Source organism: Sphaerodactylus townsendi, linkage group LG10, assembly GCF_021028975.2.
Source record: "Sphaerodactylus townsendi isolate TG3544 linkage group LG10, MPM_Stown_v2.3, whole genome shotgun sequence".
In the NCBI taxonomy this organism is placed as follows: domain Eukaryota; kingdom Metazoa; phylum Chordata; class Lepidosauria; order Squamata; family Sphaerodactylidae; genus Sphaerodactylus; species Sphaerodactylus townsendi.
The window spans coordinates 88,351,135-88,467,886 of record NC_059434.1 but is presented as its reverse complement, the minus strand read 5'-3'; the positions used below and the strand labels follow the sequence as shown (position 1 = coordinate 88,467,886).

Here is a 116,752-nt window from a genome sequence, read left to right as displayed (position 1 = left end):
GTACTTGGCACTCATTGAGAGCCTGTATGGTGTAGTGGTCAAGAAGGGTGGATGCAGATCTCGAGTGACCGCAGTCAAACCTCAAGTTCTACCGAGGGTGCTCGCTAGGTGACCTTGGGCTTGCCACAAACTCTTGGCCTGGCCTACCATGTAGGGCTGTTGTGAGATAATGGAGATGGGGAGAGCGATGTTCCGAAGCGCTCTGAATCCCAGCAGAGGAGGAAAGTGGGATATAAATTTTAAGAAGCACTCCTAGCTTTTATGCAGGGCGGCCGTCGTCGCTGCGTTTGCGACACGGGGGGGGGGGGGGGGCACGAGATCTCTGACTTTGGGGGCGGAATGGGGGGCGGCTGGTGTCCCCCTGCAGGCCCAGTCCCTCCCCGCGGCCAGAGCCGAAGAGCGGCTTCACGAAGGCCCCCCTCCCACCTACGGAAGAGCCCGGCTGGCAGGTGGGGGGCCGTACTGTGCAGCTGGCGGCTGCTCTCGTGTCAGGCCACCCACACACGCGAGTTGCGGTCAAACGCGAGTCAGGCTCACGCGTGCCGCGCATGCGCAGCGGGGGGCATTTTGCCGCTCGAACTGGCGAACTGCGAGTCCCGTCATGCACCTCGGGAACCCTGACGGGGCCGAGCGAGCCCGCCGCGGACTACACTTCCCACAATCCCCTCCGCCAGGCCGCGGGAGGCGACCTTTCAGCAGGACTACGTTTCCCAAGCAGCGCGGGCACCGTCCTCCTCCTCAGACTATGTGTCCCAGCATGCTCTGCGGGATCTGCGGTGCGCCTCAGCCAATAAGAGGCGGGCCAGGCGGCGGAGAGAGCGCTCCTCTCCGAGAGGCGCCGCGAGGGGGATGGAGGCGAGCGCGCGATACCCGCCCTTCCAGCTGGGCAAGTCCCGCTTCGAGCAGGTGCGGCCGCCGTTCCGCGATCGGCGCGCGTCGGGAGGGCGGCCGGGAAGGAAGGGGCAGCGCTGCTGCCGTCGCTCCCGCAGAGGGGGGTCTGCCGCCGCCGCTGCCGAAGGAGCGCCGGCCCCGCCCCCACTCGCGACGCTGCGCCTTTGATTGGGTGTCCGCGCTGTCGCTCACCACCTGCGCTTCCCGCCCTTTTATGGTTCCAAATGCTGGCACCTGATTGGGTCTCGTGTCCCGTGAAGGCGTGGCTTGCTGTGGTTCGGGGCGGGGCTTATGCAGTGGGCGGGCTTTGAGCTTGGCTGCTGGATGGAGGGCGTAAAGTGGCATCTTGTGGAACTCCCCGCCACGAGATGTTGCCTCACGAGCTCTGGGGGCTTTTAGCAGAGGAGGCGATGCCTATCTGGAGGGGCCCTTCTCTGCCCGGTGCCTTGGCATCAGCCGGCTTCATTCGTGGCTAAGTGGAGCCTCCCTGTTCAGAGGCAGTGTACCTCTGAATACCAGTTGTTGGACTGCAGTGAAGGACGAAGTCTTGACAAGCGGGTGGTGTTGGGCTTACGAGCACTCGGGGCAGCAGGATACTGCAGCAGAGGGTCACGCGGTGGCACCTTTCTGTGTGTCCAGCCCATTTGCCCCTTGCCCTTTCTGTGTGTTTATCCTAACCACCATAGCAACGCTGAGAGGCTTATCTAGCTCCTGGTCACCCTGCAAGCTCTGTGTGGCTACGTGTGGATTTGAACCTGCATGTCGGAGAGCCCAGACTAACGCTGACCAGTCCTCTCCCGGTCTTACCTGCTGGTCTTGTGCAGCTGGCCTGTGCTTCTCTCTCGTGGGCAGTGAGTAGGTCAGGCGCATCATGCCCCAGGACATCTGCAGGGCTCCAGGCTTCTCTGCTGGTAGAGGGCTGATCATTTTTGTGCTGGTGGTTCCTTTGGAACTCTAGTTGCTACAGAACAGAAGCGAAGCACTCATGGGGACATGTGGGGGGGGGGGAATGCCCGGAGCAGGTGTTGCCCCAGGTGCCATTCCCCCGCCTCTGGTACAGAATGCCACGCCCTGGTTCCCGGTGGGCCTCTGGTGGAACGTGCGTGCCACTCCTGCTCTGCAGATGCTCCACTGGCTACTGATCAGGGACTTGGTTCAGTCCAAGGTGCCGGTTATTGCCTGCCGAGCCCTTTGTGTCCTTGAGCCCACTTGCCTGCAAGAGCACCTTTCCCGCTGTGCTCATCTGAAGCCCAGCCTTCTGAGGGCACCTGCTGCTGCCACTGAGGGCACCTTTAGGAAAGGTGGGCTACGCATGTAGTAATCAATTAAGATCAGCCCCTGCGCATTTGCGCACATCCTTTGTCGTGGCTCCCGCACTGTCAAGCAGCTTGTCAGAGCAGGTCAAGAAAGTCCTCACATTTCTGTCATTTTGCTGAATGTACAAAACAAGTGTAAAAAGTTTGGAGCTGTAGTAGGATGAAACATTCCAGACGTTTTCTTTACTTTCGTAGTTGTTTGCAATGTTTATGGCATGTTCCACCTGGCTGTTACTGCTCTGTTGTTTACTTTTGTCACCTGCTCAGTTAAAAGTCCAGGGAGCCCTTCGGAGGACTCTGCTCCTGGGAAGCACAGAGGCTGGTAGACCGTGTGGTGCAGCGATTAAGAGCAGCAGACTCTAATCTCGTGAACTGGGTTTGATTCCCCTGTTTTTCTGCATGCAGGCTGCTGAGTGACCTTGGGCCTGTCGCAGTTCTCTCAGAACTCTCTCAGCCCCAGCTGCCTCACAAGGAGGGGAAGGGAAGGTGATTGTCAGGCACTTTGTGACCTCTTAGTGATAGAGAAAAGCAAGGTATTAAAACTGACTCTTCTCCTTCCCCTTCCCACACGGCCAAAGGGCCCGTGTGACTGGCAGTTACTACATAGCGCGGAGCTACTCAGCGTAGACAAGCAGAACTAATAGTCCACCTGTGTACACGTACATACACTGCAGCCTCCCACCTCCAGGAAGAAGAAACATGCCACTCAAGATGTCCTTTCCAAGGGAGGCTTTGCGAAAGAGTTGCAATATGTACAAGGTGGCTGAAGCCAGCCTAGGTGCCACTCTGCAAAGAAGAGGCGCAGTAGCTGAGGCTGCTGGGGAGGGACGGGTGAGAGTAGCTGAGGGAGGAGGCGGGGAGGGCAAACGGCTGTGCCGGGCATCAGAGGCTGCTTCAGTGGATCTAACGTCAGCCGCTGCTTTGTCTTGTGCTGCGTCTCTGTCCAGAACTAATTTATTTTATGAAAAGATTTGTTAATTAGTTTTGTTTTTTGTAAGTGAGCCAAGCTGGTTTGTATGAGGGGAAGAAGCCGGAGGTGCTCTATGCCAATTATAATTTTTCCCTCAGATGCTTGATTTAACTGAGTTTCTCTCCACATTCTTTAGACTTCAAGCGAGTGTGGGAAGGAATGAACTCTGCTGCCGCTGCCGCCGCCGCTTTGTGTGATGAAATCTGGTGAAGGAGCACAGAGTTAAATGCTTCTAAGTAGCTGGGGGTGGGGGAGTGGGCCGTGGAGCTGGGGCTCAGGTGGCAGAGGCCTGGGGCCCTTCTGTGTCCTCGCGCTCAGCTGAGGCTGTGTAGTCACAAGGGTGCTGCGTCGGGTGAGCAGGAGAGCCAGCTTCCTGTGAATAGTGCAGAGGAATCTTGGCAGACCTTTGGTTGCCCATGCTGGCGTGTGCAGCCTGGGCCACCTGATGCACCTTGGAAAGGTTTGCTGTAATGGCACCCCAACTTGTCGTTAGTGACTTTGATGATCCTGCCGTGCAAGGCTTCCACTTGTAGTGGAAGAAGGCGGCGCGGTTTGCATGAACTGTCTGGCGCCCTAAGGACAGGGTTTCTTGTTCAGCATTGGCCTGCCCTGATGCCCTAGAGAACTGGCAGGTTGGGCCAGGAAGGCAGCATCCTCCTCCTCCTATTGTTGCTTTTGACACCTAGAAGGGTAATCTGCCTCTGAGCATGGAGTTTCTAGTTAGCCACCATAGTCAGTAGTCCAAGTTGGGCAGTTTTCAAGGTTGATGTTTTTAGAACCACCCATAAGTGTAGCGATGAGTGCCAAATCTGGTTCCACTTGCCTGCCCCAAGTCTGCTGCCACGTGGCCTCCTTCTGTGGCTTAGTAACATGCTTCTCTTCTGTAGTCCGTGGACAGGGCTGGCTGGGCAGGCACCGGCTGGCTAGCCACACTTTTGTATGGAACCTGTTTAGAAAAGCAGAGATTTGTTGGAGATTTTGTGGCAGAATCATGTGTTGCTCTCTGTTCCTTATCACCTGGACAGCCGGCTTCTCTGGGCTCTCGGCTGCTGGTCTCATGGACAGAAGACGGTGGTTTGCTGGCCGGCCTGAGTAGGAATGTGACCGAAAACAATCTATGATAAAATGCATTCAAAGCTGGTGGTTCTTGCTGTTGTCGGTTTTCTGGGTTGTTTGGCGGTGGTCTGGTAGTTTTTGCCCCCAATGTTTTGCCCAGTTTTTTTTGATTGCACATGTTGAATAAGACTTTCTTATCTGACATGTGTATGTTGCCATTGCTTGGAAGTTTGAAATTTCCCAGATTTTATAGCTCGAGAGAGGAAGTGCTTTTTTGTTTCTTTGTTTGGAAGGTGAAGATAGTTCTGGCAGGTTCTGGCAAAGCAAAGGTAAATTGATAATAAGGTGAGCAAAAAGAGAATTTGAGGAACAGATTTTTCAGAGCATTAAGGCAAATTACAAGCATTTAACTGGTTTTATATCGGTCTTAGTATTTATATTGTATTTTATTGTATTCATATTTGTATTCTGTGATCTTGTATTGGTTTTATTATGTTTTTATGAAGTATTCTATGTAAAGCCGCCTGGAGTCCTTTATTTTATTTATTTATTTATTAGATTTTTATTATACTCACCCCTATCCTTCCTAGGGAGCTCTTGGGCGGTGTACATCCAATAGAAGCATAAAAATAACATAAAATAGCTAAATCTTTAAAAGCAGCGATAAAACAGTAAAAGCTAAATCTTATAAATACAATACAATAAAATACAATAAAAATACAATAATAAATATAAGTGGCGTCCAGCAGCTCCATATTCAAAATCCTCTCCCCAAGAGGGAGGAATGGCAGGTCCCAGATGTAGAGGGAGCCATGAGGTAGAGGGCTATGAAAGGGGCCATGAAAGGGGGGGGAGGGGCACCATCAGCGGCCGGTTCCTCCAAAGGCCCGGTGGAAACAAGCTCCCGTCTTCCAGGCCCCTCGCAGGAACTCACCAAGGTCCCATGCAGGGCCCGGACAGTTGGGAGGAAGAAGCGTGCCCACCAGGCCGGGCCAGAGCCATGAAGGCCCCCCTGGGTCCCGATGTGGGAGAGCCAGCCCGCATCACCCGAGGGGCCAGGGACCACTAGTAGGTTGGCTCTGCAACTGATCGAAGAGGCCGTACAGGGGACATATGGCAAGCAAGTGATGCGGTCTCGAAGATAATGATGGTCCCCAGGCTGCAAGTAAAGGCCTTAAAGTTGTCAAATAACACCAACACCTTGAAGATGATCCAGAACTTCTACTGGGAGCCAATGTAGCTAACGCAGAAGCACGGTGGCTGGATGTGTTCCCCAGGTATGGGCGCCAGCTGCTCATCGCGTAGCAACGCTACTGGCCAAGCATGCTGCAAAATCTTCAGTTTTAGTCTCCGGATCAAACGCAAGGGAAGGTCCGCGTAGAGCGAAGTTACAATAGTCTAATCTGGAGATGACACCCGCTGCATAGATCACTGTGGCTAGATCCCGGCTTTGGGAGAGGAAGGGGCCAGCCGGGCCCGGGCCTGGTGAAGATGGGAAAAAAGGCAACCCGGGCTATATGGGCCACCTAGGTCTCCATTGAGAGAGATCGAATCCAGGTGGACTCCCCTCTAGGCTTCTTGCGCATCGCGAGGTGGGTCGGCGCCCAATATGGCCCCTCCACACACCAGCTGCCGAGCTGAAAGAGTTCCACCTCCCCGCCTTCGCGGCCAAGCCAGAGGTGATCTCCGTCATTGATGGATTCAGTTTTAACCTGCTCTGTCGCTAACCAACTTCAGCAACCGCCTCCATACAATGCTGTAGAGCCGCCCAAGTGGTGACGGCTGCCCTCCATCAACAGAATGAGCTTGAGTGTCATCTGCATATTGGATGACAGATCAGCCCAAAACTCCGCACGCAGCTGAAGGCAAGGGAGTCGCATGTAGATGTTAAATAACAGCGGGGATAATAATGCCCCCTGGGGTACACTGCACTGAAGCGGGCACTTCCGGGAGGCCTGATCCCCGCACCTCACTTGCTGATTTCGGCCCTGGAGAAACGAGACAATCCACTGAAGGACAGTGCCCCGTACTCCGGAGGCGGCCAGGCGGTGGGTCAAAAGGTCATGGTCGACCACATCAAACGCTGCGGTAAGGTCTAGCAATACCAGCAGCGCCGATCCGCCTTGGTCAAGCTGAATACGGAGTGTGTCTGTGACAGCGACGAGAACAGTCTCCGTCCCATGCCCAGCACGGAAGCCGGACTGGGTCCTTTAAAAGAGTGGACGGGGTATAAGTTTATTAAATAAATAAATTTATCTTTCAGTATATGGAGGAGCAGGATACCAGCCAGGCGAGTGTTTGGGTGACAAAGGAATGAAAGGATTACTCAAGGAAGACAGGGAGGTGACAGAGAAACAGAATGAATTCTTTGCATCTGTTTTTAACCTACTTTTCCTCCCTGCACTATGGTCCCAAAGCAGTCTGCAATGTAGAAAACACATAAAAAGGAACACTTTCGCTGATATGCCAAGTAGACGTGTTTTACAACTACTCCTTGCCATTAACAAACTAGGTCTAAAGGCAAAGCAGGCGGCAACTGATAGAGCCGCCTCACCCTAGACAGGCCGACCAGCTGGTTCTCGCTTCCTCTGTTTGCTCTGTGGAAAATGTAGGAGAAATGGGTCCACCTGAGGGGCCCAGTGACGAAATGTTAGGACAACCAGGCAAAGTGAAAACTAATAAGTCTCCATGTCCTACATCCAGCGTACATTCAGAAGTTCTTGAGGAACTCCGGTAGGAAACTGTTGTTTTACAGAACTAGCATCGGCAACCTGTTGCCAAAATTGGCCTCTTTGTTGGATTTCTGAAAAGTAGCAAATGTCGTCCTGATTTTTAAAAAGAGGTCCGGGAGGGGAGAGGAGGAATTCAGTGAATTGCATATGCCTGTTATCCTAAGCCCAGGTCTGTCTTCAGTAGAAGCTGTTATTCATGAGAGATTGATCAAGCACGTCAAGGAACAGATCCAGCTGCTGAGAGAAAGTCGAAGCCCGCAAAGGGAAGTCCTGCCGCACCAGCTTTTGGGAGTTCTTTGAGAATGTTAAAAAGGGTGTGGAGAATGGAGATCCAGTAGAGGTTATATACTTGAACTTTCAGAAGGCTTTTGACGGGGTACTGAGTAAATTTAGCAGACCTGTCCTCTTATGGATTAAAAGTGGTTAAAGAGTGGGAAGCAAAGAGTTGGAGCAAATGGACAGTGATCAGTGGGATCCCACAAGGGTCAGTATTGAGGCTGGTGCTATTCAATGTGTTCAGGAGTGATTTGGCATGGCGAATGAAGTTCCGTGAAGGCTAGAGTAAGGTAGAATCATAGAAGTGGGAGAGACCGCCAGGCCATCAACCCCCAGCCATGCAGGAACACATAGTCAAAGCACTCCTGACAGATGTCCATCCAGCCTCTCTTTAGAAGCCTCCAAAGAAGGAAACTCCACCACACTCCGAGGCAGCCTGTTCCACCGTCCATCAGCCCTTACCACCAGGAAGCTTAATATTTCAACATGGCTATCGTGTCACCCGTTAACCTTCCCTTCTGCAAACTGAACATCCCCAGCTGCCCAAGTCTCTCCTCGTAGGGCATGGACTCCAGACCTTTGACCATTTTGGTCGCCCTCCCCTCGACCAGTTCCAGCTTGTCAATATCCTTCTTGAATTGCAGTGCCCAGAACTGTGTTCCAGGTGAGGTTTAACCAGTTCAGAATAGAGTGGTACTATTACTTCCCTTGCATGTTGATGTGTTGAGATTTATTAAAATATAAGCTTTAAGAATTTGTGGATTAGATCTGAACTGACTGTGATTAAAAGAACTCTTAGGGGTGTAGTAGAGAGCTCAGTGAAAATGACGACTTGGCCTGTGGCACCCGTGAGGAAGGAAAACTCCCAGCTGAGTCTTGGCTGCTGTGGTACAGCTGAAGCTAAGGAAGGCTTCAAAGCACAGAGTTATGTTGCTTCTCTTTTGAACTGGCATTCAGCCATAATCTTTTATTTACTAAAACACCTATACCCCACCTTTCCTTGTGGTTCAAGGCAGTTGGAGTGACATTTACAAGTCTCGGGCTCTGGCATACTTGACATGCCTTAGCAGACCAGGTGCTCAAGAGTAGCAGCAGCAGAAGGCTCTTTCTTTCACATCCTGCAGGTGAGCTCCCAAAGGCACCTGGTGGGCCACTGCGAGTAGCAGAATGCTGGACTAGATGGACTCTGGTCTGATCCAGCAGGCCAGTTCTTATGTTCTTATGTTCTTCCCAGCCTTTTTAAAGTTTCTGGGCATCTTTGGGATGAAACAGGCTGGTGGGCGTGACCACAAAATGGCTGCTGCAGGAGGCGGAGCCACACAGATATAGGCAGTCCAAGTGAGGGGCTGGGTGGCCCCTCCTGCCACATGGGGTGGCTCGGAGCTTCCTCCTTAAGCTCTGCACTCCATGCCTGTGCTCTCATCTGGGAGTGAACATTGAGTGGGGCTGGAGGCACTGTGTGCCGTCTGTTTCAAGAGGAAGCCTGTTTAGAGCTCCACTGGAAATACAGAACATGCCTTTGGGAAACCCCGCTAGCAGGTGTTAGGACTGGGCTTCAGAGAGGAGGTTGCAGCCTGAAGAATGGTCCCATGCCTTATTGGGCATTGGCCTGCCGGATGCCTGCTCAGTCGAGGCGCCTCCCGCCTTATCACACCGGTCTGCAAAGGTCTCCCAGGACGGACAATACCGCCTGAGTGAATTTGTGTCAACTTAAGCCTTTTGCAAACCATCTTGTCTATTGTATTGTCGTCTAGAGCTTCTCACGGCCGGACATCCCTTGGAGTTGCTGTGGTTTTCAGGCTGTATAGCCAGTGTTCCTAGCAGCATTCTCCACAGCGTTTGCATACCATTTGTTGTAGAATATTAGTTTTCTGATGCTACCTGTGGCTGATGCATCTTCAGTATCAGTAGATCATCCCTCTGAAGCATTTGCCAGCCAAGCAGATGCAGGCTTAAACGCCAGGGAGAGAATAAATGCTGCTAGAACACGGCCATACAGCCTGGAAACCACACAGCACCCATCTTGTCTATTGTTCATTTGTTTTTTATTTGATTTTTTACCCAGTGCCAGATTGAGGGTGGCTTCCAGGGAACACAGGGCAAAAGTAAAACAATGAAACGTAAACACCTTAAAACACCAGCAATAAAACCTAAATGCAGTAAACCCAGCTAGTCCAAACAATGGCACCGAAATGCCACAGCCTCGACCCTTGTGCTTTTCCAAGCAGGCCTGGCTGAGCCATGCAGGCAAACCAGGCAGCATTCTGGGTGGGCACCGTTCAAGGACACTAGCCAGTCAGGCTCCTGTATCTGCCCTTCTGGCCCCCCATGCATCCCCAACTGCTCCAGGGGTGGTGGAATGTGCCCCCCAGGAAATGGCTTCAACCGTCTTCTGGAGTTGCAAAACCTCAGTTTGTTACCAGGTTCCATTTCCTAGTGTCAGGAGATCTTTCTGCACACCCTGATCTTGGCGGGCAGGTGGGACTTCTTGAGTCTGTTGGTTTCTCCCCTGGGTTGGGCATAGTTTGAATTGGCAGAATTATTACCTTAATTGGGATTTGTTGAGGGTGTCGAGTCACAATGGGTTTCACTGGTAATATGTTTTGGTTGGTTATATGATGACAGCCAATTTTAATCATTGCCTGTGAGAGTTAGTTGGTGGGGCTGAGAGTGAGGGGCTCACTTGCCTGGGCTCTGGGGCTGTTTTAGTCCTGTACTGTTATAGGGTGTGAATAAAAAGGATTCTCCCCTGGTAGCATTTCCTGCTAAAGATGAATGACTCAGGGTATTGGATTGTAAGCTACCTCATGCTTTTTCACTGTTTCATGACTGAAATTTGTTTAAGGTCAATCAGGCAAGTTTGATGGTTTGATGATTTGATGTTTGATGGTTGACCTCCATGCATTTTGTATTTTATGTGCAGTACAGAGCCAAATATGTCAGCAAATATCCTCTGGCACTGACTGCTGGCGATTCTGATTGGCCGTCTTGGCAGCAAAGGGGGGGGCCCCAGCTGGGGTCCTGCATCTTGACTCTGATCCGCCTTTTCCAGAGCAGATGTGTGGTGAGCTGGTGAGGGTTGTCAGGGAGGCCTCTGGAAGGAGGGTCTGGCCATCCAAAGAGTCCTGAGGTCAGGGCACAGCTGGGTTCGGGATCACAGTGAGCGCCGTCGTGTCCTGGCCGTGTGAACTGGCTGAGCCAGCCGGGCTCTCTGCTCAGCCCAGGGCTTAAATAATCTGGAGGAGCCTCACCTGTCCCTGAACTTCTCCACCCCCATCTTGATCCAATCCTGCCAAGTGTCCTGTGGGTTCTGACAGAGGTCTGGCTCCGTACCTGGAAATGGGCTGCTAGTCTGGCATCTTGTTGCGGCTGGGCTGCCTCCTTGTGGGTTTGGTGTCTCTGCCACTCCTGGTGTGTGTGTGTGTGTGTGGGGGGATTCCAGGTGATCCGAGACCTGTGAGACAGGAGGCTGGTAGCTCCGAACGATACATGCTTGCAGCACCATCTGAAAGGGAGCCTTCAGACCATCCTGTGGTAAAAGAGGCCTCTGAAATCGCCCCTGGTGGCTGGGAGAAAATGGCCTGCCTTGCAGGGGGAGCGGCTGTCTGTGGATGGCTGCCTGTGGTGACAGCTGTGATTGGGAGTGATTGGACGTGGCCTTTGTGTGGCAGAACTGCTGGCTGATAATCTGGTCCTGTGGAAGGGGGGGCTCGAAGTGCCCTTCAGTTGCTGTGAAGTGGGTTAATTGATGGTACCCTTCTGTCTTTGCAGACTACCTTTTATGGGCGATTTAGACACTTCTTGGACATTATCGACCCTCGCACTCTCTTCGTGACGGAGGTAAGGCGTGGGTAAGATGGAGGATAAATGTTGTGAGTCTTTAAGGGGCCCCCTGCACTCCTGTTTCATTTTGTGCCAGTTCTGCTATCTGAACTGTATTTTCCAGGAACACGATATTACAGTTTAATTGTTATTCAAAGCATAGCAACATTGCCTTGGAGAGATGGTATCTCCAGGCTGCCCAGCAAAAAGGGAACTATTTCAATCCTATTTCATGAAATAATTGACAAGGTTCCTGGATAAAACAAGAATGTGGTGGAAGAGTGTGTGTGTGTTTGGGGGGGGGGGGGTCATTTCTATTAGTTTAGAGGGAATGGTTCTAAAAGTGTTTCCGCTTGACTATGGAATGGAATTGGGTCAGAAGTGACCTGCACCTGTGTTGTGTTGAAGAGAAGGCACGTGCTTAACATGCTTCCTGTTTGCTGCTGGCATTATTGATTGCTTGACTGGGATATTATGCAGTTCTGGCTTTTGCGACGTGATTTTTTCAGTGCGCAACCGTCTCGGTGCCTTTCCCCTGCTGAGTTTGGCTCCTGAAGTCACCACACACTTTTCCAGTACCGTGCTCTCCACCCCAGGTTGAAATCACGCCCAGCAGATCTTTAGCTCGTCTTCTTGCTTGACTGACTGAATTAATTTGAGAACATGATTGCCTTCTTTGGATGAATTGCAGCAAAGGAAGTTGTTGTTTCAGCAGAGCAATGCTGGTGGTTTCTTTTCATGCAAGCTCCAATGAAATCTGAAAAGGCTACGGAAATGACCTGCTGGAGTTGCCCTTGAATTGGGAGTTGCCGGGGTCTTCAGAAAGCCAAATTAAAGCCACGTGGAAGTAATCCTGTTGCTACTCCAGGAGACTGCTGATCCAGGAGAGTCCTGGGGCACACCACTTTGCAGGAGCTGCCTGTCAAGGAAACCCACCCTGGCCTACTTCTCAAGTACTCAGCAAATGCTTTCTGAAATCTTCCCCAAACTGTATGTGATGAATGCATTCTTGGGTGTTGTGGGTTTTCCAGGTTGTATGGCTGTGTTCCAGTAGCATTTTCTCCTGACGTTTTGCCTGCATCTGTGGCTGGCATGTCCTGGTAGTTTTTGGATTAGCGTGTCTTCTGTTCCATTATTGAAGTCATTGATACAGATACTGAATAGCACTGGGCCCAGGACAGAACTTTGTGGCACCTTACCAGTCACTTCTCTCCAGGATGAAGATGAGTAATTGATGAGCACCCTTTGGGTTCGGCCAGTCTACCAATTACAAATTCATCTAACAGTACCATTGTCTGGACCACATTTTGCAAGCTTATTTGCAAGAATATCATGGAGGACTTTGTCAAAAGCCTTACTGAAGTCAAGGTGTGCTACACCCACAGCATTCCCTTCAGCTACTAAGCTTGTTACTCTATCAAAAAAAGAGAGCCAAGATTGGTCAGGCATGATTTCTTTTTTTTTTTGAGAAATCCATGATTACTTTTAGTGATTATGACATTCCCTTCTAAGTGCTTACAGAGTGTCTGTGGAGCAGCAGTGGCGTAGGAGGTTAAGAGCTCGTGTATCTAATCTGGAGGAACCAGGTTTGATTCCCAGCTCTGCCACCTGAGCTGTGGAGGCTTATCTGAGGAATTCAGATTAGCCTGTGCACTCCCATACACGCCAGCTGGGTGACCTTGGGCTAGTCACAACTTCTCGGAGCGCTCTCAGCCCCACCTACCTCACAGGGTGTTTGTTGTGAGGGGGGAAGGGCAAGGAGATTGTAAGCCCCTTTGAGTCTCTACAGGAGAGAAAGGGGGGATATAAATCCAAACTCCTCCTCCTCCTCCTCTTCCTCTTCCTCTTCTTCTTCTTCTTCTTCTTCTTCTGATCTGCTCTTTCCTGGTATTGATGTCAGGCTGACTGGGTAGTAATTGTTTAGGTCCTCTTTAAATTTATTTATTGTTATTGCTAAAATGTGTAAGATCTTGATGAGATTTGACACTGAAGAAGAATGAGTGGAAGAATGCATGACGAAACGGGCCATCAACCTTGGGCACAATATGCAAATGAACCAATGGGAGAATATGTGGGTATAGGGGCTTAAATTTACATTTTAAAGAGAATTTGTATGAAATGATGGGTTGTGGGTACCTGTTGCTGGAGAAATAGGCTATTCCTTTCAGTTTTATGGGCAGACAGGTTGGAGAAAAAACATGGAACTTTGTTTTTATGTATGACAGCAGCAAGAAAATTATATGCACAAAATTTGAAAACTTTGTCGATACCAGCAGCAGAAGAATAGCTTGTGAAGTTGTTGGACTTGGCAGAGATGGCTAAAATTACTTTTTTGATTAAATAATTTATTTTGATTGATAGTTGGAAACCTCTGATAGAATCTTTCTGTAAGACAGAAAAAAATGAGTTGATGATTTTTGGATTTGAGGAACAGAAGAACAAGAAAACAAATGTAATAAAGAAAACTGTGAACCTTATTAGTAAGAATAATTAAAATTAATTTTATAATTGTTATTAGAGAACCCGTAGTACATTTTAAAGTGTATATTTGGTGCAGATGACATCTGGAGCCTTTTAATAGATTTTTCTTCTTGTTTCTCTCTCTCTTGTCCTTTATGTATGTCTTTATATTCTTGAAAAAAATATTCCACTGGGAGTAAAAAAAGTGAGCTGTGACTCAAGAAAGCTCAGACCCTGCCAGAATTTATAAAGGTGCCACTGGACTCTTTAAAGTGCTAAGTCTTTAAGGTGCCACTGGACTCTTACTGTTTCCTGCTGTTAAGTCTGAACAAAACCACCTTGTATTGTGTGTGTGACGCCAAGAATTTGAAACTGACCTCTCGCTGTTGCTGATGGTTTTCATTTTATGGAAGCGTCAGGTTAAGTGTAATTTTTTAGTGGGTGTATATATGTGTTAAATATAATTAAGGAAGGTGATGATTGCTTCTTACAGCTAAACCCTTTGTTAATGCTGAGGATGTGGCTAAAGAAAAGGTTGTGGGAAGAGCAATTAGTGAAGTCCCTCCTCCCCCTTTGGGCTGAACCCCCTCAGTCTTCAGGAAGTACCTGGGTGCCTCTCCCATCCCTCTGTTGCTCTCCTGGTCACATGAACATAAAGGGGGGGGGGGGAGAAAACAGTGGGAGTTGCCAGGCTGAAGAGCAGCCACAAATACTTGGATAAGGCAGGGCAACAGGAAGGAATATATCGTGATTTTGTGACCTTTTCTGTTCTTGTTTTGCTGAAATTCTATTGCCTCTTTGCATAGAATTATATTATTATATTATATTAAAAGTTCTCAGAAAAGAGGAATTAATAAAACCAATCTTTTGTGCAGCACAGAAGCAGCAGTGGCATAGTGGTTAAGAGCAGGCGCACTCTGATCTGGAGGAAGCGGGTTTGATTCCCCGCTCTGCCCCTTGAGCTGTGGAGGCTTAGCTGGGGAATTCAGATTAGCCTGTGCACTCCCACACACCCCACCTTGGGCTAGTGACAGTTCTTCAGAGCTCTCTCAGCCCCACCCTTCTCACAGGGTGTTTGTTATGAGGGGGGAAGAAGAAGAGTTGGATTAATATCCCCCCCTTTCTCTTCTGTAGGAGACTCAAGGGGGTTTACAAACTCCTTTCCTTCCCCCCCACCAGATAAACCTCCCCAGATAATTCCCCAGATAAGCCTCCACAGTCCAGGCGGCAGAGCGGGGACTCAAACTTGGTTCCTCCAGATTAGAGTACACCTGCTCTTAACCACTATGCCACTGCTGGAAGGGAAAGGAGACTGTAAGCCCTTTTGAGTCTTCTTATGGGAGAGAAAGGGGGGGATATAAATCCTATTCTTCTTCTCTTAGATTACTGAACCTTACGGCTTTTTTGTAGTAATACTTCTGTCTCCCTCCCCCTTTTGTTTTGACTTGTGTTTGTGTCCTATCGTATCCCTGGTGAAGAGAGCCCTGCAGGCATCTGGCCGTCAAGGTCTGGTTCAGGAAAGTGGCAATAAGTTCTTCGGCCGTGAAGGTGCCTCAGGTGTTGGCTCTCCCAAGAAGTAGACTTGCTTATTTGATTTCAGATCAGGTCCTGGCTTGGGACAGCCAACTACCCAGACCAGCTATCTCTGCTACCTGCTCACAGGTGGGATGAAGGCCGCACACTTACGCATGCTTCCATGGCAGTGAACCCCACTGGACTCTGTGGGTTAACTGTGCATGCATGGGATTGAGCTATGAATCTCCCGGTGAACCTCTTAAAGACCCTTAAGTTAATACACAACATATCCTCCTCTGCCTCCCCCTGTGCGTAGCTGTGGCAGCACAAAACTTCAAACTTTCTTTACTGACTCAGGTGGGGGCTGGGGTGACTTCCTGGCAGGTGTGAGACTACAGTGCTTAAAATTAGGCTTGTAATTGCTTGTAATGAAACTGTGTTGGGGTAGCTGTGGAGATCAGCAGATATTTTTGTGAAGCTAATTTAGTCCATGTGACATTTCCTTGGACAGATTCCTGCGAACACGCAGCAGGAGCTGCGGTAGTCGAGCAAGCCAAGAGACTGCGGTGCCGGAGAGCAGAAGGGAGCTGGAGTTCGGCCTTCTTCTCTTTGTCTTGCCTCTGGCTCCAGCCAGACCATTGCTAGAGGCTGCCTGGCCCACCATGGGGAGGCAGGGCTAGGGCAGAGGACCCCTTGAACGGGGTTTCTGTGCCTTGCCCTGTATTGGACAGTATGGCTCTGCCACTAGGAGGCGTTTGCTCTGCAGAGACCTCTGGAGGGCAACCCTACTACCTGATAGCCTTCCTCTTTGTGTTGGAACTACGAAAGGATGGTTGGTGGAGCTGCCTTGTCCCTCTTCCGGAGGGAACGGGTACTTTTACCAGGGGTGCAGCTATGCCAGGTACCTGAACTTGGCTGGAGTCTGCTAAAGGGGGTCTCTGTGGTCCCAGAGAGGCTTGCTTCTCATCTAGGGCAGGTAAAGATACCTCTGGAACCAGCAGGTGAACGCTGCTCTCCCTTGGCATATTCCACTGTACTGTAGCATATCTGAAAGATCCCTGGGTGAAGAGTTAGGAACTGCTGACTGTTTAGTGGTGTGTGATGGTTCATACTGTCTGTTGTTGTAAGATCCCAACATGTAATTTTTGCATAATTTAATTATCTTTTCCTTTGCTTCATCTCTGTTGATATTTTTGGTCGGTTTCAGAATCCTACAATCTATGTCCTATTACAAAGTCCTATCCTGTCGATTGTATTGACTTACTCTTGAGTGCCAGTAAGAAAGATGGACTGTACATAATGTACATAAATAAAACAGGCCTTTTCGTACATGGTGTGGAGTTCCAAGTGCACATGGCAACTCTCTTATTACATCCTTGACTGGCATAAAAAAAAGCCCAGGTACATTTCTCATTCGGAAGGTGTCAGGCACAGAAAATTTGTGTGGACCTTGAACTTGCCAGGCTAAAAGGCCTTCATGGCTTCTTGCTGAGTGGGGCTCATGATTTTCCAAGGTGTTCCTGTTGTTCACTGTGTCCCATTGTCAACGAACTCGCAGCTGCTTTACAAATAAGTAAGAGAAACTGAACAGTCAGAACTTGGTGTTACTTTGTGGGTTTATCTGGAGCTTCTTCAGTGTGTAATGTACCTAATTATATCTGGTATAATGTCACCTCACTTAATCAGCAGCTGCATAGTGTGGTTAGTTTCATGAGAGGGCTGAGTGCCTCTTGGACAGCGTGCACACTCTTCCAAAAGGGTTATGCTTCTGTGTGTCTGAATGGCTGGTTGCAGGAGATCTCACCACATCAAAGCTTATGTTTCTACAACACAACTGGGAAATATTTTGGCAATTATCTAAGCATTGCCATCGGAGTTGTGGGTGTGCTTTCCGTAAGAATTTGGGGTCACAAGAGATTTTGGGTAAATGCCCAATCTTCAGTTAAAGGAGGGGCGGCCAACTCTGGTTCTTCAGAAATTCATGGACTACAATTCCCAATTGGCCGTGCCAGCAGGGGCAGATGGGAATTGTAGTCCATGAACATCTGAAGCGCCAGAGTTGGACACCCCTGAGTTAAAGGATCCATGTAGAGCAGGTTCTGGGGAAGATCTTGACCTCCTTGAAGCTCTGGAGAAGAGCTGCCTGCTGGAGCAGAAAGCCCTGAGGGAGCTGCCCTGACTTGGTCGGAAGTTGCAGGTGGCATTCCACGTCCAGTGACATTTCCGCTCCATTGTCTGGTCTGTTAGCGCACCCCCTCCTCAGCTGTTGTCTGTCCAGTAATCTGCTGGTTCCGTTCAGGTCGCCAGGATTATTTATTTGTTTAAAACATTTATTAGGAGAAGAGGAGGAGTTTGGATTTATATCCTTCTTTTTTCAACTGTAAGTGTCAAAGTGGTTTACAAACTCCTTTCCCTTCCCACCCTCCACAACAAACACCCTGTGAGGTGGGTGGTGCTGAGAGAGCTCCGAAGAACTGTGACTAGCCCAAGGTCATCCAGCTGGCATGTGTGGGAGTGCACAGGATAATCTGGTTCACTAGAAAAGCCTCCACAGCTCAAGTGGCAGAGCGGGGAATCAAACCATGTTCTCCAGATTAGAGTCCACCTGCTCTTAACCACTACACCATGACTATCTATCTTATGGAAGGCTGCTTACAATGTAAACAATAAGAATATGAATTGTAGTGAAGGCCAACAACCAGCTAAAGATCTGGCTGCTGTGAAATCTACCATAATAATAACAATAATCCAGCATATTGATCTTGTTTGCTGTGTATTACTGTTTTTGTATCAATAATAATAATAAAACATAAAATACATAAACCCGCTACTTATAGTCAATAATTTAAAACTGCCAGGAGGCAAAAGAACTAATCAGACCCCATCATGAATGAAACAGTCTTGAACTTCTTCTGGTGGTTTCATGGCTGTGGGGCTGCCGCTGAAAAGGGGCTCTTCGCTGAGCTCCTTTGGTCAGCAAGACAATCAAGGAGCAGCTGTGGCGTAGGAGGTTGAGAGCTCGTGTATCTAATCTGGAGGAACCGGGTTTGATTCCCCGCTCTGCCGCCTGAGCTGTGGAGGCTTATCTGGGGAATTCAGATTAGACTGTGCACTCCCACAGATGCCAGCTGGGTGACCTTGGGCTAGTCACAGTTCTTCGGAGCTCTCTCAGCCCCACCCACCTCACAGGGTGTTTGTTGTGAGTGGGGAAAGGCAAGGAGATTGTAAACCCCTTTGAGTCTCCTAACAGGAGAGAAAGGGGGGATATAAATCTAAACTCCTCCTCCTCCTCTCCTCCTCCTCCTCCCCCCCGTAATTTCTCCTTGCAAGGAACATTTGGGAGAATGCAGTCCCCCCCCCCTCCCCCTGATGTTCTTTAATGATTCTGGGGTGTTTTCCTCCACGGTCAAGTCACGGGGGCTAGGATGCTGGGGATCCAGTGAACAGTGGAAGACCAGTGGGGTGGACCAGGCAGAGTCTGAGTGGGCTAACTGGTGTAGTCTGGCTCAGCTGGCGAGGTCTACACACCACCAGCTGAGAAAGGGGGAACTAAACACTCGCTTTCAAGTCCAGGAGGGCTCTGGTAGTTCATTATTCATAAATATCTTGTCCCTGTGCCCAGCTGGAACTAGTGTTTGGATGGCTTCCCAAAGCCAGGGAGGTGGAATGGGGCCCTCGGAAAGGAGGGGCTCTCTCTCCCCCCCCCCCTTCACTTCTGGGATGGCTTCTGTTCTCCTGCTTGTGAAACTTTGCATGATTTTGAGCACTCCTCTGCTTTTGTCTCTCTGTGAAAGGCTCAGGAGAAACGGTGCCAGTTGGGTGCCACGAGAGAGATGTTTATAAGAGATCCACAGCTGTCTAAAGCAAAGCTTAAACATTTCTGTTTGTTTGTGGCCCTGGTCCTGTTGCGGAGGAAGACGGGCTTTGGCCAGGGTTGTTATAGTAACTGTTGAGAGGGACACAGAACCATTCACTCGGTTTTTTGTTTAGTTTTGTTCCAGGTTCTCATTTGAAGGAGCGCAGGGTACGCATGCAGATCGTTTGCAAGGGTCAGTGGTGGGAGTTTCAGTCACTGAATAACACTGAATAAGAAGCACGGGTAGTTTTGGGAATACCAAGCATAAGATTCCTGTTTGGTTTGCTTTTGACAGGCCATCGTGTCATTTTCTGTGGCTCCGGAGCGACGTTCACTTCCTTGCTTTCCCTGGAACCAGAGCAGCTCCAGCAAGCCGATGGGAGGCTTTGGGTTTTTTCCCTTGGAAAACTGGATCTTTCCTCTGCCTTCCCCACCCCCTTCACTCTCCCGATTTTGCTGTAAACCGTTCCCTGCCTTTTAAGTGTATGTCTTGGGATCGTTATGTTGCATCTGAACGGAGAGGAAAGGAAATGTTCTTGTTTTCATCATGGACAGTTCCAAAGTAATTGTAGCTCCGTCCCCTTGAGTGAGTTTACGCCTGAAACTGCTGTTGCCGTCCTCAATCGTCAGTCTGGCCGAACAGCCCACAGGCTCTGCGAATGTGCCCCAAATCCCCCAGGATCTCATGTGGCGGAGCTTTCTACCAGACTGGTGCCAGAACCAAGGAGGCCCTGACCCTAGTCTAGGACAGCTGGACAGATGTTGGGCCAGAGACCACCAGTAGATAGTGGTTAACCAAGCGTCATACTGTTTGTGGGATGTTTGGGGAGAGTCGGGCCCAAAGACACGAAGGTCCCACACACTTAGAAGAAGAAGAAGAAGAGTTTGGATTTATATCCCCCCTTTCTCTCCTGCAGGAGACTCAAAGGGGCTGACAATCTCCTTGCCCTTCCCCCCTCACAACAAACACCCTGTGAGGTGGGTGGGGCTGAGAGAGCTCCGAGAAGCTGTGACTAGCCCAAGGTCACCCAGCTGGCGTGTGTGGGAGTGCCCAGGCTAATCTGAATTCCCCAGATAAGCCTCCACAGCTCAGGCGGCAGAGTGGGGAATCAAACCCGGTTCCTCCAGATTAGATACACGAGCTCTTAACCTCCTACGCCACGGCTGCTCCTTAGGTCTTTAAAGGTTTAGACCAGGGCCTTAAACCTGTGAGGTTTCGTTTGAAAATGTTCTGGAAGCTTCAGCTGATCCAAACTGTGGCAACCAGACCGCTGTTGGTGGTCAGTTACAGGGGGTCACATGATCTCCCCAGTACTAGAAGAGCTCCGCTGGCTACCTGGGGGCTCCTCAGCGCCATTCAAAGTGCTGCTTCTTGTCTTCTTTAACTTACTGAGGCTTTTTTAAATACAGGTTCTGCCTGGGTTACATTTAATAAGATGCTCGAAGCGTTGCAAACAGAAGGGCCCAAACAAATTTGCACAGTTTACTTAAGACAGAAAGAAGCAACAGAAGAAAGTAATTACAGCAACTGTCACTCTGTAATTATCATATTAAAATGTCAGTTTTAACCAGTAAATTATATTCAGAAAATATGTGTTGCCTCAATTAGTGCTGAAAGTACTTGGAACTGAATTCTGTGGGTTTTTTTAAAAAAACATAGAAACAGTTTTTGGGTTTGGCGTAGGAAAGTGAGGGATCCGTTTCTCTGTGAAGTTGCAGGTATCTGTGGGATTCTCCAGATGATCTTTCAGCTGGGATTATGTTAGCCCCATAATTTCCCAGAACTTGGAATATAAGGTTGAAATAACAGGAAGGTGTTTGTTGTATTGTCGAAGGCTTTCACGGCCAGAATCACTGGGGTGCTGTGTGGTTTCCAGGCTGTATGGCCGTGTTCTAGCAGCATTCTCTCCTGACGTTTCGCCTGCATCTGTGGCTGGCATCTTCAGAGGATCTGATGTTGGGAAAGCAAGTGGAGTATATATCTGTACCACACAGATATATACCACACAGCACCCAAGGAAGGTGTTTCTTTGGTCGTTTTTGAGCTGTTCGCAATTTGGCAGGCACTAAAATGAAGTTTTAATAAGTTCGTGCAGAATTGGAAGAATCCTTTTTTCCTAATAGGATTGTTTTGACTTGAAGAGGAATAGCATATTCTGTGATCCTTTGGATTTGATTTGCTATTTGATTAGGTTCCAAACATGTTGTACTTTGGTGCAGAGCCACAAGAGAAGGTACGTGTGCTCCCCACATTTTCTCCAACACAAAGATAAACCTCCTTTGTGAATATGTTGCTACCTTTCTGGGGTCAAATGTGAAGATTTTAAATTAGAATTCCCTTTCCCAGTCCTCCAGCACTTTTGGACATTTTTGATACCTTGTGGGATCTTAAATGTGTGTATGTGAGTGCTGCCAAATCACAACCAACTTCTGGCAACTCCAGCAAGGAGCTTTGAAGGCAAGTGAGAATCCCCTCTTCCCTCTGTATAGTCTTCCTTGGTGGCCTTCCTTCCTGTTCCGACCCTGCTTGGCTTCACAGCATTGGGCCTATGCCAAGCTACCTGCCGTCCAAGGATCTTTAATACCATTATTGAAAATTATTTTTAACAGTTTTTATGAAAGATGAGCCTGTTGCATACACATGTGCTTCAAAATCTATTTCCACCTACTATTTGAAAATACAGTTTGGGGGGGGGGGGGTCCACCCCCACATTTGTTTATATCCAGGTTGAGCTGTTCTGCCCGTCTGATCTATAGTTTGACAGTGAAGAAGCCGATTTTATTCTTTTTTTCTGTTCTTATTTCCAGGTTTTATTAGCAAATCCAATAAATATCAGACATGGAAGAATTCAAGCAATGTGTGTGTCATTTCAATGTGTGTGTCAGTTGAAGCAACGTGTGTGTCATGAAACGGGTGCTTAGACGACTAGAGCGAGTGTGGAGGAGATCTCGTGACGGCGCTGCGCGAACATCTTATAGGACGTTTATGAAAGCCTATGAGATGGCAACGAAGGAGGCGAAGAGGGCTTTCTTCTCCTCCTCTCTTGCGTCTGCTGGGGCTCCCTAGCCTGCTCAATCTGTTCTCAGAGTATAATTCGTCCTTTGACCTCCCCTTATCGAAGGCTGGGTCTAAGCAAATTGTCGATTGGTTATTAGCTGTGAGGCATTCATGAGCTTTTTTTATGGATAGAAATCATGTCAGCTTTGCCAGGACCTCCCCGCCACATTATCTACAATTAGTGAACTGGAGGCTCCCTTTGCCAGGCCTTCAGGCCCAAGTCATTGGCCCAGTTCTCCCTGCTCTCCTGGGGCCGCTGTCGACAGGGCCTTGGCTGCTGTTAGACCTACTTACTCCGTCCTCTCTGATCCGCGGCCCCTCCTGGCTCATTAAAAGCTTGCCAGGCGGAGCTACGACCCCATCTGTCAGTTGAACATCATCAATGGCTCCCTTTGAGCAAGCGAGTCTTTCCGATGGGTTGAAGGGAGGCAGTGGTCCGCCCACTCTTGAAAAAAAGCACCTCATCATTAGATCCTGGCGCATCTGGCCACCATCACCGCCTCTGTTTCAATCTTTCATTTCTCTGGAAGGTAATTGAGAGAGTGGTGTTGGAGCAGCTTCAGGGCTTCCTGGATGACGATCGCCTTCGGACTCCTTCCGCAGTTCCGGCTTCTGTGCTGGGGCACCGGACGGAGACTTCGCTCTTGTCGCCATCACAGATATACATTCCGTGATGCAGCTTGACCGAGGCGGATCGGGCGCTGCTGGTTTTGTTAGATCTTACCGCGAAGCGCTTTGATATGGTCGCATCACGCACCTTTTGACCCACCGCTTCGGCCGCGGTCCGGGGTACGCACTGTCCTTCAGTGGATTGCCTTCGCTTCTCCGCCCGAGCCAGCAAGTGTGGTGCGCGGGATGAAGCCTCTAGGAAGTGCCCGCTGGCTATGAGCACCCCCCCAGGGGCACTACTTATCCCCGCTTATTATTTAACATCTATATGCACTACTCTGCCTCAGCGCTGGTACGGAGTTTGGGGCTGATCTGTGATCAATATGCCGGCGACACTCCAGTCCTATTCTGTTGATGGAGGGGAGCAGGTTGTCGCTACCTTCGTGCTCTACAGCATTGTTTGAGGCTGTAGCTGGTTGGTTGCAGCAGAGCAGAGGAAGAAACTGAATCCGCCGAAGACGGGAGATCCTATGGCTGGGCCGCCGTGAGGGAGAGGCTCGGGATTTCCAGCCGCTGGTGTGTGGGAGGGGGCCTCTATTGGCGCCGCCCTCCGCCGCAGAGTCTTGGGGGTCCATCTGGACTCGTCTCTTTCAATGGAGACTCCAGGTGGCTCCATACAACCCGGACTGCGCGCTCCATCTTCGCCAGGCCCGGCGGTTGGCCCCTTCCTCTACCAAACGGACCTAGCCACCGTGATCCATGCAACGGCGTCACCTTCCAGGCTAGACTATTGTAACTCGGCTCTATGCTGGCCTTCTTTATGCGTTTGATTCGGAAACTAAAGCTGGTCCAAATGCAGCTGCGCTACTTGCTCACAGGAGGCGCCTTTAGAGAGCATATATCCAGCCTGTGTTGGCGCCCAGCTGCATTGGCTCCCCGCTTTGAATTCCTAATCATCTTTAAGGTGTGGATCTCTGGACTCTTTCAAGGCATTACGCTGTCTGGGGACTCCTCGCACCTTCGGACCGCATCACCCCATATGTTCCTACCTCGGCCTCTGCTGCTCAGCAGAGGCTCAATTTGCTGGGTGGTCCCCGGCCCCTCAATGATGTGGCTGGCCTCCACACGGGCCAGGGACCTTTCACAGCGCCTGGCCCCGCCTGGTGGGAACACCCTCCCACCAACTGGTCCGGGTCCCAAGGGACCTTGGTGAGTTCCACGGGCAGGGCCTGTAAGACTGTGTTGTTCCACCGGCCTTTGGAGTGTCCAGCTGCTGATATGGTGCCCCCCCACTGCTCCTGCTTTGGCACTGGTACAACAGAGCTCCTCATATTGAGGGGCCTGCCGTCCCCCCCTTCGTGGGGTGAGTTTTTAAATTGAGCCTGGACGCCTCTTGTTTAATTTGCTAATTGTTAGCCGCTGTTTTTATGTATTTTAAGATGTTTTATTGACGGAGCCTATGTTTGTATTTTACTGGATTTGCTCCTTTTTATTGTTTATATATTATGTTGTTCACCGCCCGGAGCCCTTTGGGGATCGGGCGGTATAGAAATTGAATAAATAATAATAATAATAATAATTGCTCCTTGCTTAATTGTTGCCTTTGAAAGTCTTCATCACAACTATTTTTATTTGGTTTGCCTGCCTTCTTTCCTATTTTTACATATTTTATAAAATTCTTGGGTTTTTTCCTCTTTTCACAAATGTAGTGATCATCTATTGCCAATTTTAATGTCCTTTCTGAAATGGCTATTGGATTATCCTGTAATCAAATGAATTTGTTGCTAAAATTTATTTTTAATTGCTATTCTTTCTATTTATCCAGAACCATTTTAATTGTAGTCATCAATCCCTTGTTAATTATAGCTGTACAAATTTTAATTTCTATCTGGGAAAAAGATAAGCAGAACGTACTGCGGCCTTTTACATATGGATGTGGTTCTGCCACTGGGTTCTTTTTTGACTTAACCACGATAAAGCTAATGGTGTTCATGATATTTAATTGATTTAAAGATACTACCCTGCAGACCTTCTGCTATCTGTTTAAGGCAGATGCCATTTGGGTATTATTAAATTTATAGCCTGAATTTATAGCCTACCTTGTGTATGTATCTATGTACGTACTTATTCATTTAGAATAATTTCCGGCTGTTTGCTCAAGGTGGCTTACAAAATAAAAAAATTAAAAACAAAGCATTAGATGTTATTTTTTAAAAAATCCAGTTTTAAATTCTTTGCTAACTTTCAGCCATTGTATCAATTAACTATTTATACAGATGTCAATAATTCTGACATAATCTGCATACAGAATTTAATTTCATGGTTATTATGTTTTTATTAGTGTTTATATTCTTTGCCTCATTCTGGCATCTGATTGGTATTGCAGAAGCATCTGAAAATAGATTAAACAGAGCAGGTTAAAGAGGCACCTTTGCCTGGCAACTAGACTGTCCCTAAACATAAGATTTAATTTATTTTATTCTGTGTACTGTTGTTTTGGCCTATTGTGTGTAGTACTGTTTCTGGCCTAGTGTACACCACCCAGAGCCCCTCGGGGGTGGGCGGTCTAGAAATTAGATGATTGATAGATAGATAGATAGATAGAGAGAGAGAGAGAGAGAGAGAGAGAGAGAGAGAGAGAGAGTGTTCTGCTGAGTCACAGTCGACCCTTGAAGTGTCCCATAATGATGTTTTCAAAGCAAGGGATAAGGAAGAGGAGGAGGAGTTGGGTTTTATACCACACTTTCCTCCACCTTTAAGAACGCTGAAAATGAATGACATGCCCCTCCCCACAACAGACACCTTGTGAGGCAGGTGGGGCTGAGAGAGTCCGGAGAGAACTGTGACTGGCCCAAGGTCACCCTGCAGGCTTCGTGTGGAGGAGTGAGGAATCAAACCCAGTTCTCCAGATCCAACTGCTCTTCACCACAACCCCTGTGCTGGCAGCCTCCCCATTGCCTTCCTCTTCTTAGCAGCCCCATTCGAGGGCAGCCCCTGCTCTCCTCCCGAGCTCTGGTGGGAGTGGGCTAGCCTGGGCTGTTGGGTCTGCAACTCTAATACTTCTCAATAAATGTAATTTGGTTTAGTCGAATTCCCTTTTTATTTGCTGACTGGCCTTTCCCCTCATAAGCTGAAGGTGTTCGTTGCTCAGCAGAGACGCATCAGCGAAGAGCTTTCAACAGCTCCCGTCCTTGTTCTTTGCAGAGTCGCCTTAAAGAAGCTGTGCAGTTGCTGGAAGAGTTCCAGCATGGGACGTTGCCCTCTGGAGTCACCAACGAAGAGGTACTGAATGAATGGATCATTGTGGGAAGTTCATGCAACAGGAGGAGCAGTGGCAGTGCAGTCCTTGGCCAACAGCTAAGCAAATTGGCAGGTGAATGGGCCGGATGAACATTAGGTGTGCCCCAAGATGCACAGGGATTCTGCACCATTGGAGTGGGAGCGGCATCAGGGCCAGCCCAGACCATTGCAGGGGTGATGCTGACGAGGAGACTGCTAGGGTGCGTGTGGGTGCAGCCAGGGTGGATTTCTACTCTCTCGTGGCTGCTGCATTATTAGTGGAAGGCACAAAGAATTGTCTTGCGGAATCCAGCAAACTCTCTCCCAAAGGCTGCCTCCTGTGAATGATCTAATGCTTATTTACTGAAGGTTTCTTGAACATCTGTAAAACATGCCGGGACGGATTTATACTGGCATTTGATATTCAGATACATTAAAATCCAGCATTTGATATTTCAGAATTTATCTGTGATGGCGTTTGATAGGTGAGGTGCAGCGGTATGGGATGCTTTGACCGTGGTTCACAGTTGGTGAGGTTTCATACTTAACAGCTGCCAAGATCAAAGGATTTTAAAGGTGCCCCCAAAAAATCTCAAGCAACTTGGTTTCAAATTTTGATGTGAAAAACTGAAATTCAAAATGTGAATGGAAAAACTGGGAATTCTGGTGATTTTTGAAGTTTTTGCTGACTTTCCACTCTGCTGTAAAACCACCTCCTTTTCTGACCTCCCAGATTCTCTGGGAGGGGCCATGCAAGGAACTGCAGGTAATCAGAGAGCTGCTGCCTTTGAATGTGGCGATCCCATTTTAGCTGCCATGGCTGAGGATCTTGTAGATCTCTCCTCTACTGGTTTGTTTTAATCTGTTTTCAAGATGCCTGTTGGGATCACAGCCTCTCATGGTACCAAACTTCCCCTTGTGCCCAGGAATCAGGGATGCCCCTCTGGGCAGCCTGGTCAGACGCTTGAACGAGCACCAAGAAGAAAACTGAGCCTCGTGAAGAAAGGCTGCAGGAATTGTGAACGTTCAGCCTGGAGCAGAGAGGGTCGTGGTGGGAATATGGTCGCTCCTTTGAAGTATTTGCAGGGCTGTCGTGACAGGCGCAGAGGGCAGCGTTTCCATCAGAAGGAAATGAGTTTAAATGTTGGGTGGGGAGAGATCAGCGCGGCAGTAAGAACAGCTTTCAACAACGAGGGCAGTTCGGGGGTGGAATTGGCTTCCAGGGATGTTGGAGGTCCTTCCTCTTGGGTGGGGGGTGTTGAAGCAAAGGTTGGGTGATTACTTGTCAGGGGTGCTTCAGGTCAGGCTGGATGGTCTTTAGGCTCCTTCCAGGTTTTTTTAAAAGTCTGTGCTGCTCCTGCTCTGGCCCTAGCTTGTGCCTCCCTAGACTCTGGCAGGGCTCTGGCAAACGGTGGTGTCCAGCGGGGCTCGAACGAGTCTGCCTTTGTCTTGGCCGGTCCGAGGTGCTGCACCACCGAGTGCGGCTGCTTCCCTCACCTTTGTGTTTCTTGAATTATTTTCCTGACGGGCACCCTTGGAAAAGTTAAACAGAAATTTTCACCCTTTTAACACGCGATCCTTTCCCTGGGAAATGGGATGCTCATCAATGAGTGAGAAACGGCCACGCCTCGCAGCCCGCCCGTCCGTCCGCCCGCCCGCCTGCTTTCTCCGTTTCCACCCACTCTCCTTCCGCAGCAGCCGTTGCAGCTTCGCACTCTGGGACCTGCATTTCATCTCTTTGCGTGGCCGAAGTGCAAAGAGGCCGGCCATCCTGGCGGGCGCATATTCATTGCGGGTCTCTCCCTTCAATCAGGCTAGCAGCAGGACCGGCCACCCCCGCTGGCTCAGGCGCGGCAGAAGACGAGGAGCTGCCAGAGGCCCAACAGCTTCCCTTTGCAGGAGTAATGGCTTTTTTTTACACTGTTGATGAAGAGTGAAGAGACCTATTTGCAGTAAACTTCACTTTTCCTCTCGCCCTGCTCCCAAGCCTCAGGACTACTCAGCCCCACGCAGCACGAGGCCCTCCTGCCATGCATGGGCTGATAGGCCATTGCTTATGGGGACTCTCTTGACCCATGTTAGGGGCAGACCATTACCCTGTTTCTCCGAAAATAAGACATCCCCGAGAAGAAGCAGTAGAGGTTTTGCTGAAGTGCTAAATATAAAACATCCCCTGAAAGTAAGACGTAGTAAGGTTTTTGTTTGGAAGCATGCCCGTCGAACAGAACACCAGAGCATGCAGCTGTGGAGCGGAAAAATAAGACATCCCCTGAATTAAGACATAGCGCATCTTTGGGAGCAAAAATTAATATAAGACACTGTCTTAAGAACATAAGAACAAGCCTGCTGGATCAGACCAGAGTCCATCTAGCCCAGCTCTCTGCTACTCACAGTGGCCCACCAGGTGCCTCGGGGAGCTCACATGCAGGATGTGAAAGCGATGGCCTTCTGCTGCTTCTGCTCCTGAGCACCTGGTCTGCTAAGGCATTTAAGAACATAAGAACATAAGAACATAAGAACAAGCCTGCTGGATCAGACCAGAGTCCATCTAGCCCAGCTCTCTGCTACTCACAGTGGCCCACCAGGTGCCTCGGGGAGCTCACATGCAGGATGTGAAAGCGATGGCCTTCTGCTGCTTCTGCTCCTGAGCACCTGGTCTGCTAAGGCATTTAAGAACATAAGAACATAAGAACAAGCCTGCTGGATCAGACCAGAGTCCATCTAGCCCAGCTCTCTGCTACTCACAGTGGCCCACCAGGTGCCTCGGGGAGCTCACATGCAGGAGGTGAAAGCAATGGCCTTCTGCGGCTGCTGCTCCCGAGCACCTGGTCTGTTAAGGCATTTGCAATCTCACATCAAGGAGGATCAAGATTGGTAGCCATAAATCGACTTCTCCTCCATAAATCTATCTTATTTTCGGAGAAACACGGTAAGCCACGGAGCATGACGCTGGGGTTGGGGAAAACTCTCAAGGTATCAGCAACTCCACCCAGTCTGTCATTTGTGAGCTGGCTGATGGCGCCTCAGGAGGGCGTCTGTAGTTGCAGCTCAGTGGGGGTATTGCCTGAGGCCCCGCCCACCTGCCTGCTCCCCATCCTCTCTGCCCCCTCCCCCCGTCCTCCCCCTCCCTCTTTGTTCTCAAGCATCTCCAAACTGGCCCTGGTGAGCCACATGTTTGGGGACATCTGCTGGTTCGCCAATGCTGGTTGGTGGTGGGTGAGGAGCAAGGAACCATTCTGGCTGTTGGGTGGGCATCACCTCACCTCGTCTCAATTCAGGTGTGGGAGAGGGTAATTCAGGTCTGTGTGGGAGAGAAAGAGAGCCAGTGGCCTCTGCTTGTGGCCTATGAGTCTGCCTTGGAGTTCTCCTCCTTGGAGTTCTCCTCCTTTAGAATCCACTCCAGCCGGGATGGTCCGCAGTAGAGCCCCTTCGGGAGAGAGATGACTAGCCCCTTAGAGACCAACCCCACTTTCACAGTGTGAGTTTCCAAGAGTCCGTGTTCCTTTGCGACATTGCTTCTGCTGTTTCATGTTGCTGTTGCCCTGTTGGCTCCTTTACATTTACTTTGGTGTAATGGACAAACACTCTGGCAGGCAGGCGCAATGCAGCTTTCCCCACCCCAGCTATTCAAGACCTGGTGTCTTTCAAATTGGCACAGGCATCCAGCTATATTCTGAACGGACTGCGAGGAAACCTCCCAGGTCCAATTCAAAGGGCCTCTGGGAAGTAGCTGCCATCCAGGCAGTTGATCTTGAAGAGGGGATGGAAGACCAGGCAGGGAGGAAAGAGGCAGCCCTCTCCCAGGGGCAGGGCGGTGGGGTTCTGCAAAATCAGCATCTTGAATTGTGCTCCCAGGATCACAAGCCGCCTGGGAACTCTCTGGAGACACACGGCCCACCATTTTGTGTGTGTGTGTGTGTGAGAGAGAGAGAGAGAGAGAGAATGAATGAATGAATGAATGAATGAATGAATGAATGAATGAATGAATGAATGAATGAATATATATATATGGGTGGCATATTCTGACCCTCTGACTGTGGCACAGACCAGGCTTGTAATTGTACTTAACCCGATATTTTAACATTTGGACTTGAAATAAGTTTAGCAAGAGCTGGGAAAGGCATCCTGGGCTTCTTCTGAGCTGCCCTACCTGGAAATACCTCTGGTCCAGTTAGCCCAGCGGGGAGAATAGGAGCCCTTCCACACCGCCAGCTCCTCCCCACCCCACCCCTCCCCCCATGCAATTGACAATCATCTAGCCAGGTACAGGTGCCTCCCCCCCTCCCCTGGCAACTCAATGCCAGTCAGTACATTATGCTTGCATGCACACAGTTATGCAGAACGAATGGCACTACCAACCGCAGCGTCAAATGGCCAAGAGACGGGTTTATGTGGAACTCAAAATCTACTTGAGAGAAGCACGGTGACCAGGGGCAGTGGAGATGGGGTTCCAGAATCTGGCTAAAGTGATTTGACACCCATAAAGCATGAGAGATTCAGCCACCGGAGAGCCACAAATTTTGTGGGCATTATGAAGGGCCAATTATGAAGCGTGGTCTCTCCCCGCCCCCCACACGTACAAGTAGTCGTGTGCTTTGGAGTGGGCGAGGCAGCTTAGGTAGGCCCGACCTGCTTGAGCTTCTGGGGGAATGAGCTCAGTGTCAAATTGACCCGCAGACAGATGGGGCTGCCCTGTGTGGAACCCCCCCCCCCCCCCCGTCCGTTCCCCCCCCCCCGCCCCGGTGCATGAGCCAGGCACCGGCAGCTTCTGGACTCACCTGGCTGGTTCTTTCAAGCGACATTAACATCGTCTTTTGTTTTTCTAGCTGTGGAAAGCGCAAAAAATAAAACAGGTAACACAATTTTTGCTTTTGCTCTTCCTGTTGCTGCTGCTGCGTCTTCCGCGTCCCAGTTTTTGCATCTCTTAAAACATCACGCTAATAATTACGCTTTCCTCCTGTGCTGTTTTCAGATTTCTGCAGTCCAACCCTTATCGCTTTGTTCGTTGGATGTCCCGCCCTCTCGATTGAGAAAGTTGGACTATAAATAACAGAAAATAAAACAAATAAATATCGTATTTAAAACTTTATGCCTGTTCCAGATTAATGAAATCCTAAATCGGCTGCATTGACTCCCTAGAATGATAATCCGTCTTGAGTCCCAGGGAGAAAGGAGGACTAGCGATGATGTCCATAAAAGTTGTTGTTTTTTGCCTTCTTCTGGAAGTTGCAAGCGCAGCTTTTTGTAATCTCAGTGGAAGGTGAAGAAGTGCTCCCCTGGGGGCCTCCTTTGGTGCTCTCCTGGCCGAGGGCCACATCACACGTTTTGGGGGAAAAGGCGGGGCATGAATGAAGTCAGTGAATAATCTCCAAGTAAGATCCGGCAGGGAACTAGAGCCAGGTCTCGGCACTGCCCGTGTTCCTGCTCCTGACTGGCTCTGTGGCCCTGGAGCGTGTCTGGAGGGTTTGGCTCCGTGGCCCGTGGCTCACCCTGTCTGTGTCCTGCTCCCTCTGCAGGCCATCATCCACCCGGACACCAACCAGAAGATCTTCATGCCTTTCCGGATGTCAGGTACGGCTCAGGGCCCTCCGATGACTGTGCTGAGCCCAGCCGGCCTTTTGCGGTGCTTCTCCCTGCTGCTTCTCCATCCTCTGAGTGCCACGGGGCTCTGTTCCGGCCAGTGGCCGTTTGACTCCGTACCTGGAACTAGCCCTAGGACAGTGATGGCAAACCTTTTCGAGACCAAGTGCCCAAATTGCAACCCAAAACCCACTTATTTATCGCAAAGTGCCAACGTGGCAATTTAACCTGAATGCTGAGGTTTTAGTCCAGTGTGCACCCGCCGCTCTGCCCTGCCCTGCTCCAGCACCTCCACCCCACACCTCTGCCTCTGCCCCACCTGCTCAAGCAGAGGCCAGCCTGCTCTAGCCTCCAGCAAGTCCTGCGTGCACCACTCTGCGCCTCTCTAGCATCGTCGCCTCCTCTGTCCCCCCTCAGGCATCAGCCACCCAGAGCACAGGCACCAGGCCCGCCAGCCCTCCCTGCTTGCCGCGGGGCGTTGTGCCCAGTGGCCCAGGTCAGCCTAGATGTGTGTGTGTGTGAGGGGGGTGATTCCCCCCCCCCACGATGAACTCTGTGCACGCGTGCCCACAGAGAGGGCTCTGAGTGCCACCTCAGGTTCGCCATCACTGCCCTAGGAAGTGCTTTTTGACTAGGAAAAGGTGCATAGAACACAAGCAGGCCCTCTTTTGCTTGGAGCCACCCAAGCAAGAAGGCCTTGAAACTGGGGGAATGGAGCCTCAGGGCGGCACGTGCACAGAGTCCTTGCAGCCCGGCCTGGCCCCTTCGAGGCAGGGTGTCAGCACAGTCCTTTTCAGCAGCTGTGGCCTCTCCAGGGGTTGGCAGTGTAACCAGAGTTTTCCAGCCAGTCTTGTGCAGGACCCTGGTTATGTGCCTGACACCATGAAGAGGTCATTGTGTGAGGCTGCCAACTCTGGGTTGGGAAATTCCTGGGGGGTGGAGCCTAGAGCAGGAACAGTTTGAGGGTGGGAGATTAGCAGGGGCTTGAAACCACTGAATCTGCCCCGTGAAGCTGCCAGTCTCTCCAGGGAATTGGTCTCCGTCGTCTGGGAAACCGCTTCAATTCCAGGAGATCTCCAGGCCCCACCTGGAGGCTGGCACCCCTGCCCACATGGCAGCCGTGTTCCTCTGCCACAGCATTTGTGCTGCTCAGCTGAGCGGTGCCCTGGCCCAGGGGCCAGCTCTGCCTGTTAGCCCAATGGCCACCCCAGAGCGTCCAAGGGTTGGGGGCCTGACCTCTTTCCCCTCGTGCAGCGCAAGGTCTCTTGTGGGGTCCTCACTGCCTTTGCTGCTCCTCCCCCACTTCCCCTGTGGCCCACCCCTCCGTCCAAAGGAGCCGGTTGCCCTCCTGAGTGCATCTCTCTGTGGGCTCCGTCGAGAGGCGGTCGAGTGGGGGACTGGGCTGCTGCCGTCTCTAGCCCCACACAGGACTCCTCAGGACTCCTCAGCAAAGTCCAGCATGGCGTGATCTCTTGGTTCAGTGTGGTTCAGTGTGGCCTTTTTATCAGGACCCGGCTGGATGGGAACCACAACCCTTTGTGACGTGATGGGTCAACTTGGGAGGTGACCCCTCCTAGGGACCATGTGTTTTTTCTCCAGGTTCTTCAACACACACACACACACACACCCCGCATTACGCAGCTTCACTGGGACTCTTTGCCATTGGGCTCAAATGTTGCTGCCCTGTTTTGTAATTTCCTTGCTGATTGGCAGAAGAGCTTTGTTTTGCTAGGAATCTTGGCGATTGGATTCAGGTGCGATCGTGCTGGCATAGTTTGTAATCAACTTACTGATCAACTGAACGCTTCTCTCATACTTGCAACCCACCTGAAGGGACAATCAAGTGTGTTTTCTTTCTTTTCCCCCCACAGGTTACATTCCTTTTGGAACACCCATAGTAAGTATCTGAGCATCTCTTCACAATCTTCCTCTCATGTAACAATAAGGTGCATTTTTGTCACTTGCTCAGCACTTTCCCACTCCTGCTCCACTTCACACAATTCAGGGCTTCGTTGAGTGCAAAGGTGCCTTCGTAGATGTTAAGAGCTTCCGTTCTTGTTGCCTGTACCTGTGAAGCTGATTCTTGGCTGCTGGGGTGGGGCGGCAGAGAGATTTAGCGAACTTCTGGTGTTCAGGGCAGTCTAGCTTTGCAAGATTTCACCTGGTGCTCCAGAGACCAGGACCAGGAGTAGTGGATTCAAGGTGCAGGAAAAGAGGTTCCACCTAAACATTAGGAAAAACTTCCTGACCGTCAGGGCTGTCCGACAGTGGAATTCACTGCCTCGGAGAGTGGTGGAGTCTCCTCCTTTGGAGGTTTTTAAACAGGGGCTGGATGATCATATGTCGGTAGTGCTTTGATTGTGTGTTTTTGCATGGCAGGGGTTGGACTTGATGGCCCTGGGGGTCTCTTCCAACTCTATGATTCCCAGTCAACGGCCCTTACATGAATCACGTTTCGGCTCTATGCTCTGCCTACCTCAGTGACACCCCGAACCTTAACTCCTGGCAGTCTGCCTTTGGAGAGGGGTCAGGCGTTGGGGGCTCTTCCTCTCCTCCCCACCCCCTCCCCTCCCAAGTCCTGCTCACACTTGGGTCCAGAGGAGGCCCCGTTGCTGGAGGCATATGGCCTCTCCCGGACTAATGCCTGGAGGCGGGGTGGGGGCGGGTGGGGGGTGGCCTGGTTCCCAGCACAAAGCGGGGAAAGGGGTCCTTATTTATGTTTAACATTTGGGTGGGAATCTGTAATTAGCTGTGGAAAAAGTTAAACACAAATTGGAGTTAGCAATCAGGTTGACACCAAAGTCGGCCTGGATCCAGATCTGTCAGAGGAGCTGAGAGCTGTCAGCAGAGCGCCTTTTGCTCGCTGCAAATGATAAACTGGAAGCTCTTGTCTTGAGGAAGAAAAAAAAAACGATCTTCAAATGTTACATTTTAATTTTAACATTTATGCCAATTGATCTGTGAAATGGAGTGACATAATTGGCAGTCTGCTCCCTCCAGCTGAATCTGGAACGGAGTGTACTGCGATGGGTGGGGGGGGGAGAGAAGGTGGCTGCCGGGGGACTCCTGCCTGCCTCTCAGTGGCTACTTTGGCCTTCACTGCAGGGCCTGTGGGGAGGCCTGGGCCACCTTCCCTAGAGAAGAGGGCTGGAGGCTCCCGTCGGTCTAGCATAATGGGGCTTTGGCTGCCTCTGTGTGGTCGACTCTGCCTCCTGCAACAGCCATTTTGTGGCTGCATCAGAATCCCAAAGGTGCCCACGGGCTAGGAAAAAAGGGGGCCAGACTGAGCAGGAACGCTGCTTGCTGGCGGCCCATCTGGGCAGAGGGGAAGGGGCCTGGCCCAGTCCTGCCTCCACTCAGCTTGGCACGGAGCTGGGCTGCTTCAACCAGAGGCAGTCGGTCGGTCGGTGTGTGGGAGGCCCAGCTGCCTTGCAGGCCTTCAAGGAGGCCAGAGGCCTCTGCTGCACCGGGAAGACCCGAGCCTCGGTGAGGACAGTCCAGCACATCTTCCGAAATGCTCCTTGTGATCTGGAAGGAGAGCAGCTGGCCTGGCCCCCTCCCCTGTTCGCAGGACGCTCATGCATTGAACAGATACGGGACAGGCCAGAGGAGGCGTTCCCTGGGATGAAGGGGCAGTGGGGGGGGGGGGGCTCTACCAGCCGCATTCCTGCCTGTCTTCCTTTGCCACAAGCAGGCATGGGGTGGCCCACAGTGCCCACAGTGTTTGTTATCCTCCACTCCCTGTGCCAGGGCAGGGCCAGGCGGGCACTCTGCATCTGCGCAGAGGCTCCTGACACTTGAGCAGTGCAGCCATTTCTGGAGGTTTGGATTTTTCTCCCGTTTGTTTTCTTCTTTAGGTTTTTTTTCCTGCTGCCAGTAATTAGCTGTATGTTCTTTGGCAGACTCCTGCCCATATGGAGAGCTTGCATTAAATGTGCCTCTTGCAGGCTGGTGGCGCCTCCCCCCTCCCCCCCCCAAGAGGAAAAGGCAGCTGCCTCCACTTCACCCACAGCCCACCCCTCTTCCCCGAAATCCTCTGTTGTCCCATGAAGCCCCCCCACCCCACCCCACCCAGGGTCTTGAATGGGGAAAATGCCAGGAAGGGAGGGATGTTTGCAGCCCCCCCCCCCCGATGATTTTGCAGCTCCCCTCTCCTCTGGGGCTCAAGAAGGGCAGCAGCAGCAGGGGGGGGGGCTCCCTGTCCAGATCCTGCCAGTTGTTAGCAGAAGGAGGTTTCATGTCCCCTCCTCTTGGGCGTGAGGCAGGATTGTGGGGGCTGCGCGAGGGCAAGAAGAAGGGCTTCTGGCCACGGAGAGCGGCCTTCCTTTTGCAGCTGGAGTAGCCCCATATGCCAGGCTCCCCCCCCCCCCCGTCAGGGGTAAGGCGGGGTGCCTGCATCACATTCAGATGGAAACAGGTGGGGTCAGCAGCAGGGCATTTGGAGAGGGACCACTCGGTCTCTTCCCTACGGGCAGGGCAAAGCCACTGGATCCCAGACCCCCGCACTCATGAGCACTGGCCACACGTTTGCCTCCTTTGGGTGGGAGGGGAGGGGGGATCTTCTCAGAGTGGTCGCCTGGAGAGAGCAGCCCCTCCGCACAGACGGGCTGGGGAGCCTCAGGGGCTGTGGGCAGGAGGGCGTGCATCGCTCTGCATGGTCGCTACTGAAGGCCTGAGCTTGCAGTGGAAGTTTTTCCTCCACTATCCCAAGAACAACCTGAGGAGAGGGCCCAACGAGAGGAGACTGTCCTGGCTGGTCCTGATCCCAGCACATGATGATGATGAGGAGGAGGAGGAGGAGGAGGAGTTTGGATTTATATCCCCCCTTTCTCTCCTGCAGGAGACTCAAAGGGGCTTACAATCTCCTTGCCCTTCCCCCCTCACAACAAACACCCTGTGAGGTGGGTGGGGCTGAGAGAGCTCTGAGAAGCTGTGACTAGCCCAAGGTCACCCAGCTGGCGTGTGTGGGAGTGCACAGGCTAATCTGAATTCCCCAGATAAGCCTCCACAGCTCAGGCGGCAGAGCTGGGAATCAAAACCGGTTCCTCCAGATTAGATACACGAGCTCTTAACCTCCTACGCCACTGCTGCTCTGATGGGGCTCTTGTCTCAGGAGAACGACAGGCGGGTAAAGAGATCCAACGGGGTGGGGGCCTTTCCTTTCCTCTGGGCTTCTGGCTTGTGGCTGGTGCTGACCACCAATAAATAACCCCCCTCCTCATGAGCAGCTCCCTCCGAGGATGCAGGTGCTGCTTGAGGCGTGCCAGGTACAGGACTCCTCCTTCCTTGTTTCTGAAGCTTTGGTGGTCTTTTGCTTTTAAAACTATTTGTGCGTTCACTTGCTTTTTTGCTTTGCTCACAGAGACTCCAGGCAGATATAGTGCAGTCAGACAGCATAAGTTGTCTATCAAGCAATGCGACAGGACAAAGATGACAGAATTAGGAAGCTAAGGAAACAAAAACCGCCAAACGCTCGAAATACCATAAGACAGAAAGTGGATTGCAAAGGTAGAAAAAATGCAGTCAGCGTGAGACGATGCATGCAAAGAACACTGCAACAGAATGAACTCCTATTTCTTCATAAAAGTGTCCCCCAACTACATTTCTAATCTCTTCAAACTTTTCAGTTTTACATAACCGTATGCAGTTACCCTTTCCACACTGCGTCTTTGCTCATGGCCGTTTTGATCTATTGCCGGTTGGCATAAGAAAATTAATGGGAACTTGGGGGAAGTTTTGCAAAAGCCGCAGGTGACACGTCAAGGCCAAGAGATGATGCAGAAAAAGTTTAGAAACTCAGAGCTGCGTAATATATAGCTACAATATTATATAATATCAGCATATTTTATCTTTTGATACCATAAGAACATAAGAACAAGCCAGCTGGATCAGACCAAAGTCCATCTAGTCCAGCTCTCTGCTACTCACAGTGGCCCACCAGGTGCCATTGGGAGCTCACATGCAGCATGTGAAAGCAATGGCCTTCTGCAGCTGTTGCTCCCGAGCACCTGGTCTGTTAAGGCATTTGCAATCTCAGATCAAAGAGGATCAAGATTGGTAGCCATAGATCGACTTCTCCTCCATGTAAAATCTTAGCCCAAGCCCCTTTTAAAGTTAATATCCAGGTTAGTGGCCATCATCGCACCTCCTGTGGCAGCATATTTCCAAAGTCAATTCAATCTACACGTTGCCATGCTGAAGAAGTGTTTCCTTTTATTAGTCCTAATTCTTCCCCAGCATTTTCAATGGATGCCCCCCCTGGTTCTAGTATTATTGTGAGAAAGAGAGAAAAATTCCTCTCTCTGTCAACATTTTCTACCCCATGTATAATTTTATAGACTTCAATCATATCCCCCCCCCTCAGATCGTCTCCTCTCCAAACTAAAGAGTCCCATAAGCACAGCTGCAGCCTCTCCCCTCATAAGGAAGTTGTGCCTCCAGTCCTTCATAAGAATTCATCTCATTGTTGTCTCCTTCTCTGCACTTTTTCTATCTCCTCAAAGTATAAGTATACACACTTTATTTTTTTAAGTTAAAAGAAAGAAATCAGACTTATTCTTTGGTACAGAGGGAGGGCCAAAACATTTTACTTGCGTGTCCAGATTGCAGGGGGTGCCACGCCCTGAACCCCAGCAACGTGGGAGGGATACCTGTGCAGCTTTATCCCAGTTGTTTATTTTTCTCTGAAGCCTTCCTCTTCCTCTTCCAGGTTGTTGGTCTTCTCTTGCCAAATCAGACACTGACGTCCACCGTCATCTGGCAGGTGAGTCTTCTGTGCCCATTGGAAAAACCTAGCTTCTGCTCTCGCTGCTTTGTGGTGGCGGCAGGGAGCAACGCCCGGCTCTCCTGGGAAGCTTGTCCATTTCCACTAGACGTTGGGTGACTTTCTTCAGATCTGGTCTAGTGTGAGTAGTGCCCTCAGCTGGTGAGGCACCTGGGGCCTCTGCCTTCAGGTGCGCTGTCTGCCTGCAGAATGGCTCCCTGGATGATGGGCACGACCTGGTTTGGGGCTTACTAGCAGTTTAGAGAAGCTGTGGCGGCTGCTGCCGCTGCTGCTGCCGCTGCTGCTGCTGCTGCCGCTGCCGCTGCCCGTGTCTATCAGAATGCAGAGTGAACATATCATGTCCAGAAAGCAGGACTAGGAGGCTGGCCGGCCGGCGGGGCTCTCTCTTTCTCCTCAGCCTGCTGAAGTGCTGGATGAACCCCGGCTCCAAACTGCAGCTGCCCTTGCAAGGGAGGCGTGGGCCTTGTGGGCGCCCAGTGTGTGGTCCTGCATCATGGAAGTGGTGCACTCAAGAGCTGTTGCTGGGAGGGATTATCGCGAGTGGCAAAGTTAGAGCACTGCCGGGAAGAGGCCCCACAGCCCTCAGCCACTGCAAAGGGGCTCTTGCCTCTATCCACGAACCACCAGGGCTGTTCCTGCTCTCTGTCTGTCTGTCTGTCTCTCTCTTTCTCTCTGCCTGGGGCAGCTCCCCTTTGAATCAGTTTCCCTTTAATTCTGGCTTTGGAGATGGGCTCACTGCTGGTGCAGGAGATATTCTGCCAAACAACTGGAGATCTTGAAGGAAAGGCCCACGGCCCCTCTGGGAGCAGACTGCCTCCCGAGCTCTGTAATCCATAGGAAGACTTCCCCTCCCTGTAGAAGCCTGAAGCCCGCCTTCAGCTGTGTTGCCTGCCCTGTTGCTGAGACCCAGGAATCTCACCAAGTGTCTGCAGTGACAGAGCCACACGGAGCAGGAGTTCAAGTGTCTGGCACAGAATTCATGAGAAGCTGAGTTTCCATTTTAGATTGTCTGTTTCTGGCCATAGGGGTGGTGAAGGGAAGCTGCGTGGCTGGGGAACCCTCCAAACTCATGGAGTCAAACTACTTTGCCACTCCCTCAGTGAGAGTGCTGAAGATGGCTGAATGGCTCGCCAGAAGCCCCGCCTCTGAGAGGCCTGAGGCAAGCCCTCCGCCAGGACAAAGACAAACCCTCACACACACAAAATCCTTCCTGCTCCCTCAAAAAGCAAACACACAAGCCCTCTAAAAAGGCACACAATTAAAAACTTGACCTTAAGAACGCCCCCAAAGAAGCACAGCTCACCATTTGCTTTCTGCCGGCTGCTTTTCTGCTTCCTCACAGAGTTCAGGGCGCGTCAGAGCAGTTCTAGACCGGGCTGGATGGCTGCGCTCCGGGTCCCTCAGTACTTTCCAGTATTGTTCATGAAGAGGCCCAAGCAGAATGAATGGCCCAACCTAAGGGCGTAATTACCTACGTGAAGGGCATTTCTTCCCCTGTCTAGTTCAAGCAGGTGTCAAGGTGTGGATGCTTTTCAAGGTCTCTGTCTTGGGAAGCTTCCAGAGCACTTAGTGGTCTGCTGTGTGTGTGTGTGGGGAGTCCTCCACTCAAGGTTGTGCCACGTTCGGCCCTGACTATTAAGTTTTGCTGAGGTTCTGTCTTTGCTTCCAAATGCCAGAGAAGGTGCAGGTCTGGTGAGGAGGGCCGAGACCTTCTCTCAGCTGTGATCCTGCCTCTGCCTCCCCCCCTCCTGCTGCGCCCCCGCCAAGGTCCTCTCTGCTCTCCCGCTGACTTCTCTCCGTCTCTGTCTCTCTTCTCTCCTTTCTGCCTCGCTTCCCAGGTTCTGCCCGGCAGCTGGACAGGAGCAGAGCAGCCCCGTGCCAGTGCAGGGACAGGTTTTAGGCAGCCCAGGTCATGTCAGGGCCCAGGCCGAGGTAAGCGCCAACGGAGCAGGCTCAGCGGGACCAGCAAGCCCTCCTCCCCCGGACAGGGCCCCTGGATGCTGGGAGTGCAGGCCCACCTCTGCCCTCTTCCTCTCCACAAATCTTTGCCTTCCCCACAAGGCCTTCCAGAAAGGAAACTGGGGCCCATGCAGGGCTGTTGTCCTTCCGGCTTGTGCAGCGGTGCTCTGCCAAGTGGTGGGCCCCCAGTGAAGGTTGGTCGGATGGGAGCTGCATCTCCTGGGGAGGCAGAACCTCAGAGCCCCCGGCCAGCCGTCCTTCTGCAGAGCTGGAGGGTGCGCAGAAGAGCCACCTTTCTGCGGGCGTTCAGCTCACCTTTCTGGCAGTCCGGCCCCATGGAGTCAGAGTCTCTTCTGTGTTTCCGCTGGGGATGGGGACGTGCCCTGGGTGGGAGGCTGTGCTGCTGGACGGTCGGTGGCTAACTTCTCTGGGACTTGGGAGTAGAGGCTGGTTGGGGTAGAAAGGCCGGCACCGTCAGACGCAGCTCCTGTCCAGCTGGGTGGCAGCGGGGGGGGGGGGGGGGTCTCACTGGAAGCTTCTGTTCGAGTTCAAAGCCTTGGGGGAGCTTAGAGTTAGCTGCTTTTGCCTGAGGCTGCCCCGCCCACAGATGCACATAGCAGCTGACAGCCACACTCCCCTATGTCTTTTTTGCGTAACAAAAGTCCGCCACGCGCTCTTGTGTGTTGGGGCCTGGCCGATGCTGCCACCTCTCTGCCCCTTGGCCACCGCTGCCTCCTGCTCTCTTCTGCGGCCTCTCCAGCCAGCTTCCCTTTCCCGTAAGCCAGGCAGGGCGCACTGGCACTGGTAGGTGGCACAAGGGAGTGCCCTGCAGTCCCAGCACAGGATGCCAGGAAAGGGAGGGGCTGGGGAGCAAGATGTCCCCCTCTGCCCCCTGTGCCTGCAGGGTGTTGTCTGGCATGGGTGGCGAAGCTCCCCTTCCCAGTGGGAGGCAGAGTTGGGAGAGTCGCTTCCCAGAGTGTTCGCAACACCTCTTCCTTTGCAGCTGCGCTTTGTTCTGGCTGCCTCCCGCTCCTCCCACCCCAAGATCCCACCTCTCTTCAGACTGGGATGAAGATTGCCTCGCCTGCGTCTCTCCCCACTCCCCTTTTTTGTCTTCTGTCATGTCTCTGGTGGTTGAATTCTAGGAGCCACAATGCCTGTGTCAACTATGCAAACCGAAATGCAACAAAGGTGAGTGGACACCACACTTGAACCCGGCCTCTTCTTCTCCTGGGCAGGCCGGGCAGCCTCGGGAGCCGGGTCTCTTCCTCCTGGGCGGGGGCGGGGTGGTGCTGGGCATTTGATTGGGCTGGCCAGAATATGGCTCAGTTGGCCCAGGCACAAGTGGGAAGGTCCCAAGGATGCCTTGGTCTTGCGTTGGGGCCTCTCGTGCCATTGCCGTGCTGGCACCACCCCTGGCGCTTCCTCTCCCTGCCTCTGCTGCAGCACAGCGCCCCCCCCCCTCAGGCCTGGAGGCATTCCTGCACCTCAGCTCCTGTCCCTGTGCAGCCCCTGGCTGGCGTTAGGTCGGTCCTGGGCCCGGTGTTTTGCCTCTCCCGTTCCAGACCCCCTCTTGAAAGAGGGGCGGAGGGTCCCTGTCAGGGGCTGAGGGGGCACCTGCTGGTTGAAGTCACCAGCTCCGGCCTCAGTCGTCCAGCCCCGTAGGCGGCTGTGTTGTTTAGGAGGTTCAGGCTGCCGTTCCCCGGGGGAGGGGCCTGACATCGGCTTGGGGTGGCATCCTGGGATTTTTGGTGGGGTGGGTGCTGCCTGGCAGCCCATCCAGTTTTGTTTTCTCCTAATAACTGGAATGTGGAGCTGAGCTGACGTGTTCTGGGCTAACATTTTCCTTTCCTTTCCGAAGCCTTCCTCGACATCCAAGTTTGTCCAGGGCTACTTGGGAGCCGTCCTCAGTGCCGTCTCCATCGCAGTGGGTAACGCTTCATGTCCCCCCCTTTCTTTTGCTTCCATCAATCTGTGCTTCGAATCCTTCTTGCTGACAGGGGCGTCTTTCCCCCTGGGCCTGGCCCAGCAAACGGGCTCTGTGGGTGCTCAGACAGCCCTGCCAGGCGCAGCAGGCTGAGTGGGAAATAGTTCTGACCTTGGCTGGGTCAGAAAGGCCCTTTGCTGTCAACGTGCCATTTCTCTCGGGACCGCTGATCCCAAGGCGTGTGGATCTTGTGCTGGAGAGAGGCTGGGGATTGACTTTTCCAAGAAGGTGTTTCCTCCACGTCTCCTGGTACCCAACATGGGGGAGAGGCCGCCTTGGTCTTTGCTCAGCAGACAGGGAGGCCGTGGGCCGCCTCGTTATAGGCTCTTTGGGCAAGTAGCAGTCACTCGCCTCCCAGGGTGAGCCCATTAGGGCTGGACGACCGGCAAGCGTGGGCCCTTCCCTCACCCTGCAGAGGTCTGCCCAAACCTGCCGTTAATTAAAACCAGTGGCTCCTGCTCGGTGCTCACAGCCTGTTGTCGCCCATGAGGCGGCTCTGAGATCGGGCTTGACGGACAGCTGAAAGGCCCCCAAAACACAACGATGCTGCAAGGGAGCTGAAGGGGCAAGGAGGGCCAGCTAGGAAGCCGCCTGTCTCCTCCCCGGCCGCTGGCTGAGATCCTGCCCAGCTGCAGCGTCTCTCCTCTGCTCCTGCAAGCAGCACACGTGAGGCAAGACACGACAGGGGGGAGGGGAGGGACATGATAGACGTGGATAAGATGATGCGCAGGGTGGAGAGGGTTGGAGGCAGAGCTTCCCCGCTTGACCTGTCCTGGCTGCTGGGCATCTGTCCAGGCCGGGAATGTCACCTCTGGGGCTGTCCTGGGCCCCACTGTGTAGCCCCCTCCCCTTCCTGCAGGGCTTGGGAGTGTGTGCAGGAGCAGCTGCCTGAGATGGGCCAAGGGAACACTGAGCACCACCAGGTCCGAATTCTGTCCATCGTGCTCCCCTGACTTGCCCCTCTGGACTCAGTAGGAACCAGCTGATCTTGTGCTCCACGCCCCGTTCCAAGAGCTCAGTGAAATGAGTACTGGATGCGCAACAATTGTGCGTTGTTCTACTGAAACACCCCGTGACTTAGTTTCAGAGGTTAGCCATGTTGGTCTGCAGTAGAAGAGCCAGGTTCGAGTCCAGGAGCCCCTCAATCACGGTTTTGAAGCGGGTGTTTGTGAGCTTTCTGGTCCCTCCATATAACTTCTTCTCAGGACAGGAGGGATCCTGGGGACGGTTATGAGAGCCAAAGGAAGGGGAAGCTGGCAGTAGAGCTGCTGAGGAAAGAGCTACCTGGCCGGAGACAGAGAAGGCTTCGGAGCGACCCAGGCAGGGGCTTGTAGGGGAGCCACCACCACCCCTCCAGAGTGCTCTCCTGCTCGGGCAGCCACTTGCTCCGTGGAGAGGGGCTCCCGTTCTCTCCGTTCATTCTCAGCAGCTGCTCTGTGAAGATCGCTCCTGGCTTTCTGGGAGTTTTTTTTCATCTCATCAGCCTCAGATTTCCTCTTGTTTGGAGATTCAGGTTGCCTTCCAGGATGTCTCAGGAGGCATCATTTAAAACACACTCCTCTTGCAAGGCAAAAATGGTTAGCCCTGAGGAGCGTCCCTTGCGCTTGATCTGCCTGGGAGGGAGAGAGAGAGAGAGAGAGAGAGGCCCAGTGCAGCTGCCATCAAACCAGGTGACCAGTGGACCCTCAAGGCCCGCAGCGGCCGGGCTTCCCCTGTCACAGTAGCCCCAGCCCCCCGCCCCTCCGCTGAGAGCAGGGCTGGCCCCGGAGCCACATCTGCAGGGCCCCCAAACTCCACTACTCCGACCTGGTCAAGGAGCACCCAGAAGCGGGTGGTGGACGCTGCCCCTTCTTTAAGCAGCCTTCCTGGCTTTTGTTAATTGACTTCCTGCTGTTTTGGGGGTCTCCTCCCCCCCTGTGGTTTTCCACCAGCCTCTTCTCTCCGTCCGCTCCCCCCGCCCACTCACACACAGTGACACCACTTTTCACCCTCCTGTCTAGGTGAAGGGGCCCCCGTGGCTCTGCCTCATGCCGGCTCCCTCTCCTTGATAATTGTTTGTGAGCAGAGTGCTGCGGCGGCATTGACAGCTTGTGAATTTGCTGCCATCGTCCGTAATCAGTTAGCGAGAGGAACCGGGCGGCCAGCCGCTGCCCTCGGCTCTCTTGGCCGCTCAGCCCTGGAGGGAGCGCTTGGGCCTGGGCTGCAGAGGCCGGCTGGATGCTCCTTCCTACTTAGGAGCTTCCAGAAATGGAACAGTTAGGGCAGGGGTTTGCAACCTGCGGCTCTCCAGAGGTTCATGGACTACATAAGAACAAGCCAGCTGGATCAGACCAGAGTCCATCTAGTCCAGCTCTCTGCTACTCGCAGTGGCCCACCAGGTGCCTTTGGGAGATCACATGCAGGATGTGAAAGCAATGGCCTTCTGCGGCTGTTGCTCCCGAGCACCTGGACTGTTAAGGCATTTGCAATCTGAGATCAAGGAGGATCAAGATTGGTAGCCATAGATCGACTTCTCCATAAATCTGTCCAAGCCCCTTTTAAAGCTATCCAGGTGAGTGGCCATCACCACCTCCTGTGGCAGCATATTCCAAACACCAATTGACCATGCTGGCAGGGGCTGGTGGGATTTGTAGTTCATGAACCTCTGGAGAGCCGCAGGTTGCAGACCTGTGAGTTAGGGGTACAGGTAGGCATGAAGTGAGATCACAGGGAGAGGCCCTTCTGACTATCCCACCTGCCAAAGATTCTGCTCTGAGCAAGTCACGAGAAAGGGCCAGTTCAGTGGCAGCCCCACAGTTGGGGAGAGGTGCCTGGCTCTCTCACATTTGATCTTTAGGACTGCGTTTGGTTAAGTTTACCAGCAGTCCGGAATTGTGATATTAAAGTTAGGTCTTTTGTGTATCCTGATATTCATTGGTTTATTAATATTGTTCTTTATTGAGTTTTATAATTGTTGGTTTATTTACATGTTAAGTCCCTTGAGTGCTGCAAGGTGGGAGGGAAACTGATAAACATTTTAAAGACATAAATCAAGGGAAGCCCACGGGCCGTTCTGTCTTACACGGTCCTGTCCCCAATTTGAAGGGACACTGTGAGCACGGAGATGCGTTGTAGGAAGCAAGCGAGAGGCCCGTCATCTCGGACTCACCGAGGCTCCCCTCCCCTCTGCTTCCTGTTCCCGCAGGTGGGCCTTAATGTTCTGATTCAGAGGGCAAACCAGTTCTCGCCGGCCACACGGCTCCTCCTCCAGCGTTTTGTGCCTTTCCCTGCTGTAGGTAAGAGAGCCAGAGCGCTCCTCTCTGCACCTGGGCCAGCAGTGGGCTCCTTCTCACCTTTATTGTGTGATTTAATTCTCCTTTCATGTGTCACAAACAGGTGAGGAAAATAGCAGCAGATGCAGCTCCAGAAAAAAAGGCGGAGCAATTCATGGACTGTAATTCCCATCAGCAGGGGCTGAGGGGAACTGTAGTCCACGAACATCTGAAGCACCAGAGTTGGACACCCCTGTCCTAACCTACCCCAACCCCTGATCATTATAGCTCTTGACTTTTGTGTGTGTGTGTGTGCGCACGCGCGTGTATGCGCACACGAACGGAAAACTATAAGATCTCCCGGGACCCTGGGGTGGGGGAGAGGAAGACAGAGCACAGGATCTTTCTTTTCTGAAGGTCAATAAATCATCCCTGTGGTGTTGGCTTGTCCTGGGATCACAAACTCCCAGCCAGTGCTGAATGTCTCTGGATCTGAAGCAAGACTCCCGTTCTGGCAGGTTCAGGGGGCAGCGGCCCAAATCGTGTCGTGTTTCCATAGCTGAGGCGCAGTCCCGGTCTCGGCAAACTGAGCCAGGGAAGGAAGGACGGTCTGTCTCTCAGCCTGTTCTGTTCTCCTGCCAAGGTGTCAAGAGAATAAGGTTAAGCGCGTGTCAGGATTGATTGAGGGCCCGTAATTAATTTGTTCAGCTCATCATTAATTCTCTCATTCTTCTTTGATTTGTGTACTGTGGTACTTAATTGCATGCCTGGACTCTGGCTAATTCCTGCTTTGTTGTTTGGAGGGCTGGAATCTATTGGATCAGAGTCCGGAGCAAGCCATTTAATTAAAGATCAGCTCCGTAGATTTGCTGGAAACCACTGTCTGCCAGAGTGGCCCACGTGTGGCTGCCTTAGGGTGAGATTTTGACGCTCCTTGGCCCAGGTGTATTCCTTATGGCAGCCATTGCTGCACCTGCCTTGGGCCCAGAACGTCAGCCTGAAGGAGGGTCTGGCCCTTGGCCAGTTCTGAGGGACCGTGGACCCTCCACGGGGAGAACAAGTTCAGAGAAGCAGGAATGAGGTGGTGAATCTGGCCTGCAAAAGCCCACGTGGATTTTTAAGCGTGGCATCCTGGTGTTCACGAGGCATATTCCCTGGATGGGTCCATGGAACGTTCTTCATGCCGAGCGTGAACTTGAGAAATTCCTTGCTACAAGACACCATGGTGGACGCGAGTTTAGGTTGTCTGAAAGGGAGTTGGACATGTTCATGGAGGAGGACAGGCCTATCAGCCCTGATGGATGAAGGAAACCTCCGTGGCCAAAGGACGGTGGGGGGGATGGTGCCTGGAGACAACTCCTCCTCATGCCCCCCCCTCACATTTGGGGGCGGGCCTCTGAGCCCTGCCCCCCGCCTCCATGCAGGCCGGCTTTCGAAAGCACGGAGGCTGGAGGCCACGGAGGCATGGCCCCCAAGGCCCCGCCCCCGACCTCCGTACTTTTGAAAGCACGGAGGCCGGGGTTGTGTGCGGCTGGGGTCCCCATAGACTTGGTGACCCCATGTCCCTATAGGCCAGTGGTGGCAGCGAACCTTTGGCACTCCAGATGTTATGGACTACAATTCCCATCAGCCCCTGCCAGCATGGCCAATTGACCATGCTGGCAGGGGCTGATGGGAATTGTAGTCCATAACATCTGGAGTGCCAAAGGTTCACCACCACAGCTATAGGCCTTACGCCTCTGCCTTAGGCTGGGAGGAGGCATGAACACCCCCCCGGCCCGCTCCCGATTTAATGCTACTTCGCTGAAGCAAAAGTGTCAGGGGTTGTGGGCCCAAACAATGCCAGTGCTACAGCCAAAGTGTCCCCGGGCTGGCCTGTTGGATTCCCTTCTGACAGGCTGCGTTTTCTCCTTCCTCTGCAGCCGGTGCCAATATCTGCAACGTCATCCTGATGAGACATTCAGAGCTGGAGGAAGGAATCCACGTCCTGGACAGCAACGGGGAAGTTGTCGGGTCTTCCAGAATTGCTGCCAAACATGTATGTGGCTGCAGGTTTCGTTTGTCTCCTCAGGTCCTGTGATGCCTTTGGCATGTGGATTGTCCAGGTGGCGCCCCTGGCCCCAAAGGGAAATGGTGCCTCATGCCTGTGCGACTTGCCCACAGGGTGGCCCTGGCTGGCAAATGGGGGCTCTCAGTCTTACGTCATTGGCTGCTTAGGAGCGCTTCTCTTTCCAAAAATTACATCTCGGCTCAGCAGGCTGCCCTTGCAGGTCAGAACTGCTGGGTTCTCTGTGCCCAGCTCTGGGGGCAGAACCCTTGGGATCAGGGCTGCTGACCTGGAGAGGCTGAGGGAGGGCTGTGGACCAGGTTTCCTGGGACCTGATGGAGCCGCCCCGTTCCCTTGATGGCAGGGCCTTTGCTTTTGTGAAGAGGGAGGAAATCTGGCTAGTCAAGTTGAGATCAGGGCTTTTAGTGTCTGTGAGTGAGTTTGGTGAATATCACAGAATTCAACAGCAGTGCAAACAAACATTTTGAAAACTGCTGAAGCCATGAAATATCAGAACACAGGAGGTGGGCAACAAAGTCAGTTCAATAAAAAGGTGGCACATACAAGGAATATTGCAAAACTACCGTCCCTTATTAAAGTGACTTCCTGCTTTCCTTCGTTTTGCTACAGTTCTCACCTCTTTACAAAAATCCCCTCCTGAAGATTTCTGTCCTGCACGTTCCACCGCATGGTAGTAGTGCAGGGGGCTTTCTGGACCCCCTTAGGCAGTCTGTTCTACGTGGTGGGAGCCACCACAGAGAATGTGTGAGGGGGAGCATCTGCCACCTGTTTGCAGGGCAGCACATTCAGAAAGCTTTGCTTGGGGGCACCACGCTGTCCTGGTGGGGCTTAGCAGGAGAGGTGGCCCTGCAGGTATTGTTGCCCGAGGGGAGCATGTGTTTGTGGCCAGTCACCCGTGTATTCTTCAGCCTTAGTCTCCTGAAGGCCCGAGCCTTGGTGTACGCAGGTCGCAGATTACTGCAGCATTTCCCCATAAGATAAGACGATCATTGTTTTTGAAGAGTTGGCTTTTATTAAATACACATGGAAAGACGGAAGGAAATTTAAAAGGCAGTTGGCAATCAGAAAATGGGTAAGTCATAATATAATGCTATAAATATCTGTTTTGGCAAGTCCGTATCAAACAATTACTAAAATCTTCTATGAAGATGCCCAGTTATGTCTCATTCACGGCTATTTCACGAGAGAGCCGCATAGATGCAGTGTGTTTCTGTAAAACACGAGAGATGGAAGGGCAGAGAAGGGGGAAAGAGAAGGCAAGAGAATACAAGGAGGGGGCTGCAGGGTCTGACAGGGAGAGTTTTGCTAAAGAGCTGGACTTGAGCAGAGGACTGGGGGAGGGGGTGGAGTCTGCAGGGGGGTGCTGGGCAGCTGCATGGCAGGAACTGGGACCAGTTGAACTGGACGGGGACAAAGAATGCAGTGAGAGAAAGAGATTTTGGAAATGAGAAGTTAGATCAAGTTGTCTTCTTAGTGGCAGAGGGGGGCTGAGATGGAAAATCTTGATTGATTTTGTGGCTACAATCCTAACTCTTACGTACCTAGTTCTTTGGGGGGGGGGGAGTGGATTCAAATTAAATGATCTTATTTGCTAGTGTCAGGATTCAAGAAACTTACCGTACTTCCTTTTGTAGCATTTGTGGCAGAAAGTGCGTTGTTGACTGATTTGTCTAGATATTGGGATGAACTAAAACAATCACAACTGAATAGTTGTTTACAGGTAGGTTGGGATTTAGGAGATGACTTTTTGCCTTTGCACATAACTGAGGAAGGAGACAGGTTGGCACCCTTTAAAGTGCTAGACATTTTTGTCTGATCATCTTTACATGGTGGAATCTGAAATAATCTTGGCCAGTCAGAGTTGTTTGCTTTTTAGAATGAACTTCATTGCAAAAGTGTACCCAGAAAACTCTTTTTGCATTTTAATGCATTTTGGCAGTTGTTTCCTCTGACTCTGGTTAAATTGTTTCTTCCCCTGGCGTTTGGGCATCTGTTCTCTGGGTCAAAAAGTGAGTGGACCTTTAGCTGCCCCCTTCTCTATCTTCTGGGGTGGCTGGAGGTGCTCGATGACCATAGTGGTTCTGGCATAACAGCATGTAAGTTGAAAGCCCTGGTGGCCACTGACCAGGAACCAGTGGAGTGGCTGCAGGGTGGGTGTGACGGGCATTAGGAAGGAGACTAAACATCAGAGTAGCCTGATGCTGTGGTTGCATTTTGAATGGTCAGCAGCCCCTCTCATAAAAGGATGCCATAGATTTGGAAAAGGGGCAGAAAAGGGGCTCCAGGCAATTGAGGGATGGGAGGAATTTGAATTTTTTGTGTTGAGAGAAAAGGGGACGGGGACGGGGTGGTGTCAGTGATCAAATCATACTGGGGTTCCCTCGTGCAAAAGAGTGGAGCTTGGAGCCACCCAGGGAAATGGATGGCCTCAGAAGCCCTTTCTTCTGCCGTGCGTACTTGATACGTGGCCCTCACTGCTGGGGGAAGGAGGGTTATGACCAGAGGTGGGATCCAGCAGGTTCTCACAGGTTCCCGAGAGTAGGTTACTAATTATTTGTGTGTGCCGAGAGGGGGCTACTAATTGGTGATTTTGCCACGTGATTTTGGCCTTAGTTACGCCCATCCTCTCAGCAGTAGTGCGCAGAACTTGAAGCAGTCTAGCAGGAGGTGCACCGGCATGCATGGCAGCCTGCGCCTGCGTGCATTCATTTCCCGCCCAAAGACCGGCGCAGCGGCTGCGTCCTTGCCACAACCCCGCCCAGGGATGCCCTGCCCCCAGAATGCCCAGCCACGCCCCTGTCATGCCCCGCCACGCCCCATTGGCGCTACACCACAGTTTGAATCCCACCACCATGGGAACCTGTTACTAAAAATTTTGGATCCCACCACTGGTTATGATGCTGCTGCCACAAATGGATTCTGGAGTAGTTCAGATGGATGCAAGGGAAATAGGTCAACCCGTGAGTATTGGCCACGGTAGGTGAGTGCAGTCCCCATGTTCAGAGGCAGCATACCTGTTGCTAGAAGAGCAGCAGAGAAGGGAGGCCGAGGCCCTTGTGCCTGTGCTTGTGGGCTGAGCGGGGAGCAGGATGCGGAACTCCAGTGAGATCCTGTTCTGATGAGGACAGAGGCAAGGGGTGGGGGTGGGGTGGGGGGTGGGAAACGCCACCCAAGGCTGTACTTCCAGCAGAGCACCCCATCCAGGCAGAGGGTCTCCCCCTGAAGGCTTCTGCCCAGCAGGCCTCGTCTGCCACGCCTGCTTGTTTGGCCAGCAAAGAGAGGCCTGTGCAGAGTTGCGTGGGGAGCCTGCTGGGGATCCCTCCACATCCCTGCCTCCCCTCACGCCTCTCCTGCACTTGGGCTGTGCTTTGGAAGCAGGGGCGGGAGGTGTCCGCACTGTTTGTGCATAGAGGCCAGCTCTGTCCGCAGCTGCCGGGATCCGTCTGCATCGGCTGGTGGGGCAGGTCCTTCCTGAGTCCAGGACCATTCCCCCCCCCCCCCCCCTGAGGGACACCTGCAGGCGTGGAGGCAAGTCAGGGCTGCAGCTGCAATACCCTGAAGCCTCTAATGTGGAAGGGTGGCAGGACTCCTTTGTCTCTCCCTCCTTGGCATCCTGGAGCTCTGGCCAGCTGTGCCTTTAGCCAGCAACACCGGCTGCTTCAGCCTCTCCTGGGTCACGATACGCCCCAAATAGCCCCTTGAAAATTGAAAAGACCATTCATTTCAATGGATGGTAGACCAGGTCAGGTAGTACAAAATGTTTTCTTTTCATTTAGCACTGAAGAAGAGAGCTCTGGAAAACTCGGGCTGAAATTAAGGTTGTGGGTCTTCGGCTTAATTTTGCTGCAGTAGATCAAGAGGAGCAGCAGTGGCGTAGTGGTTAAGAGCAGGTGTACTCTAATCTGGAGGAACCAGGTTTGATTCCCCACTCTGCCGCCTGAGCTGTGGAGGCTTATCTGGGGAATTCAGATTATCCTGTGCACTCCCACACACGCCAGCTGGGTGACCTTGGGCTAGTCACAGCTCTTCTGAGCTCCCTCAGCCCCACATGCCTCACAGGGTGTTTGTTGTGAGGGGGGAAGGGCAAGGAGATTGTAAGCCCCTTTGAGTCTCCTACAGGAGAGAAAGGGGGGATATAAATCCAACTCTTCTTCTTCAAGATGGATGCCCCTCTGGAATTCTTATGGACTGGAAATCCTGGGCAGGTCTGATGCCCCAGACAGACTATTATATTTCCTACAAACACCAGAAGAGTGCCAGCCTGAGCCTTCCTCTCCCTGCCATGCCTGGTGCAGTTCAGGAAGGCCCAAATCTTGCCCCCCCCCCCCCTCGCCTTCCAGTGTTCCTGGAAAAATTTTTGCGGAGTCCCGTGCGCATGGCAGGTCAACGAAGCCTTTGGTGTGACAAACGGCCTTCTTTTTCTCAGGCACTGTTAGAGACAGCCCTCACCAGAGTGGTCCTGCCGATGCCTATCCTGGTTCTACCTCCAATCATTGTCTCTATGCTGGAAAAGTAAGTGCTGCACACCTGGTCTTGGAGGGGGGGGAAGAGGGAGGGAGCAGCTCTCAGTGAGAACAGCAGTAGGCTAATCTTTAACAGCAGCAGAATATAGTCAAGTTATAGGGAGCGCCTTCTGCCCTATAGGCTGGCCTGAGTGTTGAGGTCACGGGGTGGGGGGAGTGGCCTGCTGGCAGTCCCTTTCCCCTCGGGGGTGGGGTTGGGGGCTGAGCAGACAGCTTTCTCTACAGTAGCCCCCACTTTATGGAATGCCCTCCCATTAGAGGTCCATCAGGCGTCGACATAATACACCGTTTGGCACCTGGCTAAGACCATCATTTTCACCCAGGCCGTCTGCCCCCAGACCCCTGACTGTTTCAGAACGTGCCCCCCCCCACCTGCATCTGGGGCCGGGGGGTTAGGGAGGAGGTGGTTTGGGGGGGAGTATTGTTTTTTGATATGTTTTTTAGGAGATTGCTTTTAGGAGATTTTATCAGCAATGATGATATTTTTATTGTAGTTTGGGATGCGTTTTCAGATTGTGTAACTCGCCCCAGGATGTATTTGAAGGGTGGTATTATTATTATTATTATTATTATTATTATTATTATTATTATTATTATTATTATTATTATTATTAATAATAATAATAATAATAATAATAATAATAATATTAATATTATATTAATATTAATATTAATATTTATAAACCGCCCTCCCCCGAAGGGCTCAGGGCGGCGAACAAACAAATAGATAGAGCACAAATAAAATCAATTTTTAAAAAATAGTTATTAAATATGGCTCTATATGTTAAAATCGACCCCCATTAAAATGCAGCATCTATCAAAATTACCGATGGCGTCCTACTCGTAGGTCCCCTAAGAAAAGAGGGGGGGAGGAAAGAAGAGGGAGGGGGAATGGCAGGGTCCACAGATTTTAGACAGGGGGGGGGGCATCAGCGGCCGGCCTCCCCAAAGGCCCGGTGGAACAGCTCCGTCTTGCAGGCCCTGCGAAATTCATTAACATGTATTCATTGACATGTATTAAATAAATAAATAGCTCGCTGCACAGGCTCCTAGCAGGACAGGAGTGAATCATAGAATCACAGAATGCTAGAGTTGGAAGAGACCCCAAGGAAGGGCCATCAAGTCCAACCCCCTGCAATGCGGGAACACAAAATCAAAGCACTCCTGACATTTGGCCATCCAGCCTTTGTTTAAAAACCTCCCAAGAAGGAGACTCCATCACTCTACGTGGCATTTTAACTTGAAGGGACGGTCTGATTCTCTGCTGGCAGCCTCTCACTGTTGGGCTCCGGGGGCCCTTTTCCTCCTTGAGTGCCGCTGCCGCTGCCGCTTGACCGTTCCGGGGAAGCCTCCAGCCCGAGGGAGCCACCTCTATTTTGAGCCGCCTTCTCAGGATGTGTAAAATTTCCCAGCTGTCTTGCAATGCTTATTGTATGACTCCCGTCCTTGAGCCCCCTCCACAAATAAAATATTGATTGATTTATGAACGCACTTATATCCTGCCTTGCTTCTTGGTTCAAGGCAGGAAAGGAGGCAGCTGGAGGGGTCCTTGGCTGACACCTTAGCCTAGTCAGTACCTCAACAGGGGCAACTCCAAGCCCCATTTATGGATTACGGCCCCCCGTGAAGTGCAGGTGCTGGGCAGGCAGAGCGGCCTCCATGGGCTGCAGGTGACCCCAGACACATTTTGCCCTCTTCTCTGGTTGGGTTTACATGGGGGCAGTGGTGTACTGCCCATGGGGACATAGGGTATTGTTGCATGTCCCCTAGCACACACCATTTGATTGCTTGGGGGGGCATTTCGGCAGCTCCCTCCACTCTCATCAGGCAGATGGCTCAAGTGGGCACTGTGGCCACGATGCCCACCTGGGCCACCCGCTGCTGAGCACGAAGGGGAGCTGCCACGGGGGGGGGGGGGGGTCAGGGGGTGCAGGGAGCCGGTCATGCCCCGGGCGCCATTTTCGCGTGGTACGCCTCTGCATGGAAGCAGCATGAATCGTAATCTTAAATTTCAAAGTAAGCCAAACTTCTGGCTATGATGACTAAAGCAGTAGTTTTAATAACGGCATAGCAAAATTACTTAGCCGTTTACTGTCATTTTCCAAGCTGCAACATTTTTTGTGGTGGGTTTAGGCCGCTCACATCTGAGTGTCACCGTTTTAATGACCTAAAATACGCTTGTATTTGTGCCGATTTGGTCACAGGGCTGGGTGCTTTAAGCAGGCCTCAGGCAGCCAAGAGATGACCCGGAACCCCCTCCCCCCTCCCTAGTCAGGGCTACCAGCCTCCAGGTGGGGCCCGAAGATCATCTGAAATTACAGCTGATTGATAGTTGATAGAGACTTATGAAGTGGCAGCTGACATTAGACCCCCCCCCCCATCCCTGTATCTCCAGGAATTTCCCTGCCCAGATTTGGCAACCCAGTCTCCAGTGCACCTGCTGGACTTTCACGGTGAAAGAAAGGCAGGTCAGAAATGTATTTTTTACTATTGTAATGAGCCCAAGACCTGCAGATTAATATAGATTTCTAAGTTTATGCCCTGAGCTGAGCTTTGGGGAGCCCCTTTCCCTTCTGGTCTCTCTTCGGTGCCATCTGCCCCATCTCCTCGTTTCGATCACTGTGCCGTTGATGGGGGAGTCTCCACTGGAGCCGAGCAGGGAGCCTCCGGAGGGCCCAGGAGGAGTTGGGTTCCACTTGCAAGGAGTCTGCCTGGGGTTTGGTGTCTTCCCGCCGCCCCCGGTGCTTCCCAGGAACTTGAGGGGAGGCCCTGGGGGCGAGTCTGTGTAATCTAAGCCTGACACTTTCCCCTGCCCCGCCTTAAATCCGTCAGTTTGGGAGCCTTTGGTTAACTCCTGTCATATTTAGTTTAGCATCTCACACCTTCTCAGAGGCAAATGCCGTTCCGGAGCACGAAACCCGATAACTCCTTTGGAGTTCTGAGAGCAGCTTCCATATGGAAGACATTGCAGAACCCCCCAAAATGCCGGCGGCAGCTGCCACATTATGCAAAATTTGAACCACTCATCAACAATGTGCTGAAAGTTGAATGAAGGTGTATTTACAAGATCTGTGACGCGCCGTGTCTGGGGAACAGATGCCCGCCCTGCAGCACATGGTCTCTCTGTACCTTGCCAGCCCACACCCAGAATCACCCGCGATGGGGGGGGGAATCTTGCCCACCCCCGCCCCCCAAGCTGGGGACGAACACTTTGCAGGGATGGGGAGATGTGGGCAGAGGGCAGCCTGGCAGTGCTTGGCAGAGGGGCAAATGCCCAGCAGAGGTGCCAGAGGTGGGTGAAGGAAGGCTGGACCCAAGGGAGGGAGCGGGGGGGGGGGAGGCCAACACATGCTCTCTGGGTTCCCCTTGGCCTCTGCAGCCTTGCCCCTCTTTCTTCTGCTGAGAAGTATGTTCCCATCTGTCTGCAAACCACTCCGTCCCAGGGATGCACAAAGTGATGCGCAAGGCCTGGAGCTTCTTCTCAGCATGAACGCCCTTCCTCTTTCCGGGTGGCTGACGCATTTTTATGGCTGGCATAAAAATGGTTACAGTGGAACAAGAGATTCTCTGATAGTTTTAGGTTTGCTTCTCGCTTCCCTCGGAAATCTTGCGCAGCTCCGTCACCCACGAAGCCGTGCTCACCCCATGTGTCCAGGAGAACCTCTACACAGGCTTTGCCGGACATGCCCAGGCATAGTCTGGATGATGCCCTGCAAGAGGCCCAGGAGGTCCAGGCAGTGAGTGGGCGCTGCCAGGTGTGGCTGAGCAGAGCCGCCCTCCCAGCCCTGCCCATAAAGGGCTTCTTGGCCCTGCTGAACTGGCGTCTGGCTGCCTCCCCCCCACCCCCCGGGACTTCCCTTGTAGGCAACGGACCAACCCACCCCAGAAAGAACAACGGTGCTGGATGACTTCTTTCAGGATGAGACCCTCAGGAAGGGGGAAGGACAGCCCTGGACCTGTGACCCCCCCCCCCACTCCTGGGGAGGAGAGCCCCTTTTTAAATGGGGTGTAGGAGCTTTTCTGCCAGAGTCGAGTTCTGCCTTAAAGACTAACCAGATTTCTGGGGTAGAAGCGTTGGAGAGCCAAAGCACTCTCGTCAGAGGCGAAGGTTTCGTGGCAGAGTTTTGCATAAGCGGTGGGGGGGGGGGGGGGGGGCCCAGCGACAGGCAGATTTCACCAAAGCCCACCTGTCTGGCTGACGAAAAGGGTGTGGAAGCCGAAAGCCCAGGATGGGGGCCAGCAGGGCTCGTGGGGATGCTGCTTCTGGCAAAGAGCGTGGACGGCCTTCCTTCAACGTGGCCCCCAATTGCCGGCTTGTGCCACGGATGAACTGGGCCCACCTCTGGCTCTGAGGCTCCCCCAGTGCTGGCCCAGGGGTTCGTTCTCTGGCAGCGCTGCTACCAAGGCTCGGCTGGCAAGAGTGAGCAGGGCGGCCCCTGGTAGGATTGTGATTCCCCAGCTGCAGAAGGGTGGGTTCCCAAGCCCTGGCCGGCGCTGAGAGCCTGCCGCTGGCTGAGAAGAATGCGGGGAACACACTTCAGGCTCCGCGTCGTCCCGCAGGCAACAAGTGGCAGGAGGCCGGTCTGCGGAGAACGCTTTGCATCTGGCCTGCTGCGTTTTGAGAGCAAAGATCTGGGGGGGGGGGGTGATCGTCCCTCTCCTCCGCTAATTGTGAGTCATTTAGGCTGAACTTTGCAAATGGTCGGATCTGCGTCCCAATTAAGACATTGCACTTCATGTGTTAATTAAGGCTCTTTCTTTAAATCGGGCCATAACTCCTCCTAATTAGGAGGCTGCAGCCATTGTGATGTGAACTGGCCTGAGTCTGAAACCCCCCTGGTGGAAGGAAGTCACACCTGGGAGCGGCACCAGCCAGCGCTCTAAATTGGTTTTGTTCCCTTGTGGTGACTGAGTGGAGTGGGGGGGGGTGTCATTCAAAGGGGAGCAGAAGGCGGCTGGGAAGAGCTCTCCAGCAGGAGGCACCCAAGAAGCCCCGGACGGCTGGCCAGCTGCCCCCCCCCCCCCCGCACCTGCACCCTTCCTGCACGGGGCTGAGGCTGGGGGCCAGAGCTGCTGGAGGGGACGCCACCTCAGCTAAGCTAGGAAGGTCGCCAACCTCCAGGTGGGGCCTGAAGAGGTCCTGGAATTACAGCTGATCTTCAGACAACAGAGATTATTTCCCCTGCAGAAATTGCTGCTTTGGAGGGGGAACTCCACAGCCTGACCCCCTCCTGAGCCCCCCCCCCTCGCCCTAAATCCCAGCCCCCACCCCCAAGTCTACAGGGATTTCCCAGCCTGGCTTTGCCAACCCTGTAAACTAACGGAAAGGAGGTGGGGGAGCAGAAGTGCTGCTGAAGGTCAGGGTGGTTTATCTGCCAGTGTGGCGTGCTGGTTAAAAGCAGGTGCACTCTGATCTGGAGGAACCGGGTTTGATTCCCAGCTCTGCTGCCTGAGCTGTGGAGGCTTATCTGGGGAATTCAGATTAGCCTGTGCACTCCCACACACGCCAGCTGGGTGACCTTGGGCTAGACACAGCTTCTTGGAGCTCTCTCAGCCCCACCCACCTCACAGGGTGTTTGTTGTGAGGGGGGAAGGGCAAGGAGATTGCAAGCCCCTTTGAGTCTTCTTTCAGGAGAGAAAGGGGGGAGATAAATCCAAACTATTTCCCCCTCCTCCTCCTTCGCCAAAAATAGAGGGAGAGGCCAGGAAGCAGACAGGGGCAGTGGAGCCCCTGGAACAGAGGGAGGTGGCCGCAGGGTGCCAAGAGGAGCTCCCCAGCTCTGGCAGTGCCACAGGGGCTGCTTGGCTTGGTTCAGCCCAGGTGATGTGGGCACCTGTGGGTGCCTTGCCTCCTCCCATGTCAGGTAGCCCCAGGGCCAGCTCAGCCCCTGTTCACACAAGCACATGGGCAGTGAGTGGACAGTTGTCATGTATTTTAAGACATTTCCAGTATAGGCCACTTTACTTGGTGTTTGAAGTTATGAGATAACGAATTAGCCCAGAATGTGACCCTTATTACTGTGGGCAACTATCAGGAGATGATCTTGAAATCCTATAAGTAGGGGAAACGCAAATGATCAAGGCCTTTTTCTGAGAAGTAGCTCATTACATGTGACCTGCTAATTTGGGGGTAAGAAAACTTTATGAACTCATGGAATTCCTCTCCTTTAACTATCTCTGTAAAAATGACGGATGGATGGTTTATAATCTTTAAGAACACAACAGTTATGTTTTGGGTGCTGTGGGGTTTCCGGGCTGTATGGCTGTGTTCTAGCAGCATTCTCTCCTGACTTTTCACCTGCATCTGTGGCTGGCATCTTCAGAGGATCATCTGATCCTCTGTAGACGCCAGCCACAGATCCTCTGAAGATGCCAGCCACAGATGCAGGCGAAACGTCAGGAGAGAATGCTGCTAGAACACGGCCATACAGCCTGGAAACCACACAGCACCCCAGTGATTCCGGCCGTGAAAGACAGTTATGTTTGATAAAAAATGGTTACAGTGGAACAAGAGATTCTCTGATAGTTTTAGGTTCTGTGCTACACCCAGAAGAAACCTCAGATGTTACCATTAGGGGTTAAGGGATCTGATATAGGGACGCCCGGGGCTCCTTTAGTGCATGCCTATATCTGCATCAGGCCTGAGTCCTCTAGAAGAAGGGCTCTGCTTGAGTTAAGCACACTGCACCTCTTTCTGCCCTGAGTAGGGAACGATATGGGACACCGCCCTCCCGCCTCTGGCCCCCTCCTTTCCACATGCTGGAAAGATGGCCGAGCGTGGCTCCAAAGGTTTGGCAGCTGGGATGGCCCCATTTGATGGGAGGGGGTCCCCACATTTGGTGGTTTGGAGAGGAGGCAGGGAGGGAGGGGTTCCTCCGCCCTCTTCTTGGCTTAACCCATCTGCCCTTGTCCTTGCAGAACAGCCTTCCTGCGATCCCGCCCAAGGATGGTCCTGCCCGTCCAGAGCCTTGTGTGCCTGGCTGCCTTCGGCCTGGCCCTCCCGCTGGCCATCAGCCTCTTCCCGCAGATGTCTGAGGTCAGTGCTGACCCATCCCCTTCCCAGCCCTTTCCCATGATATTCTGGATCTGGCAGGGTGACCTGCATGGTCACTTCATCTGGTTGGCATGGTGGGTGATGGGGTCTGGGTGGCGCCCTCTTGCATGCTGCAGGCCTGAGACTTGGGGGAGGCTGGTGTGCGTAGCAGGGGGCTGGCCACCCCGTCTCCTTTCTCCCTTCTCCTGCTCCAGCAGTGGCGTCGGAGGTTAAGAGCTCGTGTCTCTAATCTGGAGGAACCGGGTTTGATTCCCCGCTCTGCCACCTGAGCTGTGGAGGCTTCTCTGGGGAATTCAGATTAGCCTGTGCACTCCCACACACGCCAGCTGGGTGACCTTGGGCTAGTCACAGCTTCTCGGAGCTCTCTCAGCCCCACCTACCTCACAGGGTGTTTGTTGTGAGGGGGGACGGGCAAGGAGATTGTCAGCCCCTTTGAGTCTCCTGCAGGAGAGAAAGGGGGGATATAAATCCAAACTCCTCCTCCTCCTCCTCCTCCTCCTCTTCTTCTTCTTCTTCTTCTTTTTCTTCTTCTTCATATTGTTGCCCGACTTTGACTCCTGTCTGCTCCATATTGTTGCCCGACCTTTTGCTTTGAGTTCCCACTAGGGGTCTGCAACCTGCGGCTCTCCAGATGTTCATGGATTACAAATCCCATCAGCACCTGCCAGCATGACCTGATGGGATTTGTAGTCCATGAACATCTGGAGAGCCGCAGGTTGCAGACCCCTGCCAGATCCTCCTGCTCCATCAAGGAATCGTTCTATTTAATTAAGTTTAACTGATCAAGTTTAACTGGCCAGAACTGCATAAAGGGGCACCCAATTGTTTGACCACAGAAGGCAACTTTTTCGAAGAGGTTTTCCTTCCATCCTTTGTGTGAGGGAAGGGTTGAGAAATGCCTTTCCTACAGGAGGCCAGTTTCTGCCAGTGCTTGGAGTGGAAACCATCACTTTAAAAAAAATCTGCTGTTCAATTAATTCTGAGCACCTTTTAGTTAATTAAATGATTCAGATCTAACAGATCTCAGAGATAATGTGCACACAGCAGCCTGAACACTGAAACAGCCTTTTGCCAATGCAGAGCGCTCTTATCTTCACTCTTTATATGTAAAGAGGGTTGTTTGTATTCAGAAACCGACATGGGGTGGGTGGGGGTAGTGTTCTGTCCCCTGGGGGCTGGGGGAGCAGGAGTCACCTGGGCAAGTAGCCCCACCTGTGCCGGGCGGTGTTTCTTGGGCCTTGTCTGGAGTGGATTTAGTGGGTCGGCGTCATCCTGGGCAGCGCTTCGTCCTCAAGGGCAGCAGTCTTGCTGGGTGGCAGGAACCCGGCCTGCCAGCTGCTGCTGCTGCTGCTTCTGGTCAGGGTGACGTCCTCGCAGGCCAGCTGGCTTGGCAACCTCTGGGCGGGTCATCTGTCAGGATTACAAGCGACCTCCCGAGTACTCAGATCAGTCCGCGTGAAAAAAATGGCTGGCTTGGAGGGTGGTCTGTGGGGCATTAGTCCCTTCTGAGGCCCCCCCCTCTCAAATCTCCCCATCCTCAGACTCCACCACTAAATCTCAAGGAATTTCCCAACCCAGAGTTGGCAACCTTTGTCCACTCAGGTGGCGATAGACATGGGACACGGGTGGGAGGTTGTCGCTGTAGCCGGAAGTCAACTGAGTCTTCTGCCCCTGAAGCGTGGTCCTGGGGGGGCTCCGGCACAATCATCCCGCCGATAGTCTTGTCTAGGATTTGTAGGAGATCTAGATAAGCAGGGATTACATGATTAGCCCCTGCCAGCATGGCCAATTGGCCATGCTGGCAGGGGCTGACGGGAATTGTAGTCCATAACATCTGGAGTGCCAAAGGTTCGCCACCACGGGTCTAGACAGTGAGCCAAAACAAACGGGGCAGCCGACTGACCCTCCATCCACAGAAGAAGCTGGGAATCATCAGCATATTGGTGGCAGCCCAGCCCAAAGCTCCGAACCAGCTGTGCCAGAGGGGCCCAACGTGGGGCAGGGACCAAGTGTCCCACCTGGAGCTGGAAAAGGAGCGAAGCCAAAGAGTCCACCGGCTACAAGAAAGCAGGGAATGTCCTGCAGGGTTTGGATTCCATTTGCAGAGGTGCTTCAGCGCCAGGCAGGATATGGCCTCTGGGCTGTGGATCTGTTCTGGGCAACACCTGGTGACCGACTTCCTGGATCTTTGCTCAGCTGAGCCTCCAGTTCCAAGCAGGATCCTTTTCTTGAGTGAGGGAGATGATTCCAGGGAAGGAGGCCAGCCTTCAAACCATCCGGGGCTTCTGGCTCAAAACATGAGGGCTTGGAGCAGCAGCCGGTGGAGCTCAGAGAAACCTGCCTGCCTGCCTGTCTGCCTGGTGCATTTTTTTTACCCGGAAGTGACCTGTGTGGCTCCCCCTTTCTTGTGACCTCATGGATTGCAGGCGCCACGGGGGGTGGGGTGGAGGGTTGGAGCTGCGCTTTTCTGCAGTGCCTGATCCACGTGGACAAGAATTGCCAACTCAGGCTGACAGCCCCAGGAGGGTGGCCTTGGCAGTCCTTGACAGCTGAAAAAGCTGCCCCATCCTAGCAAGGGGGGCCAGGGCCTGGAGCCACAGGCGGGGCTGTGTGGGTGGAGAGCAGGGAGGGCAACCTCTCGTCCTCCGTGTCCCTGCGGCTCTGCCACAACAGCTGTGCTCATCTGAACAGGGTATTCTGCTGGTGCCCCCACCCATTATTGTTATTGTTTATTATTATTTATTAGATTTAATGAACCACCCACTCCCGAAGGGCTCTGGGCGCTGTACAACAAAACAACAAAAACTTTAATGCACAATAAATTAATTAAAATAAGAACATAAGAACGTAAGAACAAGCCAGCTGGATCAGACCGGAGTCCATCTAGTCCAGCTCTCTGCTACTCGCAGTGGCCCACCAGCGGCCCACCAGGTGCCTTTGGGAGCTCACCTGCAGGAGGTTAAAGCAACGGCCTGCTGCTGCTGCTGCTCCTAAGCACCTGGTCTGTTAAGGCATTTGCAATCTCAGATCAAAGAGGATCAAGACTGGTAGCCATAGATCGACTTCTCCTCCACAAATCTGTCCAAGCCCTTTTTAAAGCTATCCAGGTGAGTGCCTTCTCTGTTGGGGCCCCCATCTGTGGAACGGCCTGTCTGAGGGGGTCAGGAGGGCTCCCACCTTCCTGGCTTTCTGCAAGCTGGATTATTCAACAGAGGTGGAGCGAGGGGAAACTGCCCCCGGGGTGTGCATGCGCCCCGCGCCCCTGCCACGGCTCCACCTGAGGCATCGCACCCCTCCCCTGCCCCATGGGCGCTACGCCACTGATTATTCAGGGCTGTGACCATATGGCTCAGGAGGGAGCCGGGGGCAAAGGTCCAGGGGCTGCGGATTATACCGCCGGGTCTCGTCCACACTGTCTGTGGCTGTCAACAGGCTCCTGCTGCTGGCTTGTTTGATAGATCATGTTTCATACTGATGCTCCAGTTGGTTTCCAGTCAAAGCTTATTGCATTATGTAGTGGATGCTCCATTATTCCGGTGTAATGCCCCTCAAGCCCCAGTGGAGAAAGGCAGACTGCAAATGCTGTCAGTAAACAAGTAAATAAAACGCCTTGCTTGTGGCTGCCTGGCCTGTGCCAGTGGCGAACGGGGGGGGGGGGGGCTAGATGGGGGTCTCCTGCCGAGTGGCCCAGCCTGGCTCCTCCGAAGCAGGGCCCCGGAGGGGGGGGGTCTGCCAAACATCTTGAGGGGCTGTGCAGAGCAGCGTGCCTGGCTTGCTGGCGTGACGTCGGGTGCTGGTCCGGAGCCCGAGCTGTGCGGAACGGCCCGCTCCAAAGGGACGGCAGGCGGAGCGCTCCCTCCTCTCCCTCCGCCCCCACCTTGGATGCCAAGCGAGCCATCTCTGCGGAGGGGTTTGCTCCCAACGGAAACGCTGTTCCTTCTGGATGTCCAGGCCAGGGGGGGAAATAACTTTCTCCTGCCAATCTGTTTGAGCCTCCATCTTGCTGGCAGGTGCCGTCAGACAAGCAAAAGGTTAATGAGCCAGTGCGCGGGGTATGGCGGCAGCAGCGCAGCCGCCGCCACCGCCGACAGTCAACTAGCGATGACTAATTAGATGCTGCTGAACAGGAGGAGCCAGCGACATCTCCTCTTCACCAACTGTCAATAATTAGCGGATCTGGGGAGGCTGAACACGCGTCCACCCTTTCCAGGCAGCCTTTGAGGGGAAAATGGGGAAGGCGCTCCGTCGATCGGAAGAGCTGCTCAGAGGTCATCGCGGGGATCCCCCCAGATCTCTCGGGGCAATATCGGGGGATGGGCCACAAGGCTCGAGGGTCCGCTTCTGCCAGAGGTGGACTTTTCTGGCTGGGATGTTTCTGCTTAGTCTCATGCCCTGGTCCCAGCAACCCCCCCCCCCCCCCGATGGGCCAAGAGGCCAAGGGAGCAGCTGCCATTCAGGTAGCGAAGCTGTGAAATGCCAGATTCCCTACAAAAAAAAAAAAAGCGCATATCTGCTTCTTCTTCCCCCACTCCAAAGCCCCCCTGCAGCAGACCCATTGCTCTGAGAGCGCCGCTGTCGTCTGGGGCAGTCCCTGCTCCTGGTTCGCATGGCAGCAACTCATGCTGGAGAACTTCCCAGTGGATGGCACCAGACGTTTCTTTGCCTGTTTATGTCTTTGAACATTTTCTGCGCCACCTCATAACGCAGTTCTCCAGTTATCCTACAACCACCAGATTAATGTCGAAGGTTTTCACTGATGGAATCACTAGGGTGTTCTGGGTTTTCCGGGTTGTATGGCCATGTTCCAGTAGCATTTTCTCCCGATGTTTTGCCTGCATCTGTGGCTGGCATCTTAATTCTGCAGTGAAACCAACAACTGTTCTGTGCCAGTGGAGCAGCCAGGACTCAAACTGTTCCTGAAAGTGCCAACCAGGAGAGTGAAGAAGAAAGCGACAGCTATTACCAGTCCCAAGCACGCCGTGCCTGGCTGTGCAGGTGGGCCTCTGTTCCCCATCAGCTCCCCAAATATCCTGGTCTAACCCCGAGGATGAGTGGAAGTGATAGCCATGAAGTAGGTCCCCGTGTGGCAGGAGAACTTTGATTAGCGTGCTTCAGTTGCCTGACAATCAGGTCATACAAATGCCATTTCTTGAGCATGACAGGTGTGTGTGAGGGCGTGGCCGTTTCATTCTATGTTCTCATTGTGGATGCGGGAAAGCTGGATGGACTCCTTGATGATGATGCTGTGTGGCGTTGTGCGCTTCAAAGGCAGAGAATCCAGAGGGGTCCAGAGAGCCAGCGTGGTGTAGTGGTTAAGAGCCGGTGCACTCTAATCTGGAGAACAGGGTTTGAATCCCTGCTCTGCCACTTGAGCTGCAGAGGCTTATCTGTGAACAAGATTAGCTTGTGCACTCCAACACATGCCAGCTGGGTGACCTTGGGCTAGTCACAGTTCCTCAGAGCTCTCTCAGCCCCACCTCCCTCACAGGGTGTTTATTATGGAGCGGGGAGAGAAAGGAGATTGTCAGCCCCTTTCAGCCTCCTTACAGGAGAGAACGGGGGGATATAAATCCAACTCTTCTTCCTCTTCTTCTGGGCTTCTTGTCTTTGTTCTGTTTTGGTTCTTTTCAGTGATTTACAACAGTGTTTTTGGTTCTCTCTCTCTCTGACCACGACACCGTTTCATAAAGCAAAAGCTCAGCTGTCCTCCAAAGTCACCGTTTCTTCCAGTTTCAGGCCTCTCAGCGTTGCACTCTTTCTACTCCTGAATGGGGCAATGTGTATCATACTCTGGGCTGCCAACTCCAGGTTGGGCAACTTCTGGTGGAGCCTGGTGGGTAGAGGGAGGTGAGGGGAACTCAGCAGAGCAGGCATCTTCTCCGGGGGATCCGGTCTCTTCAGCCTGGAGATCAGTTGTGATCCCAGCAGATCTCTCGGCTTTCCCTGGCAGCTGGCAGCTCTGTTTTCTGTCACGTTCCTGCCAAGGGTGTGGAGGCCCATGGCCTTCTCCGCTGTGGGACCACAGAACGCCACAGCTTCTCCCACCTCCTCCTGTGTCCTCTTGGAGTGCTTCGGGTGTTCCTCAAGGCCGGAGCCATTGGGTGTCTCCAGGGGCTGGGTTGCCTTAGACCCGTGGTGGCAAACCTTTGGCACTCCAGATGTTATGGACTACAATTCCCATCAGCCCCTGCCACCACGGCCTTAGGCCTTCCTCCCAGACCCAGTTGGACATCCGCTCCAAGACACTGAATTCCAGTGTGGAACGTGCTCTTTCCCATCCCAGCCCTGGACCTGTGGCCACATCTCAGTCAGGACCAAAGAGTGTGTGTGTGTGGGGGGGGGGGGGGGGTTTAGAAGAGCTGAGATGGGGGGATATAAGATTTGCACACAAATAAGGAGCAGAGCCAGAGTTCTTTCTGCGCTTGTTTGCAGCCCTTCCACCCTGCAGTGGGGAAGGTTTTGCCAGCCAGTCGGGGCAGGATCCGGTTTCAGGGTCTACTTTCCCTGTCCCAGGCTTCAAGTGTGTCAACCGTCTGCTTCCCAGGTGCACAGGGGGTGGGGGGTGGGGGGAGCAGGCAGACATTCCTGACAGAGCCCGGCTTTCAAGGCCGCTCACCCAAGGATGCCTGTAAGCCATTTCGAACCAGACAAAAGGTAAACAGCCCGGCTGTGCATGAAAGGCCCTGACCACGGGAGAAAGAGGATGAGATTTCTGCTGGGCAACCCCCAGGCCCCCCCCCCATGGCTGAACACCTCCCTCCTCTAGGCCCCCCTCAGAAGGTTACTCTCCTGCTGCTGTGAACCCGTGCCTGTGCCTCTGCCCATGTGGAGAATGCCGTCTCTGCCTGGGTGATGGGAGCTGCAGCAGCAGGGCCAACCGCCTGGGCTTGGTGCCCGCCTTAATAGGGCGCCACACATTTCCCCACAGGCACGGCAATTAGGCAGCCCCCTGGCTCCTCCGCCTCTTGCATTCGCCCCACCCTGGGCCCGGGCCTCCCCAGGCAGCTTCCTGGCCAGCGACCAGGCGTAGCAGCCGGCCTTGGCTGATCAGCCCCGGCAGCAGAAGACGACGCGGGGCTGCGTCTCAGGAGACCCATCTGCCGCTCTCCCTCCAGACTGGCTTCATCTTAGAGCCCCCCCTCCCCCCGGAGCCACGAGGCTGCTGCTCCTGGGCCAGGCAGTGCCCCCCACCCCTGCCCTGGGTGCCCCCCCCCACAGCCCCATCCCATCAGGCCTCAGAACCTAAGCGGAGTGGGTCTTGGATGGGAGACCTCCAGGGAGGTGCTCTGCAGAGACAGGCAACGGCCCAACCCTCTGCTGCTCTGCGGTGCCTTGGCCGGAAGGGACCAGGCTGGCCTGACCTTGTGAGGTCTCGGAAGATGAGTGGAGTCAGCCCCGGATGGTTCCTGGCCGCAGCAAACCTCCTCTTCTCCCCCTCCCCTTCTTGAAAACCTCACAAGGTCACCCCTGGACGGCCCTTTTCACCACCAGCAAGCCTTTTTTAGTCCGTCTGGGGAAAACATCTGGCTACCATTAAGTTTTCCAGTCTGGTGTAGTGGTTAAGAGCAGGTGGATTCTAATCTGGAGAACCGGGTTTGATTCCTCACTCCTCCACCTGAGTGGCGGAAGCTTATCTGGTGAACCAGATGTGTTTTTGCACTCCTATGTTCCTGCTGGGTGACCTTGGGCTAGTCACAGTTCTCTCAGGACTCTCTCAGCCCCACCTGCCTCACAAGGTGTCTGTTGTGGAGAGAAGAAGGGAAAGGAGCTTGTAGGCCACCTTGAGTCTCCTTACAGGAGAGAAAGGTGGGGTATAAATCCAAACTACTCCTCCTTCATTGGTGGGGGTAAAAATGGCTTGGGGGGGCCAGTGCAGGAGGGTCGGCTGAAAGTCGCTGAGCAGGATTGGCAAATGGGAGTGGAATTCTGCCCTTTAGGGGTTGGGCTTCTCTGCAGCCCCTGCCCATCTTGCGAGGGGGGGGAGAGAAGGGGGGCTGGGGTCAGGTGAGGAAGGGTGTTGGCTTCTGCAAAGAACAGTGTTGCTTGGCTCTCTCCTTGCTGGGCGTAACCCAGTGGGCCCAACTTGAGGCTGGGTTGGTTCCCAGAACCAGCCTCCTGCTATGTGGGGTGCTTTGGAGCAGCCTGGCACCCCCGGGTTGGGCAGGGCCAGCCAATCTCCGGTTCCCCCTTTCCCCCTCCCTGCCTCCCAAATACAGGGAGGGGCTGACCCACATTGGGGTCTGTGTTTGGCATCGCGGCTGCTGCTGCTGCTGCTCTCGTTTTCACAATGGGAGGGGCTGCTGATGCTGCAGAATGTGTGACAGGCGGTTGGTTGTGATTTCTCTCCGCCCCCCCCCATTCCTTTGACACTTTGAGAGACAACAGCATTTTCTGAACACGCCGCAGCTACTCATTCCTCTGCAAGGAAAGCTTCAATTATCCTGCTCTGTGTTTGCCTAATGAATCCAATTAAAATGGCATCCTCGCATAACATGGCCGACTGGCCTGCTGCAGAGCCAGCCGTGCTGTCGTCGTGGCTGCCTCTGGGGCGGAATGGGGGGCTCTGCTCGGCCCCACAGACAATGGGAGTACAGTCAACAGAGGGAACTCCCAGATCCAGGAAATCCCCAGGCCCCACCTGCAGGTTGGCAACTGTACTGTCCAGCCTTCTGGCAGGTCACAGTGTCAAGCCCAAGAGCCTGAGGCTGGCGCCATTGTTGCCTGGCTGGGGCTGGCTGCAGGGCCAGGCCTCCCAAGAGGTCCCTGTTTGGGAAGCAGACAGCCGTAGAAAAGCCCGGTCTGCCCATGGCCAGTGGGAAGGGGGGGAAAGGGCCCTCCCCAGCCAGAGAGGAAAGGATCAGGCCCGCTGCAGGCTGCCCACTCAGACTAGGGACGCGGACTGGGCTGCTACCTGCCCCGGCAGAGCAGGTGATCCAGTGCCACGGCTGGTTCTGGCCTCTCACCAACTCTGGCGCCAGAGACGGGCACCTAATGGAACGGCCAGCTCTGGTAGTTGGCAGAACTCTAGGCCAGAGGTGTCCAGTTGGCCATGCCAGCAGGGGCTGATGGGAGTTGTAGTCTGTGAACATCTGAAGCGCCAGAGTTGGACACTCCTGCTCCAGGCTCTGCTGAATCTTAGCCCGTTTATTTTGCTTCCCTTGCATTTGGGTCTTTGTGGGCCCCCACTGACTCGATGAGGAGTCTCTTCCCAGGTTTCAACATGACAATTCCAACTGTGGTTCTCTTCACACAAAGCCGGGTTCTGCCATCTCCATCATCTGCCAGAGTTATTTTGCCATCTCCATCATCTGCCAGAGTTATTTTGTCAGCTCTCTTCGCCATTATGGCTGATTTCACCACCACTCCAAAAAACAGGCTAATCCTCCTTTTATTTACTTTTGTAATCTTGCAAGATCTGGTGGTGATGAGTTCCAGAGGCTGATTTGCGCTTGTAGAAGGATGGTCATTCTTTGAGGTGAATGCCTGCTGCCTACTAGAGAGAGATGGGGTCCTTCTATTGCAGTGGTGGCGAACCTATGGCACGGGTGCCAGAGGTGGCACTCGGGGCCCTTTCTGTGGGCACACGCAAACAGAGTGCCCCCCCCCCCAACCTAGGCTGGCCTGGGTCGCTGGGCTCGATTATTAGCATTAAACCTCAGACCTAGTTTTGAGGAAGCAGTGTAGGGAACCCTGTTAAGCGCTGTTAAACCCCATTGATGTTCATGCGAAGAACTAAAGTGCAGTCCTTTACCTGGGAGTAAGCTTGGTTGCTGGCAATGGGACTTGCTTCTGAGTAAACCCTCCTAGGGTTGTGATTCACCCATTGGAAGAGTTGCACAGTTGCTTCAAAGCAAAGCCACTGACTACCACCAAGCTTTCTCCTGAGTAATGCATCCCTCGGAGCCAACCTTTTTTTTCTAAACTAAAACCTCAGTATTCAGGTTAAATTGCCGTGTTGGCATTGCGATAAATACGTGGGTTTTGGGTTGCAATTTGGGCACTCGGTCTCAAAAAGGTTCGCCATCACTGTTCTATTGCTTCTTGCCTGGGCCTCTTCCACCCAGAGGGGCTGGCGTGCCCAGCTCTTCTTTTGGCTCCAGGGGAGGAGGCCCGGCCTCCTCAGGCGCCTTCTCCTTTGCCAAACTGCCCCTGGCTCTCAGTTGCCACCTCCTGTTGTCGCCTGGAGCTTGAAAGTATTTATTTATTTATTAAATTTATAGGCTGCCTCATCCCCGAAGGGCTTGAGGGGGCTCCCAACACGGCTGTTTCCAACAGCAAATAATATAACATAAAAGTTAAACCATTAAAACTCAGCAGCAATTAATAAATAAATTAAAACAAGTCATGGCTAAGTCAGCGGGTCTCTGGAGCTGCTCCCAAAGAGTCCAGCTGGAGTCGCTTTCCGTGGATCATCACAGGGAGTCCCTGAAGCCCTTTGGTTCCTTCCTTCCTTCCTTCCTTCCTTCCCTCCTTCCTTTCACACCTGGCAGCTGGGTGGAGTGGGAGGGGAGTGAGGGACAGCGGAGGTACTGAAAGCTCTGCAGGAACATCACTCCTCATCCCTTTCAAATGCCCAGCTTTAAGGTGTCAGGCCCTAGCAGGTGATCAAAGGCCAGGCGGGAGGGGGGGAGGCTCTCCCGCCCCTTCCTGAGCAGGTAATTGCCCTCCTGAGATGGCTGAGCCTGGCAGATGTGTGGGCACTCCTGGGCCGTCCGTCTCTCTCTCAGGGGCTGGGCTGGCCTCCAAAGAGCAGGCAGGGCGAGGAAGTGAGCCGGAGTCCCCCGGGCAGGAAAGAGACCCTCCTCGAGGCTTTGTCTGTTGGGAGGCTTCTCCTGTTGCCGTGGAAAGAGCTTTCAGCTCAGTTCACACCAGGCCTGTATTCTGCCGCCACGTGCTGGGCTCTCACCAAGAGAGAGTCTCCGAGGGTGGCTGATCTGTAGGGGAAGAGCTGGATTTGAGTCCAGTGGCACCTTGCAGACCAGCAAGATTTGGGGGGTGTCAGCTTTCGAGAGTCACAGATCTCTTTGTCTGTCTGGATTTCCCTGGAGCGGCTTGGCAGGGGTCCCCCGCTTCTAGAGCACGACTTGTGCTCTCCAGAATCCTTGCTGGCGTGGGGAGGGCTTTGGGGGCACACAGAAATGTTGTCTAATGTCATGGGCTAGACCTTGGAACGTGCCCTCCTGCATGAAAGCCAGGCGTGCCTCCTGACGTGTGTGTCAGAGCTGAGAGGCTGCTGGGGGCGGGGGGGGGGGTGCCCTGACCAAAGAAGTCAGTCAGATCCTGGGTGGCCCGGCCTGCTGACCCTTGCCTGTGCCAGCAGAAACCCCCCGGCACCTGCAGCGCCTTCCCCACGGCCTCTTTCCTTGCCCATCCCACGTCTTCGGTGAGCCGTGGAGGCTGAAATGGGTGGGTGAGGAGGAGAAGGTGATGTTTTATTTTTGGTGACCCTTGGGGAAAGGGGGGCTGCCAGTGGGCCAATGGAAAAGGTGGACTCCCTGATGCTCTGACCCTCTGGCTGGACTCTCTCTTGGGATGGGGGGGCAGGATTCCACCCAGCACTCTCAAGAAGACACGGGTGGAGTGTGGAGCCAACTTCCACTCCTCTCCTGGGATCTGGATTCCTGCCTCCTTCCATTCAGGTGCTTCTGGGTTTGGGGAGCCTGAGGGTGTGGCCCCCTTCTGCTTGCTGGAGAGGCTGAAGGACCCCCAGCCCCCCTCCCCCCCCCCCCGTGCAAAGCAGGTCCTGCCGGCCCCTTGCAGCTTCTGCAGTGGCTGGGAGTGGGTCGGTGGGGCTGACTCCTCTCCCCCCTCCCCACCCCCCCAGGCCTGGCACGCTGCTCTCCCCTTCCTGGCTGCACCGCCTGCGCCAAGGCAGGCCCATCTGCCGCTCTGCCCCCAGATTGTGGCAAGAAGACTGGCAGGGAGCCTGGGCCCGTCACAGCCTCCATCCTTGGCACTGCCCGCCCGCCCGCCTGCCTGACCTTTCCTGAGCCTGGCGAGGAGCAGGCAGCCCCGGCACAACAGCCACCCTCCGCCCTTCCGGCCCAGCTTGCGGGGTGGACTCAGGGTGGCTGCAGCAAAGAGGGGAGCCCAGCCCCACTGCTGAAGCTCCCTCCTTCCCCAGAGCCTTCGCCTCCTCCTCCTCCTCTCCCCCGGCAACCCCAGCGGTGACAGCAGTGGCCCCCGGTTGTCCCCACAGCCTGCCTGCCCCCCCCCCAGCGCTTCCCCCAGCTCTTTCTCACCCCCATGAGCCCCGTCTCTGCTGATGAGTGGAGAGGGGCTCCTTCCCCAAGGGAGAGGCTGAGCCCAGAGCAGGCCCCAGGGGGCGAGGCCACGCCCTGCCCCTGCTCAGGTAGTTGCCAGAAGGAGAACTCCTCTCCCCACTGCAGAGACTGCCTCCCCTGGAGAAAGGGCCTGCTTTGCAAGGGGGGGGGGGTGACGACTCTGTGGCCTCTCCTCAGGCGCTGCTCCCTCCCCCAGTGGCAGGAAGTTCCCACCTTGGAGCTGACAGTGCCGCCAGCTGTGGAAGGGTGCCACGGAGAGGCCTCCCCCTTTGCCTGGTGGGGGCCAGGATGGAGAATTGGGCCACCCAAAACCACACTCCCCCAGACGGCGGTCCTCTGTGCAAAAACTTGTTCTGGTGCAGGGTTACCAACTCTAAACAGTTCCTGGAGAGCAGAGTTTGTGAAGGTTTTATTTGCATATATATAGAGAGAGGCCCTACCTGCAGGAGCTGCAGTGGCCACCTTGACCACCACAGCACAGCTTCTCCTCCTTCCTAGAACCCCCCCCCCATCCCCACCCCCCAGAGCCAGGGGGCACCTCTGTCAAGCACCGGGCCTTTCTCGACTGTTTCATCCTTCGTAACTCCTGACCACAGTGCACAGAGCATTCTGAGCACCACCACGCTCCGTGGTTGGATTTGTGGACAAGTAACTGAGCCGTGTGAATGAGGAGCTGTGCTCCCTCACAGATCCCATGCTCTCTACTATCTGCCAAGCACTCCATGCGCTGGAACACTTATTCTCTTCGGGCCCTCATGGAAGCCAAAGCAAAGTGCCCAGGAATAGCTGCCCCCGCTGCCATGGAGCCAGGCCCCGCCCACAACCCCTGCCCACAAGCCTGCCAGCCATTCTGTTATTTGGGTGCTGTGTGGTTTCCGGGCTGTCTGGCCGTGTTCTAGCAGCATTCTCTCCTGACGTTTCGCCTGCATCTGTGGCTGGCATCTTCAGAGGATCTGATGTTGGGAAAGCAAGTGGAGTCTATATCTGTTGGAGTGTCCAGGGTGGGTGGAGAAACCTTGTCTGTGAGTAACAAAGAAGGCAACCAGGTCAATAGTTGAGGGCGTCTGAATAGAAGTAATTGAAATCCATAAGCACATGGACAATTTTAACAGGAAGGAAGAAACTATGAAAATGAACAGAACTTGGCTGCCAGTGTTGAAAAATACTAGAGTCAAGACAGTGTCTAACCAGCTCCACACAAACACAGGATGACCATAGACAAAAGAAACAAAGGCCAGGATACTTCTATTCAGATGCTCCCACCAGTGACCTTGCTATCTCCAGTGTTACTCCCAGGCTATCTCTTGCTATCTCCAGTGTTACTCTTCATTGTCACTCATACTTCTATTCAGACGCCCTCAACTATTGACCTGGTTGCCTTCTTTGTTACTCACAGACAAGGTTTCTCCACCCACCCTGGACACTCCAACAGATATAGACTCCACTTGCTTTCCCAACATCAGATCCTCTGAAGATGCCAGCCACAGATGCAGGCGAAACGTCAGGAGAGAATGCTGCTAGAACACGGCCAGACAGCCCGGAAACCACACAGCACCCCAGTGATTCCGGCCGTGAAAGCCTTCGACAATAAATTCTGTTATTTATTTAAAAGGTGGTTTTCCAATACCAAACACACCCTCCTAAGAGCCGACAGGACGGCAGCTGTCCCAAAAGGTTTCAGCCGCCTGCATGAAATCCTGACTCGGCCGTTGGAGCCCATCTGAGCTTCTCTGAGCGCCTGTGCCTGGCTCTGCCCGTCGAGCTGACCTTGGCAAATACCTTTCTTGGCCTAATGAGAACCAGACAGCTGCAAACCACCAGAATGGCCCAAGAGTCCACGTGCCGTGTCTCCCCGCGGGGCGTAATCAGCCCTCCTGCAGCCCTCGAGGGCGCTTTAGTCTGTTGATGCTGTGCGTGGCCCTGGACCCAGACTGCCCCCCTGGGCTGTGGCTCTGTGGCAGAGGCCCCCGTGCGGCTTGCAGAAGAAGGCTCCCGGTTCCATTGTAGATGCCTCTTTTCAGCGGAGGCCTTCCTTTGTCTGAGGCCCTGGAGAGGCACTGCCAACTGGAGCAGAGGCACCGAGGTGGCAGGCCCGCAGTTTCCTGCCTCCGTGCGCCATAGTGCCCCCTCGCCCCACCAGCTCCTTTGGCACTGGTTGCTTCCACACCTGCATCCGGCATGTGACTCCAGCTGTGGTGCCAGGCTGCTTCTCCCTGGCCCTGAGGAGTGTCACGGAAACATCTGGGCCCGTGGCCTCAGGAGGGGACCCTGCTTGGGGGTGGATCCCAGTGTGGGGGCCGTGACTCACCCCTCCCGGTATCACCGAAGAGCACCGAATCCTCCTTTTGAGACGTTCTGCTTTGTGTTTCGGTAAGAAAAGAAATGGTGAAGTTGCTAATAATGGCACTAAAAGAAAATACGTTACATCTGTTATGGATCGCAGCACAAAATTAGCTCCTCACACCTCTGACACCCAAGATGTCTTCCCTTAAAATACTCGTTGGCTTCCTTTACATAACTTGCTGATTATATTTAAAAGAAATACAATTTTGCAATTACTCTTCTTTCTGGTGTGCATCATTTTCTTTTTATGTTTATATATTTCTCCTTCATTAGTGCAGACTGAAGGGTGATTAGATCCCTTCAAACATTTTACAGAGGTTAAACGTTGATTAAGATTTAATTATTACTGTAAATAGCTTGGAATGACATATGGTGCAAAAACCTGGCATATGTGCATTTGAATAAATGAAGTGCTATTTCCCAGGATGCACCGGGAACTGTTTAACAGCTTTGCTGAAGGGTTGTGCGGCACCTCATGTTAAGATTGCTTTGATGTTATATTTTGTTGGGTTTTTGCAGCTGAAAGCTAAGAACAGTTTTTCCAGTTTTTAAAAACATTGAATATTTTAAATACCTAAATTGTTTTGCACAAATTTTTGCTAATTTGTCTAACTAGGTTAAACATTTTCAAAAGCATTTAGTTTTTCCCATGTAGTCTCCTAGCATTGTTATGTCAGCCTTGGCAGTGGAGTCAATGTACAGAATTCCTTCTGTGTCTGTGTGTAAAATGCACACAAAAAGCACAACGGATCGGTTTTGGAGCGATCCGTCGCTGGACACAATTATGTCATTCCTCCACATTTTGGAGGTTTGCAGCATGGTTTTCGTGCAGACCGTTCTGAAATGCGAAGACCACATTGAGTGGGAGAGACGGGCAGGGAGAGCGTAGGGCGGGGGCGCACCATTCTGCAGAGGAGGCAGCAGTGATCGTGTCCCGAGGACTTCGCTGGGGGAGGCTCCAGCCAGGCCATGGTTGTCCCCAGCCCTTCTGCAAACCCTCTTGCCCAGGCAGAGGAGGAAAAGGGGACGGCCTGCTGCTTCATGTAGCCAGAGCAGGCCAAGGGACAGAGCGTCACCAGTGCCATTGGCTGCTGGCATCTTGTCAGCAGAGGCCTCCTCTATGACATGCTGGTGGTCATATCACCACCAGCCGAGGCCTCTCTGGGGCCCCTGTGATCTGTCCCAGCGCCCGTCCAGGCTGCAAAAGGAAAGCAGACTGGGGGCAGGGGACTCTGGCTTCATTCTGGAGAGGTCTCAGAAGGGGGGGGGGCTGGAGGGGGGCTGGGCGAGATGGCCGTTGGTCAGCCATGAAAGGGAAACCTTTAGAGGGGGGAGCGCAGACTCCATCAGAGAGCAAATCCACGAGCGGAGATTGGTCTGGTTGGCTGCATTGCTAAACTGCTCGTTAATTAGCAAACAGCGATGGCGTTTAAACTCCCCCCCCCCCCCGCCCCCGGCAATATGAGCCTGGATTTCTTGTCATTTCTTTCAAGTATTTGGCTATTATCAATTTGCCCTGCCAGTGATCTTCTTTTCTGCTGGCCTAACCGTGCCCAGTTCTTTTGACGATGGGTTCATTTGACCTTGGGATCCAAAGTGACTTACAACACTGCTGTCCCCGGCTCCATTTTTGTACTACAACAATCCTGCATAGTTTGTGCCGAGAGTTTGTGGCAGACCGAGGGTTACTCAGCGAGCTTCCATGGTAGAAGTCGGGATTCAAACCTGGGTTGCCCTGGGCCCAGGAACTAACTAACTAACTAACTAACTTCCTTCCTTCCTTCCTTCCTTCCTTCCTTCCTTCCTTCCTTCCTTCCTTCCTTCCTTCCTTCCTTCCTTCCTTCCTTCCTTCCTTCCTTCCTTCCTTCCTTCCTTCCTTCCTTCCTTCCTTCAAGGTGGCAGAGCACCTGGGGACGGGGTTGCCTTTCCCACAGCCAGCCGTGACCTGGCCTCTGATGTTTCCTTCCAGATCGAGACGTGGTGCCTGGAGCCCGAGATCGCCCGAGCCACAGCCAGCAAGACCGTGGTCTACAACAAAGGCCTGTGAGGCTGAGCAGCCCGAGAGAGGACCAGCGCAAGGAGGGACCCCCCGCCAGGGAAGGTGGCTGGCGAGGCAAACACAGCGGCACAGCCTGGCGCTCGTAGCATATTCCCTCCGTCAAGAGCTGAGAGTAAATTAACACTTTCCGAGACTCGGCATCTCACGTTGGTTGAAAAGATTAATATTTAAAGTTTTAAATTAGCGACAGTAACAGCAAGAGGCAAGGAGTGAGGGGGGGGGAGCTCGCAAGGGGAGTGCTCCATCCTGCCTTTGCAGAGCCGCAAGCGGGCAGGCACGGAGGGGATGGCAGCGACACCTTTCCCCGCGAGGAGCCGCGACTGTGCGGCGCTTTGCTTTCCACCCCTTGCTGCGGCAGAGAAATCCACTCTTGCTGCGTGAATTAGGAGGTTTGGGGAGGGCCCCTTGCTAGTGAAAGGGGCCATTCAGCAGCGCCGGCACCGACGCTCCCTGCCTCTCCCAGCCGCCCACTCAGCAGGGGCTCCCCCACTTTCCACCATTCCTCCAGTGAAGCTGTTCACCAGTGGGGCACCAGCCCCAGTGACACGGCTGCAGCCCTGGAATGCTTGCCGGAGCTAGTGATGGGTCTCCTGTGCCGTTTGGGCCTCAGTTTCCCTCCTGAGAGGTCTAAGGGGTGAGGCAGGAAGCTCCACACAGGCAGGCAGCCCTGGGGCAGAACGGGAGCTCACACCTGCCATGTGGCTCTGTGCCATGCGCCACTCCCCCCCCTTCCCCCGTGCACGAGAACCCTTCCCCAGCTGACGCAGCCTCTGCCTATTGTCCCCGTGGCTTCCTTTGATGCCTCACTCCTGCGCACCACAGGGGCCTGTGAGAGGAGCATGTGCAGCACAGGGGGCCACAGGGTGGGCGGGAGAAAGGCCCTGCCCTGGACTTGAAGCTCAGGGAGAGAGGCTGGCGGGCATTTCTGCACTCCTGCAGAAGCCCACCCCCGAACCCCTTGGTTCCAGGAACAGCCCTGGGCTTTCATAGTTTCAAAGAAGCTCTGCAGATTTGCGCCCCTGGAGGGTCTGTCCCAAAGAGCAGCTCAGTTTCTGATCTTATCTCTCCCTCCCCCAACCCCCCCGCAGCAGACTCCACACTTCCTGGTACACACCTGTGAGGAGTGTGGGAAAGGGAGCCTGCCCAAATACTCCGAAAAGGCCGGCTGCGGTCAGAAGCAACAAGAGAGAAAAGGCCGTTTTTGTTAACTCTGCATTTGATTTGCACCGGGCTTCTAACTTCACCTGGTCTTGGTTTTGCTGAACTAGACCATGTGAATGTCTGCCTGGCGGTTAAGTGAGAGCTGTGACAAGGGCAGCCTCTGTTTTTTTCCCACAATTTCCACAGGTTTGAATTGGGGCTGGAAAGGGGACGTTTGGGCAGCAGGCAGCTCCGACATCCCACCCCCCCTTCCCGTGCATTCCCCAAAATTAGTTCTTCAACTCTTTTAGAACTCTTCCCAGAGCCTTCTAAGCACCTTCTGGTCTCAGGAAAGCTGGAGGGGGCTTTGCATTTGATGACACACACACACACCCCACACACACGCACATGTTCTTGCTTTCAGGAGAAAGGGATTTCAGGTATACACACACACACACACACACACACGTATGGAGTGCAACAATCTATTTTTTTAAAATCAGCAGCATTTTTGAAAGGACAGCCAAAAACTGACCCCAAATCCCCTGGGAAATGTCCTCCGAGTCTTCCTCAAAGCTTTCTGCCTTCATCACAAGAGGAATGGAAGAGCCCAGACAATATCCTGCGGTTGTTTTCCTGCCCTTATGGCTGGGCCTCCTTGTGCCACTGTCCCCTCTGTTTGAGGCCACCCTCCTGCCATCGCCCCATCGAATCCCAGCAGGGCCCAGGGACGGCATCCGGCGGTTCATCTACAACGAGGCAGCCGGCAGCACCTGAACAGACCAACAAACAGCCGCCACACATTCGCCTAATAGCTAATTAGTTTTGCCATCTCGCTTGGAGCACAAAAGGCGCCTGCGATCGTCGGGAGCTAGGGCTGCGTTGAGTTTATCATTTCCCATAATTGGGGGAACGGGATAGGGGACGGAGCCCACGCCATGTTGGGTTGCTCACCTCAGTCGCTAATAATAATGAGGTGATCATCTCTGTAGCCTTTAATTAGGAGCTCAGCAGTTAATTGATTTCTGGGAGATGTTAATTAAGAAATAATGAGGACTGTGCGGCAGCAGCAGAAAGAGGCGGTGGAGGACCGGGCTGCCCGGATCCATGTCAGCAGCCAAGCAAGCAGCAGAGGGCCGCAGGAGCCACGATGTCACGGGAACCTCTGAGGTCCACGTCCCAGCAAGTGGGGATGCTCAGCTGCAGTGGAAGTCTGGGAAGGGAAGGCAGATTCCCCCCTCTCCCCTGAAGAGAGGACCTCCTCTCCCCTGAAGTGCCCTGGAGCATGAAGGCCGTCTCCAGCAGGAGATGTCTCCAGAGCTGCACTGTGCCCTTGGCAGTTTCATTCTCTGCTGGCCCCTCAGAAGTTTCCACCCCCTAACCATGGAAGGAAAAAAGCAAAGGAACCCTGCAGAAGATGGTCCCCTCAGCCCACCAGGAATGGTGTGATCAGAGACCTGATAGCGTGGGACTTCCTGGAGGGAGGGCCTCCCCATGTTCTACAGGGGCAGGGCAGTTCCTCGGCCTTCGTGGCAGATCACAGCCAGGTTCAGGGACAGGTGGGCTCTTCCGCAGGCCAGCACCAGTTCTTGGTAGGCTGCTGGGAGCAAGTGGGAACCGAGCAGCAGGGCCATGGCCCAGAGAACGCTTGGCCAGCCCCAGCGGGTAGGGACCGTGAAGGGGGAAGACTCCCCTGTTGCCTCCTCCTGCACCTCTGCCAGCTTGGGCCCAACCATGGCACGAGGCAGGCAGAAGGAACAGCAGGAGGACAAATGCCCATCCAGGCTCCCAGAGCGTCGGACCGGCCCGTCTGCTGCCCGCCTGGCTATTGGTGCTGAGAATGCTGCCTAAGGGCCAGCTGTGGAGTGCTGTGCCTCCTGACACCCCAGTTCTGCTCTCTTGAGGAGCCGGGGGGGGGGGGGGGTGTTCAAAGATTTGTGGGGCTGGTGAGTGGCAGATTGATGCCCCTGTCTTCCCCTGCTGGACCCACTGGGCAGTGGAGGCAGTCATATGGCTCTGCAGGGGGAAGCAGGCATCTCAGCGCGAACTGGGCGTGATGGGCCTACTAGGAACCAGGGTTGCTTATGGGCTGGCAACTTCTAGAGAGTTGAGGGGAGGGTCTTGGGAGGGGCGTAGAGTCTGCCCCCCCCCCAAAGCATCTGTTTTCTCCAGGTCAGCTGATCTCTGCTGCCTGGAGATCCATTTTAATTCTGGGAGATCACCAGACCTCACCTGGAGGTTGGCAACTGTAAGAATAAATCTTGGGATGGATTCTGGGGCTTCTGGGTCATTGCTGGGTCTGGGGCCCAACTCAGTTAGTTGTGGAAGAAGAATGATGTGAAACGGGCAATGCAGGCCCACCTGCCAAAAGCCCCGGTGGGGCCCCGAAGCACAGTGGGTCTCAGGGTGGCAGCGCCAGAGTCCAACATCCACCCTCGGGGTGTGTGAGAGAGGCGAGGAGCCCTTGTCCCTTTTCCTTCCGGCCTCTGGCGTTCTGTCCCTGAGCGTCTACAATCCAGATGTGGCTGGCGGAGGCAGTGGCGTGCCCGGGGCCTCCGCCCGTCCACTGTCGCCCTCGTGCCTGCTGGTCCTCCCGTCTGCCATGCATCAGGGAACACAGCAGGGGGAATTGGGGGGGGGGGCACTCTCCAGGGCGGAGGGTCTGGTGCGCCAAGCGGCGTCCCTCACACTACACTGGATCGCCTCCAGCGGTGCGCAGATCAGGGGGTGCCGGGCGGGCTTTCTGGGGCTCAGGCCTGTCCTCAGGGCCGGGGGATTCCACCACCCTGAGTGCATCTTCTTGCCCTGAGGCACTGCACACTAACTCAGAGGGACTGGGGTGGGGGGGACCCTCTCCCCTGAGCTGTCACTGGTCTTCCAGCGGTTGTGATGACCCAGCTTTGCGCGAGCGCAGACCTCTGTGCACAGCCGTCAACTCTGAAGTGCACTCCAGGTCTTTTTACCCTCCTCAGTAGATGTATTGGAGATGGCAGTTGATGTAACACTACTAAGCGCCTAGAATAAAAGCTAGTGCATTGACCTCTGTTGCTTGTTATTCGGGGGGCGGGGGGGGGGGGCTGAGGGCCGCAGCCTGAAGGGCTGGCTGGGATCAGCAAACATGAGCGGAGGCTTCAGTGGCAACCGGGGTGCGTTCAAGGACAGGCACTGGGGAGGGAGCCGGGCATTGCCAACCAGAGCGGGGTTTGGCACCTCCACGTGAGGTCATCTCCAAGCCACCCGTTTGCTCTGTTTTCCTGCCACTCTGTCATAAGGTTGGCCAAGGCAGCAGAATCCAGGGGGGGGGGGCACTAAAGGGGGCAGAGTGGGCCCAGTCTGACAGGAAGCCGTGCCGTTGGCAGAAAAGGTGTGCCCTTGTGCAGAGCTGTCTCGTGACATATCAGGGGGGCAGGATTAGAAGAACGGGAGAAGAGCCCCACTGGACCAGACCAAAGGAGGTCCCAAGAGGCCGTGTTCCTGTTGCCCCCCGGAAGCTCGACTTTCGTGCTCCCCACTCCTGCCGCTTCCTCGCCTCGTGCCTCTGCCGTGGAGTCACACCCTGGCTGTGGCGCTCGCCCTCTCCTCCGCTTTGAATCTGTCTCCTCTTTTGAAGCCATCTCCTTCCGGGGGCTGTGGCTACATCTGGTGGCAGGGAGTTCTGTGAGCTACTGCAGCATTCGGTGGGAAAGGGCTGGTTCGGAGGGCCTCCGCCTCACTGGGTGGGTGCCACAAATCCTAGCATTAGAGGAAGCAGAGAGAGTGGGCAGGTTTGCCCAGGTGAGGACTGCATCCCAGGTGTCGGAACATCTTGGGACCAGCCCTGAGCAGATTCCTGTCGGTGTGGGGCACCCCTCTGCTGCCCTCGAGCCTGCCCCCGCATGGCACGTGTTCCCCAAAGGTCTTCTTGGCTCAGGCAGGGCTTGGGACTTCACTGCCAGGCTGACGCGAAAGACGGCCTACATCGGAGGGCCTCCCTCTTTGGAAGGTGGAGAGTGGGCGATGCCCATGGGAATGGCCCAAATGCTCCCTGACCCTTCAGGCCCCGCCTGGCCACGGCCTTTGCTGCCCTGTTCCTTGAGCCTGAGCGCTCGAGAGGGTTCCCGTTAATTGTCGAGCACCTTTGGGCAGGCCGAGGCCTCCGCCTGTAAAACAATAACGCAGCCCTTCGAAAAGAATCCCTCCCCAAGTGACTCCCCTCCCTTTCCCTGGCCATTAAAAAGGTAATAATTGCCCACATTCTGGGGGCTGCGTTGCACCACTGATTGGGTGAAGGGTAAATGGCAAAATCCAAAGGGCTGACTCTGCCCCTTTGACAGGGGGAGCCTGCTTTGCCCTCCTAGACCCCCCCCCAGCTCTCATGCCCTGCTTCCCACAGTCCCTCCACCCCCCACCCACCCCTGGACAAGGCTTCCAGCCACCCTTGCCCCCTCCCTGGATTGGCACACGCTGCTTCCAGGTGGGCAAATGCCAGTTGTTAGGCTCCTGACAGGATTTTCTGATCCTTTTTTGGGGGGTGGGGGGTAAACGACCCTGGTGGGTCATCCACACCTTTTGTGGTAGTGAATTCCAGACATGGGCTGTGTTTGGCAGACTTGTGTTCTGCAGGAACAAAGGAAAGCGCTGCTTGAGAAAGTCAGTCAAATGGCCCAGGCAACCTCCCCCCCCCCATAACAACAACAACTGGTGCCCATCAGCTGTGATGACCGACCGGGCACTGGGCGAGGGCATGTGCTGCAGGGCAAGCGCCAGGGAATGCCTCCGCCCCTTCCTTGGGGGGCCAGACCCTGTGAGAAGCCTTTCCCGTTCTCCTGAGAAGCTTTGGCCAAAGCCTGCCGGGAAGGGGGGGGGGACGCAGGGGCAGGAGATCTCGCAGGGCCAGTCCCTGGCACTGCTCATGTTGAAAAAAGGCCAGGGGGTGTGAAAGACCCTCCCCCCGAGGCCCTGGGGATCTTCCACCAATCTCAGTAGACATCCTGGCCTCTGATGGGCTGGGGTCCTGATCCAGTAGCCCTCCCCCCCCCCCACGCTTCCTCTCTGCTCCACCTGGACACTGGAGAATTCTCTGGTGGGCTCATCACTGCCCCTCCCCCCCAGGAACACTCCCTGCCCAGAGTTATGTGGTGCCGGTGTGGGGGGTGGACCTGCCCCTCCCTGGGGGCCTCAGAGGAAGCGCCAGGCCTGCAGCCCAGGGGTTGGGCCAGCGTGGCTGAGATTCCCTGCCTGGCGCACGGCCCTTTCATCCATCCGGCTGGGGCACTTACAGGTGTGGAAGAGACAGCAGAGGTGTTTTGAGACGGCCTCCGCTCGGACATTCAATCCCTGGCGCAGGTGTGAAGCCCCCCACAACTGTCATCCCCCTCACATACCTGCCATACCTGGGAAGCGCCGGATGCTCCGCCCGGCCTCTCCGTGCCCCTCCTTTGATGTCTGGTGAGTGGCAGCAGCCCTGAAGTGCCTGGGCGGGGGGGGGGGGGTTCCTCCCCAAGGTCAGTAACTGGGCGTATTCGCCCCCACCCACTCCAAGCTAGGCAGCCACAGACAGCGCAAAGGCAGAGTCCAGCTCTCCTAAGACTTCAATTCTCCACATTTTACTCTCACAAGAACCCTGTAAGGTAGGCTAGGCTGACAGAAACAGCTGGGCAGGAGCCTCATAGCTAGGTGAGGATTTCGACTCAGCAGTGCAGAGGATCTGAAGGCTCCCTTGGCTTTGTCCTCTTGTGCTGGGGGTCTCTCTGGGTTGCTGCCAGCCGCACTCCAAGCCCCGGGCTGCCCTCTGCTGATCCATGACGGCACAGACCGCATTCCAGCTTGGAGTTCCGCCGGCAGCAGCTGCTCTTTCCCCCGCCTGCTGCCCCTCACCCTTTTCATGAGGAGATCGCCAGGAATCAAAGTTTCTATTTATTTAGTACAGTTTATGACACCCCCTTCCCCTGAAGGGCTCAGGGCACCAGGCAACATCAGTGTTGCACTGAAACACAATAAAGCCCGTCAGGATGCCAAGCCCAGATTTGCCACAGAGCAACGGTGGCCCGCATGGCGAGGCTGACACCGGGTCCTTGTGCACTAAGGAAGGGGCCTGGGGCAAAACCAGGCCTTTTGAAGGGCTGCCCCCTTCAGCAAGAGTTGGGGTGGGGGGACTTGGGAAGGAGTGAAGATGTGTGTGGGCAGCGTGGCCAACTGCTCCGGCCACGTTCAGCCGAGAGGCCAGAGGCCATCCCAGAGGGAAGGGCTCTGCTGGGCCACGCAGACATCTGGCTCGGTTGTGCACTGTGACCATCATGCCCATAGAGTGATCTGGATGAGCTCTGCCGCCAGCAGGGGCAGTGGTTAGAGTGTTGGACCCGAGTTCGACTCCCTGGCCGATGACAAAAGCTTTCTGGGTGAGCTTGGGTCAGTCCTGCTGTCAGGCCAACCTGCCCCAGAGGGCTGGAGTGAGGAGGGTGAAATGGAGGAGGGGTGGGCAGGGGGGTGTCCTCGTAAGCTGCTCTGTGTCCTCACTGGGGGGGGGAGAAGTGGGATATAAAGATCCCAACCAGGTCCCCATCCTTTGTGAGCCCACGGGCACCTTTGGAATTCTGACACAGCACGGACACAAAATGGATGCTGTGGGAGGCGGAGCCAGGGGCACGATGGAGCTGTGGCGGCTACCCTTCAGTCGCTCGCTGTGCAGATCTGTGTGCTGTGGGGGAAGCTGCCGCCTAAGCAACAGTTGTTAAAATCTTCCCAGCCAATCAAAAGCCCCATTTGGCCCTGCTACTGGGCACCAGAGAAGGGCGGGGGGGGGGGTGTTGGTGGGCCCCACCAGGGCACCCACGAGCTCCACACTGGAGGCCCCTGATTTAAACAAATACATGAATGGACCAAGGAATGAATGTCTGAGAGCTGGTCATGAAGAAGAATGAATGAACAACAAAATGGCGCTGGATCAGCCGTCGGTGAGGAATACTGAAAAGGAAACAGGTATTTTAGGGACATTTGTGTCCCCTTTAAAAGCACATTTTGCAACCTGAGCAAAGACTCAGCCCAGGTCCTGTCTCTGGGCTCTTCCACCCCAAGCCCCGCCCTCCCCAGACTCCGCCCCCCCATCTCCCACCTGGGGTTAACAACACTAGAAGGGAAGAGACAATGCTGGCCTGGAGGGAGGAGGAGCTTCCCTTGGTAGAAGGCGGCCCCCCGAGTTTCTCTGCCAAGCCCCCCACAAAGGCCCGCCCTGGCTCAGGCTCTCCCTCACGGCCGTGAGCTGCAAAGCTGGGTGCACCACAGGCCTCCAAAGGGCCACGAAGACCCAGGAGGTCCCCCCCCCATCACCCGCAAGCTTTGCCGGGACCAGCCGCGCCTGCCAAGGCTCTGCTCGCCCTGCTTTGCTCCCTGCCACGCCCCCAGTGCCAAGAGAGGTCCGAGTCAGCGCCTGGCTCCTGTCGTTGGCTTTGCTCTGGGGAAGCGGAGCTGTGCGCAAGCGGGTTCCTCCTGACGCAGAGCTTGCCGCAATCAGGCAATGGAGTTCCAAGCCAGGTAGCTTTTATTACTGCACGGTAACACACATGACATCTGCTTGCTCACTACAACACAGGGTCAGGCACGCACAACAAAGGCAGAGACACAAAAGAATAAATTAAAAGGGGAAGGCGTTCTTCACAAGAGAGAGAGAGAACCACCCCAAGGCCCACAAAGACGAGAGCAGTGTGTACGCCATGGGTCTAGGCTGACATGTTTATTTGCTCGCATGGCTGACGGGTGGCTTCCTCCTCAGGCAGGGGATGCCCCTCCCTCGCCTAGACCCTCAGGTCGGTCGCCACAGTTCCTGGCCAAGTGGCCTCTTCTCAAAGGCTACGATGCCTTGGGCTGGAGTGTTGGCAGGAGGCCTCCTGCTTCCCCCCACTCCTGGAGAAGACCTCCTGGTGCTGGAAGGAGGCTGCTCTGCCCTTGGTCAGTCACTGGAACATGATCCCCTTCCTGTTCCCGCACATTCCTCTCATTGGTCTGTTTGCCATCAGCCGCCTCCCACCTCGGACTAGTCATTGGACGTCACGTCAATGTCCTCGCCACTTGACTGTTTGGTGGCAATGCGCCACCGGTTGATGTGATGGGAACCCTTCTTTTTCTGGTCTGACTCCGGGCCTTCCTCTTCCAACTTCTGTCTCTTGTATTTAGTCCTTCTGTTTTGGAACCAGACCTTTACCTGAATGAGGAAGAAGGGGACACACACACATGAAGCAACCTTGGACCGCAGGAGGTAATTGGTCGACCACAATCAGTGTTGTCTACTCAGACCGGCAGCAGCCCCTCCAGGGTCTCAGGAAGAGGCATTTCACATCACCTGGGACCCGAACCTTACTGGAGCAGCGGGGAATTGAACCAGGAGCCTTCTGTATGTCAAGCAGAGGCTCTACCACTGAGCACACCTCCTTCCCTAGCCAAAGACAACACCAGCAACAGAAACACACCATGTACTCAACTTGAGGGTTGGTGGAATCAAGGACTCCTCCCCCCCTCCCCCCCCCGGTAGTCTGGGAAATAAAAATGGGGGGGGGGGGGAGAGTTTAAAGCCAGGGGCCAGGGAGGGATAATTTCAATGCGTTTCCAAGTAGGCTGAGTGGATTTGTCAGCTCTCCCTCATTTATCTATTTATGTGATTTATACACATGATTTATAGTCCACCTTTTTCATTTGGACTCAAGGTGGATTTCACAAAGTGAGCAATTCAATCGACAGAACAGGGTATTCAATAAACAGCACAATAGGATGAGATGCATAGCAAGTTCCACCCAAATGCTTTCTGATTGGTTCCCAACCATGGACATGAACAATAGGGTGATCACTACTGATCACTAGGGTGATCACTACCTCTCCCCTCCTTGGAAGAACTCTATAATTCCCGAAGCCTAAAAAAAGCTCAAAATATTCTGAGGGACCTGTCTCATCCAGCACACTCTCTTTTTGAACTGTGACCATCCGGCAGACGATACAGGTCTATCAAAACTAGGACAAAGAGGCTTAGAGACAGCTTCTACTCTAGACCTGTGGCGATGCTGAACTCCGTGGCTTCGTGTTGATGTGTTTGGGGCTGTGTAGGGATGGGTGGAGGAAGGGGAAAGTGAGGATGGGGTATGAGTCTGAAATGGTGTGCATCGAGGAATGCTGCTGTAAATTTTCGTTGTGCGTGCACAATGACAATAAAATGCTTATGGTTATGCTTAATATGTACCCCACTTAACTTTCCCTTCTCACTGGACTCAGTGTGAACAGACTTCCCCCTGTGATGCACCTGTGAAGATACCAGCCACAGATGCAGGCAAAACGTTAGGAACAAGATCCACCAGACCACGGCCACGCAGCCCCCCGGAGAACCCACCAGAACCAGTTGAATCCAGCCATGAAAGCCTTCAACAATACATTTGCTAAGTAACTTTGTAAAAATGCAACCATGTTGCCTGCATATAAAAGCCCTCAGTTTTGCATAGTTTGTTCAAAGCCATGGGAGTGGGAGCCTTCCTGGCCTCCTCAGGCAGGCTGTTCCGCAAGGCAGGGCCACCACAGAGGAGCCACTGAGCACGCAGTTGTTGATTTTGCCCATCTGCCAGCTGGCACCTCCGGAAGGCCCCACTCAGATGAGCAAAGCTGTTCTGGCAGCGGGGCAGACGGAGAGAGGCCATCTTGCAGCTGAAAAGCTTGAAAGGCATGAAGGGCCTTGAATGTGACAACCAATAAACTTTTAATTGAGCCTAGTAACTGAAGGGCGGCCAGTGGAGTGACTGCGGAATGGGAGTAATATGCACACTCCAACTCCCTATAATAACCAAGCCATGGCTTTTTGCACCATAGACTCGTAGAATCATAGAGTTGGAAGCTCACAGAGTCCAATCCCATGCCATGCAGGAACACCCAATCAAAGCACCCTTGACAAGCGGCCATCCAGCCTCTACTTAAAAACCTCCAAAGAAGAAGACTCCACCACCCTCTGAGGCAGTGAATTCCACTGTCCAACAGCCTGTCAGGAACTTCTTCCTAATGTATTGGTGGAATCTCTTTTCCTGTACCTTGAACCCACTACTCCTTGTCCTAGTCTCTGGAGAAGCAGAAAACAAGCTTGGTCCCTCACCAACATGACATCCCTTCAAATATCTAAACATGGCTGTCATGTCACCTCTTAACCTTCTCTTCCCCAGACTAAACATCCCCAGCTCCCTAAGTCTCCTTGTAGGGCATGGATTCCAGACTTTTCACCATTTTGGTCAGCCTCTTCTAGATCCATTCCAGCCTGTCAATATCCTTCTTGAATTTCAGTGCCCAGAACTGGACACACAGTATTCCAGGTGAGGTTGGATCAATGCAAAATAGAGAGGTATTACTATGTCCCTTGATCTAGACGCTATACTCCTATTGATGCAGCCCAAAATCGCATTGGCTTTCTTGGCTGCCACATCACACTGCTGACTCATGTTCAGTTTGTGGTCTACTAAGTCTCCCAGATCCCTTTCACATGTAGTGTTGTCAAGCCAGGTGTCACCTAACCTGTAACTGTGCATTTCATTTTTTTTCTGCCTAAGTATAGTATCTTACATTGATCTCTGTTGAAATTCATGTGGTTAATTTTGGCCCAGCTCTCTAATCTGTCCAGGTCACTTGAAATTCTGACCCTGTCCTCTGGGGTATTAGCTACCCCTCCTAATTTGGTGTCATCTGCAAATTTGATTAGCATGGTTTCTATTACATCACCCAAGTCACAGATTGGAATATTGAATAGCACTGGGCCCTGGACAGAACCCTTTGGGAACCCCACTAGTCACTTCTCTCCAGGATGAAGATGAGCCATTGATGAGCACCCTTTGGGTTCAGCCAGTCTACCAATTACAAATTCATCTAACAGTACCATTGTCTAGACCACATTTTGCAAGCTTGCCTGCAAGAATATCATGGGGGAAGTTGCCAAAGGCCTTACTAAAATCAAGGTATGCTACATCCACAGCATTCCCTTCGTCAACCAAGCTTGTCACTCTATTTTTAAAAAGAGATAAGATTTGTCTGGCATGACTTGTTTTTCAGAAACTCATGCTAACTTTTTGTGATCACAGTATTCCCTTCTAAGTGCTGGCAGACTCTCTGTTTAATGATCTGCTCCAGAATCTTTCCTGGTATTGATATCAGGCTGACTGGGTGGTAATTGTTTGGGTCGTCTTTTCCCCCTTTTTGAAGATGGGCACAACATTAGTCCTCCTCCAGTCTTCTGGGACTTCTCCTGTTCTCCAATAATTCTCCAATATTATTGCAAGTGGTTCTGATATTACTTCTGCCAGTTCTTTTATTACTTTGGGATAAGGTTCATCAGGCGCGGGAGATTTGAATTCATTTTAAATAGCCAGGTATTCCTGTACTGCCTCTTTGTTTATTCTATGCTGAATTTCCCCTACTTTGTCAATTCACAGATGGGGATCATCAACTAAAGCTACAAGAGCCGTCTCCATCCTGAAGTCCAGCCTGAAGCCAGGCTGAAAAGGGTCTAGGTTAGATGAGCTATATCCCCCTCCTCACTTGGGCAGGAGTCCGCTGATTTATTCATCTGAATGTTTATTCCAACGCATCCCAGAAGGAAAAGGCAAGAAATAATTTCAAAACAGACCTCCTAAAATTAAAACTTCAGCCTGGTTGTACTAAGGGGAGCTTTCTCAAAGGGACTGAATCCACCTGGACAGCTTCAGTCCTTAAAATAGACAGGACCAGAGAGCAACTTTTCAGTGGACTTCCATGGAACGTCAACAGGGGCAGAGGAACATCCTCTCTGGAAGACTGCATCACTGGGAACCGCACCGTCAGGGTCCTGCATCCAGAACAGGGCTGTGAGGAGCACATAAATAGCAGGCAAAGAAGGTGTAGCAGGTGTAGATCAGAAAGTTGGACAAATTCTGGGAGTAACTACACACCATCACATCCAAAGAGGGACAAGATACAGCAGCAAGATGTGTTTCCTTGCTAGTAACACAAATCTCAAAGCCAGGAGAAATAAAGGGATGAAACAGGAGGGGCCGATCAGGGCCCTGGGGGAGAAGCCAGGCAGGGGTTGGGAACCTTCATTTGATTTTAGGTTACTTACAGGACTTTTTTTTTTTTTTAAGTGAACAGTCAGAACATAAATGGTTTAAATAAAATCTGAAAGGAGGACAGAGAGGAGCCTGTCTGTAGCTGATTGTGCACCAGGTGTTAACGGAAGCCAAGAGAAACCCAGGAAGCTCCCAGAAATAAACATAGCCGGTGCCCTCCAAGAAGAAGTGCCAGCCCTCCCCTATCCCGACAAGAATGAAGAGGAAAGGGACATATTCCACTGGCCTCCTCCCCTAACTACTACTTTGATGCTGACTGTAAGAAACAAGCCGTGAAGTCACCCAATGCAGAAGTCCAGCTACACTCCCATTGACCAAGGAACAGTTAATTCGGGTCATGCCATAGAGACAATATCCAATAATATTCTTGCCCTCGTATGACAAGGCCTCAAAGGCCAGAGACCGTCTTGGCCGGATCCTGTTGGAGCTATAAGATCCAGTCTGAACAATTAACTGTGAAAGTGGCTAAAAACGCCATTTAAGGCAACAACTCTGCAAAGTCCAACACCTGAAGAAAGTCAAAAGGAGGCATTTCTTTTAAATGAGCAAGTTGAAAGGCACAAAGAAGGTGTAGTGGCATTCGATTACTTCACCATCTTTTTCTTGCTGATGTTGCATGTTTAGGCCAGTGTTTTCATTCTCTTCAACTGTCAGTGAACTCTGAGTGCTGAAGGTTTCTTTAATCTTTGACAGTTAATTGAAACAGTTACAGAAAAGTTAGACTAATTGCTTTTTAATAGAGGTTAAGAGTTGAGATTGGCCTTCTCATCCTGGCATATCAAATGCAACCCAAATGCACCTGCTGATTGGCTTATTTGCACTTGTGTTTCTTATCAGTTATGTAGATCGTGATCACAAGATTAAGAGAGAAGAGTTTTAGAAAAAGATAAGACTGATGCTTTTGTATTGTCAAGGCCTTTCACACCTGGAATCAACTGATGGGCCATGTGGCCATGGGCAGGAGAAACCTTAGGAGCAAAAACTACCAGACACAAAACCCACAGGAGCCAGCGGATGTTTTTCTATAAATACGCACTACTGTTGTGACAAGCAAATCAGATTTCTCAGGATGAAAGTCTCCAGGAGAAAATAAGTGAGATCTCTCTCTCTCTCTCTCTCTCTCTCTCTCTCACACACACACACACACACACACACACACACACACACACACACACAGAGGGGGAGAGAGAGAGACAGACAGACCAGTGATGGGATCCAAAAATTTTAACAACAGGTTCCGATGGTGGTGGGATTCAAACGGTGGCGGCGGCGCACACACGCACCTCCAGTCCCTATTGGGCAGGGAGGTTGCTTTAGTAACCCCTTCTCGGCACTCAGAAAAAATTAGTAACCACTTCTAGAGAGGTGGTGAGAACTGGTTGGATCCCACCTCTGGATAACCCCTAAAAAATGAGATAAAACCTGAAATCCAGTTTGCTTTTAAAACTATTAGTCACTACAATATCGAATCATAGAGTTGGAAGAGATCACAAGGGCCATCGAGTCCTACCCCCGGCCCTGCAGGAACAGACAATCAAAGCCCCTCTGACATATGAGCATCCAGCCTGTTTTAAAACCTCCAAAGGAGACTCCACCACCCTCCAAGGTAGCGCATTCCACTGTCCAACAGCCCTGACAGTCACGAAGTTCTTCCTGATGTTTAGGTGGAATCTCTTTTCCTGCACCTTGAATCTATGACTCCGTGTCCTGGTCTCTGAGGCAGCAGAAAACAAGCTTGCTCCCTCTTCGACATGACATCCCTTCAAATATTGAAACATGGCTATCATGTCCCCCCTTAACCTTCGCTTCTCCAGAATACATCCCCAGCTCCCTAAGTCTCTCTTCATTGGGCATGGATTCCAGACCTTTGACCATTTTGGTTGCCCTCCTCTGGACCCGGTCCAGCTTGTCAATATCCTTCTTAAATTGTGGTGCCCAGAACTGAAAACAGTACTCTAGGTGAGGTCTGACCAATGCAGAGTAGAGTGGTACAATTACTTCCCTCGATCTAGACACTATACTCTTATTCATGCATTCCAGAATTGCATTGGCTTTCTTGGCTGCCTTTTCACACTACTGACTCATGTTCAGCTTGTGGTCCCCTAAGACTCCCAGATCCCTTTCACTTGTAGTGTTGTCAAACCAGCTGTCCCCCGTCCTATATCTGTGCATTTCATTTTTCCTGCCTAAGTGTAGAATCTTACATTTATCTCTGCTGAAATTCATTTTGTTAGTTTTGGCCCAGCTCTCTAATCTGTCCAAATCATTTTGAATTCTGACCGGGTCCTCCGGGCTATTAGCTACCCCTCCTAATTTGGTGTCATCTGCAAGCTTGATTAACATGCCCTCTATTTCATTATCCAAGTCATTGATAAAATATTGAATAGCACTGGGCCAGGACAGAACCCTGTGGCACCCCACTAGTCACTTCTCTCCAGGATGAAGATGAGCCATTGATGAGCACCCTTTGGGTTCAGCCAGTCAACAAATCCATCTAACAGTTGCACTGTCAAATCCACATCTTTCCGGGTTACTTGCAAGAATATCATGCAGAACCCTGTCAAAGGCCTTGCTAAAATCAAGGGATGCTACATCCACAGCATTCCCTTCATCTACCAAGTTTGTCACTCTATCCAAAAAAAAGAGAGAGATAAGATTAGTCTGGCACGACTTGTTTTGAGATATGATTAAGCATTGTTAGGAACTTTGACCATTTTAGCACTTATTGTTATGGTAATCGTGGGGTTAATTTTTACATGACTTTTAGGAATCCCATGGACAGTTAAGAGTCACCAGCAAAGCTGTCCTGGAGTGTATTAACCCAGAGATGTCCCTGGAGGGCAAGATCACCGGACAGAAGCTGACCTACCACCTGGCTACTTCAGCCATGTGATGAGGGCAAATCCACTGCAATAAGAGATGCTACTCGGAATGGTCAGTGGTAAACGAAAACGGGGGAGGCCAATGACTCCTTGGTTGGAAACCATTAAGAGGGACTTGGGCATGAACATCAACCCATTGGAAGAAGTTGTGGCAAACAGGGAAGCGTGGAGGGGACTCATTTACAGAGCATCCAAGAGTCGGACAGGACTAAACGGATCAAGAAGACGAATTCTTAATGTCTTGTGTAATAAAGAGAACTATTTTTTAAATAAAACATGGAAGTCTCTGCAGGTTTTCAGTCTGACTTGCTGGTTAGAATTCAAATCCACACCTCGCATCTGTGTATGATCAGATTTAAAGGTTGATAAGCAACCCTTAATGAATAAATCCTAAAGAACTTTGCCACTAAATGGTTTGAATAGGCAAAGTCCTTTTAAAAATGTGTAGTCTAAATTTTTTGATTGAATGTGGGAATGAAGTCTGTTGTTAGAAAAGCTCACATGCCTTTATCTCGACTACCTCTTGTTGAATGTAGCCATGTCTATTGTGCAAAGGGACTGAGAAAAAGACCCATCAGGGTGCTGGCAAGTGGTCGGCTAGAGAGGGCAGTAAAGTTAGTGACCGTTCTGTCCTTTTGGGTCACCTCTTGCCTGTCCTTTGACTGACATTCTCAGGTCTTACATCCTGGTTCTTCTCGGAAGTTAGTTATGGAGACTCCTACTAGCTAGCAAGACAGTAACATGCCATCCTCCCCTCTTTCCTATCCTAAATGTACTTCCTAATAAACATTTGCCCTTTTAATCAGTGTATTAGCTGCTTCTCTGTGCGGTAAACTCCAACACCTCTGCACTAGAAATAAAAATAAAATGTATAATACCAGTGATAAAAGATATGTGGAAAAGTACAGAAGGACTTCGACATGGTTAGACAGCAGAGTCAAAAAGATTGCCACAAGTCAATTGCAACTTGTTGGAACTTTACACACCTGCTTACTTGAGGGACCATCTCTCCCTATATCGCCCTTCTAGGCCCCTCCGCTCGCCGAGGCCGGACCCTGCCTAGGTGATCCCTGGCCCCAAAGGCGATCAAAGGCAAAGCCTCTACAAGGGCCAGGAGCGCTTTATGGCTCCTGGCCCCTACCTGAAATGGAACAGGCTTCCAAGTGAGATCAGAGCCCTGCAGGACTTACAAAGTTTCCGCAGGGCCTGTAAAACGAACCTGTTCCGCCAGGCATTTGGCCAGCCGGGATGATGACAACTCCGCCATAAGAACAGCTGGCCTCCCGTGGGTATATAAAGGGGGAGGGAGGGGCTGAAGCCATCGGGAGTTTTGTTATTTTATGTATTTATAACTTATATACGATGTTTTAAGCTGTTTTTACTTGATGGACACCGCCCTGAGCCTTTGGGGAGGTAAATAAATAAATAAATAAATAAATAAATAAATAAATAAATAAATAAATAAATAAATAAATAAATAAGGACTGCAGTGTAACTAAGTCGCTCAGAGAGAGAGCAGGGGTGGAAGGTTGAAGACGTTGGACTACACCACTATGTACTGTATGTTGCTGTATGTTGGTTCCTACTATATAAGGTTTGCTATTTTAACATGCCATGTTAATACTTGTGCCACGCTTCAACACTGGTTGGTTCTACAGATCTCTACAAGTTACATTCCCCTTGTGTTATCTTTTGGACGTTCTGCTCCGTTGATTGTACTGATTGCTTCTGTGTAAGTTGTCTGGAATCCCAGTGAGAAAGGCAGGCTATAAAATCGCCAGCCAACCAACCTGCTGCTCCTGTGCCCACTCTCTGGGCTTTCCACAGAGAGAAATGCTGGGCTACCGCCTGGCCACTAGAAATGAGAAGTATCTTGTAGACCATTGGTATGAAACAGACACCTGGGGGAGTACCTTTGGGTGACAGGGCTGTGAAGAACAATGAGAAGATGTGATTGGCTGCTGCTCAACCAAATTGCGTATCATGCCCCTTGGTGTATAAACAGTGCTCTGGATTCAAGTCCTGCTCCTGTCTTCCGCTTTCCATACAGTCTGTCAACTGCCAGCATCCTAGGCACTGCCATTCTTACATTATTGTCCCTCAGAAAGAAATAGCCTAGATTTGGGGGGGGGGTATGTCACAGGAGTTACCTACAGACGGTTTTGTGCAAATCCCCTCCGTGCCATGGACGTTGTTTGCAAGATGACCTTGGCCCAGCCACACAGCCTCAGAGGGGTGCTGTGGGGGTCAAATGAAGAGGCACATGGTGCTGTGGGTCACTTAAACAGGGTATGAATAAATTTAACTGGGCCTCTTTCAAACAGTGCTGTCCTTTTTGCTAAAAAAGCACCCGGTATCCTTCTGGCTTTTCCAAGCATTGCATGTATTTTGGTACAGATAATTCAGGAATAGCAGCGTTTGCATCAGTGAAGAAGAGTAGAAGAAGAGTTTGGATTTATATCCCCCCTTCTCTCCTGCAGGAGACTCAAAGGGGCTAACAATCTCCTTGCCCTTCCCCCCTCACAACAAACACCCTGTGAGGTGGGTGGGGCTGAGAGAGCTCTGAAAAGCTGTGACTAGCCCAAAGTCACCCAGCTGGCATGTGTGGGAGTGTACAGGCTAATCTGAATTCCCCAGATAAGCCTCCACAGCTCAGGCGGCAGAGCTGGGAATCAAACCCGGTTCCTCCAGATTAGATACAGGAGCTCTTAACCTCCTACGCCGCTGCTGCTCCTTGAAGTGGTTCCTGCTGATGAGGCCAGTAACAACAACCAGGCCATGTAGGAGGCCAGCATCAAGCCTGCCGCAATGCTGAGGATGAAAGGAAAGTGTCCTCCTGCCAAAGGACTCTGGGCGAGTTGGAGGAGGGCGTGGGCTGCTGGGGCTCTCCCCACCTGGAAAGGGGGGCTCAGCTGGGGAGAAGGAGGCCTGTGGTCCTCCAGCAGAATGGCAAAGGTATTCTGAACATGCTCAGTGATACTCTCTGTTCTGCCAATTAAGCGCATGATGTACCCGACACTCAGAATGGAGTCTGGGCGGGGTGAAGTTCTAGCTCCCCTCTAGTCCTGACGGCTTCATGACAGGTTGGTTCTCTGCGTCTGCTGCATCAAAACCTCCTCCCCACTCCCCACCCCCACGCCAGTTGCTTCTGCTGCAGTGGTGGTGAACTTTTGGCACTCCAGATGTTATGAACTACAATTCCCATCAGCCCCTCCCAGCATGGCCAATTGGCCATGCTGGCAGGGGCTGATGGGAATTGTAGTCCATAACATCTGGAGTGCCAAAGGTTCGCCACCACAGTGCTAGGGTAACTGAGAGATTCTCTGTCCCTCAGCTCCTTTCCACTCTAGTATGCTCTGCCTGCGGGGGGGGGGGGGGGGGGGGGGGGGGGGGGGGATGTCTTCCCAGTATCTTCTCTTTTTTGGACCCAACCCAAGTCTTTCCCCCAGAGAGGCTGTGCCAGATGTTACCATCTTCTGCTGCAGCATCTTCTTTGAAGGGGAGATACATTTTCCAGAACAAGATTCACACACACACACCCGCCACACACAAGTTGACCATGGACCCCCGAAGAGCTGTGTGCAGGGGTGCGCAGGCGCCATGATTTGACTCTCGGGCTGCTATTGTGGTTGTGGTTGCTGACACCTCTGCAAGTGCAAAAAGAGTACCTGTTTTCTTCTTCTGCTCACCCTTTTATGTAGGTCACCAGATGCCCCAGGTGTGAGCTGGCATTTCTGGCCACCTGCTTGTGAAGGTCTGAAGAAGCCCTCGCCGCCCTTGCCTGGCCAAGGTGGGGAGGGGTGATAACCAGAGCTTTTTCTCAAACAGGCAAGAGGCCAGAACTCTGCACTATCTCTAGTCCTTGGTCAAAATCCAACCCCTAAATCCTCCTGAGCACATTTGCTGAGTCTTCCTTTTAAACTCAGTTTTGCTTCTGAGTAGAACTGTTTTGCCTGAGGATGTCCAGGCCCCTCGATCTATACCCTGCAGCTAGCAGCCGATGGGAGCTCTGCGGCCTCTTTTGGGGTGTGCCTGTAGCTGAGGCAGACCCCTTCTTTCCAGCCCTTCTGGCTCCCCCCCCCCCAAGTCCTCTCTTTTCTCTAAGTTTGGGACAGGGATATTTCCTGAACCTAATTTGAATGTGTTGTTCAAAGTGTGTGTATGGTGGTGGTGGGGGGGGGGGAATGTGGAGTCATTTTTAAAATGTCGGCTCTTCACTGCTGCCCAGAGTTTCTTTCAGCACACATGCAACAAAATAAGCACAAAATTGCAATTCAACTTAAACATCAGAGGTTAAAAAAAACACACAAAATCACGGCTGAAACAATCCTAAAGGAGCGTGTTTAAAGGGGGGGGGGGGGAAGCAAACTAAACAATTAAGACAAATCTATCAAGCCGTACAAAGAGGGAAACAGAAAATAAAAACCGGTGGATCAAAACTGCAGGATGCAGCGATTAAACTGAAGCATAAATTAAATTAAACCATAGATCATCAAAACAGAATAACAAATAAAGGGTCGAGAGCACAGCTATTTAGCCAAAAGGCTGCACAAAGGTTTTTCCATCCAACACCAAAAGCATGACCAGTCCAGCACTAGAGGAGCAGGCCACAGCTGGGGCCACTGCAGAAAAAGGCCTGCTTCTTGAAATGGGCCTCTCCCACGAAAGGGGAGTGTGGGGGGGGGGGGGACACCATTTCTCCTGCTCACAGGCCAGTCATACATGGAGGGGCCGCCCTCCCCCAATAATCCATGAAGCCAAACAAGGAGGTTGGGGCTGCTTTTTCAATTAAGGCTCATATTTTGGATTTTGTTTTGCTGAAGATGATAATGATATTATAATTATTGCAGTTGTGGTTGTTCATTATTTGTAGTATAAAGTCAAGTTCAGTCAGCAGGATGGGACAGTCAACGGACTATGCAAAAGGGTCTGCACTAGAGGAATCGGAAAACAAACAGAAATCTCAAACAGAGCTGAAAGGAAGCAGCAACTTTAAAACATGATATGTGAAGCGGCGCAGAAACGATGCCATCAAAGGCTTTCACTGCCAGAATGAAGGAGATGTTGTGTGTTTTTTGACCTGTGTGGCTGCAGTCTGGGAGTGTTTGCTGCTAATGTTTTGCTTGCACCCAGGGCTGGCACCTGCAGAGGAGTGATTTGTGGTGGAGTACATGTTTTGCCCGCCTCACAATTGCAAGTGTAAATGAACTCTACCTGGATACACACAAATGCACCTCATCCCCTCCCCACAAACCTGTGAGGTGGACAATAAACATTCCCAACCACACAATCACTCCACAGTGTGCCACGTGAGAGAAACACATCTTTCTGTCTGCCCAGTCCTATTTAACCTCTGGACGTGGTTGCTTAGGAGAAGTACTCTTATCAGTCAAGGAATTGGGGGGGGGGGGAGACCCTGCCTGCACAATATTTTCCCAACTAGCCAGTCGGATTGACCAAACATACTACAAAATGTTTCAGTCTGGGGAGGGAAGGAGAAGTGGAAAGGGCGGGATGGATTAATTTATAGTCTATTAACCAGCGTTATTGTAACAATTTATTAATTGGTTTTACATTTTTTTAATTGGGACTTATAAAGTTGTAGGTTGTTTTTATAATATGTTGTAACCTGCCCAGAGCACTTCAGGGTTGGGGCCAGATAGAAAGCAAACTAACTAACTAACTAACTAACTAACTAACTAACTAACTAACTAACTAACTAACTAACTAACTAACTAACTAACTAACTAACTAGATTTCAGATGTGCACATAACACCCTCCTACCCTCTCAGTGGTTCAAAACGATTTCCTTGTATGACCTGCTGCCTTCCTTACAACAGCCCTGCAAGTAAGGCCAATATTATGACTTCTACCTTGCAAATGAGGGGGCGTGGGGGGGGGAGTGGCTGGCCTGGCAAGTTCATCCCGAAAGCTTCCAGCAGGGCAAGCGCACCGGAGCCACGGAAGGATTAAAAAGCACACAATTCCAAGACTACACAGACATCACGGCAGCCCTCCCAACATCTGGACTCCCCAAGCAAGGCCCCCCCCTTCGGTTCTTCTGGCGGGCTCACCTGGGTCTCGGAGAGGCTGAGTCCGGCGGCCAGCTGCTTGCGCTCGGCGCCCACCACGTAGTGGTTCTTCTCGAAGGCGCGCTCGAGGCGCAGCAGCTGCGAGGGCGAGAAGGCGGTGCGGATGCGCTTGGGCTTCCTGGCGAACGGCCCCGGCAGCAGCAGCCCCTCCGGCGCCACCTCGTCCCCCCCTGCGGCAGACAGAGAGAGAGAGAGACAGAGGCGTTGGAAGAGAAGGACTTTACCCTGTTACCCTGTTACGCTGTTTCCTGCCTCACCCTACAGAGGGTTTTTTACTACAGATAGCCAGTGGCTAGACCTAGGAATTTGTCACCTTTACTCTATCATGCTGGCGCTATCCCTTTGATGTTAGACTGATACTCTCAGGGCCTGCCTGCCTGCCTTCCTGCCTTGACCCCTTCTCCATTCTTCTTCCTACCATGTCTAGAGAGAGGATGGATGCTCCGCGCATCCATCCCCATCCAGCTAGATTAGGATAGCATAGTGACTCTATCTACCTACCTTTCTATCCAGAATGGAGTTCACTAATAAATACTCTTTTTATTAATTAGAAACTACAACCGACTCCGACTTTCTTTTGTGTAAGCTTGCCGCGCATTGGGATCCATCACGCACACGCACGCACACGAGGTCAGGCTTCTGCTGTGCGGTTTAAGCCACCCGTGCACTCTGCTAACTACGGATAGGGATAATCTCCAACTACCAGGAGCTCTTATCCCAACAAGAGAGAGAAAGAGAGAGAGCTAAGAGAGAGGCACAGGCGCACCCCCGCCCATTCCCACCACCCCCCGTCCCGTGGGGCTTGCTTGGGGCGGCCTGGTTCGCCAAAGGCCGGGGACTGGCCGGCTCGGTCCCCTCCTAGCCGAGGCACCGATCCGCAGGCCTGGAAGTCGGAGCGCGCCGCCGTGGCTCTGGAAGGGCCAGGAAGGAAGGCTTCCCTGGCTGCTCTGCGATCCCCGGCCCGAAGCCCCCTCCCCTCCCTTTCCCTCGGCCGGGGTCTGCCCCACAGCCCCCTCCTCGACCTTGAACTGGGGCCTGCCCCTTCCCGCTTCCCCCCTCCGGAAGCTCTCGAGGCAGCCCCCTCCCCCTCCCCCTCTCCCAGACAGCCAAGCCCTTTTTTCTGCCGCGGGGGGGGGACCTTTGGTTGACCTTGCAGGGCGGATGGAAGGATCGCCGGGAAATGCTGCCCAAGGTTTTGGGGAAGGCTGGGGGGAAACCGCGGCATGGTCAGTGCCTGGCCCTTCCGCAGCCCGGCCCCCTACGCGCCACGGGGGCCCCGGGAGTCCGGCGCGGGTGGGAGCGGCACTTGAGCCCCCACCGGCCTCCTGCGAGGCAGCGCTGCGCTTGGCGGGTGGCCCTCTGCCTCCCCGCAGTTACCCCGAGCGGGCCTGCTCCCGAGACCGGACCGGACCGGCGGCCTCCGCCTCTTCCAGGTTCTAGCGCTGTGCAGCATCGGACGACCAGCGCAGGCGGCGCCCTGGTTCTTGCGCGGCAGCCTCAGCCCCTCCTGGATGGCGCAAGAAGCGCGCCCAGAGCAGGCTGCCCGCGGCGGGCCGGAGGGGGCGCCGAGTGAGGGTCCCGGGTGGTGGCACATTCTGGCAGCACTGCTGGGCTGCTGGACCTCTGGTCCCAAAGAAGTCGCTCTGGCCTTCCGTGTAGGGCAGGCAACCGGGACTAGCCGCGCCAGGCAGCCGGGCCGCTACCCAATCTCTGCCCTCCGTCCACAGACGAGCAAGCTGGCTTCGCTGGACAGGACACGGCTGTTTGCGCCATCTGCCCTTCCCGGACCAACCCTCCCTCGCGGGGATGTTGTGCAGAGGCCAGACCAGTGGGAACAAAGTGCTTTGCGCGTTCAGGCAGCACCGCCCAGCTCCCCCGGTGGTGTGCAGCCGGGGGCGGGGGGCGGCGGGACTGGCTGGGCGCGGGTCGGGTCGGTCTTGGAAGGGCGCCTGGAGAGCAGCGCCCCGAACCGGCTCCTGCCTGGGCTCTGCCGCCACAGTTCGCCCACGGCTCCCCGGCGACTGGGCTGGTCTCTCTCGTTCCGGCGGGAGGGTGGGGGTGATCTGTTGCTTTGGGTACGAGGCCGCCCGAATGAGCTGGGTCGGAGTCCGCGCTGTGCAGCCGAGTGGCTCGCTCGCCTTCCCCGTCGGCCCACCCGCCAGCCTCCCTCCAGGGCCCGCAGAGTTTCCCCGGAGGAGCCCCCAGCTCGCCTCGTGGGCGCTCTTCGGGACTGCGGCGCCCCACCAGGCTTCGGGAATCGCCGCCCTAAAAGCCCGACCGGAGCTCGGCAGGGGGGGGGGGGCGGCACGGTGCAAGCCCGCTTTGCCTCCCAGATGGGTCGGGATCCCCTTCTGTCGAAAACGGGGGGTGCGGGTGGGCTCCGCCGCCTGGCCCGGGAAGGGGCGTCGAGAAGAGGAGCGGGTCCGGCGCTTCTTAGCTTGGGGCTGCCCCGGCCTCGGAGGCGACCCCAAACGCCGCCCTCGGGTCCAGCGGGCTGCCCGAGAGCGCCCCCGAAACGCCACAACCCCCTCCCCCGCATCCAACGGGATCCTCCGCAGCCCCCCCCCCCCCCCCGCGGGCCTCCTCCGGCACTGAAGCTCTCCTGCAGCTTTAGATATATTATCTCAGGCTGTAATAAAGACAAGCTAGGTAATAATACTAATACTAGGACTAGTAAAAGCAGCAGCAGCAGCAGTAGTAGTAGTAGTAGCAGCAGCAGCAGCAGCAGCAGCAGTAGTAATATCCCGAAAACACCAGGGCAGCACTGGAAACATCTTCGAATTGACAGAATTAACATCTGTCAAATTCATAAGGCAGCCCTGCTGGGATCCACACGAATACTACGCCGATACATTACAACTTCCTAGGCCTCTGGGTGAGGCTCGAATTGTAATGAAGGCCGACAACCAGCTAAAGATCTGGCAGCTGTGAAATCTACAATGATAATAATAATAATAATAATAATAATAATAATAATAATAATAATAATAATAGTTCCGAAAACACTCGGGCGGCCCTCGAAATGTCTTCAAATCGACCCAATCGGCCTCTGCCACAGATTCAGCAGGCGGTGGCCCTACTGGGGTCCGCACGAATCCTGCGCTGATCCCTGACAGCGTCCCAGGCGGCCTCCGGGGGAGGCTCGAATTGTCATGAAAAGCCAACAACAACCAGCTAAAAAACTGGCAGCTGTGAGATTAAACAAAATGTAAATAATAATAATAAAAATCCGCAGGGTTTTTGGAGAGGCCACATCATAATTTTGGAAAATGAATAAGGGCGCATAAGTGAAGAGGTTTGTGTTCGTATTATTCGATGACCCTCCTCGGTTTTTCTTCTTGTAATTCAAGGGACCTTCGGATTTCTGCCCGCACGTCCCTGCCGGTGACATCCTGTCGATTTCGGGGGTGGGGTGGGGGGAAGTTGCCTCCATGCTTGAAACTAAGGCGATCTCGGGGTGTTTAATTATTCATCTAATAGTTTTATAAATTCTATTTATAAAATATACATAATTATAACTGTATATAGAATTTATAAAACTAAATAATAGATCACTTTTTATGAATTCTGAGACCCTACAATAAAGGATGTTTTTTTTTAACGATGCGACCATAAAAATTCCAAATTCCGTAAATTGAAGCCCTTCTTTGCTCGGTTTTCAATTTAAACTAAAATCCGGCACCCGCAAGATTTAAGGCCGCCCTTTCTACTGTTAACAACCGAAATCCAACCTCAGCGAGAAAAGCGCTCAGCGGCCTGCGGGCGAAGGGAGGAGGGCCTCTTCGGCCACGGGCCCCACCGCCACTGCTGCGCCGCCGGCTTGGGCCGGGGGTCGCTTCGGAGGCGAGCTGGGCGGATCGGGCCGACCTTGGGTGTGTTGTGGGGAAGGGGAGGGCGTCCTTTCCTCAGGAGTCTGGCCGCAGGCGGCACAAGCCTGTGAAGATTAAAACCACCCTTTTGAGGTCGGCCCCACAACAAACAAGGGAGGCGGCTGCCGGGCAGAGAGCGGGTCTGGAGGGCGGCCGCCCGGCCTTCCCTTCCCTTCCCAGGCCAAAGCCAAGTGATCCGCACTAAACGACTGGATCCTGTGGGATCCGGCCGGGGGCCAACGCCCCGTCGGACAGCACTGCCTGGGACAGAGACACGACACACGGGATCGTGCCCCCAGGACACTCCCCGCAATAAAGCCCCTGAAAAACCCAACAGCCGCAAGGCTGCCCCCCCCCGCCCCCCGCCGCTGCCCCGCCAAATCCGGCCTCTGCCCCGGAGCCACTGGGCGGCCGCCTGCAAGCTTCGGAGGCGCATCCGCAAATACAGCACTGGCCGACCTTGCAGGGCTGTTGCCAAGGCTGCCACCAGAGAATGTGTCGGAAACACTCCCGGGCGGGGCGTCTCCGAGCAGGGACCTCAGGGCCGGGGGAGGGGGGCCACGCGGCGCCCTCTTCAGCCCCCCCTCCCATTTACTTGACCCTGGGATGTCTGAATAACTAGTGGGAAATTCCTTAGAGGTTGCCCTTGAGAGACCCACGCCGGAGACTCGAATCCAGCTCCTGCGGGCCAACCCTGCTGCCCTCTGAAACTGTAACCCCACCCCCACCCCCGGTTTCCTTAGCCGGGAAAAAGGGGGGGGGGGAGGAAGGAAACGAACCCTTGGAACCGGGCGAGGACGAGGGGTCGCTCGGCGGCCGCGGCAGAGCAGAACGCGCCCCGGCCACCTCTGGGGGCACCGCCCAGCCTGCCCAGGAGGGCTCCAGCCGTCGCCAGGGGCGATCCCGAAGGCGAGCTGCGCAGGGCCCGGGCCGGATCCGGACAGCCGGGAAGTTTGCCCAGGGGGCCGGGGTGGGGGCCCCTCCCGTCGGCAGCACTGGGCGCCCCAAAGCGAGGCTGGCCCCCAAGCTCCCCGCTTGGCAGAGAAAGGGAGGGGGAGGGGGCGCCTCCCTTCCCGGCGGGGTCGAACAAAGCCCCTTTGAAGCGGGGCCGCGGGGCGATTGGCACTGGCAGGCCGGGCGTGAGTGGGGGGGGGGGGCGCGGGCCTTTCTCCCCGGGGCGCCCTCCCTCCGCTTCTGGAGACGCAGCCAGGGCGGGGCGGGGGCAGGGGGCTCTGCACCGGGCGCCCCAGACGGGCCTTCGAAAAACCGGGCAAGGCGGGCCGGGCGGGGAGAGCCCCCCGTCCCCCCCAGCGGCTCTGGGTGCCCCACCGGCAGGACCAGGCGACGCAGCAGCCTCGGGGGTCTCGGCGGCGGGGAGGGCCTTCTTCGGGCGCGGCGGCGTTTGCACCGGAGTCGCGCCGGCCGGGTTCAGTTCAGGAGCTGGGGCGTGGGAGGCGCCGCAAAAGCAGCTCGGCTGGGGCGCGGTGTGTCGCTGTGTGTGTCGCTTTCGTTCCCCCTGACATTTGGGCAGCATCACTCTCCGCGGCCGAGGAGGAGGAGGAGGAGGAGGGGGGGGGGCGTCGTCGTTGGGCCCGGACTCCCAAATGGCGGGCTCGGAATTAACTGGGCCGAGCCTTGGAAGGATCCCGCGGGCGGCGGCGGCGGCGGCGGCGGCACTTTCCCCGGGGCCCCCTCAGCCGGACAGAGACGACCCCGATTGTCCCGCAGCGGACACCCCCCGCCTCAGCTTCAGCCCTTGGGGGGGGGGGGTGTGAAAAGGGGGGCCTCGCCCGAGCGGCCTGCTCTGGGCACCGGGCAGCAGCAGCAGCAGCAGCAGCAGCAGCAAGTTGCAGGACAGGCGGACGCCTCCCGCTGGATCGGGCCCACGGCTTCTGCCGCCTTTGGGGGTTTCAGAGCCGTCCCACCCCGGCCCGAAGGGGCTCCTTCCGCGCCTGCCTCCAGCCCCCCCCCTCGAATGGGACCGGTCTCCTTCCCCGGGGGCGCCCTTCTTCCCCTCGGCCTCGGCGGGGCTCAGCCGGAGCCCATTTGCATGATCCGGCGCTCCTGCGGCGGCGAAACTCGGCAGCTGATATTTGGCGATAACAGAAAGGAAGACCCCGCGCCGCAGGTGCCCGAGTGGGCGTCGCGTCGCCGGGAAAGAGCGGCGCCCACACCGGCCAGGGCATCCGCGGCCCTCTCCTCGGCAGCCGGACCCGCGGCTCTCCGGCACCCAAACCCCCCGGAACTCGGCGGGGCCTTCCGGCACAAACCCGGGTCCGCTCCGGCAGGCCCCCCCAGGCGCCGAGAGAGAGAGAACAGAAGGCGCCCGTCTTTCTTTCTTTCTTTCTTTCTTTCTTTCTTTCTTTCTTTCTTTCTTTCTTTCTTTCTTTCTTTCTTTCTTCTGCTTCCAGGCGCCTGGTGCGGTCCTGCAGCGCGGCACCGGGAGGGAACCGAAGCGACAGCGCCCCCCCCCCCCGCGGGCCCCCAGCCGAGAGAGTTGCCTTGTTCTGGTTCACCCTGCAACCCTAAAGGCATTTTGTGGGGATAGCGCCCTGACCCGCTTCCCTTCTTTTTGTGGGCTCATTTGGTTTCGTTTTAAGGGGGGGGTGTGTGTGTGCTGTTTTGTTTTCCTTCGGTGCCCCGGCGCCAGAGTGCTCCACCGGGGCCTGTGACTGAGCAGGAGGCGCGGAGGGGATCCCGGCGCGCCTGAGCCAGGCACCGGAACCCCCTCTTCGAGCGCGGCCAAAAAGCCAGGAGACCGCGGGCGAGCTGCGTAACCGGCAGGCAGGCGGGGGAAACGGAGTGCCCCGTGGGAAGCCCCCCCCCCCACAGGCGCAGGCCGGGCAGGAGGGAGAGGACCCTCTAAAGCGCTTGGGCCGCAGGGGGCCTCGCCACCGCCCAGCCCTTCCAGAACCCCCACCCCGCAGGCGCGCAAAGGGCGGCCCCAGCCCCAGCCCCAGCCCCAGCCGCGGCCTTCCCCGCAGGGCAGCGGCTTCTTCCGTCCCGGAGCTGCAGAGAAGGCCAAGGGCCGGGCCGGGCCGGACCGAGCCCCGGGGTGTGGGCAGCCAGGCGCCTGTGGCGGGGAGCCTTGGGTGGGAGTCGGTGCGTCCCTTCCGGGCGCGCTGCTTACCTTGGAAGCGGTGTCCGAAGAAGCGGTTGCGGAGCACCCACGGGTAGAAGCTGAGCGGGTCGCGGGGCTGCGGGCCGAAGAAGGGGTGCGGCGAGGGCGGCAGGTGGGCGCCGGCCAGCGGCGGCGGGTGGCTCACGGCCTCCGGGAAGAGCAGCTCGGCGCCGCCGTAGAGGGAGCGCCCGGAGCCGGCGCCCTGGAAGCCGTGCGCGAAGGCCTCGACGGCGGTGGCGGCGGCGGCGGGCGGGTAGGCGAGGGCGGGCGGGCGCAGGAGCGGGTGGCCCAGCGGGTGGCTGTCCTTGCCCACCAGAGACTCGATGCTGAAACCGCGCTTCGCCGCCGCCGCCGGCTGAAACATGGCGCGCGTGCCCGAGGCGCCCGTGGGCGCGCCAGGACGGCCCCGGCCGGCAGCCCCGCGACCCTCCCGACGGCGGGGCTGGCGGCAAGCGCGGGCAGGCGGCTGTGGGGCGGCGGCGGCGACACGGCTGGCCCTCCGGCCCGTTCACACGCGCGCTCAGCCCCGCTCCGGCTCTGGCGCCCGCCCTCCTCCCGCCCCATCCACCCGGTGCGCAGTGGGCGCGCTCTCCCCCCAGCCGGCCAGATAAGTCGGGCACCTGCCGGAGCCGCCCCCTCTGATTGGCCAGGCTCACCTGCCCCGAGGTGGGGGAGGGCGCCGGGAGGGGGCGGAGGCCGGCGGGAGGGAGGGGCGGGAGGAAAAGGAGGGAGGAAGGGGGAGGCAGCCCGCGGGTACGCCACCAAAAGGCGGACTGGAGCCCCCGGGAGGCTGCGCGGCCGATCCGGAACCGCCCCCAGCTCCCTCCGCCCTACTCCCGGCCTGCCTGCCTGCCTGCCTCCCTCCGCCCCCGACCAGCGGAGTGGGGAGGGAAGGCGAAGGGGAGTGAAGGGCGGAGGCAGGCAGGCAGGCAGGCAGGGGACGCAGCGACACCCTCCCGGGGCTGCCTCGGGGCGCTTCGGAGCCCACTGGGCCCTCCAGCCCCGGCCCTGGAAGGTCTTCCGACGCGGGACGGGCTAGCAGGTACGGGCGCTCGGACACCTCCCCCCACCCCGTTCCGGGCCCGAGAGGGGATCTTCTCGGCGCTGCCAAACCGAAATGGATGCGCTGAGATCCTTCCGGGAGCGCTGCCTGACGCTTCGGGGCTGCCCGCTGGAGGGAAAGCGGATTGTGGGATGGGAGGGGGGGGGGTCAATGAAGAACCCGGACAAGCTTTGCAGCCCCCCCCCGTCCCGGGTCGCCCCCCAAACTGGTCGAGGCCGCCCCACTAGCGGTTCTCTGAGGGTATGTGGGTGCGGAACGGCAGGCAGGCAGGCAAGAGAAAGAAAGAAAGAAAGAAAGAAAGAAAGAAAGAAAGAAAGAAAGAAAGAAAGAAAGAAAGAAAGAAAGAGTGTCCCTACCCTCCTAGTTCCTTTCCGAAGCGGTCGTCGACCTCCGGGCTGAGTACCTCCCGGTACCCGCAGGTTCTGGCGCCAGACGACCCAATCATGTCGCCGTCTCCCTCCGCCCGGAGGTTGCGGCTGCTGGACCTCTCGCCTGTGGGGAGGGGAGGGGAGGGGAGGGGAGGGGAGGGAAAAAGGGAAAACCTCCAGCGGCGCGGCCGCATCGGACAGGGGCGCCCAATGGGTGCGGTCCACGAATCCAGGCCCGGGCGGTGGAGAGAGGCCGACCTGCCATGGGAGCCTCTGCAGCCCACCGCCGGGCCGCCGCAGGGCTGGGCTCCCCCTCCTCATTTCCGCGGGGCGGGGGGGGAGGGCAACCGCCTTCTGGGCCACGTCCACCCGCAGGGGACTGGCTCTCCGTCCAGATCCCCTCAAAGCCCCACCCCCTCCCGGGCTGCTGTGGTTGGAGTCCGGCGGGTTCCCTCTTTCTTGCCGCCCCCGCCTCCTCCGGCCGCCCCCACCTTCCCGTGGGGCCTCCCCCGGACTCCCTTCCTTTCGCCGAAGGCCGGCGGGGCGCCGGATCCGCCAAGGAACCCCCCAGCCTCGGGGAAGCCGCGGCCCTTCTGTCGGCTTGGGGGGGGGGGGCTTTGTCATAGGAGCTCCCGCCCGCGCCAGCGCCGCCCTCTCTGGGACCTGGGCCTGGCCCCGGGGGGTGGGGGGCGCCGGTCGGCGGCCCAGCAGACCTTGGAAGGGGGGGGGGTCGGCAGTCGCCGGAGCAGCGTTAGAGCGCCGGACCCGCCGCCCACAAGTCGCGCAGCCACCGCACCACGTCCGGGGGACGGAGCCCGCAACTGTTCCAATAAGATCCAGGGCTGCTCTGCTCTTGCGGGGTGTGTGTGGTTTTTTTTTGGGGGGGGGGTGAGCTGGGCTCCCTCCCTCTCTCCAAGCCTTCTGTGGCGGAACTGGATCTCCAGAATGAAGAGTCCTTCCAGCCAGGCCGGGGCATGAGCGGATGGCCAGACTTGGAGAGACTTGCTTAAGCAGAGTTCCCCACCAGGCCTACCTACAAGAGCTAGCCTGGTGAAGTGGTTCCGAGCAGGTGGACTCTGATCTGGTGAACCAGGTTCGATTTCCCACTCCTCAGCGTGTAGCCTGCTGGGTGATCTTGGGCCGGGTACAGGTCTGGAACTTTCTCAGCCCCACCGACCTCACAGGTCCCTGTGCTGGGGAGAGGAAGGGATGTGCCATGGGGCTGAAGGGAACAGTCTGAAGATGGAGGTGATGTGGGGGGGGGGCTGGAGCCTTGGAGTGGGATGGTTCTGCCCACGCTGGGGGGCACAACCCCACCCCCCTCAGACTCAGTCACAAGTGATGGAACGTGAACCCAGTGCCGTGCTGATCCACGCTGCAGTAGCCCCAGGGTGAGATAGACTGTGGCCACATTCGTTGCAGGGACGGCCCTTGAAACAATCCAGAGGCTTCAAGGAATCTGAAAGGCAGCAGCAGCCCACTTGTGAGCTGGGGGGAGCTGCTCTGCTTGCACACTGCTCCCCCACACACACACACACTCTGGGATCTCTGCTCTCCCGCCTGGTTTGTTTCTAAGCTGAGTTCGAGGGGCTGGTTCTTTCCTCCACACCCGCAACAGGGCAGCCTTTTCCAAAAGGAGCCCTTAAGGTGAACTAGGGTTTTTTTTTTGGGGGGGGGGGGTATATTAAGTCTCAGCTGACTTATGGAGATCCCTGCTGGGGTTTTAAAGACACGGAATTTGCATTGCCTCTCCCTGCATCATGACCATGGCCCCCCTTTCGTGGGGGTCTCCCAGTCAAATACTTGCCAGGGTCAAGGCTGAGAGGGTATGACTGGCCCAAGGTCGCCCAGAAAGTTTCCATGGCCGAGCGGGGCTCCCAGGCCCTAGTCCAACACTTGTATTCCTTATGTAGTATTATATCTGAAGCTACTTAACACTGGCTTCGAGGCAGATCAATACTCCTGGTTTATTCCCTCTAGTAAGCTAGCCAGGATGATTGTTACCAGAGTCTTTGTTCCTGCTTGACAAAAGGAGGAGGAGGAGGAGAGTTGGATTTATATCTCCCTTTCTCTCCTGTAAGAAGACTCAAAGGGGCTTACAATCTCCTTTCCCTTCTCCCCCCCCCCCCCAACAAACACCCTGTGAGGTGGGTGGGGTTGAGAGAGCTCTGAAGAATTGTGACTAGCTCAAGGTCACCCAGCTGGCGTGTGTGGGAGTGCACAAGCTAATCTGAATTCCCCAGATAAGCCTCCACAGCTCAGGCGGCAGAGCTGGGAATCAAACCCGCTTCCTCCAGATCAGAGTGCACCTGCTCTTAACCACTATGCCACTGCTGCTCCTGTGCTGCACAGAAGATTGGTTTTATTAATTCCTCTTTTCTGAGGACTTTTAATATAATACGAACATGATGGGCTGCACTATTCAAAGAGGCAAAAATAGAATTTCAGCAAAACAAGGTCACAAAATCAAGATATATTCCTTGCTGTTGCCCTGCCTTATCCAAGTATTTGTGGCTGCTCTTCAGCCTGGCAACTCCCACTGTTTTCTCCCCCCCCCCCTTTATGTTCATCTGACCAGGAGAGCAACAGAGGGATGGGAAAGGCACCCAGGTACTTCCTGAAGACTGAGGGGGTTCGGCCCAAAGGGGGAGGAGGGACTTCACTAATTGCTCTTTCCACAACCTTTTCTTTAGCCACTTCCTCAGCATTAACAAAGGGTTTAGCTGTAAGAAGTTAGTGTTAGAACTGTGACTGGCCCAAGGTCACCCAGCTGCATGTGTTGGAGTGCACAAGCTAATCTGGTTCCCCAGATAAGCCTCCACAGCTCAAGTGGCAGAGTACAGGAATGAAACCCAGTTCCCCAGATTAGAGTGCACCTGCTCTTAACCACTACACCAATGCTGCTCCTTCCTGATTCTCTGGTGACAATCCGCACACCATGCAAGGCAGAGTTGCTCAGGAGGGCTTTTGTTATTCCCCCACCCGTTATTTTAATTTGGGATTTATATGGATATTACAAGTACAATGTTTTTATTATCACAATAGGTCTCTTTAAGTCCAGTTTTGGGGAAAGCATGCTTAAAAAGCTGTACATGAATGTACAAAAAGCTGTACCTGTGGAAACATGTTTTTACAGGTAGGAATGTGCACCTGGACCATGCTGGGCACTGGACCAGAGCCCTCACATCCCAGACCAGAGATTTGCCTCTTGTTGCACCGGAGTAATGAGAAACCACCAATCAGGTGGCGGCTGGCGCTACCAATGGATCTCTAGAACAGGCCTCTTGTTAGGATATTTGGCATTCCTAGAGATTCTTCCAGTAAGTCCTTGCAGGAGTAGGATAGCTGCATTTTCTTGGTTGTTTCTGTTAATGCAGGGCAGGTGAGCTGCTAATAAGTTAATTGGGGGTCACCTTCCTTTTGTGCATATAAAGGTGAACTTTTGTGTGCTTTTTACTCCTCCCTTTAAAAAAACCCCTTCACCTGTTTCTCCTTGTGCTGTTTTGATCCTGTTTTGCCGGTGGTGTCAGCTTGTGTTCTGGCTTGTGCATTTTTGCACATGGTTAATTTTTTGTCTTCCTCTTTTTGTTGTATATATTTTGTAGCCTAATTTTTCATAACTAGAATCCTAATAAAGGATAATTCCCTTTTAAACTCTGTAGCATTTTTACTCTGCTCAGGACTGGGTAATTTCAGTTCTTCTGTCACCTCTGAGCACCAGTTGCCTCCAGGGCAGTGGAGTCTGTTTGGCAAGCTCCCTTCTCCCAGTGGCTGATCAGGGCGGCCACATCTTGCTTCAGCTGGGAGAGTTTCTCACACAAACCAGAAGGATGTATCTTGCTGCCACCTGTGAAGATCCAGACCATGGTGGTGGATGTATGTCGCCTTGTTTCTGCTGCCTTTTGTGTCCCAGTTTCCCAGTAAGGCAACTCTGTTTTTCAGCCTGTTCTTCTGCTTTTCCTGAGTGCCCCCCCCCCCCTTATATCTCTGTGTCTTGCCTGTTTTCTGTAACCTTAGTCCTGTGGGTTGCTTATTAGATGCTGTGTTGTACTGGCTGCATTGACTTACACTCTGTAGTCTGCTGTGAGCCTCAGAGAAAGACGGATGAAAGCGGTAGTTTGCAAATGAACGCTGCTGCTGCTGCTGCTGCTGCTGCTGATAACCCAGCCTGCTGCTGCTGCTGATGGAGGTCCCTCTGACCAGCTGGGGGCGATGTTGCCCAGGCCGGCCCAAGGGAGGCTGGGTTCTCCTGCCATCCCCGTCTTGTGCTTCAGTAGTGGGATGTGACCAACACCTGGTCTCACATCTGTTTTTGCCACTGACGCTGCATTTTAGTCCATCCCCCCTTTACCTTCTGGTTCTCTGCACTGGGGATAATCCAAAGGCTGAACATATGTGGGGGGGGGGGGGCACCTGTACGGCATGGAGCTTGAACCCTTCGGGGAAGAGGCGGCCTAGAAATTTAAAATATAAATACAAATAAATAAAATAAATAAACCCAGATCTGCAGACCCCCCCCCCCAAAAAACACAATCTCAACTCCATATACAGCTTACAGAAGGGGATGGGGGATGGGCCCAAAGCTCAGGATTTCAGGCAAGACCCATTGGTGTCAAAAGGGCTTGAGAAAGATGGGGGGGGGGTGTTGAGGGCAGGCAGGCAGATAGGGGCACAGCTGCAGCCATGAAGCCACAGTTCTGTGAGTTGGTGTGAGATGAAGGAGCCCTGAGGCAATCCCAGCCCCGCCACCTCTCTCCACGGATGGAGGAAGAGCCAACAAGAAAGCCCCTTGAAAGCACCTCTGTAGAACAGGAACTTTCCGTGGAAGGAAGCTCCGCTTGCCAATCTCCAGGTGGCACCTAGTGAAAAGATGAGGTAGGTGGCAGCATGAAAGACCTCAGCCCCAGGACAGCCGCTGACTTGGATGGACCCAGGGGCTAGAGACAGCCCAAAGCAGCTTCCTGTGTAGCTACACTTGTGTCCGTGGGGGTGGGTGGAAGAGTCTGTGTGTGTGTGGGGGGGGGTGTCATGCAGGAGGTCCCAGATTCAGACCCAGACCAGGTAGGAGGCCACGCAGCGGCCCTCTGCCCGTGACCCTGGACGGCTGCTGCGGCCAGTCCCAATGGGTGAGGCAGGCCTTCGTGGTCTGAGATGGGTTGAGGCGGCTGCAGGTGGGCACAGAAAGCCCTAGGAGGCCTGCCTGGATGCTTTCTCCGCCTGGCTGGAGGCAAAATGCCCGTGGGGAAGGGTCCGAAACTTCACCTCAGCTCCAGAGGAAAGAACCAAAAGCTCAAGAGAACACTGGGCTTCTCAAAACGGAAACTGCCGCTTAGCAAAAATACAAATGGGTTTATTCAAATCACAATCAAAACATCCTAGTAAAAAGGCCCTGAACAGGCTTCCAAATATGCATGAGTGAAAATCACAACACCATCACACACAAGGTCTTATGCAAAACTATTTAAACCCACATGTGTCTTGGCCCACTGGCATTCGTTGGTGGTCAAAAATGATGTTACAAAATATTACAATCGGACAAAATGTAACAATATTGACAAAAATGCCTTCTAAATGACTGGGGTACGTATGTGTAAAAGAGAAAGCAGGAAATTATGAACTGATTGCATGTGTGATCATAAACTCGTAAAAACGAATTAATAATGATAATAATGATATATTTTTAAAACTGACTGGAAAGTTTAGCCCCATTTAAACCCAGGTCTTCAGTATGGAACCATCAGAAGGTATGAAATGTTTGATTTCAATTTGAATAAATAAACACGTTTGTATTTTGCCGCACAGCCCCGCCCTCCCTCGACAAAAGGCCCCAGTTCACCTTCACCTTTTAACTCTCGCCTTCGGGGAGGCGAAGGAGGCGGCGGCGGCGGGGCAGGGACCCATCCTGTCGGGCGCCCTTCTCTTGCGCTGCGCCGGCACCAGATGCGGCGGAAGGGCCGCCACGGGGCTCCTCGGGGCCTTCCCGGGGACCTTGCGGAGATGCTCCTGCGCCGGGCCGGGCCAATTCCTCGCAGCTCCCCCGGGAGAGCCGGTCCGCTGCCCGACTGGCCTGGCCCGCCCGCCAACACGACCCCTCCCCCCGCCCTCGGGGCCCTGCGGGAAGCCGGAGCCAGGAGCCTGCCCCCCCTCCCTTCCTCCCTGCAGGGGGTCCAGCGCCACAGGCTCCCCGGTTCGTTTCCTTTCGCCCGCTCCGGATCCCGTTCTCCCGGGCAGCGGCGACTCCCGCAGGCTGCCCCGGCCCCTCCAGCTGCCTGGAGGCGCGCGGGGGAAGGGGGCGCTGTGGGGGTGGGGGGCGCCGACCGGCAGACAGCTGCCGGGTCCAGCCAGGGACAGACCCCAGCCCCGCCGGGCCCCGAAAGAGAGGCTTGGGGGCGGGGGGGGGCAAACAGAAGCGGGTCTCCCGAGGGGCGACCAGTCCCACCTGACGCCGGGAGAAGCTGCCGCGGGCAACTGCGGGCCTTTCTCATGCTGGGGGAGGGGAGGGGGTGTAGCGCCAGCATAGGCGGCTCTCCGGGAGCATCCTGGACGGCCCTCCGTCTTTTCCCAACAGCTGTGCCGCCGGGGAAATCCTCTGGGGTCTCGCCGGGCCAAGAAGAACCGTCAGGCCCGGGAAACTGAGGCCTTTGGGAAACTGAGGCCGGGAAGTGCAGGGAGGGGGCGTCAGGTGTCCCACTGAGACCCCCCTCGCCGATGATGCCCCGCATCAAGGTGGGTGGGTGGAGCCGGGGGGGGAGTGGATTCTGGCGTCGGAGCGGTGGGGGGGGGGCTGCCTCTCGGCGGTGGCGGCGCCGTCCTCGTCGTCATCTGGATGGCAGCCGCCCAGCCCCTGATTCGGGGGAACAGATTTTTGCACCATATATTTATCCTCTCCATATTGCTCGCAGGAAATGTGCGCATTTGAAAGGCGGCGGCGCGGCGCGAGGGCCATATCCTGCCATCCTGCCTGCCTGCCTGGCAGGTGGAGCCGCACAGGGCGGCCGCGGGAGGACCGAACCGGCCCCCCAGGCAGGGACCCCGCATCCCGGCATCGCCCACCGGTCGGGCAGCGGGCCTTCGGGGCACAGGGCCAAAGGGGTCTCCTCTGGCGCGGCCGGGGGGGGGTGGCGCATCCTGGGCGCAAATCAAGCGCCGCCGCGACCCCGACATTGGGCCGCCGGAAGACCCGGCTTCTGCCCCTCCCCTCCCCCCGCACGAAGACCCCGGCCGCCCCCCTCCGCCCAGAGCCAGTCAAGCGCCCCGCCCCCGCCCCCGCCCCCCGTGTTGGACTATAGATGGTGTGAGACGGCAAGAAGGGGCTGGCGACGGGGGGGGCGGGGAGTCCGGGGGAAGGGAGGGGGCAGCTCGGCCGGTGATCCTCGGTCAGTCCCCTCCCACTGCCGGGGCTCCCCGGAGGTCCAATGCAGGGAGCCGGTGCGGTCCCCCGGGGAAAGGCAGGAGGGCCTCTGATGACGGCGGCTCTCAGAGGCAGGCAGGGGAGGGGGGGGGCTCGTGCGGCGGACCCCAGGAAGAGCCACGCGGGAAGCGGGGTGGGGAGGGCCGGGCCGGGCCGGGCCGGGCCGGGCCGGGCCGGGCAGGAAGAGGCCGGGCCAGGCCTTGGCAGCGCAGAGGGGATCCCGGGGTGGGGCGAGGGTCTGGGTAGACTACTGGGAATATGTACTGGCGATGCCCCCCGGCCCCGAGTGCCTGCGGCAGGGGCGCCTGCCCAGCCCAGCCCGACGGCCTCGGGTCTCCTGCCCCTTCCCCAGAGCCACGTTCCCTGCAGAGCGGCAGGAGCCCCCCCCCCCCGCCCCGCGGGCGCTTTGGCTTGGGAGGGGGGAGCCGAGCGCCTTCGGCATTTCCTCGCCTGTCCCGGAGAGGGACCGAGAGAGACCGAGAGACTCCCCGTTTCGCCCTCAGGTCTGGCCAGTCGGCCCGTAGTCGAGCGGGGAGCGGGGAGGAGAAGCCCCCTCCCCGGGGATCCCGGCCTCCGTCAGCCAAGGCGGGGAGAAGAGGGGCCGGTCCCTCCTTTCATCCCGAAGCCTCCGGGCCCCCAAACCTCGGGGCGCCCCGCGCTCGTCCCCGCCCGGCGGCCCCTTTGGAGGAGTCACCCGCCCGCCCCCCCCCTCCTCTCGTTCATCGCTCCAGGCAAAAGAAATGCATGTTAATTGGCCATCTGTACAAAGACTAATTAAAATCTACCCTGCTGGGGATGAACAGCTACCGCGAGCGAGCGCCTCAATGGCCGGGGGGCCCGCGGAGAGGAGCCCGCCCCCAAAGCCGCGCCCGCCGCCGGTCCCCAGCACCCGGCAAGGCGCAGCCTCCACGGACCGGCGGACGGACGGACGGACGGACGGGGCCCCGGGAAAGGCGCCCTTCCTGGCCCGAGAGGCCTCGGCGGCCCCGCGGGGAGGGGGGCGCCTCCCTCCTCTCGTCCTTTTATTTAGCGCTGGGTTTTCGGCTGCACCAGAGGAAGAAGGGGGGGGCGCTCTTTAGGAGGGGCCGCGGCTGAAAGGGGGACCCTCTGCTTGGCCCCCGGGAAGTCCCAGGTTCAGCCCCCCCCTCCAGTTGAAAGGACCGGGCAGGAGGGGACGGGAAAGGCTGGGGAGCGGCTGCCGGTCAGAGTAGGCGGAAGGCCAGAGTCAGCGTGGGGCAGTTTCCTGTGAGAGCAGCATAGAATCCACACCACAGGGCTTGGGGGCGGGGAGAAGACCCCCAGGCTCAAAACTCCCTTGAAGAGGGCCAGGCAGTGGCGGGCGGGTGGGAGATCTCTCACTACCTGCGACCCCCCCCCCCAGACCCGCTGCTGCCAGTCGGAGCAGGCAATGCCAGGAGCTGTCCCTTTCCTCTGATGGGGGCATTCCGCTCTCTCTGGGGTCTCAAGGAGGGGGGGGAAACAATTGCTCTCAGTCGCCCCCAGCAGCCCTCATCTTGACTTGCCTCCACAGCCAATGAAATGTGAGGGCCCCCTGGGACTCTGGTGGGCGTGCCCCTGCAGTGGTGAGCTTCCCTGCAAGGGGTAGGTTTTGGGCGCCATAGACAGGTTTCGTGTGCAGGCTGGTGAATGTTATGATCTGGGCAGGGAGGGTGGAGAATCATCTGGGGACCCTGCCTGGTCCAACCAGCCCGTCTGGGATCCAGCATCTGCAAGAACTGCTATCCTGCCTCAAGATGGGATCAGCCCCCCCTCCCTCTTTTTTTGGCCTTCATCCTCACCACTAACTCCCTTCAGTGACAGGTTGCTGTTTTCTTATTTTAAGGTGCTTTCTTCTTCTAGGGACATTGAAGATCTCGTTCGAATTAAGCACATGAAATGCTTCCAGTGAAAAACCTAAAGATTTAACCTTCTTGAGAATATTGGATCACCATTTAGAGGTCATCAAGTAGAGACTGTGACTCACATGATCTTCTTCTGTCTTAAATATGTGAGCATCAGATATTTGCTGCCAGAAGCTACATGTAATAAAGCACTAATTTGCTCAGCCAGTTCCAGAATTGCCCTCCTCCTAAATAAAAAAAAACAGAGGTACTGGAAAAGACTGCAAAATTTCTTCTGCAGGTGATTGCTATACGTGCTCAAGAACAGCATAAAAGATTGGTTATGGTGAGTTTTCCAGGCTGTGTGGCCGTGGTCTGGTGGATCTTGTTCCTAAGATTTCACCTGCATCTGTGGCTGGCATCTTCAGAGGTGTATCACAGAGGGAAGTCTGTTACACACTGTGAAGATGCCAGCCACAGATGCAGGCAAAACGTTAGGAACACGATCTACTAGACCACGGCTACACAGCCCGGAAAACCCACCACAACCAGTTGAATCCATCTGTGGAAGCCTTCGATAAAACATAAGAGATCTTGATCTTGTTTTAATATCTATTTTATATTTGTCCTTGTTTTATGCCTAACAAAGGTTATGTGATGTGCATTTAGGTGGCCATGAGAGAAAGCTGCCCTAGGGCCACTGGTCTGCCAGGGACCGGGTTGGAGCCCCTGTGGCCCCAGAATAGGACTGAGATTTGGGCAGGGATCTGGCCTCCTTGTGCCACCCCAAGGCTGTGCCTGACCTTGGGAGGGTGGCTGGCACGCAGCTTGCTCCTGCCTGGTCTCACAGCCTTCCCACTGGCCTCTGCTTGCTCCAGTGGCGTAGCTAGGGAAAATTGAGCCCGGGACAAAATCTGAGTTTTGCCCCCCCCCCCTGCATATGGGCAGCGCCCCTCCCCCTTCCCCACCATGACCAAACACCATCACATTATAGAACATGCCCCAACACATGAATCTGAACACACCCAGTGCTCCCTAGTTTAAACAACATTGAAAGTGATGCTATTTTTGAAGGGGGGGGGGGATCCACCCTGAAACAGCATCACTTTTAATGTTGTTTAAACTAGAGAGCCCAGATTC

The 116,752-nt window shown here is 54.2% G+C and overlaps 3 protein-coding genes across 5 annotated transcripts; 2 read left to right on the top strand and 1 right to left on the bottom strand.

Annotated features, from left to right (window-relative positions):
* The first annotated feature begins 779 nt into the window (after positions 1 to 779).
* On the top strand, positions 780 to 79,911 carry SFXN5 (sideroflexin 5). 3 transcript variants are annotated; one of them, XM_048508674.1, is made up of 14 exons: positions 780 to 906; positions 11,013 to 11,081; positions 25,766 to 25,843; positions 30,667 to 30,693; positions 31,357 to 31,411; positions 33,292 to 33,317; positions 38,130 to 38,183; positions 41,295 to 41,354; positions 42,025 to 42,090; positions 45,335 to 45,425; positions 47,324 to 47,439; positions 51,896 to 51,981; positions 58,911 to 59,028; positions 75,643 to 79,911. In XM_048508674.1, exons 1-14 carry the CDS (start codon positions 850 to 852, stop codon positions 75,718 to 75,720), a joined length of 981 nt encoding a protein of 326 aa, XP_048364631.1. In that variant the 5' UTR covers positions 780 to 849; the 3' UTR covers positions 75,721 to 79,911. The 3 variants fall into 3 exon arrangements, with proteins under 3 accessions (XP_048364631.1, XP_048364632.1, XP_048364633.1); XM_048508675.1 differs by lacking the exon at positions 30,667 to 30,693; XM_048508676.1 differs by lacking the exons at positions 780 to 906; positions 11,013 to 11,081; positions 25,766 to 25,843; positions 30,667 to 30,693 and adding an exon at positions 25,917 to 25,934.
* Positions 79,912 to 84,370: 4,459 nt separating this feature from the next.
* Positions 84,371 to 105,603, bottom strand: EMX1 (empty spiracles homeobox 1). The gene is made up of 3 exons (XM_048508677.1): positions 104,939 to 105,603; positions 97,922 to 98,109; positions 84,371 to 85,048 (listed from the first exon to the last, which is right to left on the bottom strand). The coding sequence occupies exons 1-3, from the start codon at positions 105,291 to 105,293 to the stop codon at positions 84,881 to 84,883; spliced, it is 711 nt and encodes a 236-aa protein (XP_048364634.1). The 5' UTR covers positions 105,294 to 105,603; the 3' UTR covers positions 84,371 to 84,880.
* Positions 105,604 to 113,068: 7,465 nt separating this feature from the next.
* LOC125439665 (splicing factor, proline- and glutamine-rich-like) lies at positions 113,069 to 114,850 on the top strand. Its single transcript, XM_048508782.1, has 3 exons — positions 113,069 to 113,086; positions 113,283 to 113,846; positions 114,296 to 114,850. Exons 1-3 carry the CDS (start codon positions 113,069 to 113,071, stop codon positions 114,848 to 114,850), a joined length of 1,137 nt encoding a protein of 378 aa, XP_048364739.1.
* The last annotated feature ends 1,902 nt before the right edge of the window (positions 114,851 to 116,752 follow it).

Bases quoted from the DNA above. Each gene is read 5' to 3' on its own strand.
- SFXN5 (XM_048508674.1), top strand. From the start codon at position 850: ATGGAGGCGAGCGCGCGATACCCGCCCTTCCAGCTGGGCAAGTCCCGC. The intron at 41,355-42,024 runs GTGAGTGGACAC...TCCTTTCCGAAG, and splicing joins CAAACCGAAATGCAACAAAG to CCTTCCTCGACATCCAAGTT. The intron at 45,426-47,323 runs GTAAGAGAGCCA...CTTCCTCTGCAG, and splicing joins TGTGCCTTTCCCTGCTGTAG to CCGGTGCCAATATCTGCAAC.
- LOC125439665 (XM_048508782.1), top strand. The intron at 113,847-114,295 runs GCAGGGGAGGGG...GTCGGCCCGTAG, and splicing joins ACGGCGGCTCTCAGAGGCAG to TCGAGCGGGGAGCGGGGAGG.
- EMX1 (XM_048508677.1), bottom strand. From the start codon at position 105,293: ATGTTTCAGCCGGCGGCGGCGGCGAAGCGCGGTTTCAGCATCGAGTCT. The intron at 98,110-104,938 runs GTAAGCAGCGCG...TGTCTGCCGCAG, and splicing joins CTTCGGACACCGCTTCCAAG to GGGGGGACGAGGTGGCGCCG. The intron at 85,049-97,921 runs GTGAGCCCGCCA...TTCCTCATTCAG, and splicing joins TCAGCCTCTCCGAGACCCAG to GTAAAGGTCTGGTTCCAAAA.